Below are 142,434 nucleotides of genomic sequence, written 5' to 3'. Positions count from 1 at the left end.
AGAGGAGATGAGATCTTCTGTTCTCACCCGGACCGCTGAGCGCGCAACAGGGGGCGCGGTTCCCTCCAAACTTATACTTTCTCCAAGAAATCACCAACCAAGCACTGACTCCCACAAAGTCACAGTTTGTGCACATATATACATATATACACACACACACACACACACACATATATATATATATATATATATATATATATATATATATATATATATATATATATATATATAAATCCCTTAAGTATATTATCACTATTTAAGCTTGATGAAGCTTGATTACAGAGGAGATTATAAAATGCATACATACAGAAAGATCCTCTGCTAAAAGTAAATCCATCAGCTTACACCAGAATCTGTTTTAATTCACAATAGTAATAATAAAACAGCTCATCAGGGACTTTAACTGCACTAGTAATCAATTACTGGTATGCTTCAGCTAGAATTCTCAAAAGCTCCAGTGAGAACATACTTTATTTCCGACACCTTGCTTTGCAAGATTAATAAATATGAATAATGCCCAAAAGCTTAGTTGGCTCTTGACATAAATATTAATAAACCAAATGTTCTTTATCAGGATGAATATAGTCTTACAGAAACCATTTTTTCTGGATTTTGTTACTTTATGTAATATTTTCATCTTAAATGTCCTATTGTGAGTTTAAAGAGACTTTAGCAGTTCTTTGACAATGTTCTTTTCCCCCCCTGATGATTTGTTTCGTGTAAAAGTATTTTAAATCTACAGTGGTCAGACAGATGTTCAGCATAACACAAGCACAAACTAACTTCTAAAACGCCACAGACACAAGAGAAGTCTGAGTTCAGAAGGGCAGTAATAAATCTAAGTGACACCGAACAGCTGGTTAAACTTTCAGCTGTGTCATAAGTAAACAGACCTCTGTGGTCAGTAATGACTTTGAAAACACTGCCAGAGAGCAAAAAAACACTTTCACCACCATCGCCAAATGTGGCAACCGGGAACCATATCTGCAAAAAGGTGAAAGTTCAGAGGATAAAATATCATCGGGATTGTAGATTTGTCTGCGTCGCCCCTCCTGCACGCTTTGTCCCTGAGCTGCAGCTCATTAGGCAGCATGTGCCCGGGGGATCTGCTCAAACGAGCAAACACTTTGTCCAGGCATTTATGGCTGCTGGCGGAGCAGGCAGCACATTAGTGGAGAGTTGAAATGGAAACTGAGGAGGCAGGCGGGTGGTGGTCTGTGCTTCCCTCCCTGCCGTTGTGTGTTTGTTTGTGTGTGCTGAGAGGAGATAGACATTCCGCTTATTGAATCCCTTCATCATTATTCATTAACCTCCTGTGCAGGAGGGCTGGTTGGTGTATGCAACATGAGACTGATCACACATGCTGGGCTATTAGCTCTCAATCGTTTCTCTTTTTTTTTTTTTTTTGTCGGTCACAGAGGAGACTGTCACAGTCACAGCCAAATGGATTAGGTTACAGTAATACAACATGCCTATTTAATATGTCCCATCATTATTTTTTATGCTTTATCACTCGGTTCCAGACAGAAAATGGAAACACTCTCACGCCGCTGAGTGTTTTTTCAAATTGGATTTAGCACCACACCCTAAAACCCTCTCAAACAAACCAGGCAACATGTGTATGAATTTCCCCACCCAATCCTTGTCTATTCTTCTGTGCCTCATTGTTTTGTTATTAATTTCACTCACACACACTCTTCATACTCGCAGCTGCTCGCCCTGCATCTCTAGAATATCACAATGCATTGCACCAGAAGCCAGCACAGACGTGCACACAAGCACCACAAAGGAGAAATACAAGAAAAAAAAAAACCCCACAAAGACAGTTGCACTAATAGTGAGCCTCAGCATGGCAGATTAAGAGTTTAATCCCTCACAGGCAAGAGGGGCTGAGATGGGAATCACAGCAGCAGGGCGCTGGAGTCTGGTGGGCAGCAGTAGGAGAGAAGCAATGAGTCATTCAGCTATTTAAAAAGCATTTCAACACACATCAACACGCCGATGGACACCCGATGGTCCGAACTTTCACACCTGACTCCCTACGTCTGCTTTCTTATCTTGTGACTTACGCTTCAGAATTGGTTTGATCTGGCGGGTTTTGATCAGGTTAATTTCCCTCTCAGCAGATTGTGTGAATGGAAGGGAGCAAGGAGCAAAATAAACGAAATCAGGCAAAGCAACCGAGGATGAGGGAAAGCATTTGAAATGTGTGAAAGGGAAAAAAGAGAGACATCTTCGACGGGACAGAAATACAGGTGGTGAGATGATTGGGAACACAGGGTGGAATTAAGAGGAGAGGACAGGTTGATGAAACACAGGTCTGATACGAGAAGACAGAATTAACATCAGGTCAGGTCTCCTTCATCTCAGCCAGCGATAAACATTAAATTACACAGTACACACACATAACTATATTCGTTATAGTGTTTGTTCAATTAATGGCTGTCTCCATACGTCGCAGGGTTGTATAATATTTGCCAGCTCTTTCTTTAGCCATTTGACCATAAAAATGCACCGTGATGTATTCATGTATTTGTTCAGTAGTAATTTTTTTTTCTGGCTGCCAGCAGTACACCCATGTGGAGCTGGAAATGTTAATTCATTGCTGTTTGATGAAAGCCCTGGTTCACAGGCATTGCAAATGTTTACAGCGGAAGAAAGGAAACTGGACTGGATGCAAAGGCACCAATGGCAGCATTATCACAAATATGGCAATCACTTGAAATTGCAGTCCCTAATAGTGAGTGATGGCTGATTTACAGAGACCAAATGGGTGTTGTTAATGTAGAAATATTCCAACCTGCACAACTTCCAGTCGGCCAAATCACTCAGAACGAGCCGGTATTGTATACTCTGCTCAGGGTTGAAGTAATTTGCATTCAAAGCAGGCTTGCAGCGCATCAACAAGGCCCCTATGCTGACTTCAAAATCCCTTTCAGCATAAAAAGGAATCCTATACAGCGGGCTACCAGGTGGGTAAATCTCGCTGTCGTTTCAGCCTCCTCGCTGTCTTCGCCTCTGTCATTAATACAAATGTTTGTCTTTTCATTTTTCTTTGATCGTATTCATTTCAGGAGTTTAGTTTGTCTGCTTCTTTCTTGACGCACACCTCCATATCACTTAGGTACTTATAGTGGGTGAAGTCTCCTTTAGAAAGAATCAAATTTAAAATTTAAGTAGTTGATTTCTGTCAGCGTGGTGCCGATGAGCCCATTTCAGTCCACTTAATGAAATAAATGGAGACGAAATAAGTAGACCATTTAAATCCCGCACTCCTCCTCCCAAAGGTCGGGTATCCTTCAGAAGGCTGCTCTACAACTATCAAGCAGCCACTGGAAATACACTCAACACTCAATCTCTGCCTCGGCTGTTGGCTGAAAGCTTTGCTGCTCCGTGTTGTTAGAGCCAAAGGATGAGCCGCTCTTGACTGAGGCAGATGAAGGGAACAGCCATCAGTACAAAGACGGGAAATGAAAATGCTCAGACGTTCTCTGTGGTTGGCCAGAAGAAATAAATGTTGTCATTCTGTGGAGATTTTTCATCTCAAAAAGTTCAAGTGGAGACCTGTGTATCAAAGATATATAACATTACAGCAAAGCAGGGGAGGAATTTAATGCATTCAATAAATAATAGTTCTGCACAGCAGAAACTTCAGAGACTTTTGTGAGACAAGTGAAGTTTGCACTTCCAGATGAAGCGCGCTCTATGGTGATTTGTTAAAAGGTGACCAGCAGTGTTTTTCCACCCTGCTGCCCTGACTTGATCCCTGAAGCTTCACTTCGAAAGAAATGCAAGAGAAACAGTAGCCAGAAGACTGGAAACACAACCCCTGCTGCCTCTCATTACGCTCTCAGGTTCTCGCTCGGCTGTGCGTCGCTCCTCTATCTCATTACAGGTAACAGAACACACACACACTGTCGAGCCCTGGGATCAAAAGAGAGCCCTTGATAGAGTGATAATCTTGCCTGTGGGGAGACGACGGACCTAATCTCGGCACATGATCAGCTGTGGCCTCCAATTCATCAGCATTATGTTAATTAAATAGGCATTGATTTCCTTGAGAGAATAGTTTGTGTGTGGTTGGTTTCACAACTCTGCAGGGGTCCATGTCAGAGCTGTTGCTTAACATTCCCATGCATATGGGAGTGTTCAGGGTTGTGTATATCTTTTTTTTTTTAATGTACATTCACATAGTCAACAATGTGACACGTCAGCTGGGACGTCTTCACCTGTGCCAGCGCAAGTCACACACACACACACACACACACACACAATACAGACACTAACAATTTAACTTGTTCTGTTTATTGTGAGCAAACATATTTCATCGCCAATCTGTCAGAAATGACAATGAAAAGACATGCGGGGTCCAAATGTCAACGAGAAAAAGGAAACACTCGCAAAACGCATGATAGGATTCATCTGTGCAACACTGAAAGCGAAGGGCCTCCCATCGGGCTCAAGGACTGTGACATTAACTGTCAAACGGGAGACATCAGATACAAGACAACAACTGGGACCCATGGCGCAAACACCATTTGTAAACAGACTGGAAACTTTGGAAGCATTTTTCAAAGCAATATATTGCTATAAAAAATGGTTAAAATAAAATGCACAACATCAAAACAAAACCAGGGCATAATGATGCCTTGAACAACATTCCATAGTGTGACACTTACACAGTCTGGAAGATCACCAAAACAAAAATGACCGGCTCATTAGGATGAGTGTTGAATCCCTTTGGCTTTTGACCAATAAATGGATTGTAAGTTGATTAAGAATTCCTTGGCTTAATATAACTCCAATCTATCTCAATAGAAAGAAACTCAACAAAATCCTTACGCCTCATTAACATGACGATATTTCAAGTGAAAATGCATCGCTTTTGTTTCAGAAAAGTTTTGCGTTTACATGGCAACATTTTAAAAACGACGTCCATTTACACGGGATTGTCAGAAAAACTGAAAACCATGTAGTTTGCATGTACGCAGCTCCACAAATTCTTGTTGTTGGTTGTTTTGGTAATTAAACCTCACATGCATGCAGAGAACAATACTAAAACTAATCATGCTTTATATGTATGCTAATATCATGTGTAGTTATTTGAATGCAATAAACCAGTAAGATGTTTCAGGTCATTGACAGCGGACAGCTCAAACTGTCAAAGAAGAAAAATACATTAAGATTTCCTCACAGCATCCATCCTAATTGGAATGATGTATGCTGATGATGACACACTCAGCTGCAATGAGCAGGTGAAGTTTTAGATTTACAAGAACAATTTGTCCTTGACCTTCGAGACTTCACTACTACTCACAAAGTTACCTTATAAAATTGTACTTTAGTAACTATTCTTTTTAAATCAACATTTGCATTGATTTAAAAAAATTTTTTTATTAGAAAAACATTACCCTTATATGTCTTTCTTGGTAGACTCTTCTTCAAATGTGGATGACCTCTGCAACTGATGTTAACATGACAATCAGTCTACGCTGGTAAACTCAACACAGTTGGGTCTGTACGATGACTTCCCTGATTCCCATCTTAAATGTTCAAACGCGAGAAGTTATGTCATCACACAGCGAAGAAATCAGCATAAACTTGCAGTTTGATGTCAGAGTGTTTGCAGTTTTGAACTCTACCTGCCAGTATAGAAATGAACATAATGTAGAAAACCACCAAGCAGAACTTTAACGATGATCTTTCTGTGAGACATCCAATATGAAATGTCCATGCATAGCGTATCTCTATCCACATGTTGCTGTTTCGTGATTTGCCATCACTTGCATGGCAAATGATGGCAAATCTTGCCATGGTAGTGTTTGTGTTTTTCACAGTTTCGTCTTCACGAGCCTTGCATGTGTGAACGTTTGCTGCCCTTATTGTTAATCAGAGCATCCCCTCTAAACATGTCAGCATGTTATATTGCAATTCACACGGCCATTTTTTTTTTTTTCCAACCTAACAGCCCCTGGGGGCACGAGAGGTGAGGGAATGAAACCATGTTTTCATGGCCGGAGGCACGTAGGCAATCAGGCTCTATGACAGTGGGGGAGAGAGACAGAGGCGAAAAGAGCAAGTGGACTGAGAATGTGCTAACAGGAGGTGAAGACAGAGACAGTTCTTGGTTTATTGAATCCCTCCATCACTGCACAGTGGCCAACAGTGCAACATATGCTCCCGGCTGGGCGATGTGAGACTGATCACACACCGCAGCTTGTTAGTTCTCACTCATTTGACGTTTCGGACTGAAATGGATTAGCTGGCCTCAGCGTGACAACAGTGTGTCTGACATTATTTCTGACAGCGTTATCAGCAAGCCCCTGGGCTGATGATGCTTACATTGATACCATAAAAGGAGAAAATATCCAAAGAAACCAGCAGCTCCATCAAGGTGGTGATGTTCAGCTTCTCTCTATATTGTCACTTTAAGTTTTTGTGTGTGTGTTAAGAGACAAAAATTGAAAAGACACAACCCTCCATTCCTCCACTGAAACGACTTGGAGCCTGATCCTCTCATATTTTGGTGGCTTGGCAGCTTTGTAGCTCATTTGGACTCAGCCTTAATTCCTCACCGTGTCCTCGGCCGGAGTGTCTGGGTGATAACAGAAACAAGTCGAGAAAACTGGCATGGAGAGGAGGGCAGGCACGTTAAACAGACTAAACAACTAAAGTTTATTGTTTTTACTTGAAAACCTTTGTGTAAACGGCACTTAAATTCTCTCTTTATCTCTGTGTGTGTGTGTGTGTGTGTGTGTGTGTGTGTGTGTGTCAGGTGGGATCAGCTCCAGTCCTTTCAAAACTCTCAGTAAGTGTTATGAAAGATGGATAGTAAACTGCTAGAGAAGGAAGTAAAGAGCAACCATTTCCAAGTGTATGAACTTGGCTGTGATCATGTCAAGAAGTGTTTGACCTCGGGCCACATGGGCACACACATACACACAAACACACACACACACACACACACAGGCACGCACACACACGAATACATATCTATACATTCTCATGAAATCCCTCTCTGCATCCTCGCCTCCACCCTCGGCTCAAACTGCAGCACTAATTAATTCCCTCCACAGAACAGGGAGTGAGGAGTGGAGTGGAGCGAGCAGTGAGAGCCGTGTCAGCCGCAAGCAGAATAATAACAGAAGCGGGAAGAAGAGAAAGAAGATGAAAAGTATAAAAAGAAAACGCCGAGGACTTTTTTCACAGTCATCCTGAAGCTTTTGTTGCGGCCTTTCACGCGAACGCCATGAAAAAAAAAAATATCGCTGCACAATGGTTAAAATTTACCTTTAACCCTCAGCAACAATAGTGGCACGTGAGGTTTCTGTGTGAGAGTACGTTGATGAAGTCCCCCGCGAACTGGCTATCAATAATGTATCGTACCTTACATCTATATCCGTGGTTCTCAATTGATTCAGATTAATGGAGCAAACAGAAAGCCATGAGAGGAAACTGGAGAGCGGAAATATTTGATCCCTGCATACAGGAAACGGCACCAGACAGCAGGTTATTCCTCTGACAACATTCTCCGCATTGTCGTGAGGACGACTGCAAAAGTTAAACCGCAACACAACACACGTGGTAAAGGACACACCGATTTAGAGAAAGTAATAGATTTACATTTTGTGAAATCTATGTGCATTTATGGTTCATTTGCAGTGAGAAGCTGGATTATTGTGGACATTCATCTGTGCTCACTGGTGGCCGACTGGCAGCTTCATATTTTGTACGTGGCCATAGAAACTGTGTGAATTGTTGTTGAGTTATGGCAAGTCAGTGATATGGACACATCCATATCGTCATATAGTATGTCTTTAACAGCTCAGATATAAGGAATGCATTTCCTCCATAGCCCCTTCAGTGTGTGCATGTGCATGTTTATATGCATCCACAGCTGCTTGGAAGTGAGCAGACTGTAATTTCCTCCGTTTGAAGTGTGTTCTCTTGACCTTTGGTGCTCGAAACCATAGAGGAAACAATGTTCAAAGGTTGTCAGAGCTGTCTTGGAAAAGAAAAAGCCTCTGTGTGTGTATGCATATGTGTGTGTGTGTGTGTGAGTGTGTGTGTGTGTGTGTGTGTGTGTGTGTGTGTGTGTGTGTGTGTGTGTGTGTGTGTGTGTGTGTGTGGAGAGAAATAAAATGGGGAAACATGACTTGAATTCAGTTGAGTACTTTATACCAAGCCAAGCCCAGTGAAACAATATTGTAGTGAAGTCACACCCGAGTCGTTGACGTCTTCTTTTACGTCACCCAGGAACAACCAGCACAGCTGTATATTTATGATGAATCACATCAATGGGTGGTGGAGAGGGACAGAGACAGCAGCTCTGCAAAGGTTTTCACAAGCAACAAGACTCTTTTAAAACGGGTTAGTTTTGACTGTGCTACCAATGTTATAGTGCTAACTGTCTCGTGACTTGACACTGTAATGACAGTACAGTAACAGAATACATTTATGTCATTGGTTCAAGAATGAATACATGAGAACTTGTGGTGAGAGGACTCCATAAGAGCGGACACCCTGTACTGAGCGGGTGAATCTGCATGCGTGGACAGATTTTTAACTATTAGCACTCCTAAAAGAGTGGCCAACATGCTAAACAAGGACAACGGACAGGTTGTCCAGGCAAATTTCAAGCCAATCAAACACTAGAACACTACAAGTTTCAATGTCCATTTTCCTGCATCCAATAATGTAAAAATACATAAATAGAGTTTTGGGAAATTAAACTTTTCTTTTCAATTTTTGTGCTGTTTAATATATTAAAAAATAACCACAGTGGAGGGGATAGTCAGAATGATAGATAATCATTCTTCTGTGACAAAAAAATACATTTACAGGTCAAAAATAAAAAGGAAAAATACTGCCTGTGTTCTACCAGTGAGAGAGAACAAGTCGAAAGGCTGCTCATCGCTGCATTGCGTGAGTTAAATGTGGTGGGCAGAAGGAGCACTGATGCGTTTTGGTTGAATTAACATTTCGCATGCAGGTGTTGGCCTTTACAGCATGCGGAAGGAGAAATAAGGCTATGGGTCATATTTTGAAACTAATTATAGAAATAGAAATATGTACACAATCCTGCAGAAAGGGCATCTTTCAAGCAGAGGCCAGGTGTGGAGCATGACCTGAGGCGTACCTGTGCATCTGCCCGAGTCACCCTCGATGACCGCTCTTGTCTCTCCTGGGTTTCCCTGTCTCTCTCTTTAATCTCTTTTCACTCACTCCTCTCTTGTTCTCATTTATTCCAATTATACTGTGCACACATGACGACGGGGGCATATTAGATTACAATTAGCCCACAATCATTGTTCACTGTTGAATGGTACGGAGACATTAGCAGAGTGCAGCAACATATGGAGCGGCTGGAGCGGGCCAGGCGGCAGAAAAGCCCAACTGTTCTAATTGTCACGCAACAACGCCAAACAAGGGCCACGGTGCTGCAGGCGGACAAGCTGGTTCACCAGGGGAGGAGGGGCTTCCATGGCTTGATGACACCTGACCCCCTTGTAATCTGATTGGACAACCTGTAAGCCCAACAAGTGGTCATTAGTTTAAAATTAGAACTATTATCACTCTTTATAAATTCGAATATTCACACTTTTTGTATGGTATTTGTGTAATAGTTGCATTAAATTATTATTTTTTTTAATTTGATATGGACAGTTTAGAATGTTGTATCTTTCATAGTTATTTTTTGTATTTATTTTTCTGCTTTCTTCTTCCTCTACATGCTTGTGTGTCCTTGGTCATATGGACCTGCATCTGTAATAAAGATTATTATTCTTTTTATGAATAATATTTGAACAGGAGTCTTCAGACTAGATTTATGATGTCATACTGTGTGATCGAGTTGCTCTTTTACTGAGAAAAACCCAATAATTCTAATTGAGCAAAGCATAGATGATGATGATGATTATTATTATTATTGTTGTTGTTGTTTTGTGTGATTGTTTTTCTTTTTCTTTATTTTTGTTTATCTATTTTTATTTCATTGTAATTTTTAGTTTTTTGTTAATATTCATTTTTCCTCTAACTTGTCTTGTTCACCCGACATGTATCCATGTATGTATATAAGTGTGTGTATGAATATATGAACGTACTGCATATAGTATGTTTAAAGGGGGGAAAAAAAGAATTTATGAGACAAAGAGCGGCAAGCAAATAGACACAAGTCCTTTCGCTGCAGGAATGACCAAATGTATTACATTTTTTTTTAATAAACAGACTGAAGTCTTTTTGGTTCCCCCTCGTTTAACTTCTGGTTTCCTCTGTGCCCCAACTTTAAAATGATTTCTAACTGCCCATGTGGGAAACATTTTCATAATAGTCATAATTATGTTACAGCTTCCCATGATTGATATTTTTCTGAATCTGGTTTCTCTAATTTCCAATCACTTCACTCTCATTCACGAATCAAATTGGTTTGATTTTTTAAAATTTTCTCTGAACAAAAACCATTTCTGAAGGCTGAGTAATTGGCTCATTTGTAACGTTCTGCTACCTCATGATTCATTTCTGTCCTTCTGGAATACAATAGTTGCCAATCAAAGTATTCAAATTTTAAAAACCCCAAATTTGTGTTGCGCTTCTCTGATTTTTCATCTCTTTTGGTGCTCTCCAGCTGTTTTCAGAGGATATAATACAAACAAGAAATGAGATGGCTGAATGCCATGTTTTAAAGCTGGTGGTCTCCCCGTCAATGTGTGATTCACAACTTTTCACTTTGAAGAGGGAAGTGTATATATAGTCCTGCGCTCCTCCGCCTCGTACGGTCAAGTTTCTGCCCCAGTATTAGTCACTCATCATGATAAGCTGTCTACCTTCAATACATGTCTCGCCTGCGGCAGAAACACGAAAATATGGGGGGGGGGGCACACAAAAGCTATGTCCTTGTCTTTTTTTCCCCACATTTGGTCGATTAGATCTTAAATTACAGCGACAACACACTGCGCATCACTGAGAAGTGGGCATCAAAACTAATTAGCAATTTCAGTCGAGCAAGATTTAATCAGGTATACAAACATGCAAGTCTTTTGGGGGTTTTTTGGGGGGGGTTGTTTGAGGAAGGAAAATAGATAAATCAAAAGTAACATTGCCACATCACACTCTGAAATGGAAAATATCGAGCAGTCTCTGTTTTCTGTTAAATTGTTCCTGGTGAGAAAGCGTGAACATGTTTTGCCTTGTTCGGTGCCCGGCACTCTTTCATGTCTTGTCATTTCATTTTTTCTTATTATTTTATTTTTTGGGTGGATTTATGTATTGTCACGTCTCTTTGAGCTTCTCTTTATTCTCTACCAGTACTTTTCCCTTCAGTCCCTGTCTGCTTGATGAGCGCCACGCCTGTGTTGTGAACTCTTCTACCTCGGTCTGTGGTGTTCGATGACTGAATGGCGCTAAAGATGTTTTGTTTACTTCTCCTCATCATGTCAAATTGGGAATTTCACTCAGGATAAATGTGAAATTTCAAATTACACATCCCTGGACGGCCCTTGATAGCCTTTGGACATCTGTGTGAAAATCAGTTTTTTTTTAAGCACATTCTCTGTAATAAATGACTACACAATGCCCAAATTAAGTGAAAAAAAACCCAACTAATTTACTAAGATTCAGTATTAAGTATGCTAAAATGCGACATCATACAAATGAGGGCGCTGTATGCGTTTACCTGTGAACGATCTGCTGGAGGTTTCCATGTTCATTTGCTTGAGTATGCCATGGAGTGGTTGCTGGAGCTCCAGAGCCCCACAACCACAAAATGAAATGTGATACGCTGGAGTTGGACGTTATCTCATGCACAATCATATGTGGCTAAGGGAAAAAGAAAAAATGCATTATGGGGCATGATCTGTCACAAAGTCAAAGCTGGTGGGAAAAGAAGAGCAATGGAAGAGATTCAGAAATGATGGCAAGCCTGATAAAGGGTGCAAACACAGAAAATATCTTATTAAAGAAATCTGTAAATAAAAATCGTGAGGCGCGAGAAGCGTGAGACGTTGCAAAGCCGCAATATTTACATATCTCATCGGCTGCAAACCCTCTGTTGTTGTTTAGTTAACTTTTGTTGTTTATTGAAAGGTCGGTGCTACACCGATGTTCTGGTGCTTTGCAGACGCTCCTCTCCTTAACAGAATAGGAGATTCAGCGGAAGATGGATGCTGCTGTTCAGAATGAGAAACTTTCCTCTGTGTTACAGAGAATTGAGGCTCAAGGCTTTTCTCGGACTGCCGCAGCCTCCGTGTTGGTCCTGTGCGGGTCGCGACTAATGTTGCGTAATGATGTAGCATGCCTGTGTTGTTCACAACCCCCATCTGCATTTTAACCGTACACTCTGTGGTGGAACCGCGCCACAGCTGCAAAATCTAAATCAGAGTGAGCATGTATAATCATAGCATGTATGCATCTATGCCTTTCCATTCTGAATAATATTTTTAGTTTCATTTTCGCTGCTTCCAAGTCACCTTTCTCCTGTTGGATTGCAAATATAAATGAAATTCTGATTTTACACCTACCAGTATTGATTATTTCTCCCTGTATATGCGATCTTCAGTTAAATGTTAAGTCAATCCAGTAGTGCATTCAAACTTATGGCTATGACTCTGGCTGCAACTTTAATGGCAAAATAACTATCGGGGCTCCATTGACCATAGCCTTTTATTGAGTTGTGCACGCGCATAAGTCCAAGTTCACATACTGCGAGTTGATTGAACTAAATTTGATTAGCTGTTACAGAACCGGACACTCTGATTTTCCCATCTCCGAGTGAGTCGACTCAAAGTTCAGGGAGAGACTCAGAGTCTGTTGAACCTCCTTTCTGGAATCCCCCAATACTCAAAACTCTGAGTATTATAGTTTTTTACACGAATGAGATGATGCGTGTCCTTGTTCTCTAATGTATTACTGTAACAACAATCAAGAAAACAAACTAATTATTTTTAAAGAATTGTTAAACTACTCAACCACATGCAAAATATGAACTTTAATCCAATGCTATCCAATACCCAATGATTGTTCACAATTCCTTCTCGAAAAATGAAAAATAAAGCATCATGATCAAATTAAACTAAACAATGGCTGACTGGGTAAAAAAGTGAACATTACAGCTAATTAACTCCTGCTTAGAGGAAATACAACATACAAACTTTGATGGTAAACATCAAACGCAACTTCCAGGGGAGCTTTCTTTCTTTCTTATTTATTTATTTCCTGGTTTGCTCAGTAAAACCAAAGTGACCAATCACGAGCCTGTTTATCCACTCTTGTGTGGGACTCGTGTCTATATTGGGCCTGCTTTGATTATTATCACAACCTATCAGTGGACAGGCGAGGAGCCGCATATCACACGCTTGAAATGATCCGTTCAAAGGAACTGGGGATCCATAATAATCAGATGATCAAATGATTTCCGCTCTCTGACTCAGTGACTTGCTGTGACATGCAGTTTAACGCAACGCTTGCACTTTGCCGCGTGGACAGTGGCTCCAGACGCGTCTCGCCGACTGAAGCCGCATGCATTGTCTGCTCCCGCAGGGTGTGCATGATGTGGCTACGCCCCACTTAAACAGTTCAGGAATTCATTAAAGCTACTAAATGTACTACTCTGTGTTTTGTTGTCTGCTAATTACTGTGTGGACGCTTCTGCTCTCACTGCCATGCCTCACACTGAGCACGCCTGGAGTTGGGTCTCTGTTTTCAAGCACCGGGGAGTCTGAGAAAAAAACTGCATGACGGGAAGCCGCAAAGATCACAAACGCATTCAGCCTGTTCCTCTGCATACTGAGACTCAGCGGCTGGAGAGGCTTAATGAAATCACAGCCTGATGCTTTAAAGCGGTGTGTAACAGTAACAGGATAATCCAGACTACTGCACACACACACACACACACACACACACACACACACACACACACACACACACACACACACACACACACACACACACACACACACACACACACACACACACACACACACACACAGACACACAGACACGCGCATACGCACACACAACTGTAATAATTCCCATTGATTTCTGTCTCCTCCATCACCTTGCATTGGATTTCTTTCAGATCAACATTGGTAATTGAGTCCCAAACAGAGAAAACTGTACATACTTGCAGATGCTGCCATTTGTGAGCAAACAGCGATGGAGCAGGAGCTCTCACCTTGCACATTTTTTTAAGTGTATTTTCTTTCACGGGTGTGCACGCACAGCTTGTTGGAAAGTGAGAAGGAAGCACTTGCTTCAAAACAAACCAGGAGTTCTCTTCTTTTTCGCCAAACATTTGAGAAATGCTCCTCTTTCTACCAGCCTGTCTGGCACTGGAGAGCCGTGGTTAATAATTCACAGTGGGAACAAGAGGTACATCCAGGCTCCCGACGATAGCTCAGTCACAGAGCGGAGGGAAAGATGAGCCTGTTATAGAACGCTATAGCTGTGCGTCGAGCTCACTCGCCCTCTCTTTCTTTCTCTGAGACGAGTCTCTCAGATCAACAAGAGACAAGTGAGAGGAAATGCGTGTGCGTGTGCGTGTGCGTGTGTGTGTGTGTGTGTGTGTGTGTGTGCGCACATCTGTACATGTGATTCAGCCATGCAAGCACTCCATGTGGGCAGGTAAGTGACACAGAGGATACAAGACCGAAAAAAAGGTCAACCAGTTGTTTATCAGCAGAGAAGAGACTCAGTGGGCTTCCTCTGTGTCATTGTGTGCGTGTGTGTGTGTGTGTGTGTGTGTGTGTGCGTGTGCGTGTGCGTGTGCGTGTGTTGTATACTTGGTGACTAAGTGTGCTTTTGTCTGTGTTGGTCATACGTAGGAGGATTTTAGATACGGTATAACATGATATGTCTACAAATGAAGGTTTGATGCATCTTAGCTGGTAATTGAAACACAAAATTCACACTATTGTCAATATTTTCTTGTCCAAGATCCATGCAGTATAATAAAGAAATGTCATGTTTTTCTGGAGTTATTGAGAAGAAATGTTTTGTTTTCAAGGCCGTTCATTTGTAATTTCTTTCATCATTGGTTGGCTGAAAAATATGTCATGGATGGTAGAAAATAAATAACTATAATCATATGATCATTGATTATTTATTACTGTCACTTGTATTTATGGAGCAAAACGGAAGGTTGTCTTCACTTTAGAAGTACAGACCCAGTTACATGACAATGTTTTCACTTTTTTTTTTTTTGTATTTTTAATTCAGAAAAGTTTTCAAGAATGCACAAAAGTTTCACATTTTCATTTGAAAATGCTGTCGCGCAGGTTTTAAAACTCCCACAGAGTACAACCACAAATAGAGAAAAGTGCTTATTTGTCTTAAAATGTAGGGAGCAAAAGAAACAAGTTGTCAGAAATGGGAATACTACTGCACAGTACTGATACCTTAAAAAATAAAAAAAATAAAAATCCAGCTACTTTGTTCCCTTTAATTTTATTAATCTATACATAGTTGTTTTACTGGCATTTCCTTTGATGAAAATCAACTTAGATTTTCCCCGTTGTTGGACTCCCGGAGAACATCCTGGCCAGCAGCAGCAGTGGAAAGCCACTTAGTCTTTCTCACTACGTAAATCAAGGTAATGGTTTGGTCAATGCGCAATACAAGCGGCGCTAATAGCTTTTCACTTCAGTCATATTCCAGTATTTCCTCCTCCTCCTCCTCTGTGCAGCAGGTAAAATCCTGGGAACAGAGATCACCGCCTGACGATAAAATCCAAATGGATTCTCTCTCAAGTTAATAAATATTGTGAAATATAGAATTTATATATATATATATATATATTGAGGTAACTTATATTCATCTTGTGCCATGTGGTTGCCAACAAATTCAACAATTTCCGGAGATTCCCAGAAGAACCAAATTTGCCGTCTCTTCTTTTGTTTTTCTTTGTCTTCCTGTGTCTCGGTTCCTCCCATTTATATTTATATTTACCTTCATTCATGGGATTGTTTCTGCTGTTCTGTCTCCTCGTGTTTCCTTTACAAGCGGAAGCATTATCGGCTTAACGCTTCATTTATTGTCGCATCTCAGACTGGAAGCATCTTCGTTCTGTGAGGATTGGAATAATTTGGAGAGGGACTTTCAAATAAGAGTGAAGTGCGGGGCGTCCTTGTGGCTTAAAGCAGCAAACACAAACCACACTCGTCTTTTACGAGGTTAAGTTTCTTATTCTAAAATGAAAATGCCCCATGGGTGGATTTTTACGGATTTGTTCTCATGTATGCACGAGCATAAGCCACTTACCCGTCTGCAGGTGCTGTTAGAAAACCTGGGAAAACAAAAATGAGGAATAATTTAGGAAATTACCTCAGAGACGCTTCACATTTCACTGAAGACTCAAAGTAACAACCAATTGATCATATTTCTCCACGCTGCATTATTTTATGTTTTCCTCTGAACTAACAGTCGAAAACTGAGACAACTACAGGAATATGAAGAAATTGTTATAAAAGCCATTTGATTTGTCAAAGCTATTCTCATTCCCAGTTGGTGCATCTGTGCATTTTTTTTTTTTTAAACATACGAGTATTATAGAAGTAGTACTCAATAATTATATGCAATCTTTAAGGGGAGAATTTATAAGAACAACTGGTGTAATCACTTTACAAAGCTTTATAAAAGATTTGATTGTATAAGTAGGATATATTTATATATCTTTATAATCTTGAATGGGCCATAGAAATACATCTTGATATATTGATTGCTGCCTTGTTTACTTGCTGCTGAAAGCTCTTGGTGCAACCAGGAAAATGATGCAAGTGGAAATCAAATTTGTCTGCATCAGATGTAATTGTTGCCGCACCCATGATTAAGTTAACCTATTTCAGCTCTGTTTTTGTTTTCCACCCTTCACAAAAGGTTGAGTCTTTTCTTTAGCCACAAATCAGGGTTGCATTTTCAACAATATGCTATTTCAAGCATTGTTTCCTTGTGCACAACTGTTAAATATAAAAAAATATATAATATCCTCCATTTAAAATTTTCTATTTTGACCATTTTTCCTCTCAATTTCCACTGAGGTGTAGTGAGAGCATTTTCAAAAAGTTGCATTTTCCCGTTTCCAAGGACGTGGTATTGGAGTGTTTTGAAAAAGTTGCAGTTTCACCGTTTCCACGGCAATGGACTCAGAGCATTTTCCAAAAAATGCATTTACTACAGTTTCCATGGGCACACAGACATTTTCAAAAACTTGCAGAGACAAAGCTTTTTCAAAAAGTTGCGCGAACCCCGTTTCCATGGTGACATCAATTTCGAGAAGTTCCACCTTGGGAAATCCTTTCAAAAAGTAGTGTTTGCAATGTCTCTGAGCGCCGTTGTCGTGTGAACAGACCCCCAAAAATGCAACAAAAGTTTCCCCTTGAAAACACTGTTGTGTAAAACAGGTCATTATAGAGTGTATCATAAAAAACAAGAACACCTTCAGCTTTGCAGCAAAAGTTTCAATATTTCCCATTCTTATTTGATCCATTGTTATTAGAAAATTACATATTAAAAGAAGCTGCTCTGCTGCCCGTTTTCCCCCACAGCTTGTCTTAACAACTTTGCTCTGCCCTCGTTCTCACCCCGTCCTTTTCAACTCTCCAGCTCCTCGGCTGGACACCCAAGGTCAAGCAGCGAGCATCTGAACTGAAACTCACCACATTTCACTGAACGGTGCAGAAATAGTGCCGAAGTCATCACACAAGTCAGCATCACCGAGAGTGATATTTGAGCGGCGTAGACACACGTGAGTACACGAGCGTCACATTTCCATTATTGTATGTCGTGTGTGATTTATCGACCGCAGGACCCTGTGTGCATGAAATGTAGCGCTACTGTTTGTCGGGGAGCAGTGATTCGACGTGACACTGCCATGTGAAAGACATTCTTTATTGCATCCTCATATTGAGGGAATAAACCTTAACAGTGATGGAGGGGGATACTGATACTTTATTACCGTTTTTTACAGCTGACCTCACCCAGAGAGTATAATATGAAAGAGGCATTCATGTATGCGGAGGAGAAATGGAAGCACGCATGTTAAATATCCTTTACAACCTTTAAATTCTTATATTTTACACTTTTTTATGTTATGAGTCTCTCTTTTCAAGCCTTTTTGAGTCCCCTTCCTCCTCCTTTTCCTCTGTCCTCTCACCCTGCAGCCATCAGTTATCTCCCTCAGGGTGAGGCAGGGGAGGACACCTTTGCCCTTGGATCTCACAAACGCTGCCAACATCTGTGTGGAGATTTTAGCTTTCATAACTGAGGAAGGTGACGATGAACCCGCTGCACTGCGAAACTCTGCATTTCTACAGAATTCTGCATACCCCCCCCCCCCCCCCCCCAAAAAAACATATAAAAAAGATTAAGTTACACTGTGCAGCTTCTCTATTTATTACGATTTTGTATCTGAGATTAAGCAAATGAATTCTCGGAAAGGATTAATCTTAGAAAATCCAAACTGGAGTGGCTTTGTAAAGAGATAATAACAATCTATCATATAATATTATTTAGGCTGTTACGTACTGTTTGAACTGCAATCACATACTTTTGATCGGGAAAAAAATGACTTTTTTTAAAAGTATAATTTCAAACTCCACTAGCTCTGAGCCATCTGCAGCTCTGATTAAGAGACTTTCACCAATTAATTGTAAAATACTGAACCAACAGGTATTTGTCTTTAATCTTTGGGTCAAATACAAATCCCCATCACCAGGATGACGATCAGCAGTCATTCAATCATATTCAAGTTAATTTTCCACTAATTAATAAATACAATCATCCGTCATTCATTACATTTAGAAGCCACCACTTGAACTACGTATATCTACTTCTATTTTCCACATACTGCACAAACCTGTGTGAAGTCAAGCTGCCACCAAGCCGACATCTTTAAGATTTTATTGTAGGAAACGCTCTCATCCTTTACTAGTAGGTAATTACAGTAAGCATTTACAATGCAATGGCCCGGGAGCTGAGGCATGAAATGTGGCCATGGTTAATGTATTTAATTACATGTGTAATTTCCTTGCTGTGACATGTTAAAATGTGCCGTTCAGTCGTGACCCTGTGATCTTACACAGCAGTAGCACATGCATCTATTGTCTCCACAAGCAGCAGTAATAGTGTTTAATAGCAGTTAATTCCTAATGAGTACATTCAAATGCAACCCTTTATTTAAGCCTTTGCTCTAAATATTGTATAACTTGGTTTTTTCCACAAGATTTATTTTTATTTTTTTGAAAGTTTTTTTTGTGTGTAATTCAGTTCACGTTTACGGGGGAACATTTTAAAAACAGTGTCCGTTTACACAAAACAAACCACTGAAAACCATGTAGTTTTTATGTAGGGCCACTAGTGGGAGGTGTTGTTGACTCTCGCCTATAAAACTAACATCTCCCAGGTGAAAGTGGACTGGGAGGAAGCAAACGTTGTTAAATTTCCATCCATCATATCAATATGGCCCTTGAAGAAATCCTATTGCATGCTGAGTGGATATTTCAGTACATGCAGTTCATATGATGTTGGTTAATTGAGTTCTCCTTTTAAAATGAGGTCGGGCGTTTTGCAGTGACAAAGCATTTAAAAGCATCTCAGCCTGACATCACGGGATTAGCAGGCTTTTGTCCAAGGATTTATCATGAATTCAGCACATTATGAGCTTTGTGTTTTGCAGCAGAAACATTCAGCGGCTCTCCTCACTGTAATTAAAAGTTGAGCTTAATGGAGTTCTTGTGTATCTCTTTGGTCTTATGGCATGTAACTAATGAGGGGAGACTTAATGCCAAGAAGTTGATGTTATTTCGGCACTGATGACCTTTGGTTAAACCCCCCCCGCGAGCCACATGCTCCGCGATTTGCTGTAAAAGCCCGAGACCATCAAGCTAATGCAGCACGAGCCCAATGGCGAGAGCAGTAATGGTGAGTAAACCCCACGGACTGTGAAATACTGCGAGCTGCCCCTCTTGATTCCTCCCCGAGGAGACGGGTCCAGGCGCACATGTCATCATCTTCATCATTTCCATGTCGGTCATCGTCTCCATCATTATCAGCCCCCGCTCCCTCCCATCATCTGTCCATGTAGTCTGGTGGCGATGTGCAGTTTTAGAACGCGTACAGCCCCTCTGTGAGGTAAACTCCTTCCCACACCAAAAGACCCTCTAATTACCTCACCTGAGAGCGGAAAAAAGCTTCCACCAGAAGATTAATAGCCCGAGAAGCTACATAAAGGCTTCCAGCGTTGGGCTTAACTGCCAGATTAGATGTAGTTTAATTTGAATCTAAATTGACGCATAAAAACACGGGGAGGAAGGTAACAAGGAAACTTGTTTTCTTGCGAGCCGGCCGCTTGGAATTGATTAGAATGTTCCACAGAATGGGAATGCATTAGAGGTGAGGGTATTGACCTCAATCTAATCCTGAGCTAATTGCTCGGGGAATGGAGGAATTGAGTATGAATGTTGTAAAGGATTGTGCACATTTTTTTTTTTAAAGACCCCAAACAGTGAGCAGGTGCACGAGGTCGGAGGAATTTATATATTTATGTAAATATGCAGCCCAAGTTTACAGGGAAGCTTCTGTCTGCTGCTTCTGCTGCAGCACTTTGTCTTAGTGAGGGGGAAACAGCTGGCCCGTGTTTGACATTGTGTGTGTGTGTGTGTGTGTGTGTGTGTGTGTGTGTGTGTGTGTGTGTGTGTGTGTGTGTGTGTGTGTGTGTGTGTGTGTGTGTGTGTGTGTGTGTGTGTGTGTGTGTGTGTGTGTGTGTGTGTGTGTGGGGATGAGTAGATGTGGTTATAAGAGCATGCTGCATGTGTGACCTTACATCCCAACTAGTGAATAGAGGAGACGAAAGAGAAAGCAGTAGAGTGCTGCTGAAGCAATCATGAGGCGAAAAGGGGCTGTGGGCTAACACACACACACACACACACGCACGCACGCACACACACACACACACAGAACATATGGGCAAACAACACAAAATACTGGCTATTGGGTCTGAAATTGAAGGCCAGCTGTGGCATAGCGACAGGGTGGATATCTCACTCTGGTCTGCACTCGCTTCTATTAAACTAACTTATGGAGTCATTTAACGTGGCTCTGGAGGGAGAGTGGGGAGGCAGAGCGAGGATTAACAGACAGAAAAAAACAGGAGTGCAAGAGAAGGAGTGAAACAAGGAGCCGTTACAGTGTCTGCGAAATTGTTTCTTTTGGATTTTGAAATAGTTGATTTAATGTTTGGCAGTATGGATGCTTTCACCCCACTTAAAATAAAAAGCCATTAAGTCTAATTTATACTCCATATGCAAATGATACATGAAGGCTATACGTTACTGCGTCCATGCATCGCTCTATACGTTAAATACTTTGCAACATTAAGAAAATTGCTGTATGAATAAATAATGATTATAGTTTGAAGAAAAAGAAGTGTAAGCTGACATTGCTCTACACTGATTTAGGTTTGCATTACCACAATACTACTTCCAGCACACGAAACTAATTCAATTAAAGCAAAACAGCCACATTGCATTAATTTAATGAGAAGATAAGAATACTTCTCACACACCTCAAATATACTGCAATTCAGATTAGTTGTTCAATATTTTCGACCCACAAATATTTTATATTCTTCTTCTTTTTCCACAAAGTATATTATGTATTTTTCTATCCTATTAGAAAATATTTCTAGATTAGTATGATGACTATTCCGGCACAATGCATGATGGGATAAAGGTGTTGGGTAAATTATCATCAGATGGAGTTTTTATGATGCGTCGTTCAACATTTCATGACTCCGATAAAGAAAATGTTGAAGACACCATTACAAAAAAGGTAATAATCCGAATGCAGCCATTGCAGGACAAAAAAACCCTCCTAGTTTAGTTTGTTTTGGTCCCGTTCAGCTGCTGCTGCTCTGTCACGGTCTTGAATTCAAGTGTCAGAGACACCGAGTAAAACAATTTAATGTCAGTGTTGTGAATTTTCACTTGACAGTGTCTATTGTTTTATTCATTCTCAATACATTATCCAAGTTTTTGTCGCCGCTCATCTGTTTACTGGCTGACCGGAGTGTTGTCTGGCTCCACTGCAGCAGCAGCAGCAGCAGCAGCTCATGTCCCGATGTGACATGACTCTGGCATCGTGATAGACAGCATACGCACAGCCACTCGAGCACAGAAACTCCAGCTATTTAAAAAAAAAAAAAATATGAAGGAATGTGTCTTCTTCGCTTGGCTCGTGATTCAAAAACAAATCTGATAGAAAAGGACATGATGTAAGGAGAGCGGTCTGGCCATCTGTGGACTTGATCTTCAGATGGGGGAGTGTCGGTGGAAGCAGAGGAAAACATGCACTCCACAGGGGAGCGGTTGGAGAAGTGAGGGCAACTAAAAGCTTGTTTATCCTCAAGGCAACGGAGCAAAAAAAAAGAAAAAAAAAGAAAAAAGAACTAATGCTTGATATTAGAAAACACACCCCAGAAGCGTCCCATCTGTGGGGTAACTCATATTCGTATCTGTGCATGCAGCTCCTTTTAGAGTTCAGTGGTGATCTATGCGACGTATGACGTGTGACTCTGGAATCTGACCTCGTGCTCGACACAAAAGACAAAGATGACGCGACGAAATCCTCGTCCTGATTGGCCATCGCGTCGTGTTTGTGCCGTGTGGAGCAGCGCCACCACCTGGTTCATTTCTTCCACTCTGACCAATCTCACCACGACGCTGTGTCTGGATCTCGTCACGTGACAAACAGATGGATGATTACGAGCCTGTCCAGATGACGCAACAGTCTGAATGTATGGCGGCATCTCCAGCGTAGCTGTGAGCAGTCTCATCATTTATTCACAATTCAGCTTCGGCTGGTGCAACATATTGGGCAAAGACGTTTTCAATAAGTTGCATTCTCGTCGGTTTCCACCATAACAGCCGGAACGTAATCCAAAAGTTGCATTTTCAGTGCCTCTGAGCACCGTTAACATAACGATCTTCAGCAAACAAAAGCTGAAGATCTGAGCCAGTTTTATAAAAAGTGGTGCACCGATAAGTTTTTTTCCTGCAGAAGTCTGCAGAATAATTGAAACTCAGCTGGTCTCCCTGCATGCTTTTCAGTGTTTAACTCAATATAATATAAAATTCATTCCTAATGCATGATGAATGTTCAACGTTTCCACATCAAGACACTTCAGGCTGCGACATAAAACAATATGTTGAGATTTAAATGTTAGAAAAAGTTTAACTTTTCTTCATACATTTTTAAACGCCTAATTTAAAATTAGACATTCCCGGGTGTAATTCAAACTTCATCCCTTTCGGTTCTTTGTCCTTCACTCCCTTCCTTCTTCCTCCTCTGCATTCTGTGACCTCGGAAAAAAAACCTCCCTCATCCATCTTGGAGAGTTTGATCCTGTCCCATGGTACCAGGCCTGTCATGACATGCCTGGGGGGGACAACTGTCCTGGACTGTGGGACATCGAGGCTGCTCTAAACCCGGAACCATCCGGCTATGCTACATTCCCCAGAAGCATTCGGTGTGACTTGCATTTTGTCTTTCCCTCCAGTGTCTTTCATTCTGTACTAATATTACATTTATCAATGTGAAACCTTTTTCTAATGTCTTGTGTGATACCGCCTCATTTTGTTTCCTTGTTCTCACATCACTACTGTGTCTTTGTGTGTTACAGTTACATATTGCAAGCAACGCCACCTACAGCCAATCTAGCCCTTCTTTGCGCATCGTTTTGTTTTTTCCTTTCACGTTTTACATGACGTTTTGAAAATGTTTTCACTGAAAATGGCAGAAAACAATGCAGTTTCATGCTGGGCCACTGGGAGGTGCTGTTATTTGTTATTGTAATGAAACCACACACGTGTAGAGAACAATATTCTATAGACATTAACCTGCTTGATCAGAAGAAACTTTCACTAAAGCTGTGATGGGCATGCGCTGTAGGAGTGATTAAAAAAAAAACTGTTGTGCCAGGCCCCCTCCCCTCCCGTTTCCATGGAGACGCAGTTCGAGCATTTTCGAAAGGTTGTGTTTTCAGTGGCCGTCGTGCAAACGAACACTCAAAATGCAATGAAAGTTATTCGTTTTCACTTGGAAAAAGTTTCAAGCCCAAACCCGAAACTGAACCCTGATCTCCTTCCTGTGAGATGACAGCAACGTGAGAGAATCCACACAAGCACAGGGAGAACATGCAAACTCCACATAGAAACACCCAATGAAATCAAACAAACTGTGGCGTTCCAGCTGTGAGAGGAGAGCACTTAACCTCCACAATATTTTTTCCGTCGCACGCTCACCCATCTGAAGCCGTTTTCTCTCTGTGCTGCCATCCACTTTTTCAGCAAGAACAATGTCAGAGGTCAATTTCTGAAGTGGTTTGTTCAAGAAATGAGCGCTGAAATGCTTTTATTGGTATCGACGACATGATAAAAGGTCAATTTTCAATTTTCACATCTTCCAGCTGAAGAGCTTTCTGAGAGGCTGAGCCGCTCACCTGCGCTCATTAACAGACGACCATCTGCCTGCTTTTGGCCCGATTCCTTGGAAATAAAATGGGTTTGAACTCTCTCTTCTGCCGATTCTGTCTTTCATCGGCAATTATTTAGGCTTTAATGAAGAAGACGACCAGAGAAACTGCCACATGAGCAAAGCGGCCTGTAAAGATGCTCTGGATGTGGATGCTGATGGTTAGAAACAACATTGTTATACAGATGGGAGACGTAAACTTCAGGAATAAGCCATTTACTGAAGGAGGTGACAGCAGTTTGGAAGCAAATTGTAAAATTCATGAACTTGTTGGCCACAGTCGAGCAGGCAGCTAATGGTTTTCATCAACAGCTGAGTCAGTTTCACTATCAAAGGAAGTCACTAGGAAGTGTTTATAGCTGCACAATAAGACATTAACAGACTACTGGAGCCTTTTAATCACATTGTGAAATACTACTAAAGCTACTGTTATAAAACTTAATATTCACAGGCTTTTTTTTAATGTATACTTTTATCTGAAACACATAAAGTTGTTAAGTTCAGGCTTTATAGGATGACATGCAACACACTAATCCCTGCAACTGACTACAGAAATGGATAAAAAAAAAAAAAGAAAAGGATTTTTGTTGTTTTTAGGTTTGCTTCACAACACTGCGATGTCACATATGTCCATGACGTTTGACAATAGAAGCAATTTTATTGCGCACATTAAAGAGTGAAAACATAAATGATCTTTTAAAGAAACTAGCACAATGAAAGTCTTTCTGAAGACGTTTCTAAATAATAGCATGCTGCAAAAAAACTTAAAAGTAGAGTTTTCCAGATTTGATTGCGATTTTGAATTGCTGATTTTTATATATATATATATATATATATACATTTTTTTTTTAAATCATCGCATTAATAATTTTCAATTATTTTTGCTTTCAGACCAACAACAAATACACAAATACATGAGAATATATATATATATATATATATATATATATATATATATATGAACATATACCAGTAAATTATTGGCACACTATGGTTTAATACTACAAGATAGGTTAACTCAGTTAGATTAAATATTACTCGGGGAATCCGTGTAACAATCTTCCCCAACATGTTCATTAATTGGTCATCATTCCTGGGATTTATGTAGGCGAAAAATGTTTTCACGCTGTAATTGGAGCAGAGTTTTTTTTTTTTTAATGCGGCGTGAAAGAAAAGCCTGAGAGTTCAAGATCAGTCATTTGAAATTTGATACAGGATTTTAAAATGACAAAAATATCATATCTGTTGGACAATTATGAGACACAGGATAAAGAGATGACTGAAGAATAACAGTCACAGAAAATAATAGTGCCAATGTATTTTTCTTTTCATGGGTTTTATACAGCAGTGAGTCTGATTCTACAGTCTGGTACTTCCATTCCACCGAGAATTGGGAGGAAATGTCATAAATCCTATTTTTGTCTCCCTTGCTTTCAAAGATTTCAGTGAGCCAGCCGCTAATAGACCGCTACACCGTGCCCTTATATAGCGCAACCACTAAAATCCCAAAGGGAGCGGCTCTGATTTGGTCCAAACGTTAAATAGTCAGTCACCTTGAGTTATTTCGATGGGGATTTACAGCATTTAAGCTTTACAAGCGGTGGTGAGTGATTGCCTCTCAGGCAACAGACAAGCTGCGGGCTGCTGCGACTTTATCCTGCTTGTGCCGAAGCCACCAGACTCAACTGAGGGCCAAAAAAGTTGTCCTCCTGTTTCAAACCGTGAATCCCACCCCGACAGCCAGAAAGGACACAAAATGACACCGAGCAACATTATTATTGTAGGTAGACATGTAATTAAATGCACAACAAATTAGCTTTCCTTAGATTATCTTTCAGGGAAAAAAATGAAACAAATGCGGTTGTAAAGATATTATAACCTCTGGCTGGCAAATTCTAATCAGGCTGCAAAAGTGCGAGCCGAAGTTAAAGATATTCCTTCACAGCTTTCTGGTGAAGCTGTGCTAATGAGATTGAACAGATGGACCTGTGCAAAGTGTACCTTTCTCCGTTGGGATCTGAATTGGATAAAGCAGAACGAAGGATGGACGGATTACTAAACCCAGTCAGGTGCCACTTCTATATGGAAAACAGTGTGAAACAGGATTAACGCAACACATGTTCACATATGAACCAAGAGGAGTGTGATTTGCTGGAAGATGAGGGGATTTTCCTTCTATCCTATATGTCCCCTCTCTCTTGAAAAAAAAAAAAAATTATAGTTATGATTACTAACTTAGCAGATAGCTCAGAAAAGATGTGAAAGCTCAAATACAAAAATTAGTAGGTACATTATAAGAATAGAATAATAGAGCATATGCCGTCTTCAAAAGGCATAAAAGAACTTTACAAGCCGCCAGCAATAATTGCACCTGTTGTACTTTTGCTTTTTTTAATCTTTTTAAACTGCCTTCCATACATTCACTACTTCTGTTTCACTTAAACATCAGTAAACACAGTAAACAACAGTTGCTTACTTTTGATTTTCACATAAAAATAATTTTTAAAAATCATGATTTCTGTTCAAATAAATAAAATTACAAGGCAGGAAAATTAACCACATTTTGTAATCATCAACGTACGGCTATAAATAATGGAGACATTTTCAACATACACATATATACCTTCGCTGCACCAACACACTAAGACGTCTGATGAAAACACTCAAAAGGTGGCGACATTAGACGGAATGAAAAGTGCACACTCCCGTCTTTCACGGCGTAGCGGCGCCGCTATCGTTAATAAATGGAGGACAGGGCAGAGTGGCACATCACAGACGAGGTGCGCAGTGGACTTATTTTAGCTGGACTCATTTATCATTAAAACAAGCCACTGTATAGACAGGCATGTTGGACCACCTGCTGATGGATGAGCGGACACAAGTCAGGAGAGGCGGCGATGGCGGGCGGCCAGGCTCGGCCATTAGGCAGAAGATGTACTGGGAGATGTTTTAAATGCATCATAAGAGGAGTCATATTTTCTATTTGCTGGACATATAAGTGACACCAATCAAAGAGACAGTATATTACAGACTGCAAGTTTCGACTTGAGCTGGAATCCATTTTCTCCATATTACTGTCGCGGGGCGCTGGCGTCGATCCAATATGAGTAAATGCCCTGGACGGATCGCCAGTTCATCACAACGTGAACACACGTAAACAAACTAGACAGAAAGAACTTCCAAGCCCAGATTTGAGATACACTGGCTGAGTGCTGCACTCACACTACAAGAACATAATGTGTAACAAAGAATTCAGCTTAATGTGACGTTGTTAGATGAGTTCCTTCCATTACTTGGACACAAACTCTTACTGAGCTAAAAGACAAAAACCGTTCATTTGAAAAGGTGAAATGGAAAGTCTTAAACCTCCCAGTTAACCTGCACGACTGCAACCAAAACGTAGAATCCCACCGACTGGGAGAGAGAATTACTGAAGCACATGAAGTGGTGAGAACAGGGCGGAGAGGAGTCCAGCGAAGGCACCGACAGGTCTGTCCTTGTCCAACTCATTCATAAACCATAGAGAAGCTCCCATTATCTGCCGGCTCCTGGGTTAATATTTTACCATCCGTACCGCAGTGCTGACTGTCAGTGGTCTTACCTGGTGGCGCCGCGTGCCACCGAGTGTATGATGTTGCATGAGCAGGAGGAGATTAAGGCCCTCGAGGAATTTCAAGTCTTAATTAACCCCCACACTTTCCCCTCGTAGTGTCTGGCGACAAAACAAGCCTGAGCCCATTTTCAATCTCCTTCATGATTCATTTGTTGCCCAGTCCTTTTCAAATAAAGCAATTTCTCGTCCTTCCCCCCGTGTCACTGCGCTCTGCATCACAGCTCTGCATGATAGAAGCACTGGGATTTTCTCTATAGACGAGCTTTATATGGAGGAATATAAAAGCTTGATTTTCATCCAAGTGCTATTTGGGTCTGGCTCTCCTGGGTGGGCTGGCTGCGAGGTAAAAAGGGTTCACGTGACGTATTAGGGCAGATTTAGGCAGGCTCGAAGTGACAGTGTTTCTGACCACGGGACTTAGACTTTCTGTTTTGCTTTGTCGGCGTCAAAGGCAAACTCTTGGCGTGCTCGAGGACACTCATCCATTTTACAGCGTCAATAACAACACAGTGCAACACACCGCAATATAAATACTTTATATTTGAGAAAACAACATGATGAAATATTTCACAGTCGCCATCAGACAGTAAAAGGCATGTGGACAGTGAGATAATCCTGTTGCACACCTGATGTCAAATATCACCATTTTATACATCTCATCGGTATGAGAAGATATTTGTTCGCACTTCAAACAAAACACAAAAAAGGAAACATAAAACAGTGACTGAAATTATCGCTGCGACTCCTTTTTTTTTTTTTTTAAATGTATGTCAAAACAACTGAAATACAGAACAGATGTTGCATGGGGAGGGGGGGACTGAGGAACCACCTTATCAGTGTCGTAGCAGTGAGGCTGCAAATACATTCACACACGACGTGAATGTGAAAGATTATCGCACTCGGGCCGTATTTGTGTTAATCTGTTCCGCTGCCCTTGGGAAGCAAAAGGCTACGGGGTGCCCAGTTGTTCAACTAAAACCAATGGGGGGGGGGGGGGGGGGGGTGAGGCTCCCAGGCTCAGCTGAGGTGGGGGAAATAATACATACGAATACACATCTGGTGATAAGACTTGAGTAATACAAAAATAACGCAGCTGCAAAAACAGCACGCCAGAGATGGAACACATACAATATGGCTCACAGATGAACAGATTTGAAGGATACACACGCGAACGAGGGAGCAACACAGTGGCAGGAATATAACTCGCTTGCTGGCTTGTTGATAATTATAATTTTGACCTATCCCAATAACATGAGGCATGCATTCCGACACTCTCGGTATTGCAGATGACATCTTGTGGCGCAGGCACTCTGGCTCCTGCCTAAACCAAACCACTGCAGTGTACCATTTACATACCGTGTTCACTGAGAAGAAAGGACATGGTAGTGACTGACAGATGGACACAATCTGGCCGGTTAAAAAGGTGGCTGCAGGACTTAATAAGCACGTAGCTTTATGACTTAATTAGATCATGCGGGGGAGAATGAAAGGAAAGCTGCACCGACTGCTGATCAGCTGCTGATGGTTTGTTACACCCCGCAGTGGTTTTGGAAGACGTAGAAGAAACCGCAGTACACCTTCAGGCAATACAATTAAATTAGTGTTTCTATTATGAAGAAAGCTTTTAGATTAAAAAAAAACCCAACAACAACTGTATGATCTTTTTTTCTTTTCTTTTCATTTTTGGAAGGCGGGACAGACCGAATCAAGTTTCAAGTGTTTGGCTTTAATTCCCCCACAGCGTCCATCAGCAGTCAGGTTGAGTGAGTCGAAATACGGCAGGTGACTAAATGCAGCGGCAGGCTGGCTAATGAGATGTAAAGGACCTCATCACAGATAATAACACCGTCCACAACTGAACGGCTCCTGCCTCCAAGTCACAGCTCAACAGTGTGACAGGTGAGAAGAATGTGAAGAGAAAAACATTATTTGCTCTTTACGTGAACTAAATGGCTAATGGACCATTACCGGGCAATTCAAGACAACTTAAAGATCAATTACTATTCTAATTTTTTTTTTTTTTAACTACAGTTTGAACACAAATCCAAGAGTGTAAATGTTGACGTGTTGCTGGTGTTTTTAAGATGAAACACTTTTTTTTTTTTTGGCTTATATTTTTTCTCAATTTCATGTTGCATTATTTTCTATATTTCATCACTCTGTATATTAAATGCATGCATACATACATTTATTGGTAGATGTGTATGAATGTGCCTAAATGCACATTTCTTCTTGCTTTCTTTTGTTTTAGTGTTCAGGGCTTGGATTGGTCATTTAATTAAATTAAATTTCTTTTTTTTATTTTTGAAATATTCATTGATTGAATAACTGATAATAATTTGACATCCTTTTTTTAATATCTTGGCTGATTTTCATCATAATAATCAACATTCACAAATGTTCACCTGATATTGTGCAGTCCCATTTAAAAGTTCAGATGTGTTTATGTTCAGACAGTGGAATATTTGTTGGCGTGTGCAATGGACAAATCAATTCTTTGACAGTGAATCTTATGAGTTGCTGTGGGCACTTAGATGGTAAAAGTACTGCCAAAATAACCATAAGCAATAAGCATTTAAGCTCAGCACACTTAAAAGTTCTGAAATGTCTGCTGCATAGTATACAAAATGAGTCTTTTCTCCAGCCAGTCTTTCTTTTATCATTTATGTATTGAACTCCAAAGACTGAGCTATTTAAAAAAAAAAGTAATTTCAGTTTTGCTAGAGATGTTTTTCATGTTCATGAATTCAAACTCTTTGTAGTTTCACTTATTGAACTGAGTGTGTGACATTTGCATTTAAATTGTTCACAGTATTTAGTGGAATCCATCCATTTGTATACCTGGACAGCATTTCTGTTTGCCAGAGAAACTCACATTACAATATTTTCTAACCCAGTATTTCAAGTCACAACTGTAATCGGCTGTAAGTCTGGATGAGAGGTCGTAACAAGTGAGTAAGTTCCCTTCCAAACACTCCTGGCAGGTTCATTATAAACATTACTTTTCATGGTTATGAGTATTTGCATTTCTGTGGCTGTGTTTGAAGAAAATGAAAGGTTTTTAAACGAGAAACGACACCGTAAAGCCAGGAGGCAATAAATAAAGGAAATGCAAAGATAAAATACCATAAGTGTGACATTCTGCTTAAATACACATTTATAAAGTTATACTGTTGCATTAAAAATAGCAAAAGTCAAATTGACCTGAAGTTTGACACGTTTTCTATAAAACCCTTTTGGTTATAGTGCAATACGCTGCAGCATTCTCATGATTCTGGCGTTCCTTTGTGAAAGGCCTGCTTTGGTTGTCAATCAAACCCCAAAGCAAAATGACCTCATATTAAGCAGACGGATGGCCTGTGCGTTTAACTCTACGTGTATATGTAGTGTGGTCTTGGCTTGGCGCGGTGTGCCGATGGCAAAAATCAATATCAGCTACAGACACATTAGTGCGGGTGCCAACACACACAAACGAACACAAATGGAGGCATGCGCACACATACACACACACTCATACACTCTACGCATCATGAGAACAGTCCAGCGAAGTGAGGAGTGCCAGACAGGCGAACTCATCACTCAGGCCGTAGATTCCAGCGCAGGGCTGCCGGTGCAGGACGGACCGGTACAGTTACCATTACAGCAGCAAAGATATGCCGTTAGTGAGCTGCCAAAGTGAGCGATGTTTCCCTTTCACAGTTTCCATGTCCACCGCACATCAGGAATCCACATAATGAGGGGAAATAAATAATAAGAAAAATATATACTAAGAATGAAAAAAAAAAAAAAAGCTTTATAAAAAGCTGCCTGACTGGACTGAAAGCATGCTGCCATTAAAGCTCGATTGAAAATGTTAATTTGTTCAGTTTGTTTCCTATTGGCACTTAGATTTTTTTTTTTTTTGACGGCATGAAAACCTCAAAATACATCCCAAAAATGACATTCTAATGTAGACTTTGGTTTTCACTGTATCTTGGCACTAAATGTCCACCCTGGTTTTATCAAAGGGCCTCTGGATTTCTCCGTTTTACAGTCACACTCAGCCCAGTTTGACTCGTGGGTCTTGGCTGTAAAACAGCACCTGGAGCAGGATGGCCACGTCGATCAGGATCTGGACTGAACCGCACACCCAAAACTGAGACGGGCTTTCGTTTAGTACAAAGTAGGTGGTCTTGAAGACGTCGCCGGCCGTCCACAGCAGCACCATCTTCACACTGAAGAAGTAGAGACACAGAGAGACACCGAGTGAATGTCAAAGTCAAACATTGTGCGACACTGTGACACTGATCGACGCCAATGTTTTGTCAGCACATTAGCAGGGCTAAAGTCATGCAAATGCGGCTGGCTCAGTCCTGTCTGGATGCAAATCTATGCACCGTCTCGCTTGTCGGATTGTTGTTGTTTTTTGAAAGCACATGCAAAAACACCTTTGACAAGTTGATAGGGGTTCTGAACGAGATGTAACTTTGATAGGGATGGGACACCATGCAACCAGTGGGCTCTGCAAAAAGGCCTTTATCCTTGGGCAAAAAGCAGAAAAGCATCCATCCATCCATCCATCCATCCATCCATCCATCCATCCATCCATCCATCCATCCACAGAACAGTACAGAATGTACTTTGTAGCTGCATTTAAAACTTGATATAGTTGTTGAAGTTTTTTGATGAACGGCTCTTCATACACACTCTATAGTTCAGAGAATGTATAAAAAAAAGCATGTTATATTCTTCAATACGTTCAACAATTCAGTTCAATTTCTATGGCTCCAAATAACAAACACATGGTTAGGGGATTGAAACCCTTATTATCCCAGCAGAACACTTCGCTCTCAGAGTCAAGGCTTCTTAGTTTTTTAGGTTTTCCAAAAGTAGAGCAGGAGGCAAAACTTTCAGCTTTTAACAATGTTTTCCTTTCCATTACAGAGTGATGATGTCAGAATCCACAACTCACAGGAGGGAAGGGATGACGGTAACCCGAGGGAAGTTTCTTCCATTCAGTATTGATTTGGAGACATATTAAATGTGGGCTTTGTTTTTTTTTCTGGTCTTGATAAAATCTACGTTGCTTGAAATGCAGGAAAGGGAGTGGCATGGATCAGAGTGACGCTCGGGGAAAAATTGATTGATCAGATCCGTCGTGGGAGTGTGAATCAAAGACACAAGACACACATCGGAGAACATCAGTTCTGCAGGGCCTGAGAAGAAACTACAGCGAGCACAAGCCATCCACAGAGCTGACGGGCTGATTTCAACACAGCGCACTCCCCCACTCATCATTATCCGTCCTCATATGTCATTGGTTTCTCTCTCTCTTTCTTCCTGCACTGCATTATCATTCTCTCCCCATCCCATCTCGTCTCAGTCTTGACTCATTTACGATCCCGTTTCCGTAACTTGTACCCTTCACACTTTTGCCCCGACGCCTCCCTCGTACGCCACCCTCTCCCTCCTCTCTGCTTTATTCTTGCTCTGCGGACGGCAGAGTCCCACAGGCATGAATGTAATATGAGTTTATTCTTCATATTAGGGCCGACTGGGCTCGGGGACACAGCAGGACCATCAGTCATCGGTGAAACATGCTGTAAGGGTCGCGTAAAAGGGGAGAGGGGGGGGAAAGGAGAAGGAGAAAGACGGAGAGCCTGCAGAGGACAGCATTTATCTAGCATGCAGGGAGAGCGACAGGGCTGAGACATCACAACCACTGGGGAGGAAGCGAGGGACATCGGTGGATGAGGAGGAGAACTCAGTGAAAGAGCGGAGGATGATGAGTGTGTATTGGGGTAGAGGCAGCTTAATGACTGAAGGGACAGTCCTGCACCATCCTTCAGCTGCCCTTGCAGTCCCATCAAACCCTCCCCTGGGCGCCCTTCAGGCCCTGATGAGGAACCGAAACATTAGTCGTAAAATCACTGCTGTCCTTCCATGGAAATGGCAGAGAAATGAGGACTACATTATTCAAAAACGGCTATAAATGTACCAAATGCATGAAGCAGGGAAAAATAACTTTCCACAGAAAAATGGAGTTGATATGGTAACTGCAATGTCTGGCACACAGAAATGCACCATGCTAACTTTACACACAGTTCTCACTTTAATACTTAAACTTTCTCACTCCAGGTACAATATGCTGCCATCCTGACAAACGAGACCAAAGAAACAGGACGAGTTTGGGCTCCAATTTGTATAATGCTGGTAAAAAAACCCAAAAAACAACAAAAAATTTTTATTCTATGTCTTCTCCATCTAATTTGGGGTCGCTGGGAGCCGGAGACGACACTATGAGGCAACTCTTGATATGTTAACAGTCTGCCATGGTGGTAACGCAATGAGATAATCGCACGCGTCTACAGGCAATTTAGAAGCCCCAACTGACCAATCAAGCGTCTTTTTGGACTGTAGGAGGAAGATATACAGGAAGAAACTCCACAGAGGAAATCCAGGATACTATTTCGGTATCCTGGCTGTGAGGCATCAGCACTGAACCACTGCAACATTGGATGGATTTGTAAATGTGAGTGCGTTGAGGATCCCAATCAAATTATGAAACCTCTATAGATTATATTCAGGTGTGTTCAAACAGAGTGATGTCTAAAAACCCTGTTTACGCAATGTTTTCAATTCAAAATGGAAAACCTTTTTTTTTGAGTTTTGAGTGTCTGTTTACACGATAACGGTGCTTCGGAGCCACTGAAAACACGATGTTTTGAAAACGGTACAAAAACTTGATTTTTCTGAAATGCTGCAACTGTGCACGCGCACCACGACCGTTCCTCTGCAAATGTGCATTTTGGCAATTTCCCCGTAAACGAACATCGTTTTGAAAAATGTGAAACGCAGAACTGTTCTGGAAAAGAAACACAAAAGCAATGCCTTTTTATTTGAAAGTTGTGTAAGCAAGGTTTAAAACATGTCGGACAAAGGATTTCCCGGACCAGGACGAGACTTTTCTCCAGCATGACTAACTGAATTCACCTCTTGCTAAGAAATTTCTGAATGAAAACGGCAAACTTTCATTACATTTTAACTGTTAGTGTACAGCGGTGACAATTCTGTCTAGATGCATTTTGAAACATTTTCCTTCCACATGTGAACAGAAAATTGCCATGCATGGCCAATAGCTGCAACGCTGCCATCTCAAAGTGAGACTTTTCTGAAACGAAAACAGCAAAATTATGCCATTTGCCATCGTTTCTGCATAAGTGGTATAAGACTGCCTCTGAATTGTTTTGCAAAGTTTAGTTATTTATCCAATAAATTTCGCTAACCAGCTTAAAAACACACTGGATTTGCTCTCATGTCTTCATAAGAAGGACCTCCCACTGTTTTGCCAGCAGGACGGTTTTAAAGCAAAGCGGTGACAGAATGAAGGGTTTAACTCGCAGCAGCATTTTAACCACTGCTCCAATAAGCATGAAGGCAATCAGTCGGCATCAAACAAAAGAGCATCAGGGTGAAACTAAAACTGAAACCACAACGATATGCACTGGAAAGATCCCCATGTGACGAATTAAAAAACATATATAAGGTGCTTAAGTACATTTAATTAACCATTTTTTTTGTGTGTGTGTCTAAAGTCGATAAAAACTGAGATTTCAGGATGACTTAAAGCAGGGGTGTCAAACACATTTTTGTTCAGGGGTCACACAATTTCATATTTAGTGACCCGGATCAGTAAAATAGTGCCATAATAACTTTTAAAATTCAAACTTTTAAGATTTTACTTTCAGGTGGAAAATACAATGAACCAAACAACTGCTCCTAAAGCCGTTGCATTATGCATGATTTCACATATTCCACATGGCTTTGAGGGTAATGCAAGTTTGTTATTTGGCCACACGCTTTGCTTATAAACACCAGTTTGGTCAAGTCCTTTGGATTAAAGTTGCTTTAAAAAAAAAGAAAAAAAAATCAAAGACATCATGACAAATTTAAATATAGTCAGCACTTCTGATAAAGCAGTGTGAGAAGCACTACCGGCTTCCCAGGAATGCATCCGGCCCCTTTCTGTTCACTATGTATACAAATGATTAAGTCAGCCCTCAAACCAATCATCCGTGCCATTTACATTTGAATGTTTGCAAACTGCTGAAAATGTATGACTTTCCAGCTGGATCCTGTTCTCGCAAAGAGGCACGAGTCGGCACTGGCAGTCGGATTGGCTGCCACAGCGACAGTGGAAATGTCAACGTGGGAAACCATCACTGCCTTTGCGTCTGAGTGGTTTCAGTGCATTGCAAGAATATTATGTTCATTTTCCACAGACAGTTTGTGAAACAGTAAAATCAATCTGTTGATAAAATCTAAAAGCACAGTCTAAGATAACGGGAAACATCCTGAAAATGGTCCCTCAACATATATCTGACATTTATCGGTGGATAAAGTATTCGCCAATGATGCCCAGGGTTGCTCGAAATCGATGCAGGATTTCGATCTGAAGCAAACAAACATCCAACAGATATGAGAGATGACTCGAGCCAACAATTCAAAAGACAAAACACGACTCCCTTGCTACTACCCCGTGTGGTCCAACTGATCCTCCCACCTCCAATTTAACCCCTCAGGCTCTGTTTGGATTCACACTATTTCCATCGCTCCCACAGGCCGGTCAAGGACTGTTTGTTTAGAGCATTTTCACTGATGTGCTCGCTCCCACCACCGATTGAAATTTTCGGGGTAAACGCTCCAGGATTTGATTGAACTGCTCTAAAAATAAGCGTGGTTAAGAATTTTCAGTTGTCATTCCTCCCTCACTTCTTGTCTCTAAGCTGCCAGTACTCCACAGGGGAAAAAAATACTTTCTTTTTGTTGCACTGAATTTTTCCTTTTTCACGGAGGATGAGTTGAACTTCATATTCCTCGTTTCATCTCTGCTCGCTTTTTCCTTCCTCCATTGTTCCGCTCAACTGTCACCTTAACTTTTATTGCCTCTATTCGGTTCCTTTCTTCCACACATAAAAAGGGAGTTTTATATTGTAATTCATTAAGACTTTTATCATCCTGTAACTGCGAACACTGACGACGCGAACACTGATGAGCCACATACGAAAATTGCATTTTACAGAACAGCACAGTGACTGACAGAAATCTTCAAACGCATCACGTGTTCAGGGTGTGCAAATATTAAAAATACCAACTGCTTATAAATTAAAACTAATAATATCTGGCAGTGTTTCCGCCTTATACACGGATTCAGAGTGTTTTCAAAAAGTTGCGGTTTCAGTGGCTCTGACCTCCGTTGTCATGTAAACGGACACCTAAAATACAACCAAAGTTTTGCATTTTCACTGAAAACATTATGTAAATAGAGCCTCAGTTGGCTCTGACTGAGGCTGTAGCATCCTATTGTATTGCAGCATCAAACCATTGTCAATAGATGTCAGGTATCGTCACTATTTGTATATCAGTCATTGTTGCTTGGAAACTCTGGTGCTCCATTTTTATAACATGTAGAAAAACGGTGAACCGTGCTGTTAAAAAAAACAAAAACGTAACACAAAACAGTTGTTCATCAGCAGTAAAGCGGTGTGCACTGTGCACCACAGATAGAAAAGGTTATAGTGGACTTTGCTAAGTACATAGCCGCAGTAATGTCAATACCTTGTTTACATGGAAAATCCTCCTTTTTAAACTGAATGTCGAACCCCAATGCGTGTAAAGTTTGCGCCGGTTTAAACTTATAACACTGTTGTAGTTGGCCTTGTGTGTGTAATTTACACCCAGATATTGAAAACACAAAAAAGGTATTCGGGCTCTCAGATGATTGATTAACACTAATTCATGCTTGATGTTCGATACAGATACAGATACAGCGACAGCTACAATCTGCTGTCTCTACTCTCAAAGAGCATTTGATTGTGCCTTTTTGAATACAAACATTAGTGCTCTTTAGTCCTCTGCTATCAGAAAACAACTACTCTTCTTCTTTGTATTTGGCCAGAGTGTTAATTTGCAGTGGATTAGATGCTAAATGATAATTCCGTTATAAGCATGGAAGCAAAAAGGCTTAGTTTTCGTGCATATATAGAGCATAAATTAACCTTCAGCGCATGGTCTGTGTGAATAGTTTACAAGTAGCACAAAGTCGCTGATAAAAAGATCCATACAATCTTTAATAATTTTTTGATTCCCATGTTGTTGTTTTTTTACTGATCTAATAAATAAGATGTGTAATGCCAAAATCTGCTTGGCTGGTTACTCTTCGATAAAGTCCAGTATAGTTTAATTTCAGGTTAATTTGTAAATCGTGTAATTGAATCAGTTACTATAACTTATTATATCAGTTACACAAGAAGCTGATCTGTACCCTAGAAATATTACCGTTTTACTATCTGATCTCAAACTTATGTCATAGCACAATTAATGCTAATTAGAGTGGCACCAGAGATACCGGCAAGTCAATTATTCCTTTCTTTTTTATTCACCCGCAATAATGAGCAGATCTCGTTCAATAAATTAAGTGGATGTACTCCATCCTGACACAAAAAGTGATTCATTACAGCTGGAACTCTGTGTCAGTGCACCCTCATATTAAATTTAATCATCTCTGTTTTTACATCTGTGGTAGTTACTGTGTGTCACATCATAAAAAGAATGTGCAACAAAACTTCACAGTTAAATTGTGGAAACACTACAAACAGAGGAAAGACAGTAATAAAATTAAGATTTGGCAAGTAAGAAACCTGGCTCATGGAAATGTTTAACTATTAAAACGGCATGCTTCACTGCTTTATTTCTAAAACCGTGTGTTTGCCCTTGGAACTGTAAAGCTTTCATTATCCGTTTTGGTTTTTTAAAATTCTACGATATCACTGGCGCAACCTAATCTTCCCTCCCTTCATCATCATGCCCTCACCCCTCCAAGTTGAGTTCCGCCCCCCGGTTGGCTACATCCTCTACTCAGGAGACAACAAATACCATTAACAAGGCTGAGTCATTAACAGTGTAATTACGGAGGATGGGTCATCTGCAGCCGAATGGTGACCACACTCCCATTTTGAGGTTGGCACATTTGTTCATTTTACTGTGAGCAGCAGACCACAGGGAGAAGACGTGATTATGGTATTGACACACACGCGCTTGTACACAAATCTGCAGTAACTCCCCGTGTTGAAGTGCAACACAAAAAAAACCAAAAACAGAAAACAGATTTTTTTAATGATCCTACCAAAGTGCATAGACACCCACAAAAACACAAAGAAATTTAAGCTGGGTTCATCTCAGCCTGAGCACGTCTCGCATTGATTACCCCTGACCCGACACCTTCCTTTGAGCGGAGAGGCGAGAGATGAGAGGGATGGCGATACTTGAAGTGGGTGCTCCGGGGATGGAAAGAGAAAGACGCACGGAGATGTGAGGACGGCGGCGAAAGGTAGATGATGAGAGATGGATGAGGACGTTAACTGGGAGATTAATCTATAGTGGGCTGAGAAATGAAGTAAACCTGATAGTTGCAGAGTGACGGGACAGGGGAGAGAGATCGGGAAAGTGGCAGTGGGGGGGGGGGGGGGGGGGGGATTGCACTGTGTGTGAGCCTGGCAGTAATTGTGCTGCGTATTGAGCGAGGGCTGTCAGGCCAGCTATTAGCTCTTCTAAGCGGCAGGACCGGACAAGTGGAACACTACTAACGGAAACGGGTCTGAGTGACATTTAGAAACAGAGACGAGATAGAACGAGAGGTGGGGAGATTAAAAAAAAAAAAGGAAAAAAAAGGGGGCATGTGCTTTTGGTGCAGTTTACTGATTTCACATCTCAATTATTTACCAAGCACCCGGCTGCATCTTTAAATGTCACCTTCAAACACTGAATGCTGCAGTAATTCTTAAATCCTTCACAGCTGTCAACAGCACTGCTGGAGACAAAATAAAAAATAAAGCAGTTGGATTACATATATCATGTCGACCAGGGGTGTCAAACATATTTCAGTACAGGAGCCACACACATCACAGTTTCATCTCTCGTGGGCCGGACTGTAAAATAGTGCCATAAAAAACGACTTCTTTTTTTTACTTTGGAGTTTTTCTTTGTGGTGTGCAGAGTGTACGTGATGAAAATGTTGATTTTTCACAAAATCAAACAATTACTGCCGGAAATTGACAACAATCTCAACGTAAATTAAATTTTAATGAAACATGCTGTAACTAACTTTTTGTGTGTATTGAATACACAAATTCTAGACATGTCTCCAACTTTTTTTTTCTCTTTTTTCTTATTTGGGGTTGTCGCCAAACCCATGTGCTAATTTAACACACAAACAGCAGGATGCCTGCAGTCTTTGTAGGAGTTATGCTGAAAGTTCCTATTTACACTTTTTTTTTTTAAAGCATCATATGGAGTTCCTCCAAATTAACAAGGTTGTTTGGTAATTCATGAAGATGAATTATTCAATTAGCTGATAAATCGAGCGGCAAAAAAATTAACAACCGGTACTCTGCTGAATCACTCGTTTAATAAATGCAACATATCCATTAATGTTGAGAAGCTAAAGTGATAATGGATCTCTCCTACTCTTACAGCTGGCTGCGTTACTGAAGACCCAATGTGTCATTGGAGCAGATGCTCTTCCATGTGAGCTCTAATTTCAGTCCATTTTGTGTATTTCCGCTTTCCTCGAAAGCCCAATGGCTCCAATCGTGCCAGCCCCGGTCTGGTTTATTCCAGCCTGTTTGTTTCTGCGTCTCCCCTCACACCCTCCGTCGACACCCTCGCCTCAAAATCCTCATACCCCATAGCCTTTATTTCCTTATCCAACTTTACTTCTGTCAACAAATGACTTGTTATTTTCATTTCCCAGCATCCCCTGCGGCCGTTTGCCTTGTCCTCTCCCCAAGAGACCACCAGATGGACAGACCGATGGTTTGTAGCCACAGACTTTTCAGGAGTGCAGTCTGGACTGCAAATGAGATGGTGACAGCTATGTCAATAACAATGTGCTGGAGTTAACTTAAGAGTACCAGTGCACTGCTTTCTGGTATGAACTTTTGATTCTCAGAATGACATGGGGAAAATTCCTACGACAAAAACGTAAAAGCAGCGTGCCCAGCGACCCAGTGGAAATGTTCTACTGCTCCGCCAAAATAATAAATCTGCCGATGAGCTCCTAAAAATCTCAACAGAAGCTTTCATCTTCAAATGGGGGAAATCCCACTTTGTGGGTCTTAAACAGTCTCCAGGGTTTGGGGGGGGGGGGGGGTAGATAGTCCATTTAATTGGTTGAGAATACAAAGCATTATGTTAAGAGACACACTTGAGCAGCGGGGGTTGATGTTTAAAGCTCTAAGGAGCTTCAGCAACCTCTCCCTCTTCTTTGACAGCACAGCCATGCATGTTTGCATTGGGGCGATGTATTTTTTTTTTTACCCTTACCAACTCACGCTGGTTCATGTGTGCGCCCACACACAAGGATGTGCGTGAGTTGATTTAGTAGCAAGGCTGTGGCTCTGCCGAAGGGTGGGGGCACATCGAGAGATGGGAATCAAAGGGGTCCTGACGAGAGAAGCCGAGCTGCTCTTAACCCACTAACTATGAATTATGCATGTTGATCGATCGCGGGCAGGCAAACACCGAAAAGTTCCCAACATGCCAGAAAAAGACGGATTCTGCTTCACAAAATGAAGTGGACGGGAAGGAAGGAGAAAGAGTATTATACAGAGTTTGCCTCAGGATATTTCGGATGCTCCTTTGCAGTATGCAAACAATACAGAAAAAAAAAAAAAAAAACATTAAGAGGCATTGCTTATGCTGCTATCAGCTGGCTTATTTAATTCGTCTTATGTAAGGCCCTCTCAGAGCTTTTTCCCTTTAGAAAACCATGAGTTGGTGTTCAAAGAAACACTAGGATACATATATAATGCTATTAACTCATCAATTACCTCAATTTGTCACACTACAGGGAAAAGGTGCTCTTGTAAAGACACACAACAACAGATGGATCTGCCATGTTATAAAAAACAATTTTCAAAAACAAGAAGTGTGAAAGTATACAGTCCAAAGTTCTTTCTGATGACTAAATAACCATATAAACTGTGACAACAGCATCTATACAGTCAGTACCCAAAAAGCAAACGGATTAACATTTGTTCACATTTTTCATATGAAATTGTTTAAATTGTTCATGAGAGGCCCTGTTTGTCCTTGCTGTTGTCTTTCAGTTCGTCTCTGCTTTATATGAGAAGCATTAAATGATTTTTTTGCTTTTTTTTTTTAATCATAAATGATAGAATGAAACTCTTGGTCTTGAGAAGTCTTACTTTCTGGCATTGGTTTTCAGAATTTTGAGTTGTTTATAGTGCTGCAGAGAAAAGGCTGAGGCTGTTTCTGGGACCTCAAACAAGCACAAGAGCAGCTTTACTGGATAGATCCCGTTATTTCATTTGCAGTGTCTTCATAAACTGGAGCACAGCAAACCTTGTTTCCCAAGAAAGTGAAGTTATTCTGAGGTCGATAACTCAGAACCTCTTCAAGTCCTTAACCACCACCAGGTTGATCAGTTGTATCGGTCATATGGATCAAATGACCTGCTGTTGTAACCCTGGTGACACGGTTGGTGAAATGCAAACTCGCTTAACTTGAGGGTCAAGCTCATGTAGGGATAGACTCACTGTTTCAGTGCAAAATCCACCCTTCAAAAATAATACTGTGCACAAAATGATCATCTTCAATGAACAACTTGTCATGTGGTATCGGATTTGATTTCTGTCCTGGAGAGTAAGTTTACCCTGGTTCACCAGAATGTATGGATTTTCTATTCATCTCTACAAAGCCTGGGTTCTAATTGTTGATCTAACTCCATCGATGAGTTGATTTTCTATCACTGTGACAACTTACAAGCCTGAAGAGGAAAAGCTGCTGCGTCTGCTTTGCATACTTAACGTGTGCAGGGATGAATTGCAAGCATGTAGAGATGCCGTCCCCCGACAACGCTTCAGTTCTGAGCTCCTCATTGTGCAGTGACACTATATAAACCTACTGAAAATATTTCACTCCAATATTCATAAGCTGACCCAAACAACATCATGTTTTTTCTATACAATTCCTGTGGTGAGAATGATCGGTCGTTGAATGCAGCCACCGTCAGCCTCACACTTGCGGGCTCTTCTGGGACATGGCTCTAGCACACAGGTCATAAATTGCTTTGAGGTCATTCCGGTCTCTGACTCACGTCCCCCAGAGTCACACAGTACAGGTAAAGGTCCTGGCTGAAAGGGTCTCGCAGTAATAGGCACCTCAAGACAAACGTGAAACCACCATTAGGCTGTGATCATGGGGGACAGAGTAATAGGAGTGCCAGTAACGTTTGAAGGGTGTTACTCTGACCCAAAAGGAAGAAACAAGATGCTGGCTGTGAGGGCGTCAAAGTAAAGGACAGACATACTGTGCGATCTGTAAGCCTTTCCTCCAAGGTAGTTCCGTTACTGTTGTCAAAATAATGGACGGCAAACTGAATTCACAGAGAAGTGGAAAAAGGCATGAGGAAGAAGTGGGGGGTGAAACCCCCCCCCCCCCCGCTGTATTTCGCTGCGCTTTCCTGCCAGTGCAACAGATCCTCCGCGACTGTCAGCGTCTCCACCGCTGTCACCGAGTGACATTGGGAAGGTCGGCTCGGCTTTGCTGCCGAGCTGGGAGAGAAATACGAGCTGGGAAACATAACAGATAAAGTTTAATGAGAAGGAAGAGAAAAAAAACGGGAGGCAGGCTCTCTCCAGGCAGCCGAGTGAGGGGCACTGAGCAATCACTCATTCAATCTCACAGAAACACACGGTAAATATAAACAAATTGCAACATTACCATTCTATTGTCGCTTCCGCCTGAGTGATGACGGCTCCAAAATACGGCGCAGGTGACTCTTAACAACCAAATGGTGTCAGACGTAATCCCAGCAGTCCTATCACATTTAATGAATACGGAGAATAACTTATAATTTCTTAAAGGGGTCATATTATGCAAAATTCATTTTCTAATGGTTTTCTAACGTGTGTCCCCACACCTGGGAATGACGCCACAGAAGTGTAGAAAGTCTGTCATCTCTCTCATTGGCTTGTTTCAGTTTGTATAAAGTGTGTTGCTCTAATGACAATCAGAAATCAAACATCTTTATAGTGTCATCGGGCGTTTAGCCAATCCCAATCAAGGTAGGGCCTCCCTTTGACTCCTCCCAGAATTAGGCAGCTCTGCTGGCACATGGCACCACGGGAGGAAGTACTTCCTCCTCTTCCTAAGATGGGCATGTGTGGGCAGAGCCAGTCCAGCTCACACAGACACAGCAGATTCTGAATGCAGCTCCTATGATCCAATATTCAAATGGAGGGTAATCAAGGAAAAGCTGGATTTGGGGCAATAAACCACAAAGCTCTAAAATATGACCCCTTTGAACTCTGGAAAACTTGCAATAAAAGAACTGAACAATCTTTCTAACTACTTCCAGAGATATCAGTGGTCTGTTAAGCACTCACACCGAACTATTAAAAACTATTACGAACTCACTGGTAATTCACCAACTGGGCAACTGCATGATTGTTATTAATAGTGTAGATTGTATAATAGATGTAATTAAAGATATGATAAATTGAAAAAAAATGATTCACACATGAAGGCCAATTCCACAGGGCGTACCTCTTTTTCCTTTTCAAAGTGAATTTCCTCATCACATTAGTCATGCTTTTCTACACCTCATCTAGTCTTCTACTCATTCATTGTATCTCTCCATCACCACTCTGCCCCTTCCTCGATTTCCCTGGAGTAGTGGCGTTGAGTATGAATGAGGGGGGAAAAAAAAAATGTCAATACTGGTCGTGCAGCGTAATTACATAGAGTGTGATTGAATGTAGATGTCTGCCCCCCCCCATACCTCCATGCTTCCTATCCTCCTTCTGTACAGCTTTTCCACAACTTGTATCTTGGTGGAAATGATTATTTGAATGACCTGGAAAAGGTGAGCGGTCTGTGATGAAACGATCCATACAGTCAGTGTAACACCTCAGTAATGGGGCTCAGTGGGACCTGACTGTACACAAACAGGAAACTTTGCCGTGGACCACGAGAGAAAGTGCTGACGACGCACAAGGACGTCATATCTGGAAAACAGTTTGCTCAGGCTTAACTGAACAAAGTGGGGCCGTCCTTAAGTACACATGATGAGGGTCATAACATCTGAAACAAGTGCTGATTGTGCATTTTCCATCCAGCAGGGTCATTTGTGCAATTAGGTCTCGAAGATTAATGGGGAGGTTATAAACTATCCATCCATCTGTATTCTCTACATGATTTGTCCCAGAGGGGCTGTGCGAAGAAGCCTGAGAAAATCTATCCCTGCACAAGGGGAGAACATGAAAAGTGTTATTTTTTTGGTTGTCGTAACAACAAAAAAACAAATGTTTTCTTTGAAATGTGCACTATTGCTTGGTGGTTTGGCCGGACTGGGACGATTTTGGCCCATGGGCCTTATGTTTCACACTCCCATCAACTACAATTTATTGTAATATTGTCATTTCCTGAATAAATAGTTCTATATTATTTAGTTTATATTTGTCACTAAGCTAAAAACAACTATATGGGTCATTGTGTTTGTTTTTCAACGTCAGAAAAATCTCTGCAATTGAATAATCGATGAGCGGGAAGGACAATCGCTGAATGTTCAAGCCCAGAAGTAAACCCCAGGGGCATGTTGAAAGCGGTAAATTACCCAGATAGAGCACCGAGTACACACAAAAGAACAAATATATTGTCAGAGCTATTGTCTTGAGTTTACTGACGCTTGGCAGAAATTATGCGGGGGCCGTTAATTCACATTTCCATAGGGCCATATGTGTAGTATGGGGCAGTACGTGGGGAATATATGCAGCTGATGTTCGCCTCCGGCATGTCTTGGGAAAGCATCAGCAGTGCAAATATGAAACAAGAGCCTTCTTATCTCAAGGTTTTGTTCCAAAGGGCAGAGCAAAAAAATTGCATACTTGTAAAACATAAAGGAGGATTTGACAAGTTGGAACAGGTGAAAAGGATAAATGAGGAATTCATTTCCGAAGCTGTTGCCATTTCAAAGATTCGCATGCACCGCCACCTCAGCACCATACGGCATGAAGACTCTTAAAACCCACAAAACACATGATTTTTGGTTTCGAAACTGCAAATATTTAAACATTATTTAAACAAGCGCAGGCTTGCTCTCAAATTAATTACATGGACATAATCAAAGTAACGTAAACATACTCAAACACGAGTCGGGTCATTGTATAAGCTGTATCAGCGAGATCAGGCTGCCGTGTCCAAGCACTGTCAGAGAGGAATCTTAAGATGGCACGTTTAAAACAGTAAACCAAATAATCACACGATTGAGACAAAAAGCAGAGAAATAATTGTTCTCGTTGATTTACACACTCTCATGTCTTCTGGGGGCAATTTGCTGACTTTGATTCATTTTAGCCAGACTTAATGTAAACTCAGTCATAATTGCTGCCCGTCTTACTCTGAATGGCATCATGTTAATATGTCTACACTTATTTATTTTCCTGATTTGTGACACTTTCCCATGGTGACCAATCTATGCATGTCCACAAACACACAGCCATCATGCAATTGTGGTGCAAGTTAAATAAAAAAAAAAAACAAATTCCAGAGAGAGTTGTTACTCCAAACTTCACCCAGAGAAAATTCTTAAACGTAGCCCTCCCTCTTTTCATTACATTCCCCTGGTATGCATGTAAAGTTGTTTCTGACTTCTAGGTTTCCTGGAGCATCTACCAGAAACAAAACATGGCAGAGTATTCCTAGAGGGGAACAATGAATCATTTATGTCGTTCTTGAGGCTTTACTTGGGCAAATGTGATCAGCAGAGTATGCTATTACATCACACACACACACGCACGCACGCACGCACGCACGCATGCACGCACGCACGCACACACTGTGTCTCCTCGACTTACCAGGACAGTACATGTAGGGATAGTTATTTTGTACTGACTTGTTGACAGCTTAATAATAAACAATACATATCTAACCTTGAGCCAAAATGCAATGATCTCAGCTAAAACGACTTGCTTTTTATTCTTCATGGGGAAAACAAGTCTGCATCATGAGATGCCCTCTATTACTAATAACTGACCACACACAGAAACATACATGCACAGTACACGCTGGTTGAACTAATAACAGACAAAAAGAAAATAATGATCATTATTAGCATGAGGCTCTGTGCCATCGGGGGGAACAGATCTCTCTGTCACCTACCTGCAAAGCTAATAAGAAAACCCAATGACCTTTAAACTTTCACATTATCTTAACAAGAATTTAATAAAAGAAAATGTTCAAATGTACGGTTTTTGTGGGAATTAATCCTTTGCCCTCTACTTTTCTCATCATTCAAAGTGACTGTGAATTTAAAGCAGACACATCCCGAACCACAAGAGTCACATTTGCTTCTAAAGAGCGTTGAAGAATTAAATGTGGGGGATTTCTTGTTAAGGATCTTTTGATTCTTTTAACTGGCAAGCAACTAGGTTAAAGGATTTTCTCCTATGTTTGTTGCAATTTAAGTCAATTAGCTAAACTGAATTGTTGTAAAACCTGTTATTTTGTTTTAAGTGCTCATTGTTGGGAAATGCATTTAACCAGAATCATTGAAATGATTGTTTTGTTTTTTCTTTGGATTATCGGTAAATTCAATTTTACTTATGTAGGGCATTTGAGGGGTCAAACTCGTTTTATTTAACGTGCCTGCAAACAGCTCAATTTTATTCTCAGTGGGCCGGACTGATAAAATAGGGCCATGATAACCTTAAAATTTGAACTTTAAAGGTATTATTTATTGTGGCGCACAGTATACATGATGACTATGTCAATATATTCACAAAAAAACAATTACTAATGTGTCTGCTTCTCTTAAGAAATGTGTTCAAGAATCATTGTTTTCCTTGACACTTTCACAATTTTCTTTTGGATGACACTCCTGATTTAAGAAGTCTCAATAACAGTCACCTTTCATTTACTTGCACCCTGATGGTGCCTAAATGCTGCAACTTGGGTTTTCAGTGTCTTGCTCAAGGACAAATTGACAAATGATCGCAGCAAGATGAGGGATCAAACCCACAACATTGCACTTCTTTAGCGACTGAACTACCGCCACCCAGTTTACCGTGATTACAGGTTTTCCCGCTTTCATACACAGAAAATTATAGAGTTTACTTGATCTCGATGTTTTCAGCACAGGGAGCACCAACAGACATTTACATGTCTCCAGTCGACAAATCTGGCCACTGTGTGCATGCGGCAGAAAACCTGCTGACTAAAAAGGGAGGCTATATCGAGAGGCCCATTGCTCTCTACATCTTTGTAATTTATTATTAAAACAGCACAGGGACCACCTAATGTGCAATCATTCCCTGAGAATTTTAGCTTGGGGAAATAAGCCTGAGATTTGGAAACAGTAAGGACAGTTGAGGAAAGTTTTCTGTACATCTGACTGGACGTCACAAAGGTGTATGTTAACTTATGTTCAGCTGTGTGAGCAGGAGTCAACCAGATAATATAAACGTGCTGATGTGACCTTTACACTTTCCGCAACGCCCTTTCTGACCTCGGAGTGTGCCGTACCTCATGCCTTTGGTGGAGCGGTTCTGGAAGTTTTGCAGGAGCTGCGGGAGACCCAGCATTGCTTCAAACATCACAGCCAGAGAGCCCAACGTCTCCACGAACACGGCGGAGTCCAGCAGCAGCAGGGTGACCATTGCACACAGCACGGTGAAACCGAAGCAGAAGAGGAGGTAGTCCTCGAACGCGCTCCATTTCCAGAAGTAGTGCAAGTTCAAGTCTGCAGGCGGGCAGAATCAAGCAAACACAATTAAGTCAAATCTAACAATCACAATTTGTTATGAACTCAACAAACAGCAGGTGGAGAGGAAATGGAAAGCAAAGCTTTGAGGACAAAAAAGCCATCGGGAGAAGCTGAATAGTTCAACACACAAACATGTTGAAAATGTGTAGTGCTTAAGGGTGAGAGGTGCTAATAACATGCACAGATGGAGAAAGAGAGAGAAGCAAGGGTGACGGGCAGAGATTAGAATCAGTAATGGCATTATAAGAGGAGAAAAAAGAAGCCAGGAGCAAAGTGTAGGAATGAGAGAGTTTCATTAAAGAATGCATACAAAATACCGCAAAGACAGCACTCTTAAATCAATACTGCATGCATGCATAAGTGAAAGGAGCAAAGATAAATGAGTCATATAAAAGCTTTTACATTTCTATTACTTTGGAATAACCTGGCCTTTAGCAGGGCCGGCCTATACATTAAACTAAATTACCTTTAGTTTGGAGCAATACTTTCAGTGAGCAACCCCATTCATCATGGGCATCTTTTCAACTCAGAGAAAATAAAGATGGGAAGCTGTTCCATGTGATTATGAAAAGAATTTAAATTACCGGTAAAGAAAAAACACCAATAGCTAGAGTTGTCTAGCTGCACATTTAGGTTCTGCCACCTTAAATGACAGTGAGTCGCCGGCACGTTGAAGCATCTGACTCCCATCACCACCAGCCATCTCCTCAATAGACCATAATGTGAGATGATCAACATGCTCTCATTGCCTATGCATGAACATCGAGCTGTGGAGAACCAGCTGACATCAGCTAAAGGGGATTGATGACCAAATAAGAGCACATTAGTTAGTGCGGTGACTCACTCGTGACTTTGCATCATGCAGTGGCAAATTGGACTTCTTTGCCTTCGTGTGCTGGCGTTTCAATCAACACAGGCAGTAACTTTTTAATTTATTGAAGCGTGTACATGTGTGTGAACATCCACATATGTGCTTGAATTTGTGCAGCGTTAAGAGGTCTGAAATATCATTTTGCAAAGGAGAGGTGGTTTTGAGGGGAATGTTTCAGTTTGCAACCATTTCTGATTAAACAACCTGAATGCATCTTCAATTGGTGCTTTAGGTCAATGCCACAGAATAACAAGTTATATAACACACAAGGACCCATTTTTCTTACATAGACCTTGTTTCTACTGAGAAAAGTATTGAATAAACCAAAGGAGATTGATTAAAAGCTACAATGAAGAGAGAAATCTCTCACAATATAAGAAGTCAAGGAGAAGTCACACTGTTTTTCTATTCAATAAATAAGTCTCAAACGCAGAGATCCTCCATTTAAAATGCCGAGAGAGAAAAACAAAAAAAAATGCCAATAAAAGAGACAAAAGATGCAGGCAAGCTGTTGCATGACTGTGTTTACCTAGTAATTAAATATTGATTTTCTAGTACGGACAGCTGATTTGAACAATTGGGCTACATAAACTACATACATGTAAAGCAAAAATAATCCCATTGGGTTGCAGAGCCAAGTATCATGCTTGACAATCATCATTTTAACACCTCTGAAAAGAACGTGTGAAATCATCTCTCGTTGGGAATGTTTTCGTCTAATGTGAAGAAAGCATCTGATGTCTGCATGAAAGTGTGAATACAGGCGAGTATAATAGGTCAGGTACTGCGATGTCAGCAGCTTGAAGATTCTTTAATATTAATGAGAATGACAAATGTAAGACAGGCCGTAAATTATGTTCTGACAAAATATCAAGGGGAAGTGAAAGGTAGTTCATACAACACTGTCGCTTATTAGTTGAACTTCTCAATGGCCCTCGGAGGATTTTACTCTGAGCTGCGCTACATGCTACATGCTAAAGAGTTTAGGGCTCACATACAAGCTCCATGCCACACATGATTACAATATGACTGATAGGCATTAACAGCCAGCTGGAATGTGTGGCGACACACAGCGAGCCTTCAAGGCTGTTAGAGGTGACGTCCCGGCAACGCAGAGGCCGTGCCGAGGCGGTTCGCACAAACGCATAACCTTGGCACATCGAGGATAAATTACACTTTATAGCATTTAAAAATTACCCTCATCAGTATTCGGTATCGGGAAGTGACTAAAGGTTAGTACTGGTACTATAAAAAAGTAGTATCGGTTGTGTTTGTTTCCCATAATTTTATGTCCGAATTACATATGCACATTTCACACATTACATGATGAATATATACGTTACACCACCAACCACGCTTGCAAACACCCGCCCAACACGTTTTCACTCCAGCGAGCTGTATCTGCCGTTGCGTCTCGGAATAGACCGAATGACACGTCTCACTGCGAGCGCGGCGTGGCATGTTTGTGGCAAACAGTGAACGTGATTAATGGGTTTATTAACGAGAGCCACAAAAGACACATCGCCCACTGCCGTCGACCGGCGTGAGGTGGGGGAAAAAGAACACGACGCAACACACCAAGTGTGCATTCTTCACATAAATGTATTCATAAACTTGTACTGAGGCCAAAGTGCAGACAGACAGTCTGGCGTACCTACGTAGCTCTCTTCATGAATGTCCTGATGCTCTTTTACAACAAAACGTCAAATGTGAGTCACTACAGCAAAAGGTAGATGACACGAGAAGACTGAAAAGTCAGGAGAGACTCCTCATTATCACCATGAAAGCACTTTCAGTTCCTTTTGACTGAGGCCAAGGCGGTGAACTATAAACGTGCTGACAACAGCAACTGTGAGAGTATTGACATTTCAGAACCACTCAACTTTTCAGCATCGCAAACCTCCATCTGAGACGACTGCACCATGTTCAACCCTCCCTCACGCCTTCTGATGATCAGCTACACACACACACACATACACACACACACACACACACACACACACACAGCACTCTCTTCTCGAGTCCTCTCACAACGCAATTCAATTCAGTTTCATACATAGGAAAGTATCTCAACTTCCCTTCCTTTTTTCCATGCGCTCTCTCTCTCTCTCTCTCTTCCGCGATCCCATTTCATCTCTCACTTATACAACATGGTATGTTTACCTGCATAATCAAAGTGCCCGGAAGAGCATAATGGGGGGGGGAGAGAGAGAGAGAGAGAGAGATTCTATGCATCATTCATGGAGTCATCTCTTTTATTTGTCCTTCTCTCATATATCATGCATCAGCCCTGGCTTCCTTTCCCTGACCAGCCAAGTCCTTTCCCCTACATGTTTCCGTTCTTTTTTCAGACATTCCAAAAAAAAAGCAGACATTTTCTGCTTTACCGTGTCTTACAGAGTGAAACATGTGGGGCGGTTGTATAAACTGTGTTATATCTCATGGACATCTCGTGCAGTTTGTACAGGGGAGAGAATAGTTGAGGAGAAACCGAGGCCCCATTTACAAGACAAGCTTTCACGTGAAAATACACTGTTTATGTTTTTGTTTCAGAAAATTGTGTGTTTGCATAGCAAATATTTTGAAAATAATAATTGTCAGAAACACTGAAAATGACATGCTTTTCCTGTCGGGCCACTAGTTTGTGTTGATGTTTGTTTTGGTAATTGAACCACGCACATGTGTGCAAAGAACGAAATGTGATAAATATTAACAATGGGAGTACACAGACAACTTGTGCGGACAGACGACCAAGTTGGATTGTTATGAAGATGACAATCAACTACAAGACTGCCAAATCCGAAGAGAATATAGTCCGAGTCAGTCAAGGAGACCCACAGACTGGAGGCCAAACTGGTGGCATCTTCACATCAGCTACAAAGAGAGAGTGCAGCTGAAAGGAGTCAGAGACAGAAACAAGAATTGACAATGACAGCTCATGAACTTTGAGTTGATCGACTCAGCTTTGTCAGTCTGGTAGAACGAATCAGAGCTCTGTGAAGCCGACTCTGTGTTTGAAGATGCGTGGAAGTTAGTGTTTGACATCTACTATAGTCTGTCCACTGCTCAGTTCACTGGTTTCATCTGCAAGGAGGTATGGTATTGCCCCACTGGTAAGAGCATCAAAAATAGAACCATATAGAGTAGTTTGTTTGTTTTTTATAGTAGTAGGTTATTTATAAACATCACAATGTTCAAGTAATCATAATTCTTCTTGTGCAACCAAAAAAAATTAAGAATTAGACTTCGATTCATTGTCTGCAACTCAAAGTTAAAACTGAAATCATGATGAAAAAGGGGTTCAAGTCGGGGCTGTTTCATTTAAGGCCTCTTTATGCAATGATTCCAAAAGATGCAAAATGTTTGTTGCTTTCTAGTTAGCGTATTGTCCCATGTTGTCACGGTATGGGCATCGGCGCACGGAGTCATATGACAATACATCTGAGTATATACATATGTTAAAATGGATTCCTTCCTTCAGTCCAGGTGGCAGTAATGAGCCTGAAAGCTGCTATCAAACATAATTACAGAAGAAGAAGCAGCAGGAATTTACATACATTTCCGTGTGAAAATAATGTAGGTGTACTACTGAGAAATTAAATGATGCACTAATCTCCACTGAAAAACTAGCATGGTAACACCTACGACGTATCATACCTTTCAAAGCCTTTAACTATACCACATAACGATTCCACCAGCTGTTTACAACAACATGTTTTTATACGAGACTCTTTAGGGAATGAACCAAACATTATTACATGTGTAGTGTATGAATAATGCATGGCGTGTGTGCATGAGGTTCGAGGTAATTGCAGTTTCAATGTGATGTGTTGGGGTTGGCAGCCTAGTTAATGAAGTAGCTTTAATCGCAATGAGAGGAGATAGGTTTAACCCGCTGGGTTGAAAAAAACAAGAAGAAGAAAAAAAAAGGAAAACAAGCCAAAGGTTGGGAAATGTAGACATCCCCCTGGCATATTGTGCCGTGCATACGCCAACTCCTGATCTGACCCTGTAAGTGCGGTCAATGGCCCGTCACTGGATCTATAAACTGAGCCTACATAAGGACTTGGCTTTGCAGCTGGAGCTCCATAGAGTATTGACAGTACAGACATGGGAGGAAAAAAATTGACATCTCTAATTGGGACACGGCAGGCGCTCTGCAATCATTCAGACAGGCAGAAAGTCACTGAACCATTTTGAACCATAGTGCGTTCTCTCGCTTAAATGGATGAAAACCACAGAAAAGATGTGGGGGGGGGGGGGGTGCAGAGGCACAAGTTGATTCAGCAGTTTAACAGGTACAAGTGAAGGGAGAGGAACGGGTCCACCACACTCTGTCTATTTTTTTTTTTTTTTTGGCAGCTTGATGAATAATGCAGCAGCTTCTAAAATAACGCTCACTCATTAAGTTACACTGGGAATGTAACACACATGGGCAAACATGGGAGAAAATTGCCTTCCCAGTGGACTTCATTTTCTGAACTAGTTCAATTTTAACTTTGAAACTGATGAATGTGGATATCTGGTGCAATTGTGGCCTCGGAGTTAAGGAAGCAGACTTGCTCAGACGTTAGGTGGGTCCATTCCCACTGCTGCTGGGTGTGCATCAGGAAATCAATCATGCAGATCACATAATCCACTGTGGAAACCCCAAAAGAGACCGAATGAAGCACTTTCACTTGAGCAAATATTGATTAAATTTGAGCAATCACACAAGCTCACCCTAAAAACACACTGACAATAAAAAGTGAGTAACAACAAGCATTATTGTATTTTATTTTAATATTAAAAATGCCCAATGATCCCATTGCCATCTGTGAGGAATGTTTAGTGCAGATGTTGGACAATGTAAAAGTGGAGACACTCGGGCTGCCTGGATCGATCGAGCGTTGCGGGGATTAATTGTAGTAAAAAATGCTGCTATTTCTGCAACCTTTCAATTGCCAGTATTGAGAGGTGTACTACTGTATGACTCCAGCGGTTAAAAAAAGAAACATCTTACCCACACAGTGAGCCTGCTAATTGGCCTCCTCCGTGTTTATAAAAGCTCCAAGAACACTCACTCTAGTTTAGATACATAGATATGTCTCCTGGTTATAGAGACCTGTTGCCCCTAATATGATATGCTCTGATCTTATACCTTTAATACAGTCTTATATATAGAATAAGTGTTATATTGGTACCGTTACAGTGGATTTTGAGTACATGACATGAGGCAGCTGCTCTCCAACTGAACTCACGATGGGTGTCTTAACAGTTAAAGGTGGGAAAAAAATATAAAGGAACTATAAATGGCACACTGAGCTATTCTGCGTTTAAATCTTCAGCCATGGTGTCTTCTCAGTGAATCTCAACAACCGAAAACACACGGTCACGACAGTCCAGCCTCTCAGTAACAGGACAGCTGAGTGTGGATGTTGTTTTCATCCTTGAGCGTGTTTCCAAATGTTTTTCCTGCTTTAGCCCTCAGGAGCAATGCCAATACTAACACCATGGTTCACTTCTTTATCATATTCAGTAGTCAAAAAGCGAAGCACGTTTGTGGATCCGGGTCTGCCGCTTGAGATCTTCTTCCGGCACTCTTTCAATTTATTTGACCCCTTGGTTACTCTCTGTGCTTACAGCAGCCACTGGGTAACACCGTCATGCACACGGGGTGCATGCAAATGTCACTCCACACTCTCCTTCCTGCTGTTGATATCCCAATACCTTCACATTTTAAAATTGCAGCCAACGTAAAATGAAAACGATGCATTTTTACTGCAGATGTTGTCATGTAAACAGCGCCTTATTTTTTTGTATCCATTAATGTCTGGCCAGTAAATCTACAAAACAACAACTCAGCAGACTCGTTGCTACATTGTGCAACATTCTCCATGTTAATTGAATTACATCTTATAGGGGTAGGATAATTCAAGCGTACACGTCCATCTATCCAGGGTGACGATTAAACACAACATTTAGAGAATATTTATACTTAATAGAAAAAAAAAAAGACATTTCTCATCAAATATTCCTGACATACAATACAAAGGTCATTCTCAACATGCAGTACAATTAGCATAACCTTTTGAATTTCCTATTTAATCTGTGTGTCTTCCACCAAGGGAATGAGCATACAGCAACACACTGCCCAATGTATTTGAATTTCACTTTCGGTTTCATTATCTTTTCGGCTTACATGTCTAATCCACTTTTGGATTTGTTGCTTCAGTGCCCAATTTGTTGTCAGCTCTCCCCCTTCCTATTTTAATCTTTTGTACAGAGTGCGTTAACAAAATGAATTAAATTGTGACAGGAGGCCACATTTGTTCTGTAATTCCAGACAGCACTGCAGTGTTTCTCCGCCGCCTCTATTCGCTCACATCTGCCAAAACCAAGAATGCCAGCCTGGATCTTCTTCTGAATAGCTATTTCACAAGGACGACTCGCATTTTCATTTGCATAATATTTTGTGTATTTCAAAGCTCATTCATGCAGAAACATCCCAGTAATGCATTCAGAAGTCAATAGTTTGCAGTGGCCTGCCTCAGAGCCTGCTGGTGAAGCACTGTGTGACTTTCAATCAGCTCTCTGATGTGCAACGTCAAATAAAATGCTCAGCTATAAAGCGTGACATTGAAAAGTGAGAAGTGAATACGGAACAAGTTGCTAAGTAGCTCTGCACAATATCAGGTGAAAAGGCGATGATGTTGAGTATTGCAGTAACGATGTGATTTGCGACACTTGCGTGGATGACGTTAATGTCTTTAATGTTGTCTTGTTAAAAAAGTTTGAGGCTCAAATCAATCAAATCTTTTCATATCTGTCATATCACATCACAAACTGTTTCCTCTTGAGAAGGTAGAAATTAGCAAAATTCCCAAAACATCCATTAATCTTTCACTCCTGCTCTACATGTGAAAGTGTGTGATCTGGGATATAACTCCTACACACATTGCAAGTGTCAGGGCGAACAAACAATGTCGATCATCCACACACAAATTGAGATGGGTGATCAGTATTGATCAAGTACCTTAAAACACATTTGATTTTTGGAAGGTTTTGGAGAAGTATTTGGAGGTCATGCAACTTGCCGGCCCGTAATTGAATCCTCTTTTTCATCTCCACTAATAAAACAGCTCTGTACATCAACTCTTTTACTACTAATTAAAAAAAATGCAGAAACAAGTATGCCCACTTTAAAAAGAAAGGAGCTAAAGGAGAAAAAAAAATCTATTATTTAAAGTCTGAAGCAAATATTCTATTATCAAAAAGCACTTTTTCCTCTGACATTCTGGTGCTGTGGCTCCTCTCAAAGCTGCTTTGACCTTGCTGGTGAACCATGACCGTGTTTTTCCACCAATGATTGCTTCCTCCCTCAGGTTGCGTGTGCTTGTTCTAGCATTTTGACCGAGACGAGGCTTAACTAATGAGCTCTATTGGCACCGACAACCCACAACAAACATTCGGCGAACGCTTTGGCCTCTGCCATATACTAATGGATTCCACATTTGGAGTCATTTCATGAAATAATCATTCCAGGATACCTTAAGGGCTCCATATCAAAGTCGGAGCAAATACTTCCTCCTCCAAGCAGACCAGACAACTTTGAACACGATCCATACAAATGGAGCCCTTTCAGTGAGAAACTCCTGTTAATGGATGGAGGGAGGGAGGCAGGAAAGGTCCACCAGAACATTCCGGTAAACGTGCTGATGAAAGCAAGTCGGCTTTACAACAGGAAGACCGCCAGCCTCCCGCTATTCTTGCTTGAATACGCCCTGACAGAACACCATGTATCAGTGACATGAGTACATGACATCTCCTCAGCTGAAAACATTTGTTCAGCGTCAGGTCTGCGGACACTCCCTGTATACTGTCAAATTCCTCTCGTCCTCCACCACCATCTGAGCTCCCTTTTAAACATCCATTCTCGCTTCAGTGCCTCTGCCCATTTTAAGGCCTTAAAAAGTCGGCTGGCACACACAGACCTGATAAAAATGAGAGCGAACCGGGCAACTTTGGAATTTGAAGATCCCATCAATTCATGTAGGCAACGGTCTGTTTACACGGCAACAGCAGAAACGCTGAAAACAATGTGGTTTATTATGTAGGGCCACGAGTGGGTGCCGTCGGTTGATTTTGTAATTAAACCACACACACACACACACACACGGACAGGGACATTACACTATAAAGATTAACCATGGCAAGTACACAGATATTTGTTTGGACAGAAGACTAAGTTGGACTGGTATTATGCATGGCTCTCAACTATAAAACTACTACTTTCAAAAAGTTGCGTTTTCCTCGTTTACATGGTGAGTCGGAGCAAAAAAAATCCCCCTTGGGAGCATTTCTTGAAAAGTTGCATTTTTGGTGGCTCCAGGCACCGTTGTCATGTAAATGGACTCCCAAAGTGCAACAAAAGTTTTGTGTTTTCACTTGTTCTAAACGGAGCCCCAGTTTAAATTAAATTTAACTGAATTCTATTGGGATCCATACGTTTTTGAACTGTAGCCTAGATTATATATCTGTAGTATCTTGAAATTTTTTTTATTTTAAAGTCATTTTCATTCTTTCAAAATAGTACGACATGCCATTTCCTGTTTAAAAGGTGTTTGACCTGCGAGGTAGAAGCAGAGAACGACAGTTTGAGTATATTTTATGTATTATACAAAAAAAAGTGAGTTATCTCCCATTTCTTGTCCCAGCCAATGAGTTCAACATTCAGATGGTGTCCATTTATGTACGTGAAAGATCAAGTGATAGTTTGAAATTATTATATTTTATAATTTATATTATTATATTGCCTCATCTTCAAGATGATGACTTTTTAAGTTTGTTTGCTTTTCCTTGTCCCTTCGTGACTCGAACAGTTGTACAATGTTGTACTGTTGTACAATCAGTTGTACTTTAATTTTCCTTCTCAACTAGGACCGGCCCGCGGTTTTGAGAAAGTACAAAGTTCACTGGGGCGAAGAGCATTAAGAGACGATGACAAATGCACAGACATGAAACATATGGTATAAAACCTAACTCGACCTTAATATACATGTGTTGAGACAAGCAGGGGGCGAAAACATGCAAACATCAAAGAAAAAAGGCCCGGAGCCCAAATCAAATTGAGGTTATCATCAGTGAGGCAAAATTACAAACCGATGGGATCCCACAGTAATTAAACCAGATTCAAAACTGCTTCCAGTAATTCAAAGCACTGCATGTCATATCAGTAATGAACTTCATACTAAACAGATGTTATCCTATCCCAAACGCATTGTTTGTAGTATGATTATCTGACAGGTTGACAACACAATGAGACCACATCAAAAACCTTGAAATAATGGTGAGGATCAGGAGTCTACTCTTCGTATGAAGGACAAGGTCTCCAAGATTTTCTTTCTTTCTTTCTTTTTTTTACCTCTAGTGTACAGACTCCTTTCATTTCATTCTCTGCTTCTTTTTTTCCCTCTCTTCCTACCATGAGAATCCCAGCTGCTTCTCTCTTTCCACCCCACAGTCTTCCTCGGTATCTCTGCAACACTGCAAGTTTCATTACGAGAATATCCGAGATAAGAAAGCCCTTGTGGGGCATTGTCCTTCATTTGTCCTGATAGCTACTGTAAAAGCCCTTATATCTGGGCTTGCACGCCACTTAAATCCAGATATATCTCCAATCTTCGAAAGATCACACGAGTTTGGCTGCATCTGCAGGTGGTTTGGCCCGGAGGAACTTCCATGTGCTTTCTTTGAAGTTCATTGCTTGTTTAGGATTTGCTGTGTGCAGCAAAACGAAAGTTTGACATAGTCTCGTAGACAGTGTTGTTCTTCAGCACTTTTAAGACTTTTTTCAAAGGTGCTACCAAACGATGAGTGAGCGGTATTGTTTGATTAATGACAGCGTTAGCCGAAGAGCTGTCAGTCCCAGCAGATAATCACTCCCATCATTTTTTTCCAATATTCTTTTTTTCTCATGGCTTCATTGACTGATCCAAGTCTCTGTTTTCACTTGTAGTAGATTAATAGCACGGGCTACTTGTGGGTTGTCAGATGCAGCGAAATGTTCCTTCACAAAGTTCAACAAGCATTTGATGGATGACGATGGGCTTGGGTTTGCGAATGGCTGTTTGATAACGTAACATCAGAGCGGACGGCAGGAAGACAGTCCAGGAGAGTCGACTATGCCTGCTGACAAAGCGATCCATGACTATGTGGACAAAGATGTATGTTCTGGAGTTTGGGCTGTATTTCAGTCCACCTGATCAGAAATGAAACGGACTGCAACAACTTATGGACAAACTGATTTTCTGCCAGATGTTCCTGTCTCTACTGACTGAGCTGGAACTCTGAGGCTTTTGAGCACAGCGCAGCTTGAAGTGTGATGAAACGTCTTAAGTTCAGCTACACAGGCTCGCTCGCTTGCCGAACCTGCAATGTGTCGTCTCACTGGACAGGTTGAAAAGTGATACTGGTCACATTTATATCTTCTTCTTTCCAGCAGTGACTGATCATGAAATAATGCACTGTTCGTTTACTTTCAAACCAGGAACATGTTTTTATTATATCTTAAATTTGGCCCATTCTCATTCACAAGCTTTATTATAAATTAATTATCCAAGCGGAATGTCATTTGTTTTTCTCCAAAAGAGGTTAATGAGGTACAAATTTACATAATATGTGGGTAGGTTTTATTCACGAAGAGGATAAAAATGAGAAAACTCATACTGTGAAGATTGTCGTCACATGCGTGATAATCAGCAGTGATAAAACTTCATAAATTTAGACATTTTAAAGACAGCACTGGGGAGAAACATAGTTGGGAAATATTTGGACGGGACCAACGGCATGGAGATCATTTGTAATCCGAACAATTTGGCAAGTATTAATTTTTGTGAATAACTCTTCTTTTTGCTAATTCTTCTTTTTCAGTTGAATGCAAAACTCACATTTGTCTTATTAATGGTTTGTTTGCCTGCTCTTTCTGGGTCGTAACTAAAAATTATTTAATACATGTGTTTAATATGATTTACGGTGGATAATCTCAGTGGCACAGCCAAGAGCTGTTCAGGGTTGGAATGTTGCTCTCGAAGTCAAAGTAGAGTCAAATTGGCATTGGGCTTCGAACCATTACTTATAGTGCACCATTCAGTCACACTTGCTATACAAGGAAATACATTAAAAGAAAGTGCTTAATGAAAAAAAAAAAAAAAAAAAGGAGAAGATTAAGGTCATAAAACAAGTAAAATATACAGTTCCGTGTAAAGCTGGGGCAAATCATTGTGTTTTAAGGACCAATTTAAAAGAAGTGTGTGTGTTACGAAGTTTGTTCCAGAGGTGAGGAGCGTGGGAACTAAAAGCTGCTTCACCTCCTTTTTTGTGACCCTGGGAACATTTCCAAAGGACCTCAGGGTCTGGATGTTTCACATTCTACCAGTAGATCTGAGATGTATCTCACCCCAACACCATTCAAAGCTTTATAAACCAGAAGTAGGAGTTTGAAGATGATCCTTTGACGCACCGGCAGCCAGTGCAGAGATTGAAGCTCGAGTGTAATGACTTCCATGAGCTGCCGAATAGACTGTAAATGCACCGTTATAATAACCCAGCCTGCAGAAGATCAACGCAGGAACAAGTTTCTCTAAATCAGCAAACTTTATCTCACAAGCTGGCTCCTCCACTGACCAAAATATCTTTCAAATTAAGGCAAGAAATACCAAAAAGTACTTATTTTTTTCAGACCTTACCAGAAAAAAAAAAAAAAAACTTCAATTACCTGAGCGAGCCAATTGAAAGATTGAGAGCAAATCCGCACAAGTGGCTGTTCAATTGTTAAAAGGAGTCGGCTCTTCATTCATCACAGCAGGTTCGAGAGGGTTTTTAAAAAGGCCGGATTGTCGAAAAGTACCACTTCAGTGAAGCGTGGCGCTTCTGTGACTGATGGCTGATAACAGGGCAAAGTGCCGGAGCCAAAGTGCTGAGCGGCAGTGACCTTGGTGCTCGGGATGAAGGAGGACAGTAGATGAAAGTGAGGAAGTGAAGCATCACTGGAGCGCTCTGCCCATCCTGACACATGCTGCGAGAGTCTTACAAAGACGGAGGAGTGGGAGATCAAATTAACTACACTTTGGCTCACTGCTTCGCTTGTCCTTTCTTGACTCAGTCTGCCTTCCACACACACACACACGCACGCACGCACGCAAGCACACACACACACAGAGCATTGAGTGTATGCACCGAGTGGACCGTGTGACCAAACCTTACCCAAAATAACACATTAATCCAACTTCAGCTAGAAAAAATTGGAAAGACTTGAATTCAATTTAATTTAAATATAGTTATGTAGAGAAAATACATTTTTTTCAATTGAATTTTCTATCTGTACCCGGAGTATATTTATATGAATGACTGAGACACATAATTAATGAAATGTGAGTAGTGTTTTTCCTTCCTGGACGGTCATGTGATTGGTCACACCTGGTGTGAGGTGATCGGGCCTGAAGCGGCTGTTTCTCGACCACAGCAAAGTCACTGAGATTGTATGAAAGTTAAAAAGGGGCCTTACGGCATAAAAATCCGTTTTTTCTTCAGGATTCCACGAGTAAAATTAATAAAAAACATAGTTTGCTTTGAAACTTCTCCCACAAGTATAATTCATGCAAAAAGTTACTTAAGTGAATTTAATATGTTCCTATATACTTCTGTAATTAAAGGTCTGTGTGCACCTAGTTGAATTCTGTGGCCATTTCATTTTTACCAGGATGTACTATATGGCCGTGGCGTACATGCACAGTAGCAGTGCTTTAAAAAAGTTGTGTTTTCCACCTGTTTCCATGGAAATGGAGAATTAAAAAAAAAAAAAAAGTCTTTTCAGTGGTTCTGAAGGGGAAGTGAGTGACTTGGCCTCCATATTAACCAGATCTCAATTCAGTTGAGCATCTGTGAGATGCTTTGGAACAAAAAAAAGTGTCAAGTCCATGAAAGCCCCACCTCGTAACGTTATGGGTATTTAAAGGTATACGTTTTGTAAGCAAAAGGTGGTGATAATGTTGTGGCCAATGTTTGTATGCTGTGTTCATAACTGTGATTGCCTTCCTGGTTAACACGCACACATGCAGTGAAAGTTAAGCTCCCCTGTGTGTGAAGGTGATCTCGTTAGATAACGATCAGCTGCTCACCAGATTGAAAAGTCCGGAGGTCCAGATAAGAATACAGTAACACGGCGGACCAAATGTGGGCCAGACTATTTATTAGGGTCAACTCGGGCAGACACATTATCAGCGGCTGGCTTTCTTCCTTCAGCGATAAGCAGGTGTAAATTAAAGATAACGTGACCAGGAAACAAACTCAGCCGGAGCAATGGGACTATTATTCGCTGCAGAATTACACTGCGGTCGTGAAAGACTCCGCTGTTCCAGCTACGTGACATTCCGCACAGAGCTGACAGTATAATGCAGTACAATGCAGCATGTCTCGGTATGAGGCTGCATAAAGGCCTTTGTTCACATCACTGTTATTTTCGTGTTTATCGATGTGAATAAGTTGTAGCATTACAAAGCAATGGCTTTCCCAGAGCGACACAAAAGGCATTATGGACTAATGATGTTTATACTAGCATACTACACTATATTTTAGAATTTCCTTCTATAATTAAATATTGCTTAATTGGCCCAAGAGTGAAGTCCATCTTATGCTGTAAGGCTTGATACGTTTACTCATGGGTTCTGTTGGAAAAAAAGATCATGCTGCCAACAAGAGTAAACAAGATTAACCTTCAATGAATCCATAAAAATCCGATCTTTATTTATAAGTACCTCTGCAAAAACAAATGCAACTCAAATGATTAACAAAAACATCAAAAGCAAGACCTTTTGCATACGTCCACATCTTCACATGTACTGTATATGTGCCGTTTACATACAGGCGTGTATGCAAAAAACATAGACGCACAAATATTCAGAGTAATATCACGAATCAACAGGGAGATAAACACACATTAAAAAAACACGGCCAAAAGAGCTGGACAAAGACATAGTAAACCAATAAAATGTGTTTATATAATGGAAAACTACGTATCAGAAACAACATCTAAAATCAAATCAATAAAAAGGAAAGGTAAAAAAATGACTCCCCAATGGAGTAAAACATACTTGAAATGTTAAGATGAGAAATTAACATAAAGTTTAAAAAGTAAGAAAGAAAAGAGAATAAAAATCTAATGAAAAATGAAACCTTGTGTCCGTTCGAGGCCGAATACATAAAAAAAACCAACCAAAAAACCATACAAATGGTAAAAAGACCCATCTTTGTGTGTTCCACATGACCGCACAGGGTTAACCACAGACTAATTTGTCAAGTGAGCAAAAAAAAAAATCAGATAATGTGATGTTATAAATGATATAGGTAAGTGAACCAGAAAATCGTAGGAATTTAAAAGCAACTGCAGGACGCACACACACACACACACGCACACGATCACCACATCACTAACACAGTGGCGACTCATTAAAAGTCATTATTAGATAGAATGTCCATTGACCTTCCTCACTGCATAATCAGCTCCATTGTTTTGTTTCTCTGTGCGGCCACTACCCACACATGATGTCTAGCGCAATTCAATAGCAGTGTTTATACTTTAATGCAACGATTAAACTGTGTGGGTGTCAGTACAGAACAATTATTTCACTACATCTATAGGCAGCACGTAGAAAGAAAACTACACAACTCCTTTGCGGGGCTGGATTCTCTACTTTAAAATGTTATGGTTTCAAATCGTCTTCATGATATATAGAGATCGCCCAGTGGCTTTTTCTCTTCTTGTCTGGCAGTTCCATCCCCAAAGCGATGATCTCTCCGACACCCATAACCCAACACACTCAAGCTCATCGCTCACTTCCCCAGTAAACTGTCCAACGTGCACTTTACCTATGTAAGCTTTCTTAAGCTTTTCTATTCTTGCCACTTCCACTGAAAAACCTCCACATCTTCATTTCTGCAGCTTCCAATCGAGCCTCCATATCTGTTGGTTAGTGTCATTGTCTCACTACCATCTAGTAGGGTCCAGTCTCATTGGGTCCAGTTCATATTCTACCCGGATTTAGTAGTTTTATAGTTGAGTGTCATTGTTAATGTTTATAAATTGTTCTCTGCGCGCATGTGTGTGGTTTCATTACGAAACGAACCACAGTGCTCACTGGATTACATGCTACATCGTCTACGCGTTTCTGCCTCTCCCGTGGAAAAGGTCATTGTTTTCAACACATTTCTGTGTAAACACAAAACTTTTCTGATACGAAAAATGCAAAAAGGATGTATTTTCACTTGCACATTGTCGCGTAAATACAAAAACCTGTCTGAGACAGAGATGCAAAAATGATGTTCAATGTTGTGTAAGGCCTTTGAGGATGAACAGATGTCATTAGCAGCAGGAAGAACAGGCTTCACAGTTCCTACTGGCGCAGATCAAGCAGTTCTTTCATGTCCCAGATAATTACAAGATGAGTTGTTTTGCAAAGCTCAGTGTTCATTTGTTAAAACTGACCAGGATACAATGAACAAAGTGGCTTTTTTGATTGTGTCATCCAATTAAACCTGACAGGGCTTTATTCACAAACACCTTTACAAGACCAGTCGCAATTTGTATGCAGATAAGTCATGTTTCTCCACTGTTGTGGTTTTTGCTCTAGCTGCTTGTTTTGTCATAAAATACATGAAAAACCTGAGCGTCAGCAGTCCTGCTGTTGCATCAGTGTCCGCTTGCTGGCTTCAACAATTTAAAGACTGATGGCAAAAAAAGGGGTAATAATCTGAAAATAGCATTGTGGGTAGATTTGTGTTAAACCTGATGATTCTGCCCAGATAACAAGAGGGTGAAGAACGAAGATGAGTGACTCAAGATATAATTGAAATAACTACGTAAAAGTTCCCATTTAATGTGTCTGCAATGCGTCAAAGGGCGCGTTCACATTCCCCTGTTTGGTCCGGACCGCAGTTCTCGTCAGGGAAAAACGTTTTTTAGTTTGGGCGACGAGAACACGTTCATGAACTCTGAACCAGAGCAAACCAGAGATTTATGGTCCCTTTCAAAACCTTGGTCTCGGTTTCTTTAGAAACGACCTTTCTCGCAGGCCGTGTGAAGAAGAGGGGTGAGAGGAGGTAAATAGTTTTGTGGGCAAATAATTTGTGGGCACTATTTAAATGTAAGTCATGTTTGGGGCTATGCAGGAGTCCCAATAAATATGACTTTTCAAAAGGCTTTTTTGGTTTTGCAGTTTATGTACGCTTGAGAGTGTTACTCTTAACTTAAAATAAATCCTTTTCAAGGTAGTAACTATTGGAGGGAAACAAATATTGGCATAATACTTTTATCCCCATGAGGATGGGCGACACACGCAGATCTGTCTACTGTGAATGTATTTAGACTGTAGGAGGAAGGTGGAAACCCCAAGAAAACCTCCCGCACACACAGGGAGAACAAACAGTCCAGGACTGCAACAGGATCTTCTCGCTGCAAGGCGCCATGAGCCCACAATCACAACCCTTTGTTTCTTTGCGGCCACAACTCAATATGCAGTGATTATGTATCGCAACAGCTGCCATCGCCATTTGTGGCCATTTGCTTGACTAATTGCCGGAGCTGCTAGATGATCACTGTGAATCGGGGAACTATTTAATATGTAAACAGTGGAAGCTGAGGAGAAGTTACGAAATTACTCGCCCAAACACTGTCAACAAACAACGAACTCGTGTCACCTGGGCTGTGCCAGCGTCACAGAGAGGTTGCAATTTGTTGGATCCAGTTTTGTCATAGTCCGACTGCATGGTAGTCCTGCAGGTACTGATGTTCTCAGGAAGCACAGTTTGACACGTTGGGGACAAGTCGGAGGTCTGGCTATCAGGATGCCCAGGGCACAACATCACCCTTCCAATTAAGGGGGGAGAAGTAAAGTTGGCTACGTCATATCGACTGTACAAACTGCTCTCGAAGTCTATGAAACGCTGTAGAGTTGAGCACAAGACAACTTTAGAAGGGTTTCACATGATGAAAAGTGCAGGTTGAGCTTAAACCGTTCAGTGACGCATGCAGATCGAAAAGCAAGCTGAATTTACAGACAGATTGAAGCATGCTTCAAACTCCCCACCAGCCTACATACTGTGCTTTTGGCAAGTAGTGTTCTTGGTATGGATATTTCATATGAGGCGGCGGTATCTGTGCCTCTGGTTCCGCATATGAGACAGAATATGAGCTGTAAAGGTCCTTCTTAATGAGGAAGCCTGAGGGTTTTCAAAGTCTATCATCCTCCCTCTGATCAGGTCTGATCAGAGCACAACATGCTGAGAAAGGACGCAGTGAGATAGCGAAGGCTGCGCGGCTGAGGCCAAGCTCATTTCACTTCAAGTCAATGAGGGAATAATGAGCTTAAACCTCGCAGCAATCAGTGTTTATCGTGCCGCCTCCTTGACATTGTGAAGTCAAGGACGACTGTGCATTAACGCTGAGGCTGTGGCATGAGTCACTCGACCGTGTTGCTCATCCTGACCGCGTCGCTGCAGCGAGGAAGGTCCAAACTGCAAACTGTCCAAAAATCTAAATAATCTCCAGAAGAGTTTGCTCGATATCGCTCAGTCTTTTAATTATTGCGCGGATTCATTGCGGTTTTACTTCGAGGACTCACACACCAGCGATACTACAGGCTAAACATGATGTATGACTGACAACCTATTTTTCTTTGACCTTCTCAAGCAAAAAAAAAAAAAAAAAAAAAAATGCTGACAAAGTGAGCTAACTAATGATAATCACATAAAATTGGAGTGGATGGTTCGTTTGACAGCAGCCAGGCTGCTGGGCCAACTATGTCCAACTGCAAATGATTATGACCCAAAGAGAGGGCAAACTGGCACAGGGCCAATCTCCTCATCCATCACATTTAAAGGTGGCATTCCACTGAATGAACGGAGTGCATGAAATGAGAGGCTCACGCAGGAGCCGGTATGACCTAAAGAAATTGCACAAATAACTAACATACCACAGTTAAAGAGCAACTCTGCATCCGGAAAGCAATAAAGCAGATTCCAATTGGTTGTGGCAACCTCTGAGAAGAAAATACTTATTCTTTCAATAGATTTCAATAATTTCTTTTATAAAGCAGTTTAAAACAGTTTTTTACTTTATATAGAAAATAGGCTCCTTATAGATTAATTAAACAAGGTCTTAGGATGTAGTGACTTCATGTTCAGTTAGCCGGCATCTGGCTGGCCTAATATATGCCCGTCCACGTTGATTTAACACGCGCACACACAAAAACAGATGTGCAACATGCCTTGAGACTCGCTCTCTTCCTGGCACCTAGTCATATATAGTACACACATCACATAACAGATGGGTACACATGACGCCCACTCCTTAGGCAGGCACACACACACACACTCACACACACACACACACACACCTCTGTCAGGTTATATGACGGAGATGGATGGTGATAGATGGTGTCCGTTTGTCAGGGCTTCTCTCAAGTGCTCTCCTAATGAGGTGACACACTGTCCTGGCTGACACAACCAGTTCGACCGGGTCAGAGACGAGTTCATGAATTACTAACCCACATCCATAAATAACCACCAAGTATCAGGGCAGACCCTCAGAGGGGGGCTGAGAAAATTTGCTCAATATCAAATGTTTCATTAGAGTGCCAGGAGTGATTTTGTGTTCCGCTCGACTTTTCGGGACCAAGTGAGTCCATGAGGAGCGAATTTAAGAGTTGTACGAGCCAGTAAATGTTTCATGAGAGGTGTCCTCATGAAACTGTCTTTATCAAAGCTGAAAGAAGTCAATTCAGGTCAAGAAAAAGAAAAAGAAAATAAACAAACCAAGAAGGTCTTGCATGTTTTGAATGTAAATAACCAATATTGCCAATTCTTTAAAAACACAACTTCAGTTTTCTCAATCTGGTTTTGTTTACTTCTGTCGGCTTTAAGCTCCATCACACAAGTGTTTCCACTTACTGGGTAATTTTCCCCGAGGCTCAGGTCGAACTTGGCTCGATCTCTTGGGTTCAACTCAGGTAATGGTGGACAGACTCGGCTATGTACCCTGATCAGTGCTCAACTGAGGCGAAAATAAATGAAAAGACATGTGTGCAGGAGTGTGTGAAGGCTACAGATTTGAGAAGTTGCCCAAAGTCCTTTTGGTTGACTTTCTCAGATGAGAGAGTGAGGTAAATAGAAGGATTGAAATTACATTTTTGGAGTGAAAAATTAACTTTTGGACCTTTTTTTTTCTTCTTCTCCCCAATCATCTTTCTCATTGTCTATGAGAACAATAAATAACTGCTGAGGCCTGAAAGGCTCATCCATCAATCCAACTTCTATACCATTTTACCCAACTTATTTAAGGTCACAGATAATGGAGTTGAAACAAGCTGCCAATGTGCGAAGCAAGGATTCACCCTGGGCTAAAGATGGTAAATGAAAGTAGATTCTAATATGGAAAAGACTTTAATAGCAGTGATTCATCTATTATAGATTCCTCTAACGATTCTTCCAACCTATAGGCTGCTTGTTCCAGTATTGGGCAGCGTGATTCCACATGCTGCATCAAAAGCTGCCAGCTGTGTAGTTTGTAATCAAAGTAAAACAATCAGAAGTTGCAGGGGATCGAGGAACCACAGAAACCCGTTTCCACGACAACCTTTTCAAGTGACAATAGAAAACTTGGTGCGTTTCAGGGGTCCGTTTACGTGACGACGGTGCTTGGAGCCACTTTAAATGCAACTTCTTGAAATTGTCTGACTTTGTGTCAATGGGATAAAATTTAACTTTTCTGAAACGGTGCTACTTTGCATGTGCACCACTGCTGTTATTCTTCATGTGCGAGTAAATAGACAATAACAACAGTGGCAGCTTCCAGAGTGTCACGACTCCCCATCCATATTCTCCTGGGACTTGATGGTTTTTAGTTGATTCACCTGTAATAAAAATCCAAATTCTTCATCTGTCCACATCAATGTCCATATACTCCCATTTTTAATGTTGATAGCTATCGTTCTCTGTGTGCATGTGTGTGTGGGTTCATTACAAAAGGAACAGCAGCACCCACTAGTGGCCCAGCATGCCAACTACATTGTTTTCAGAACTTCTGCCATTTATAAAATACATAGACTAAATCTTTCCCTGGAGATCTTTATTTGACTCATGAAACAAAACATAATAAAACAAAATGCAAACGAAAAATAAAATGTATATTTAAAGCTTTTGATGTTTGAAGAAATTGTTAAGTGGATTGGTTGGTCATTTACATCGGAAGATAAATCCAAAATGACTCCCTTGGAAAACAGGAAGGCTTCAGTAACTGATATGGCAATCAATGAAGAATCATACTGATAAACAGGATCAATAATGGCATTGATAATTTTTCATCAATTCCTAACCCTTGGATAGGTCACCAGTCCATCACAGGGCAAACACAGAGATGGATGGATGGATGTTTCTTTGATTCTTTTGAACCCCCCCAAAAAATGTTTAAATCTATCAACAAAACATAGTCAACAGTAGATAAAACTACTGCTTCTTCTGGAAATGTATCATATGTAAAAGATGAATTAAGCAAAATAGTGATAGAAAAAAAAAGACAACCGAACCTAATCCAAAAGTTAGTTGCAAACTGTATCTTTGTTTCAGGAAGAAAAGGAAATACATTGCTACACTACTGTGAACCCTCTTGAGACAAATACCGATCTCCACAAACATCCTCTGGGCATTTAATTTGATTTCCATTTTTTTTTTAAACTGTCCAGTGAAAGAAAGCCAATATGCTCTGCGTCCAATAAAGCGCCACTCACCTTTCCTTATTTGACTTGCTAATTAAACTTTGCACTTATCAGGGATTTAATTAAAAATACTTGAATGTAAGTAAGTAAGCAGAGCACGTTTGTGGGTTGGAGAATATGGAAACAAAGCTCGAGGTTGCAGTGTGTGTGTGTGTGTAAGCATTATATGTGATTCGTCCCGCTACAGTTCCGTCCAAGTGCTGCCTGAGATAAGTGTGACTGGCAGAGCCATTGTACTGTACAGCGGTTTACGCCTTCCTCGTCCTCCTCAGCGGATCATCCTCTTTCAATACTCTGTCTTCTGTATGTTTTCTCCTTCTTCACGCCGTTCGCCTGCAAATCCTCTTTCACTTTATCCGTGAAGTCTGTCTTACCCGACAGATTCATCCTCATCATGACATTTTCTTTTTTTATACAAATCTCGCCTACATACACGTTCAGACTAACTCAATGTTGTTTTTCCTCTCTATTCCTACTACAACTGTCCAACAGCTGTCCCTCAAGTGTACTCATTCTTAATCCCGTTATTTTTGGTCACTCCCAGTGAAACCCTCGACATCAGTGTACTGTTTTACCCCTGCATCACCGTCTTTCCTCTCATCTCTAATGCAAACCTCCACTTCTCCAGGTTCTCCTCGGGCTGAGTCTGCGGACTTCCTCTGCTAGCCAGTCTACAGCCACTGTAAACATGAACGGGCTCAGAGCCGATCGCCGGTGTATTTCCACTTTGAAAGCCTTCGTCTCGCCAACAGCGCGCCTCACTGCTGTCAGGCTTCCCTCACACGAAACCATTTCAATTCACCACCGCACTTCGGTTTCCAAGAGTCCTTGCTGCTGTGCCAGTCGGCAGTCAGACAGAGACACTAAAGCCTACAGTAATTTGGACTCAATAAAATCTTTCCCTACAATTTAATAATGGCTGCGGCGTTGGACTGCAGCTGGAAGGGCATACATAAAACATAACGCACGAAAGTCAGGATTGTGAGATTGTGTCTCAGGGAGCTGAACGATGTAACAGATGCCACCGCTGGCGATGATAATTGCAATGATGCCGAAACACTAAAGTTGCTGGCAGACGCTGTTCAGACGTCCCGTGTGGGTCTTATGTGCAGACCACCTGTCAACCCCCCAAAATCAAAACAACACTCACTGCAAGATAACACGTCTGCAATAACATGGAGCGCAATGTATTTCACACGTAAAGCAGCAGAAACATTCTTTTGAAAACTGGATGGACATTTCTGTTATGCACACTGCTGTAAATCAGTTTCACCAAGTATAACCTTTGCATCTAAGCTACAGTAATGAGAAATGATTAGAAACGTCCTGTAGGTGTGAATGTCAGTGTGTCTCTTTGTGTTTGCACTGAGATAAACTGGTGACTTGTCAAGTTTGTATCCTGCCTTAACAGCTTCTCATGCAGCAAAGACACAAAAGAAGACGGCTCGCATTAAACTATAGAGATGTACGCTAAATATGTTTCTAAACTGATAATGTCAGAAATAAAAAGGATAATAGAAGACTTCATCCATGTCTTATAACTAACTGAGCGCATCCCAGTATATGACTGTCTGTCCATCACACAACCAACACACAGAAATATCTGTTCCCTCAATTCAAATTCACTACTTAAACAGGCGTCGCTTGTTTTGAAAATCCACTTCCTCAAGCTGAAATAAAACATAGATGGACTTCTACTGCTCACTGCAACATCATGCTTCACCTAATATGGTTTGTTTTGCTGAGGGAGAAAATTAAGTGGAGCATCCATTCATGTACAAATATCTAAGATTGTTTTAATTGCTGTGCAGTCAGTGTGCAGCTGTGTGAGCATTTTGGTAATCAGTGTCATATGTACAGAACATTCACCTCCAACCCCTCGAACATTGTGTGCGTGATGAGTTTGTCCCTGAAACTATAATCAATATCTAAATGGGGATTGCACAAGAAAACAAAAGGCAATAAATGGATTTCACTTATATAGTGCTTTTCCACATTCCACACAGTGCTTCTCTGTTAATCAAATTCACACATTTAGTGCTCAGTATCTTGCTGAAGGACACCGTGGGTGATCCAACCTGCAACCTTGCAAATGAAAGAAGGTAAGACGACACATTTACCTTGGAGTCAGGATATTGACTCAGGGCCGCACTAACTCCTAATTCAATAAGCTGAAAGTGTTTTCGACTCTCAGACGTGCAGAAAACTCCAGTTAAAAGATCTGTGTATTAGATGAATAAAACAAAAGCCAAGTTCATATTTCCAACGCTGCAGATAATGAACTAGAGACTGGCCGAACGCACACTACTTGAACAACCCCTCTCATGTTTCCTCAGTTTAGTTCAACATCTATTTTTTCCGACACATTTCTTAAGAGTAGCGGACAAAACATGGCAGAGAGACTCGAGCTGAGATATCAGTGATGCTGCCATGAAAGATGGCGACCAAGTTGCTCAAAACCATGCTGTCAAGGTGAGTTTATCAAAACATACATAATGCTACAGGAAAAGCTTTTGAGACATTTCAACACATCTTGCAGCAGGAGGTTTCATTAAGGTTTTCATCACTTTCAATAGCGATTGTCTGGTTCTGTGGAAATATAAACATTTTCATCAAATATACTCTGCATACATACATGCATACATACTCATACAATGCATGTAGAAGTTACAAATATCACACACCAATACAACAGTCAACTTATGTTTTACCAGTTTCGACCAGTAGAGGAGGATGTTGCTTCATCTAAGGATAAACTCAAGGTCAATGATAAACTCATCACCTGAACTTAACTGTCAACACATTAACACACAATACAATGGATCCCATTCTGGTTACAATGAGTATGTGTTGTGTGTTAAAATGCTGTTTCCCCCCCCCATGATCAACGTAATTCCCTCATTAATCACACCAAACCTGGCATGTACCTTGAGGTCATGTTTGCCTTTGAACATATTCTCGCCCATGAGACCAGCGACTCTTGCCTCACGCAGTTAATGTGGCACCCTGGGGCAGCGACTAGAAGTCACTGCAAAGTCATAACTCTGAGTCAGCTCACTGAACGCACCATCACAGTGACTAATTGTTGCAAGTATCATCTATGTGTGATAGGCGTTTAGTTTAGTTTAAAACATAGTCCGAGCACAAACCATGTCTAAACCTATGGAGTTTCACATCTATTACTGATTTTACGAAGGGAAATTATGTTGTGAGCACTGAAGTATTGCTACTCTCCAAAGTTTTGTGCTTTTGCTGATATTTCATTCTCTTGATGTATGATCAATAAATTTAAGTAAAAAGCAAGAGCTATGCCAACGCGTGCGCGCACACACACACACACACACACACACACACACACACACACACACACACACACACACACACACACACACACACACACACACACACACACACACACACACACACACACACACACACACACACACACACACACACACAAAAGCAATTGGGGGGAAAAAAACTGACTATTCAGCTTGTGAATGCGAACACAGAAGAAAATTACATTTTAGATTCATTATATTGATTCACAGCTAACTTTCATTTTAAAGATTATGCACTGGAGAACAAACCTTAAGAAAATGCTTTGTCAGGATGCTTTTTTGAAAAGAAACTTGCCTCATTGGATAGTTTGACTGCATGCTTCCGAGAGGCAACAAAAAGCACTATCCATCCATGTTCTATAAATGCTATATCTATGCTGTGGTAAAATATTTACAGACAATTGAGAGCAGGGTTTTCAAACATATGGCCTGTGGAACAAAACTGGCCTTCCAGAGGTTTCAATCTGGACACTGAAAGACTATACGCAGTCTAAAAATGGCCAAGGAAACAATAAGTGCAGAATTTTTCAATAAAAGTAACTGCTGCTCCAAAATGAGCATCCTCACGTCTCATCATCACAATGACGAGACAGAGACCAGAACAGTAGCATTAACATTAAACTGTGTGGGTGAGTTTGTGAGATGATGCATGCTGAAGAAATCATGTGAAGAAAGAGGAGACGAACGTCCGCTAATATCACGGTGGCAAAGAATTATGAGTAATGAATTTTGCAAAAGTTCACAGAATCTGAATAATGTATTAAAAAAAATGTAGTAATGCATATTTTGTCTCCAGAGTGTCATGACTCCCAGTCCATATTCTCCTGGGACTTGGTAGTTTCATGGTTGAGAGTCACCTGCAATAGCAATCCAGCTTCATTGTCTGTCCATACGATTGTCTGTGTCCTCCCATTGTGAATGTTTATGGCGTATTGTTGTCTGCACCCGTGTGTGTGGGTTCATTCTAAAAACAACACCATCAACTCGTGGCCCCACGTAGAAAACAACATCGTTTTCAGCATTCCTGCCCATTTAACTCACATAATTTTCAAAACGTTGCAGTGTAAACACTAAACCTTTGTGAAACAAAAAAAATCTAAAAATGATGCGTATTCACCTGAAACGTTGTGTAAACGAGGTCTTGGGAGACACCAGTTTGGATCGAAGCACACAGAACCCACACATCAGAAAAATATGCAAACTCAACATGGAAAGACAATGAAATTTCAATTAATGCAAACCACTTCTCCACCATACCCTGATCACTTTCTAAAAACAAGAAATTATTAATTATTTTGAGGATCTCAGGTGTAAATTAAAAATCTAAAGCTACTTTGAGACAAGTAGTGTGTGTGTGTGTGTGTGTGGGGGGGGGGGGGGGAGGGGGGGGGGGGGTTGTGTGTGTGTGTGTGTGTTAGGGTTAGGGGCTGCAAGGTTGAGTTGTCATTAACAGTTTCCCCTGAATCTCTGCTTCGAGTCTGGACTTGGTGTGTGTGTGTGTGTGTGTGTGTGTGTGTGTAGTTGGAACACAATACTAAATTGTGCACGTGGTAAAATGTGATTACAGTAATTACATCATTTCACAGACACAATGAGACTCACGATGCTGCGCTGAGGTGTGGGAATGCAAAAAGCTCCACAGGCCGAACGTGTTACCACACTGTGATTCTTTCTTTCAAGAATAAGAGAAAAGAAGGAGCTCATTGTTTACTTCTTTGACTACCACCTTCTTTTTTTTTATCGGCGCCAGCATGGCGCCACCTTTACACCATGTCTTGTTTTGTCGGGGAAACGGAAGCTGGCATTGTTTCCTGGCAACAACGGCGAACACCTACGCTTTGTTAAAAAAAAAAGAATAATAAATCCCTACACAAACATACAATAGGTGGAAACAATGGTATAAAGGACCAGCAGGTTTCTGAGATAGAGGAAAATCTAATTTAGACTTTGCATCGTCAACTCCACAGTGCAGGAAAAGCTCTTCATGTGTGGTTGAACCATAAATGAACCAGCGCAGCACGCCAGATTCCATCAGAAATGCACTGCGCACCCCTCAGGCAATACACAAAACGTAATTCAATTGAAAAATGGTTATGAAACTTAGAGCATGTCTGACGCAGATAGCAAGAAATTACTTCTCAAGTATGAAAAAAGAAAAGTGGAACAGGTGGAGGAGAGGGAGAAGCTCAGTACAAGGAATCTCATCGGCATATAACAGGCACAAATCAACAGAAGCTGCACGTTGCACAAGTAAGGTCTACAATTTGGCTGCATGTGGCTCCGGGACCACAAAAGTGAGGTTGGTGAGCAGGGGATGGAGTGGTGGAGAAGAACTCGGAGGTGGTGGACATTGTCAGTCTCACATGTCAAATTGGCAAAAACCAAAACGACAGGAAGCAAGTGAAGAAAAAAACAGGTGGGAGTCATTAAAATACAACAGAAGGACTAACAGACGGAAGGGGGGGGGGGGGGGGGGGGGGCAGAAGAAGAATAGTGGAGGAAGGTGGGAAAAAAAAAGAAAAGAAAAATAAAGAGCAGAGCGGCTGAGAATTGACAGGAAATATAAAATCCAAGAGAGGAAACAATGTCATGATGGACCTTTGGAAGAAGCAGCTAATTTACATACTGATGACCCTGATCTGTTGGAGAGGCTTAACGGCTGAGCGAGGGAGGAGCGGACCGTTTGGACGAAGAGCTGGGTCTGATCTATTCTTGTCCTGACCCCACCATCCCCCCCAACACGCCTGCTTTCGGCGAAACCGGACCTCCAGAAGGAGGATGGGGGCTCGACGTGCGTTAGCAACCGACGTCACCAAGCACAAACCTGTACGTGAACGATTTGATCACTTTCAATTAATCCTCCCTCTGCTTTGTTTCGAAAGGAGAACAATGGCGAGGCAGGCAGACTTCCGGCCAACTGACTTTCTCCACAAACACTTAACACAGACGGATATGCAGCTGATGGAATCCACCCTCGGAGAAAAACTGAAAAATCCATCACCACTTGTCATAAATGATTTTACTCACCAAGAATAATGTTCAGCGTGGGCTGTGGTTTATAAAAACAGAGGGATGGTGATGAGTAATACACCAGCTCTTTAGCTCAGAGGAACGCAGATGCTTAACGACAGATAAGAACTCATGTCCAAACTCAATCTCCGGTTTCTTAATTAAAACTCATATGAAATGATTTGCCACTAAAAATGCAACAGATGCACTGTGTTTCATATACGAGTGTCTTTCTATATACACACAATATCTAATCCATGTCCGCAGTAATGCGTTGTGCTCTGTATGATCGGGGTATTACACGAGTCCATCTTTCAACTGAACTCTGCAGGCTGTTATCTAATGGAATAAAAAACAACAACAACAACAACGCTGTACTTAGATTGAATTTCTGCCGGCCAATTTGCAAAAGCAATCAGGTCGAGCGTCTACATAAAAAACAAAACAGAATTACCCATAAAACACAGCACTCTATGAAAGTGACCCTGAACTTAATCTTGTGTTCATTTCCTTGGTACACCCACCCACCCACACACCCACACACCCACACACACACACACACACACCAAGTTACAGGATATTAGATCAACTTAAGTTAATTTCCAAGGGAATCAACCTCAAAAAATGATAGCACCAACCCTTAAAAACCAAGTCTTCACCTTTATTTCCAAGTCTACCATTGTAGAATCTGAGAACTAATTCATAATTAAACTGTGATTATGTAAGGCAGCAATAGGGAAACTGGAAGCCCACAGGCCTATATTTTGCTATTCATTTAAATAGTCGAATATAAGTTTCTAAATCAGTGGAAGGACAATCAAATTTGAACCATTGGAAATGACTCCAAATCAATGTATCACTTAATTTTATTTTCAAGGTACAAATGTATGCATGTTTGTACAAATTACAGATGTAGACTTAGTCGTTTTCTAGGAATTAGCTGCCATAGTTGAGGGAGTGAGATTGTAATTCTTGTTGTAAGATCTCAAAACCACTTCACTATGTATTACAGGTAAATACAGTAGACAACAATGTTGTGATACCAAGACACATGAAAGGACATAGTAAGCTTTGTTAGCCTGGTCAAAAGAATAAGAGGAATGGAAGGACAACAATTGGAAAGCGTCAGAGGGAAGGGACTCTTTTTGCTATTCCAATGGCTCCCTCTTTTGGCAAGAGCAAAGACTCCAGGGACTTTGAAAATAAACTGCTGACACAGAGAAGTCGTGCTGAACGTGTCACCTGCTGCCCAGAGTTGGTTCGTAATAAAAGTGATTATGCAGCTGAATATGTAAACAGGCGAGTAATGTTTTTTTTACCTGCGAGTCGATGCTGCTTGGTGCTCACGCGGTTGGTGTTTTGTACCATGCAGCAGAGGTGGAGCATGGCGAACATGGTGAGGATCATCACCACACTCTGAAGCAGCAACGTCAGCTCAAACTGCTTCCCTATCCTGTGAAGACGAGGCCAAAACAGATGGTTATAAGAAAAACTAACTGATACAGCTTTTCCAATAAAGGTTTTAATAACAACACACACACAAAAAAAAAATCAATGCAGCCAAACAGAGCAATTAAGAGGATGATTAAATTGAATTATCTCAGGTACACGACATTTTTAACACATTAAAAAGCGTTCTTTCCTGAATCACGATTCACTAACAATGATTTGTCGAGCGCAACAAACAATAGTTCAGAGGAAAGAGAAACTCGTGATTCAGATTCAAGACTATGTGTAATCTAAAAAGGCCGGGACAGTGTGTAGAACGTAAATAAGTTACAAATAATGTCGGCCATTTTAACTTTCCTAACGTCTGTTGATGCAATGAAATTCAAATAAGTGATAATACTTTTTTTTTTTTATGAAATCAGCAATAAAACAAAGCTGTATCTGTGAAGGTAGATCAAACCCTTGCAGGATCATCCTCACCAGAAGAATATCCGCAGGATGTTGGCTATGAGCAACACCAGGCACACTCGGGTGGAGAAGCCTTCGGTGCTGCCGCTTCTCTGGATCTCCTGGAACTGCGGCACGTAGGGCAGTGCTCCTCCAAACACCATGACCAGGGACGCCAGCCATGACAGCAGCGTCCACGAGCCCTCCGCGTCCTCCTCCTGCAGAACCACCTCTGCATCCATGGCGTTAGCTGTACCTCGGGGGGGGGGGCTTCCAGAAGATCTTCTGGGGGCACCCGGAAGGCTGGCAGGTAACAAGTACCAAAGTCACAATGCTCAGGTGCCGAAAGCCACTAAATCGGATAGGAAGTGAAATAAACGTTATTATTAGGGTCGTCTGGCACTTTCAGTGCTCAGACCCTAATAATAATAACAGTAACAATAATAACATTTCCTTGCATTTCAATGGGAATTTGTAAAGCTTTTGTGTATTTTTTTAACTTCTTTATCAAGCATGGTGTTTGAATGGTGCCCCATAAATACATTTGGACCCTAAATAAAGTTCTGGCAAAAGAAAGCAGGGAGAGGTGGGGAAGGTTAAATGTGAGGGTGGACGTGAGGGGAATGGCTGAGGAGACATTGGTGCTTGGTGTCAGTTTTAACTGCCGCAGATAAGAAGCTCAAATGAAAGGCTGCATTTCCTCCTGCCAACTGACTTTTGTCAGAAAGTAACAAAGCACAGGTTTCATTGCAAATGTGACCTGCCTGCAATGTACTGCTTAAACAATTGTCTTTTCTAACTGAAAAGACAGGTCTTTATTCAGAACACTCATTGTGATCTTCCCGCCCTTCCTTGCAAACGGCCTGTGGATGTTCAGATTTAGGAAAGAACCAGTTTGTTGCCGTATGCATGAAGCCACGACCTGCCCATTCTGAGACAACAGTGAAAAGCACAGGGAGATTCTCAAAGGCTCCTGTGCGACAGCTTCTTTTTGCCATGACACGGAGGTTAGCCGAGTGTGCCATTTGCTACCGAACCTGAGAAAGAGGGGGCCAGCATGTTTATACATTCCTCCCATAGCTATACTGGTAGCCGCTGTCAGCTGACTGATCACTGTGTATAAGCTTAGAGAGCCACTGGATAAGAGGTCCAACACAACGCATGAGAAATAAAACCAGAGGCAGCCAGATGAATAGTCCACATCATCCATAACTTGTAAAGAAATGTCCTCGAGATAATTTTAAAGACTAATATTACCACTTTATTACAATTATTAAATAATATTACCACTGTCGCCCTTAAACACTTATGTACACCAATGTTGTATACTGTTTTTCTACCCGAGTCTGGCAAATCATTTTATATCAGTTAATATTACCAATACCATCAAAATGTTTGTAAACTTTCAGATTCTGCACTTTGGCATGTGGTTCGTCTTACTAATATAGAGTGCATGTGTACCTACAGCAGTCTTAAAACACATGCGCATAATATATGTGCACAAAGCTTGATAAAAATCATTGTCAAAAGATAAATATATATACACTGTATGTACACGTAACTATGTTCTGTAGATCACGTTAAAGCGCAATACCAACAAAGAAAACAAAAGGTATTTGTATACCTTCAGCAGCCTTTAACCTTGTCCATGCAGTTTCTGCACCTATCAACCTTTTCAAATTGTAACGCTATTCCATATACATGGAAACTTGCATCCACTGGTAAAACATGCATCTACCGATTATGCTGTGCCGATTTAACATTGCTCTTCTGTCATTTTAAAGCTTAAAATTCCATCAAAAGGTATATGACCATATTCAGCAGCCCCTAAGCACATGCACTTGAATTATGGTGTTTCTGCACTTATGTCCTGTAGATTATTCATACCAATAAAGAATGCATGTAAACCTTTGGTGGGTATTATGTCCAATGCAATGTATGCAACTATGTAAACCATTTCAAAGTGTTAGATTACAAATAATATTGCATGTAAATCTACATCAGCCCCGAAGAACATGCAGATTTTGCAGTTTTAAATTCTTTTTTTTTTTTAAAGGTCAATAAAAACAACACCAATGAAGATTGCATGTAGGCCATCAAAAAAGTTTAAAATGTACCAATCCGAGATGCCTTCAGGTGTTTCTTTCCCCAGTCTGGTTCAAAGATTAAACCAGCAGCTTAAATGCACTGGTGCAGCGCTCATAACAGAACAGGCTGTGTTATGCAAGCAAAGCATAGCTTCATGGGGTTGGGCCAACATGCCTCAACTTCCACACATCTTTTTTTAGTTATTTTGGCTACTGGGCTAGTTTTACAGCAACTACAGTCAGATCACACAAAAGGGGCAGCTTATCAAAGGGAGAAAATGCTTTTTTTTTTTTTTTAATGAGATTCAGGGGAGGTAAAACTAAATCCAAGAGCGCGTGTACATTAGTTAAAAAAGCAATGACACTTGCTTCACAAATACAATGTATCTCGTCTCACATGCAGTCGATTAAAACGATGGAGTGTCAGAATGACACAATCTTAAAATGCTACTTACCAGCAGATTCCAGGAAGTTTATTTGAAAAAAGAAAAAAAACTTAATCTACGGACGATAGAAGCACGCCGGGTTCCAACTTTCAAATCCCATTCCCAAGAAACAGAGGAGACGCGGACGCGTGCACATCCACGCGCATGCACACGCACAACACCGTTTCTCAGCCTTACGATTATAAACTTTTTAAATGTTTACGTCGCTAAGAACGAGGCTCGTATCGGGACGCAGCAATCCCCGATGAAGACTTTCCTTATCACGGGGGTCGTCTTGTCTTGAGGGGGGGATAAACAAAACTTAATACTGCTCCGTTTGCGCCCGTTTCGAAAACTCAATTTCCCAGATTCTGAGTGGCTCTTCTCGCGTGTTCTCGCGAGACTTCCCGTGTTGTGGAACAGCTGACTGCGCGGTGGGTGGTGCCATTAAACTGCTTATTTGGAACAGCGTGTTACCAAAACTATTCGAGGGTTAACCTTTGATATTTCAGTTCTGTTTAGGCACCGATAATCATTTACGCCCCAGCATGGCCGAGACGGATCCCAAGTCGGTGCAGGACCTCACCAACGTTGTAAGTCGTGATGGCGATTCCAGCTAGCCTTTAGCTACATTAGCTCGGTGGCTAAAAATGCTAACGACGGCGGAGCTAATGTTAGCAGCGACTGGGCGAGCAAAGTTTTGTCGGAGTGAAGTGGACCTGCAGCTTCCCCGCGATGTTCATTTTATGCGCGGTGGAGCAGGATTTACAGGTTACCGAGGTGTTTGATTTCCAAACACTTTGTTGTGCCTCATCACGTTATGTAATGGTCAGTCGGTCATGTAAATACAATAGAATGACATCACCAAATCACAAGCGAACAAACCACATTTTGTCACATTGACCGCATGTTTATTCGTATGTAGATCCTATTCTAGTATCGGTTTTTTGTCTCAAATTTAGAATTTCACTCTCTGAACTTGCGTAACTCGCTGTGCAAGTGTTATTTGAAGAAACATTGTGTTACACTGCAGTGAAGTTTCTTGAGTGTTGTCATGGAGATGAAGGTGCAAAGAGGCGTCACGAGCACAAACCTTCAGTGTTTATTCTCTTGTGTGCCATTTAGTTTCCATAGTTTTGAATGCATCTCAATACTCAGGCTGGAAGGAGGAGTGTATACAATATGGCACATGAGGGTTGCATCCTCACAGACATCACTTTAAAAACCACAGCATCTCGTATTAGTCGGGATTACAGTCACAGTTGAACAATGTGCTTGGAAATGCGACTCAGAGGCAATATTTAAAACACTTTGAGGACTCTATGTGGTTTTCTGGCAGTGGTGCTATTTCACGGCAACAGATGAAGTTTAGTAAACAGCTTTTGTTAATGGAGGTATCACTTCTTTTGTTGTCGTCTCCACAGGTCCAGACACTGTTGCAGCAGATGCAGGACAAGTTCCAGACCATGTCGGACCAGATTATTGGAAGGAATATCCTTGCAACTGCCTAAAATACCAAAGGTTCTTTCCTGATTATAAAGTAAATCATTTGTGATTTTATGGATAGTTGAAAGAAGGAATTATTTTGTGCATTACCCTTTTCCATTGTCTCTATCAAAGTAATGACATTCAGACTGAATGGCGGGGAGTAACACTTGGCGAGATCTCTAATTATTTACCTTAATGAGTTCTTCACTCGATGAGATGAGCACACGGATTGATGATTTGGAGAAAAACATTGCAGACCTGATGACCCAAGCTGGTGTCGAAGAGATTGAAGCACCACCAGAGAAGGCTAAAGAGGGTCAAGGATCATAATGACGGTAAGAAATCCATCTAGAAATGACCATCTAGGGACTTTTACTCAGATTTGTTCAGACGGTGTTGAATGTTTTCTGAATGGGCTCACTATAACAGTTTTCTCCCTTCTTTGTACCACAGGTTTCTAACCCAGGTGTGAAGTCGATCCCTTATTCAGGAGCAGCAGACTTTTCCATTCTGAAAAAAAATTACTTTTGATTTGGTGTGTCATTGTGTGAAATGCTTTTTTACATATTGAATATTGTGAAACGGTTACAGTTATGTAAATGACTTGAAAAGTTGAGCGTTTTTTGTGAGCTAGACTAGTGTGATGTGCAGGAATGCAGCTTGTGGAGTCGATGCACCAACTGGGAAGTAAATTTTGCTGCCGCCGTACACGTTTCTCAGAAATTTCTTGTCATTCATAACCCGATGAGGGCACACTTGCTCTGGCCGGTGGAACCCCGCAGTGTTTGACAAACGGCACTGTCACTAACAAGGTGTGGGATGCATTCCAATTCTGATTTTCTTCTATTAAAGATATTTAATACACTGCTGTTTGGCCAGGTGCTGAGTAAATTTTTAAAATGTACGATTAACTCTGCAGTGCTCAGTGTTTATTTATTTTTTCAAGCCAGACTCATATTTTTCAATGCAGATTATTCAGAACATCTCAATGTTGCATGTTTTTGTTAGTTTTTTTGTCTAGGCTGTTTATGGTGTATTGAAACTGCGTTACTTAAAGATTTGCTCAGAGAAATGATGGCCCGAGAGTGTGAAATATTTGTACTAAAGTAAAACTTTAACCAGATGAAGCCAGATTTTCAACTTCATAGAACCTTTATTCAGATGAATGCAAACAAAGACAACATATAAATTGAGTGCCAAAAGTATCTAACTAAAATTAATTGCAACAAACTAAACATGACAATGATGGGTATCACACAGCCTTTAGAAATCGGTATTGTGTGAAAATGAATGAATCACTTTCAAAATGTGGCGTTAGAACACAAAGTCTGCCTCCGTCATGTCGATGGCCCAGGCAAACTTATCCCGTTGAGACTTATTGTAGATTTTTTCCACAGGTACCTCCATGTTCTTACACCTGAATAAAAAGGAGGGCATTTCATTTAGTTCACTATCATGTCTTCAACATCTGGTCACGTACAGAGATGTAGAGATTTATAGCAACACTAGACCATACCAGCTAGATGCATATTTTTAACCCCTTGTGTTCTGTATTATTGACACTGACTGTCCACTAGCTCATCTTAAAAGAATGTGTCAATAGAGTTATGCAAACATTTCTGATATCTGTGATAAAATTATCTTTAAAAAAAAAAATTGACCTGTATAAAGGGTGCTTTGTCTTTTGTTCTTATTTTATAAATTTCATTTCTTGTCATTCATACCCCGACAAGTTAGGTTGTTAGACTTTTTGATCAAATCTGAACAGATTATCATCTGATTAAAATGGATTCACATCAGAATACAGATTAAGTGATACATTTTTTTGGGGGGGGTAAAGAATCTCGAGATGATTCAGAGTTACTGTGAGCCTGTTTCCATGGAAGCTAAAAACCCTATCGTCATCTGCAGTTATCAGTGTATACAATATAAAAGCATAAAGAAATACATGTTGATCCGATTATGAGAATTTGATTCAACCCACCTGAATTTTATTAATATTCCAAAATATATGTGCACGTCTACCTTTTGACTGAATATAAATAATTTTAAATGTGCACATGTTTAAAAAAAAAGTGGGAAAATGAAAACATAACGAGAGGATGAAAGAACATGCAGCAGGGGAAAAGACAGCTGCATCTGGAGTAAAAGGAAGACAAATTTCTTATTGAAATGCAACGCATAAGACCAATCAAAATATTATGAACACTTTACACGTGTAGAAATCAGAAAATGGTCTGGAACATATATGCATGAAACTCAACCAGAACTTAACTGATCACTCCCAGTTATTCATTTTAATTTTTTAAATAAGTTTCACAACAGTTGTAAATGAAAAACATGATATTAATTCCAGACAAGTTATTTGTATTGTAGTCTCAGATCAGAAGCTACATTTTAAGATCAAATAAGTTTAATCATAATCGGTATTACAATGTTCTGTGTATGCATGTACATACCACACACCACTACCATCATAAAAAGCTTCAAGGTGCAACGTAAATCTATTTATTCTACTTTTGAGTACCTTTCAGAACCTGTACATTTGTACTTTTAATCAGGTGTGCTTCTACTTGAGGAAAGAAAGTGAGTATATTTGAAAATTGATGACTGGTGTGTTTCCCTGAAAAATCAAGTTGATCTGAAGTGGCTGTCAAAACAAGCAAATTGTAAAAAAAAAACAAAGAAAAATATCTTTAAAACCCACTTCTCAAGTATCGATGATGCTGCTGTGAAAACCAACTACCTGGTTCCTATCAAACTCACCTCAAAGCCACACTGTCAGGGTGAAGGCTTCATTAAAATTGGCTTCATGTTGAGATTTTAGTAATTTTCCATATTAATTTTTGAGAGGTTTTATGAAAATATTGACTATTTCTTCATGTGCAATCTGCACCACAACAAAGAAAAACCTTACAATTTGAAATGTTATTATGACACTATTTTACACCCCTGGTTTGAAGTCTCCCTTGTTAGTATTTACTCACCAGGCCACGCTGATGCGCGGGTCCAAGTAGTTGAGTTTGGAGGTACCCAGGGCGATCTGTTTGTTCTCCTCTCGGTCGGTGGCCTGCACCTCCATCTTCAGCAGCTGCTCTTTACAGCGAGCCACTGCTGCCTGCTTCCGCTCCACCAGCCTGACGGCCAAGACGGAAGATTCAGGAGGGAGAATAGTTACCGAGAGACGGTATGAAAGGAACAAGTGCTAATCACTACACCACAGGCCACTTTCTACAAGGTTTTGCTGAAATACAGGCTTTAGAAGTAGCTTTAATGTGCCACACGTGGGGTTTCAGTCGTCTTGTCAAAATATCTCATCAGAATAAACTTTAGTCATGGATTAAATGTCACGGCCGCACGGGCGCAGTGATCCATATGTCGATGCCTCGCTGCACTCGTACTGACAGTATTCCAGGCAAAATCTTAATTACTTATAGAGCGCACTTCCAAAGTACCAGCATGGCTTCCACACGACAAGAAAGAAGTTAAGAAGCTGCCATTTTATAAAGTTGGCAGATACGGTCATTCACAGGCAATTCATCCTGTAGGGGATCTTTCTTTAAGAGAGGTCTGCAGTTTGTGATAGAGTTGAAATATAATACGTATTTGAAATAGTATTTTCCAGTTGTCTGAATGTCAAATCTCATGTGCATTATTGTGACTTACGTCTGCAGCTTTGTCTCAGACGTTCCTTTGCTCTTGGCCTCCTTCTTGGCCTCTTTCAGCTCCTTCTTGGCAACGGAAAGCTGATCCTTCCGAGCATCGATCTGGGCGGGCCACACAAAGACACCCGGTCTTTAACACTGCACATGTCAAAACGGCACAAACCGAACTGTACTATACCAACTGTGACCCGATTCAGGCACTGTATGGTCATTCTGTCCACTGCACTGGAGCCAGTTCCCCCTTACCTTGGCTTGAAGGTTAGCCATAGACTGATCAAAGGTCTTTGGCGGCGCCCGCTGGTGGTTACAGAGAACAGCAACGGCTCTGTTTGCCCTGTTGTAAGACAGCAGCTTCTCCGCCTCATTGTCGGACTCTTCCAAGGGTGACAGAATAAAAATAAATATTCAAACAAGTAAATCCAACTCAGAACAAATAAACAGAAATTGTACAGACATTTTAATGATAAATATCCTTCGTGTCATCACGTGCCCTTGCCACACACAAATACATTTCCCCCCATTTCATTCAATTTGTTGTGATCCCAGTGATCCCAATATTTTCCGTCTGGGGGTTCACACAACACACTGCAGCCACATGTCTGGCTCTCAGTAGAAATCCAGAAATGAGGAGTGTGACACTTCTATCTCTGAATGAGAAACAGTGGCAGGGGCAGCCAATGGGACGCTGATAAGAGTGAGGCAGAGATGCTCGATGCCGGGCACAGTGATAATGTACTTCTGCCACAGCCGAAAAAAGCTGACTGACGTCAGGCTATCTTGGGTCATGCGAGCTAGAAATAAAAAATTGAAAAAAAAAAAAAGTCTCCGGAGTGGCAGTTCTCCCTCACAGGAGTCCGCGAGACGAGCAGCTGGAATGATAATGAGCTGCAGCGTCTAGGAGCCTCTGGTAGCTGTCCAGCCTTTAAGCTGCCCATGTATGGCATGTGGCGTTAGAAATGAAGTGAGGCTGTTTTATAGTGCCGTGGACGAGTCCAACTTACTGTTGGTCAGCTCTTTGAGCTGCTGCTGCAGGGTGATGGAGGCGTTATATGTCCTGAAGACCTTTGCAGTCAGACCGGGCATTAGAGAACTCAGGTGTTTGTTGAGATGGCCGGTCTGCAGTCAGAAAGAGCACACTTCTATTAAAAAAACTAAACAAAAAGAAAACACGTATTGCCTACCACTAGATGGCACTGTGGCACTGAGCCACTGCAGCACTGAAATCTTCTGTTCTTAATATAATGATCATCTATTAGAAACAAGATTAAAACAGATCACAATACCATTTGTCGTCTGACATTTCTGTAAGTATTTTACCAGGTTAGTCGGGTAGCCACTGGCTCATGTCAAAGAACTGCAGTTTTGACAGAAAGGCACACACGCCCTGTGAAAGTACAGCAAACATACTCGGTGCACACATACTGGTAGGTTTGCTCATCCTGTGAACTTGGGAACGACCGGCAACACGTGTATTTTTAAATATAGACAAAGGCCCACAAGCTGTTAAAAGCAGACACGTGCCCACTGAAGAGCTCTCCACTCTGACAGAAGAAGAAATGATTGTGATGCAGACTACAATAATGCTGTAGCTGGTTTAATCAGAGTGGGGTCAGGACCCGGCGGTCTGGAGCCATAGGCCTGTGTGTGTGTGTGTGTACACATCACTGCAGGGGCCTATAAGGAACAGAATAAGGGAGTGTTTTCATTTATTCTACACTGTATGTGTGTGTTTGCATGAGCTGGAAAGGACACAGGTATGCATATTTGCAAATAGGCACTGTTGTGCTGTGCATTACCTACTAATGAGCTACTGAGCTTTGCCCTTGCAATGCTAATGAAGGACTCGGCAAGTGTGAGGAGCAAGTGTAATAGCCTGACACCCCCCGCTCACTTAGCATGGTGTAATGTGTGTGTGTGTGGGTGTGTGTCATCCATCGTAACGCCTTACCACAATATGCCATTACCACAATTCTAATGTCCAACAAAGTGTGTGTTAGTGCACGTTGCATTCGTTACTACAGGGAGGTGATGGAAACTGATGCCGGAGACAAAGCATGACTGTGGCTATTCTAAATTTTATGATCTGTATTTTGGTTTTTCCAACTGACAATCAGTTCCCCAAGAATGTCCTGGATGCTGGAAGGGAAATGAGAGCGAGGAGGGAAAAAAAAAAAAAAAAAAAAAAACTGCATTCAATTCATAAGATGTGGTTAAACAAAATGCAATGAGGCTGCATAGTCTGTATGTGTAGCATTTTGTGATATTACTTGGATGAGCAACACGTTTCTCTCTCTGCAGGCGAATGCGATAAGATTGTTCCCAACTTTTGGCCTCCTGATATGGGTCCATTTAAAATAAGGGGGGGGTGGCCGATACTTTCCTGATCCGATACTTCAATATCTACCTGCAAGATAGTTTTATGGCATTAATAACATTGTTTATCTATTGAATGTCCTCTTTCACATGTTCTGCCGTACAAAACCAACAAAACTGTCACAATCTGGTGTGTTGTTTGATTTTAAATAATCTTAGGCGATGCATGAAATATGTCAAGCTTGCAATATAAACCAAAATCTTTACATAAAGCCATCTTGATGCTTTTAGAGTGATTAAAGCCCCTTTACATGAGGCTTTTGATGAACTGATCATACACATCCACAGTTGTATGTTGTGGATACCTGTGCAGTGATAAAATCATCTGCATTGCAAACTGGACTACAGGAGCCTCCTCGGCTCAAAGTCGTAGCATAACGTGGTGCGTTCGGTTGGTTAAACACGGCCATTGTGAAAACACAGTAACTAATCATCCAGTCAAATGTGCTTCGAGTGCCCACCTACTATGAACTAGGAACATCATTTATTTCCTCTAAAACAGGGAAGTGAAATGTCAGTAATCATTAGCTCAGTTTGTGTCTCGCGATGGATCAACGTCAAGGATTTGTTCTCGACTTCCACTCAGAATCTCACTTGTAGGAAACAAAAGATAAGAACATTAGCGCATGCTGAACCATCGAAAGCATGGAGCGCAATAGTCAAGTTAGTTTGGGTTCACAATGTAGATGTTAACGTGTTAAGACGCCATTACCGGGAGGCTTCAGTTTTTGTTTTTTCCCCTCATATTAGCCTCAAGTTTTTGTCTTCAAGCATCTCCCCCACATCGGGCCAGATAAGGGTAAGAACAAACACCACGTTTCCACTTATTTTCCATCTTCTTCCTCCCCCTCAGGTCAGCCGCCTTGCCGTCGCTTCTCCCCTTTGCCTTTCTGCCTCCCTCTTTCCCCGCCTCCTGTCTTTTCCACGTCCTCACCGGCCTCCTCCGTCTTAACCGCCGCTCACCTGGAGCGGCTGTCACTTTCCCACTGCTCCATCTTGGCGCCCCCCTCCTCCGCCTGCTTTGTCCGTGTCCTGGCCTTTCTGGGTGTCAATCAGGTCTGGCCTCAGCAGCCATTACCATTCCACCTCCAACACATACTGACATTTCCTGACACACGGGAGGGCAGAGAGCAGGGGCGCCGCGCTCGCTCCCTTCAATTGCTCCGTCTCCTCGCCACGCGCCCGCATCCCCGCCGTGGGTTGTGTTTTTCTTCTCTCCTAAGTGTCAGTCTTAATATACCGACACGTGGCTAGCCCTCTAATCGTCCATGTGCTTGGTTATCGGCACCCGTCTCTCCCTTCAGCCTAAAAAGAGACAACTAATGCAGTTTTATAAGGACCGAGCGTCGCCGCACAATCCCCTGTGGCGGACTAACCGTACGTACAGCTGCTGCATTCTGTGCCTACCTCCCGCCTGCAGGGAGAGGAAGAGTCGGAGAGGAGGCCAGATTTTCCCCGTGTGAGGAAATTCATACGCCCAGCATGTTCACACTCAATTTTTACTCAGTGCAGTTTTCTTCTTTTTTTTTTTTTTTATCTGCCAGAGTCCACCCCCTCTCTTTTGAAACTCCTTTTCTGCTTTCAGTCCTCCCGCTTCCAATATCCCCCCCCCCCCCCCCCCCTCTTCTCTTCCCCTCCCGTTTCCTCACTTTACCCCTTTCATCTCACCACACCAACGGCTCATCGTCATTCAATCTCATCTCTTGCACCTTACAATTTAGTCCCCGGCTTTTCCTTTACTGCAGCTTTCAGTCACCAGAAAATACAGAGAGGAAGAAAAAAAAAAAGTAATTCTATTTTGCTTTCACCATCTTGTTTAACATTTCAAGCATTACATACCCCAGGGGAGTGTCACCTTTTTTTTTTTTTACACCAAGTTAGCAATTATTCAAAACACTAGTGAGCAGTTTTCACCAAGACTTGGCCTTCTTTAACCAATCTGCTGCTTTTGGTTCACAATGTCAGGTTTGACAACTTAACATCCTGAGCAATTACAATCAAATCGCTGCATGAGTAAAAGGAGGAGATAAAAGAGATGCTTACATTAAGGCGGTCAAAGAGTTCGTCTCCTGCTTCCTTGTTCTCCATGAAAAGTTTGAGATCTTTAAAGACCTGAAAGAGAAGCAGACAGATTGAAGGACTTTCATACACCGCAGATGTGAAAACTTAACATTTAGCAATCTGATCTAATTCACCACAACCCAAGCTTACTTACTTAATCAAATAACCAGAAAAAAATCATCTGCAGATTAAGCTTGCTTGAGGACTTTGAGGATATTTTGGCTTCAAAATAAAGCTAAATTCAAGATATTCAACACAAGAAAGCAAGAATTGATGGCTCTTTCTTGAAAGTCAATCTAAAATAGAGTTCTGTGACACAAATTACACATTTAAATCACAAAGACTAAGTGATAGTGGCGATATATACTCAGGATGATATTAGATTTGGGAATAGTGTTTATATGTAATGACTGAGTGCATCTTTCCTCTGCCTTCTTGGGATGAAATGGTTGAGGATGCATTACACCCCAGTGATTGCCAACCGCGGGTGGCAAAGTCTTTCACTTTTCTGCACATTTAGATGTGCTTTTTGTGTACGTGCTACCAATTTCAACAAAATCCTTCCACTTTGACTGGAATTTTTCTTTTTTCTTTTGCGGAAACAATTTTTTTAATCGTTAAAAGTTAGAACACACTGTTCATGAATTTTACGCACATTTCAATGTGCTTTTTGTATACGTGCCGCCAAAGGTGCCGGACTCATTATGCGCTGGAAGTAAAAGATTAGCATTTAATTTGATGTTGGATGACTGGCAGGGATCAATGTTCTGATTTGCTGTGATCAGATGTTTAAAAATCCAATCATATATTATATGACTAGGGAATCGAACGATATATTTTGCACAAGTGTTTTCTATGCACAGCCCTGCTTAAACATGCTTCATCTTGAGGAATGTGTAGTTTAAGACTTTATTTGTCAAACTCAGATCATCGCAAGAGCAGTAAAACAGGAACATATTACATGTTGGGGTCTACAGAAACTTCTATCCTCCAAATTAAAAGCAAAAAAAATATTTGAGGCAACAATCAATAGCTGCAGATGTGTTGCCTTTTGACACACATGCTGATTTGTGAGTCATTCTTGCTCACCTTGGAAAAATACAGAAGAAATATTAAAAGTAATTTGCAAATTTTGGCTGGCTAAAAATGTAAATCCGAGTCTGTGGAAAAGTCTCCAAGCACCAGGCACACCAAAGGTGGCACACGTACTTAGTTTTCATAATGTGCTGGAGTAGTTTTGCGTCGAAAAAGCAAATAATAATTTAGAAATTAATACCCAGCGGGCAGACTGGAGTAAGCACAACCCGGCTTGTGCCTTGATGAAGCTGTTCAGTTCTCCAACTTGTGAATCAATTGAGTAACAAGTACAAACTAAACATACACTGCGGCACTTGACTGTGTACTTAGTTGGAAATCAGCCAGCTGTTCACACATTTACAGAGGTGGTGATTAGTGTATGTTGACCAATAATTTAAAATACAAGTAGGTTTTCATAGGCGTGTGTGAAGGCAAAGAAATCTAAAAAATAGTCCTATTCCTCCTCTCCCGTTGACAAACAACTTTTTCTTGAGCAAATGACGTGTGACATGCAAGACTGGTGGTCAAATGATGTACTGCAATGCTCCGCTTTATGCTTATTTTGTATTTCTTCACTGCAGCGCTCTCCGTCCTCTGGAGCAAAGCTGCAGCACATACAGTAGCAATCATATGTCGAGTGTGTAATGATTAGGCTGAACATATAGCTGAAGTAACAGAAACCAATATCTTGGCGAGCCAGAAATTGAAAATGTTGAACCTACCATTTTATTCCAAGTGACATTTAGCAGCGAACTCCCTCATTTGCCAGCGAATTGATGATGCTAAAATATGCGAGGACTAATTAATTCCCGCTAATGTGAGGCTTTTGAATGCACTCATTTGAATAATTATATGTTCTGCCAAGAAACAAAACACTTTGGCTGTCAGGTGCTAACATTTCATTTTCCATCTCTGGTGTAGTAGATAGCATGGGCTGACACGGGAGGAGGGGTTGGACATTTACATATGCATACATGCGCACACAGTTATGACAGCTGTTTGACAGATTGCAGACAACCAAACATGATTATAAAGAACAACAAGTTTTCCTTTGACTGTGGCACTGACTAACGTGCTGGCTGTAGTCTGGACTGTCATTTACAGCACTAGATAAACTACTGAGAAGTGTTTTTGGGTGTACTGATGTAAACATTAGTCCAGACTGTGCAGAACACTTGACATTCAGGAGCTTTTGGAGAGAAAAACAACAACATCACAGCAAAGCCAACTGAAAGTTGCCCACTGACCAAGATGAATCCTTGTGAATATTTGGCCAGTTGAGTGCACAAAGAATATGAAAAGTCATTACAACATGGAGTAGTCCTCGTGCCGGTGTTCTAATACGGTGCCCAAGAGGCAGAATGGCTTAATATAAACATGGAAAGTAGCCATGAACTTTGGCAACAAGCTATTAAGTTGTACCGCGAACTGTGAAAAATCTGAAGCACCGGGGAAATTCTGAGGAGGCTTCAACATGCTTCCTGTCATTACAGTCGCTACACTGTGAAAACAACCCTTAAATGGTTTTGAAAGTCTATTTAACTTGTCAGGAGAAGCACATGTGGCTCTGAGTGCTGCTCAAAAAGAAGAAAACAACCGTTACGAAAATCTGGCATATCGAAGTGACACTGCAGTGTTCTGAAAGATGCCACTGAGCGGCACTAAAGTCTGGTTTTGGAGCTTTTGTCACATTCAGGACAATAATTTAAAGCCGGGGTGTTTAGTGCAGGGACCACACGCTTCCCAGTTTAAGAAAAAAAAATAAAAAAATTATTTGTTGTGGTGGGCACATGTGATGAAAATGTCTATTTTCAAACATCCTTATGTTTGATGGCCCAGCTATAAATGCTACCTTTACTTCTAAAAGCTGGCTGCATCTGAAGCGCCGTACTGTGCCTCAGTCAATCGTCACAGCCATCCAGAGCATTCAAGACAAAGTGTTTTTTAACCTACAGCTGGTTTGAGCATACAGAATTCTTTCATGAGAAATGAATTGTGTCTCATTGCACAGTATAATAAACCACAGTGTGATACTTCCATGCATCTCTGAGTGAACTCTCTCTGTGTATAAAAAAAAAAAGAAGAAAAGAAAAAAAACACCCTCCAAGCAGAGGGACAGTTCAGCTATTGGAACAGAGACAAATTAAGCCACTGCACCCACAGGAATCCGATATGACGCAGAGTCCTGAGAGCAATTGTGAATTCCCTCAGTGAATATCGATATGCAAGCACGTGACCTGCTCTGCAGGGCCAAAGTCCACAGGGAAAAACGTTTATATTTATGGAAAAAAAAATTTATATCGGGTTTGCATCACTGCAAACTTCCACAACATACTACTGCCGTTTTCTCCTACCGAGAACAGACTCACTTGCGTTGTGTCAACAATCCTACAAAATGTGTATGAAACTATAGAATTTTTTTGATATTTCAACAAATTACACAATGTTCACATTAGGGCTGGGCGATATGGCCTCAAATCAATATCACGATATATTGAGCAGTTCACCTCAATAACAATAAATGGACAATAACTACTCCACTGAACAAAAATTATTTTTGGCCACTAGATGTTGCAGTTATATTGATAGTTTGACTCCCCTGGACCTATTTATTGCCACTTTAAAGGACTGTATAACTACATTGTCTGAAAATAAATGAAGAAAATACAAATTAAGTACTTTTAGTTAAGATTTATTGAAGCACTGATAAGCACAGATCACTTGAAATGAGAACGACAGAGTGGATTATACCCCTGACTTCGTCTGTATTGCACGAAGTATAGCGTCTTAAAGGGACATGCTACCTACACACAATCATAACCGTTTCCTTTCTCTCCCTCTCTCGCTCTTTTTTTTTTTTTTAAACACTGAATATATCGACATGGGCAAAATGACATGGCTAATTTTAGCAAATTTCAGTATCGGTAAATCTTCACTTTGTCGCCCAGGCTGAGTTCACATGATTGTGTGTCTTTTCTGTCCTTTACCTGCTTGATTACTGGGACTTTGTTGTAGTAGCGAATGGAGTCTTTGCCCAAGAAGTCAAATTCCACCACAAAGTCCTTGTCATCCAGTTGCTTATGCAGCGTGATGTGCTCCACGCGAAGCGAGCAGCAACCCACTGTGTCTGCCGTCTCTCCCTCCTCCTTCTCATTACCAGCTCTCAGTGCCAGCTGGGTTTTTTTTTTTTTTTGGGGGGGGGGGGGGGGGTTTAGAGGGGGGGGGTTCAGAAGATACAGAGATTAAAATACACCAAATCCACAAATAAACACTTTCACCACATTCTCATACGCTCCAGAGAGAAAACCCACAGTATGCCAATCAGGTGGCCATTAAATATATACACACACTCGCACAAAGCAGAGTTCAAATTGTACAAGGTATTCGGCGTGAGTCACAATCAATCGCATATGCCATCTGTCATTTCATTCCACACAGACTGAGAAAATTAGCCTGGGGTCATGAGGAGAGACTACATCTAATCCATTTCTCTATTTGGAGGAAAAATAAGTCTTTTATCCAGCTATGTGACAAACAGAAAAAATAAATCAATGTGTTCACATATCTTTTTGTACCACAGTAGTACACAGAGTCCAATAATAGCGACAGTTTATTCCAACTACCAGTGTTTTTCAGGTGGAATTACTTCAGAAAGGAAAAACAGAGCAGACCTTGTCTATAAAGTAAAGGGCCACCGCTCTCTGTCGCTTCACCATCTCTTTAGAGTGAAGATCCTTCATGTACTGATTTCGGATGTCGTCCACGCACGACTTCAGTTTCCGAGCAACCTCGTATTTCTCCCAATCTTTCTCTCCCTGCATTGATACAATGAAAGACAGGGGAATGAAGGAGGGAGAGATAAATAAGGAGAAAAGTAAATGCGAAACAAAGGACTCCAATTGCAGCAACATGATGGCAAGAAAGCAATTTTCTATCTGAGAAGCCTCATATCTATACCTTCAGTATGATAATCAGGGAATGAACACAAGGTTTTATAATGCAACACAAATATTAAAAACTTTTGATAAAATAAAGTGTTTATCTGCTGGTTCTATTTTGCACCCGAGACAATTAAAGCCGCCATCAGTCAACACGCAGGCATATTGTCATGGAGACTAACAGTGGAATAACTTAACCTTTCCACATGAAAGACGGAGAGACAGAAGAGGAGTCAGCCAAACAGTGGAGGGAAAAAAATAACGAGACGTTGCAGAAGTTCATTGCCATTTTAATAAGAAATGTTTCCCAAATCTAGTTTTCTGTAAAGACGAAGCACCTTCAAACTTTCTCACTTATGTTTTTGTGATAGAAATTGTTTAGTGCATCTGATCTGTATGCATCAAGCAGGAGACCGGCAGGAGAGGCGTCAATCTGATGTTCGAAAACACCCACAAGCAGCTTGACGACCTCAACTTAGTCAATGGAATGAGATGCAGTTCAACAGTCCTGCTTTACATTTTGCCATTACAAAAGTAATTATACTCAGTTTGAGTTGAGGCATCTAAAGAGGTTTTAATTATATGTTACTTTTTGATGTTCAGCTTCCTGCCATTGTAGTCTGAAGTTTAAGCTTTCTTTAAGGAAGTAATTTAAAGTTGCCTGTCCAGCAAAGACGTTGATATCCTTTTATTAAATGTATGTAATTTAATTTATGTGACAGCCTATCATGAGACTAGCCAGTTTAGAGCATGGGATGGAAGAGCATGAACTGATAAATCTCCTTGGATATATATAAATAAATAAAAGCTTAAGCGTCGTCCTACTGCTTTTTGTACATCGTTGGGCATTTGTCATTTCATTTACTTATTTTCTGGCTTTGATTTGGTCTGTTATGTTTATATGCTTTCTGTGTTTGTATTTAATTTTGTTGCTGTTGTTTTGTCTGAAATAAACTAATCAATCAATATGGCTTAAATCGCCTCTTACCTGGGCCAATAAGAGTATATACAGACACAATTTCTGTTCCTACAAGGTTCCTAATCAGCAGGCGCACATGCAAACAGGTGAGCATTCTCTCATTGCAAAATATGTTGCGCATTGACCTGAGCAGAAAAAAACAAAAAAGGTGTCTGCCCAAGGCCCTGTTTAAATGTTACCAAGCATATTGTTCTCTGCACGCATGTGTGTGAAACAGCAGAGGTGCAAACTATCCATATAGTACATTTAAAATGTCTCATAAGTGCAAGTACAAGTCAAACATTTTTTATAGCTTTAAGAGTTGAGTGCCAAATGCACTCCTGAACTTTGTCTAAAAAAAAAAAAAAGAAAAAAAAAAAGACTGAAATCAATAAGCAGCACAGGAGAATGGTCTTTTTTAATTCCCTGCATTCCTCTAAATCTTTAGAAACTGTCAGGTCACAGACTCAAACATGTTTTTTGCTCTGCTGGTGACTATAACCATGACCTCCAACCCACAAGAGTCACAAGCCGATGCCGATACCAACACCAACTCGGGTGGCTTCACTTTGCGAAACTGATCAGACTTTGTGCAACTCCTTCCCAAATCACACAAAGGCCCTAAATGCACTCTCACAAATACGCGCTCCATGAGGAAATAAATAAATAAGCATTCAAACTCCTTTTGTGCCCAAGAGAAAACTGGCGACATGTTCGATGCACCCTGAGCCGACGTTCAAAAGTTGCAATTAGCTCTATAATCGCCCTGCTTTTCACTTCTAGTTCCAGTTTGAGGAGTTTTGCTCAGGGCGAAACACAAAAGCCTTGAAGGGAAATATGTAAGTGAACTTGTGGGAACTACCTGAATATATGAATAAATTTAAAGTCTATTGAAATGAGAGCCTATTTTAAAGCGATTAATTAATCAAAGCAATCTATTTGAACTAAATACACAAACATTAATGTAATTGTCTCAAGTGAAAGCACATTTTAAAACTTTTAGTTTCGGGGTGGAAAGTCAAACAGTTTCATTAACTTAAGAAAATAATGATGAATTACTTTGCAAGAACATTTTAGAAACGGATGAAACGATAGAGTAGGGCAAGTGTCAGGACCTATGGCTGATTTGCTGCCCTTGGGCCACAATGGCTCACAAGCAATGAAAAGAAATCCAATTTCGCATCTTGAACGCATCTTCAAACCTGTAAGCAGAAGCCTGGTTACACCTCAGAAAGGAGCTCAAGATGATAAAATGGACTCCAAAGGACAGGTCAATCAGAGCCAAAGCATTTTACTGAATATATGCTGTAGAATGAGCTTAAAGTAAGTAGTAGACTAAGCAGGTCTACAGGGCACTGGGCTCCAGCACAGATCACAGGTTGAAAAATGAAATTGTCAATGAAACCGAAAAGAAGACACTTGCTAGAACTGAGGTGTCAAAGATAATAAAAAGAATAAACAGTCACTCCAAAATTAAGAATTTATACACTAAATACAAACTACACCGACTCCTCTTCAAGGCAGAAACATGTGGATTGTATCGACAAATGTTTTTTTTTTGTGCCTTTCAGGCGGTGGGTGTCCGATCTCCATAAAAGAAACAAACAAAAAAAAAAAAAGTTAAAATGGCATCTGCCATTTTTGTCAGTTATATTGTTGTGGAGTGGCAGGCGGCTGAGTGGAGAGGCTGCTATGGCAACTGCAACACTAACTTAATGGTGCATTCAAGTGTTTGTGGGAAGGTTGTATAAATTTAGCAACTGAAAGAGTGCACTAAAAACCTTAAATTATGTTTGTGTGAATATGCCGCACTAAACACAGGCAGCACCTGTCCATCTTATAACTGAAGGAACAGAAAAGCTTTTTTTTGTGGATGAAAAAAAAAAAAGTTGAAAGACTTAATCGTCCTGAAATCGACGGCAGTTTTAGACAATTTGTTCCAGCTGCAGCCCGCAGGACCGATTACCTTGAGTTTGGAGTTAGCGTTGAGCATGATGTACTTAATGGAGCCCTGAATGTTTTCTGTCCAGCTGGCCAGCCAAGTCACGGAGCTGTCGTGTCGAACTTCCTTCCACCGATGTCCAGCAGGCGGCGCCGGGACGCGGGATTCTCTGACAGAGAAGGAAAGTTATGCAAACCAGGTACACGTGATGATGACAAAACGGCATTAGAAGGTGCCTGCTTCTCCGTCATAATTTTATTTGAGTAGAGAAACTGTAGATTTAGGCCCTGTTTACGCAACAAATTTTCACGTGAAGCGTTTGTTTTTGCATTTGTGTTGCGGGAAAGTTTCGCGTGCACACCGCAACATTTTGAAACTCATGTCCATTTAAATGGAAATGGAATTAATGCTTATAACCATGTAATTTTCATGATGGTCCCGGGGACTTCTGCACAAGAAGTCCCCAAATCACGTTGTATTGTTAATCACAGTCACACACCAGTGGAGGCGGCTGCCATTACAATATGTTATCAATATTAAGACTGAGAGCACGCGGACATTTATTTGGACAGACGACGAAGTTGGATTATTATTACAGGTGACTCAACTATAAAACTACCAAGTCCCAGGAGAATACAGACTGGGAGTCATGACATAATGTTATTGTCCATCAATACGCACTTAAAAAATGCAATTTTCATGAGGTCAAAAATAATCTCATGACACAGAAATGTTACATTTCTTAAAAGATGGGTCTCTGTTAACGTACTTTCTGTTGGGAACAAAGCATAGCTTGGCAGGAATGAGGCACACCTTTGCATCGCTGAGCTTTTTTGACATTTGCCAACAATTCCTGTTCACATAAGTGGGTACTCCACTGCCCTCTTAAAAACTAAAAGGGCACGGCAAGAGATCTGCTTTGAGTTGCTACAATGATACACAACTCTTCGCCACAATGTCACAATCTCACTCTCACTTGCCACAGTTGATGATGACATCCTCGGGCTGGATCCTTTTCTTCAGCATGCCCTGTTTGGGATGCTCGCCTCTGCCTCGGAAGAGCCCTGGCGGCTCAATCTTAAAGTTGCCAATGCGTTCTTTGTGGTGGTCCAGCAGACAGTATCCATATTCATCCACTATCTTCTGGTTGGCCTCTTTCAAAGCCTGCCACAGACGTTGCAAAAAATAAATCAACCGCTATCTTGGATTGAAATAAAAGCACACACTCGTTCTCATTAGAAAACAAAAAAAAAAAAAAAGGTTGGTGCATCAGAGTATGAAAAAGCAACGTTACCAGTTTCTCCTCTTTGGTCATGTTTTTCCTCTCCTCCACCTTGGCTTTATGCATGGCATGCAATTCACCAAAGTCACACTTGTCAAGCTCTTTAATCAGTGACCGTTCTTCATGAGTCATTTCCTAAACAGACAGAGCACGTTACAGTGTAATCCAATCTTAAAGTCGGCTCCAGAATAAATGGGCAAATTTAGTTTTTTTTTATCAAAGAAAAACTAAATTGCCTTTGAAAACCTGCGGCAAACGTACAGTTCTCATTTTGGGACTTCTCATGGGACCACATTAAAAGTAACTACAATAAAATTTTAAGTTTCCTTTGGATGCAGCCTATGTTGATTTCAGTGTTTCTGCCATTTCTGTGTAAACGTACATCGTTTTCAAAACGTTGTCGTGCAGATGCAAACCTTTTCTGATACGAAAAAGCAAAAATTATGCCTTTTCACTAAAAATGTTGTATAAATGGGGGTCTAAGCAAAAAGTAGATGATCTTACTGCATAAAGGTCTGTAGTGCTGTGAAGTGGTCTTGAGCCAACCAACATGAGAATCTGCGAACTATCGTTTTGGTGTCACTTCATTTTCAGCTGCTTTTCTATTGGTTGTTAGCAGCTGTAGCTCAGAACAGAATCCACCATTTCTGCGAATGAAGCTGTGGTCACATGATCGTGATGTCAGAGATCCACAAACTAGTTTCACTGTACCACATAAGCACAAACTCGTGAGTCACGACCAAATATAAACTTAATGGCTTCAAACTGTCAAGTTTGATCGAATGAAGGATCTGCTTCTTCTGATTTGCGGGGTTAGCAGTTTGTTTAACTCCCAGAATGCATTGCACCCATCACGGCCTCCACAGTCCTCTCACCCGACCCGTGAGAAAGACCGCTAGTACAATAACCACTTCCTCGTTACTCCACGTCTGTGCACGAGCCATTTTGCAGGAGAAAACAAATGCTGCAGGGCTCCTGCTTTCTTTTCGGCATGTTTTTGAGATTTGCGCAGCTAAACTGCATTGCGCTCCACGTCACGTCCCCTCAACCCTCATCCCACCCGTTTGAAAGAGGACCGAGGCCGGTGTTTTGAAGGTGACCAGATTCCGCTTGAAAAATCCGGAACCCAGTTGGGGTGCGTTTACATTTCCCCAAACGAAACGGACTTACCCAGGAAGTGCCTAAAGAGAACTCTGGTCCGCATCAAACAGTGGAATATGAAGTTCTGACTTTTTTTCCCCCCCAACAAGCAGTTTACACATGCAAAAAAAGCAGCGAGGGCAAATGGCAGCAAATAATTGTTAATCTGTTAATGAGTCCTGGCTTTGAAGCTTGGCACCCCCTGAGGCATCAACCCAATTCTCTATGACTTGTCCAGAACTGTAAAGAAAACAAGAGTCGGTAGTGTGTGCAGTAGTGCTCACCATAAACAGAACACACTAGGCCAGTTTGTTTTTGAGGGTGCCGATGTACAGATGCAGTCTCAACACATCAATGAGTTAAAAGCATCAGCTTCATTTCAGCTTTTATACCAGTATGGGAGAGATCACTGACAAGGCAGCAACAAAAAGTGGCTCAGCGGTAAGTTTTTGGCGCCTTAATATTAAAGGTAGCTTTTAGTTTGGCCTTGTGCAGTTTGAAAGGAAAGAAAAAAAAACAAAAAAACTCTGAAGAAGCGAACATTTTAGAGATTCATCTGATCGTATGGATTTATTTTTTTTTTACTCTTGAGCAGCAGAATAGCAAGCTATGAATAATGCTTTTCAGCTTGGGATTTGAATCCTTTACCCATCACTCAGAACGTCAGTGCTCCTCGGAAACGAGGCTCAAAAAGACCAAAAATGGTTACACAGCTGACAAACAAAAGAGCATCCATCCTGAACAAACATATCGGGAATGAAGAAAATAATAACCCATCCTTCACAAGCTTTTAATGGCAGTACTGATTCAGCCTCGTTTTGTCATCCATGGTCATAAGATAACAGATACATCTCATCATTAACACACACAAACACACACTTTCCTTTCGAGAAACACTGACTGTATGGACACACATTCAGTCTACGTGTCTAAGCATGAATGACACCCGACAGTGGGCGGCCACTGAGGGCAGTGGAGCGAGGAGAGTTTTTTTCCGGCTATAATAAAACAGTTAATTGGATTTGTTCGTATGCAGGGGAGCTAGTTGTCTGGATTAGCATATCAATGCCTTCACATAAATCGTATTTTCAAGTGCATTGAGCACTAAGCAGCGCAAAATTAATTCTGCATGATATGCCTCCGGGCTTGGCACGGTGTTTTCCCCATACGGAGGACACCCTGACAGACACCAGCATCCACCTCTGACAGACACACACACACACACACACACACACACACACACACACACACACTATTTACTACATGCACACATTCCAACACAGAGATGGAACACAGATTACCGATTTGGAATTACTTGGAAGAAAAACAGCTTTCAGAGTTATTGATTCAAGGGGAGAGTGCGGGTGGCTACCTGCTCTGGCTTTGATACACCGGGGACAAGGCGTGTAGTGCCGCATTATGCAATAATGGTGCAATATGTAATAATGGTGCAATATGTAATAATGCAACACATTTTCAACTTGCTGTGCAATAGTAACAATGCTGCATTTTGTCATAATCTGCCGCACTTTGTAATAAAATTTGTGAACGCATTGTGTAATAAACTTTGCCGCATTTTGTAATAACTTATTAGATATTGCAACAGTTATTACAAAATGCGGGTATGTAGAGCAGCATTATGTAACTATGGTGCAGTATGTGATACATTTCCAACTCATTATGTAACAATGCCCCATCTTGTAATAACGGTTACATATTGCAACAGTTATTCCAAAATGTGGGTGCTTTTTCTTTTTCTTTTTTAGGAAAATTTATTAACTTGGTACATTATGTAATAAATCAAAATTGATGCCTTAATTAAAAAAGCATACCATCAGAATAACATTAAGCATTCCAGCTTAATTAGGATTTATTCTTAAAAAAACAAAAACTAGTAGGATGTTTTATTGCTCAAGTCTAAATCAATTCTAACTGTATTCATTATAATGGAGAATGTCTTCACACGCTAGGAACAAAAGCTACACTGATTAATGATTACCGACACAAAAATTATTGGGTGAACTGAAATTTTGCAAGACAAACACATGCAATCTGTATTACATTATGCAATTATATATGAGACAAAGCATAAAAACAAAAACATTTATTGCATTACATATTGAACTATTCTATAATGCGGCTCTACACACCTGCATTTTGTAAAAACTGTTGCAATATGTAAGAAGTTATTACAAAATGTGGTGTCATTACATAAGTTGAACATTGATGGCTTCATTAGATATTGCACAGTTATTACATAATGCGGTGTGACAGGGCGCCCTTCTGCTGGACGCTCTAAACCAGGGGTTTTAGAGTGTCCAGCGCGATGCGCAAGAAGCAGCCCGCAAGAATCTTGCATGTTGCGTTTGCGCTGTACCTTTCTCCAGTCTGTGAAGAAATTGTCCCGGAACACTGTCTTGGTGGTGTATTCATGGTCCAACATTTGTGCGAAGAACAGTGCCACTTCCTCCGTGGCTGGGCTCAGCTTCACCTTCTTACCTACACACACACACAAACATTTGCATCATAAGTTTTTCGAAGTGTATCTTGGTTAGATACAAAAAACATATCTAGACTGCTACTACAGCTGAATTTTGAGTAAAAATGTATAACTTCTTTTGCAAGTCGATATAATGTAAAAGATGACGAAACATCAACAATTGTCCATGCTTATAGACTGCACGTCAACCTGCTTTTATTTCCAGATTTTTTCAAAATTGTTCCTCAAAATATTCCCAAACAAAGAAAAAATTTATATATAATAAACATCAAGTGGCTTTAATACAATACTGATAGTGTGTGCTGGAACCGATGTAGCAGGTGTCCTAAATTAAAGGTTAAGAGTTTGTAAAGGACATTTCTGTCATGGCATTTATTCTTTCTCATTAATCTCTGCTTTTCATTCACTTACCCACAAAGGTCAGAGGAAGTTCCGAGTTTGCTCACAAACGTCGACTTCAGCGAGGTGTCACACGAATCCATCAATTTATTGAATTGGTTTCGGACACAAGGACAAAGATCCACATTACATCCCACTGCCCGGGAGGGGTTAGCAACAAAAACAAACGCGCACATGCACAGGAATTAAGGGATCAAACCAAGTCCCTATAGGAAAGCAAAGCAGCCGGGCTGCTAATCAAAGCAGAAACAATTACAAGCATCAATCAATGTTTGAGCCAAACACACGTCTGGCATCCGAAAGATGCCACCTGTGCATCTGGTGAGTAAAATCCCTCAAAAAGGGGCTTGTTCGTTTCAACATCTCTGTTCGTTCTTCTCTGAAACGTGGTTTCAGTTTCAAAGAAATGTACGAGCGCCAGGCATGTCGGAGGTGAAAGCTCTGTACACACTGAGGTATTTCCTGAAGAACAAACTGCCCTGCTGGTGCTTCAGTACTAAAGCTAAATACACTGTAAGAATATGACACCTTAACAAAAGGCCAGAGGAGAGTGCATGTCCCCGCAGCGAAAAGAGACACAGAGTCATAAACTAAACTGGGTCACAGCTCAGGAATGACAAGCGGGAACGCATTTGACATGGGATTGGATATATACCCTTTCTTGAGCAACTTTAGACACTTCAATTACAGGTTTGAAAAATATATAATATAATTGTGCAGATGTGCACAGACACCCTTAACCCCAAGCAAAGTTAGCCATCGAGCCATTGGTGGCATTATTAATTAGTGATGGCTGATAAGATCTGTCCCGGGCAACATTTGTCATTTTAGCTGCTTGCAATGACAGATTAGGGTGTGGCGCTTCAGGCACAATATTTTATATTTTACTCATCACGGCTCAGAAGACGGCTGCAGCTCTGTTAATTCTGGACTTGGAAGAATGAACACATTTCAGATTATACGTGAAACGCTGCATAAACAATCTCAACGGTAACGAGGAAGACTGCTAATGTGTAGCAAACACAGCAAGATTCAAAACACTGATCGTGAGGGCTTGATTGAAGCATCTAAACAAAGTGAGGGGGGTTGGTATTGTCAATGTTTTCTTTTAAATGTTTGCAAATTTGCTTGGTGGCCTCTCGGCCAGTTTTGGCCCACGGGCCTTTAGTGGTTTACGTCGTTGAATCGGCACATAAGTTATTAGACGCCTGGCTGCGAAATTTGTTTTTTAGCATGTGGCTCACATGGGAGCAGTCGTCATTTCTTTTAGTTTGTCTTTCGAAGAAGTAAAGAGCTATCTGTGCTAAATTCAAAATGATGTTATGATTTTAGGAAGTCAGGCTGCAATCACCTTCGAAATCAAAGACTGGACAATGCAAAGTCAAGTAATCAAACCAGAAAACGTAAAAGCCCCTTAAAGCACATGACATTTCTGTATTTTTTTTTAGTTTCTGCGAGAGGCCAACCTTATTTGAAATCACTGTTATAAAGAGAAAATATGTTGAAGCAGTACAGAGTAGCGTGTGCAAAGTCTATTCAAATATCTTTGACACTTTCAGCATTAACTGACCATTGTATGAGAAGTTAACATTGGCGGGGAGAGGCTGGTACTCAGGAGGAAAGTAGGGTCCATTATGTTCCAAGAACTTCCATTTCACCCCATCTTCATACTTCTCCTCCTCCCACCTGACGAAAAGCACAAGGTTGGAAAAAAAAGAAAATGTGTTCAAGGGACATTTGCCACAACCCTGATGCACCAATTAGTTTTGTGTGTGTGTGTGTGTGTGTGTGTTCTGGGATGAGTACGAGATAAAAAGATAGCAGCATTTCTCAACCATCTCCAGCGATTCTGCTCCTCTTCCTCCTTCTTTTTGATCTTCAACAGTTTTGCTTCTGCAACCTCTTCCTTCGTCTTCTTCGGTTTTTTGGACACCGGATGCTCCCTTTCCTCCTCCTTGACCATCTGAGTAACGGGGGAGAAAAACAAAAACAAAAAAAAACTCTTGCACACGGACTGTGAACACCAGCAAACTGCATCAATGGTATTTTGTTAGGATACAGACGACTGCAGGGAAACACATGTTCACCTTATCTGATTTCTTTGACTTCTTTTTCTGAGGCTGTTCGTCACTCTCTTCCTCGCAGCGACGTTTTTTGGGTGTTTTCTTTGAACTGGAAAATTGCCAAGAAATTACTTAGAAAAAAATTTGACAAAAATCAAGGTTGCATGTTCAATTAGAAAGAAACTGAAATACATGTATACCAATATTGTATGTTTTAAATGTCAAAACTGTGTGTCACACACTTGGCCTGACTTACGGAGGTGAACCGGGGGATTGTGCAGAGCCTCCCGAGGGCTCCTCTTTAACTCTTTTCCTCGTCGACCGTTTTGGCTTTTCGGCGAAGTCGTCATCCTGTGGTTCCTCCTTCACCGACCGACTGAAAAGAAAGACGACGGTGACAGGCCTGTGCTCTTTGCAATCTCACTTCATTCCAGCTTAAGTAGAAGCCGATTCATTAAAGAATTAAAGAAACACTCCGCCCGCCGTCCTAAACTACTCCTGAAAATAAAACCTTCCACCTTTCTTGGAATCCAATTTATCCGAGGTAAGCGATGTTTTCAATTTCACTTTCTTTGACCCAGTCAGAACTGATTTCATTATTGTAAGACTTGTAAGAATGTTAAAGTGTTCTGTATTTTTTGTCTTTTCTAATCAGATTTCATTTTGAATTAACCTCTACTAAAATCAAAAATGAAGCCGAATAACCCCTTTGTCACTGTCGGCTGCAGACTTGGCATATAATAATCCCTCATGGGGGGGAAAAAAAAAAAAATAGAAAAGAAAATATGCACACAATGAAGACTCACTGGCCACAAGAAATGAAACATAATTGTAGTAATTGAGCAACATTATCGAAACAGTAATAATGACATAATTAGAGCAGTGGGAAATAAAATAATTACACAACAGCAAGCTTGGATTCCCTATCAGAGTGAAAAATTGATGGGGAGCAAAATGGCCCGAATTAAGGTATCAGACTCCCCGCTGCTAATAAATTGCAGTGCTCTCATCTTCTTCCCATAACATTTAGTTAATGGTGGAAATGTAAAGCACAGTAGATCATAATTGTTAAATTGGACAAATGACTCCCGATTATAAAGCCACTATCGCTGCAACTACCTGGTATACATTTAGAATAATGCTGCTCCTCTGTACTTGTACAACCAGACTCCTCGTGGCTTTAGCTTGAAGGTCATGAGCCGTCCGCCAGCTTCCCGGCTCTGTGACTCCATCTGGTCTTTGTGGCTAATGCTGCATGAATTTTGGAAGAAAATAAACGTAGAACCTTTGTTTTACATATTGAGGGGAAAAAAAATATCTTCAAGGCTTTGATGAATTTTAAAGAAAATGCTTACAAAAATCTATTTTTACATTTATGCCTGAAAATAAGTCAACAAGGTTTTTTCAGCAACATTTACATGGAGCTTCCTGCAGTGAAACTGAAGGTTGATGATTCTCTAACCGCCGGCCATCATCAACCTGCACTTGTTTAGAGCTCTTCATCTGTGTCCTTTTAGATTTAACTTTCTCTGAACCCAGGGGTGTAACAATATACAATTCTATCACCTATCATGATCAAAACACAAGAGATTCATTGATCGTGGCAAATGTGTCTGTATTTCGACAAAAACTATTTCTAATGCAAATGACTACAACCTCAACATGAATCTGATTTTTATGAAGCATTCTGATGCAAAACAAAATCTTCCTATAGCTGTTGGATTATTCGTGTTTTTACAAACTTTCCCCTGACAACATTGCTCGGAGGTGAATTTTCATACCAATATCTCAGCTCAGGTCTCAGTGTTCCATTCTCTATTCTTAAAGAAATTAAGATTTAAAATAAATCTATGTTTTCTTTGACATTTGTACAATTTGCTTGGAGGCTTGGTGGGCCAAATTGGAGCCTCAAGCGAACTAGTTTTGGCCCATGGGCTTTCTGTCTGAAGTGCCATGTTATAGCAGGTATATCTGGTTATAATAAAGTTAACTTCAAATGGATAAAAAGAAAGCCCATGTAAAGCAGAAACTGCTGAAGCGTCCCTCAACTACTGACAGAATCACTCTTTGCCATCCAATCATACATAACATTAGTTAATAGAAAACAAGACAAGGATGCCATCGTTGACCTTTGCAACATCATTTCCATAACCAAACATCACATTGTCATTTTAATTAGTTTTTGACCTTTTATCAATTCATCACACCTAAATCTTTCACAATGCACACAATAATAAAAATGGTCTTCACCTATTTTACTGACAACATGTATGAGAAATAAAGGCAAAGTACCAAAAAACTAAAAGTTACAGCATGATCCTTTTGTTTGCTTCCATTATCAACTCCTACTTGCATTGTGACCAGCAAATACAGAAACCCTCCCAAAACAACCTGCAGGCGTCACAGTATGTCATCCTCCCATTCGTGTCTCAAGGAATTACTGGCACTTTATCTTTGCAGGAGGCAAACAATTTGAACGACGGGGCTCGTTTTTATCCATCAAAAAGAACTGAACACCTTGGAGACGTCTTTGTCTGACGGTTCCTTTCTGTCGTTTTTTTTGTAAACCCTGCAAAACTAAAGGTGCAGAAGCCAAGCTGTTCAGTTCAAGCGCCTCGTGTGAAGAGAAGAAAAAAAAGTTCCACTTGTGGAAATATTAGATTTTTGTAAGTATATGACACTGCTGAGCAAAATCCATAAAAAGCCATAGAGAAGGGGGCGGGTCACTGCATCCACTGACATTTACAGTCAGTGGTTCTAATAGCTTTTTTTCCCCTCAATAACTCTGCTATGTTTGTTGCATGGCTCAAACTTCCTCTCCCCCACATGAAACCGGCTGCACAAGCAGAGTTACCGGTTGAACCTTTCTGGAAGGGGAAAAGATATTAATAAATCCTAAAGGGAAGTTATCGAAAGCCAAATTCGGCAAAAATGTCTTTTTCCAAATGACATGTCTTTTGAAACGTCACTGATTACATCTGGTAGGGTCAAATCAACATCTGGGAAACAATCCATTAACGGCTCTATACTAACACTGCTGTGAGAACGATTCCACGCAGCGGGCCTTCAACCACAGTCTGCCATCGTGGCAATAACCCTCCGAGCGCCCGGCCACTCAAAACCACACGTCTTCATTTATTACTTCCCCGACAAGCCACAGATATTTGTCTTCAGCGCAGAGTAAAATTAATTTTCTGCGAGACAGCTTAGCGCATTGTGTAAAATGGAAATGCTTCTGTCCGGGGCTCTTGAACATCACAACACAAGAATTCATTTCCATTACCTAAGGACAGAGGAAGAAAGAAGCTGATAAAAAAAAAAAGAGAGAGAGATTTCTGGCACCACTACACTGGAGCAGCTTATTATCTCAGTGTTTTATAGCATATAGTGTTCTGGCAAAAGGACTTCATACCTACCTCTTACTGACAGCTGACTTCACACTCGCTTTCTTAGGCGTCTTGACCTAAAAGAGAGACATTAATTCAGCAAAACATACCCGTACTGCAAAGACACTCACATTAACTTGAACGGTATAAACTAGTGAAATACAGGACTCCAAAAGTTGGACAAAAAAGAGATTTTGACTTACTCTGAATGAATATACAAACACAATAAGCTTATAAAAAAAATAAAGACACTTCCTTAATCAACAGGAAAAATGTGAAATTAAAACAAACAAAGGATCTCTGAAAGAGTGGATGTCAATGACGTACAAATTGCAGGGTCATGATAAGAAGCAACACAACTGGCAGCTCTGCACTGAGGATTAGCAGTTTTCCCCACAGTTTGACATCATTGTGAATTTGACTGCTGAAAAATCTGTTCAAACTCTTGAAAAATGACATTCTTTTAATAGGACCACAGCAAATAAAACAAACAAAAAAAACAAGGTTGCTATTTTCTGCCCTTTAACAATCGACACAGATTTAAAAGCATAATCAAACCTCTACCTGGGAATAATCGCTCAGGTAATCGAATGCATGTAAACATAACGGGACAATGTTGTGGGAATAAATAGATTTGACATTAGCGACCGGGACAAGCACATACTGCAGCTGTGGCAGCCTGAGCCACGGGGTCAGTGTGTTACGGAAACTGAAGTGTCCATCGCGGTATCGGGTGTGTCGAGGCATGGAAGAGTCACAGATCGACTCACATGACCACAGCAATCTCTTTGCTGGCCACGGGGCGACTGAACTGCCACCCGGATAAGAATATCTGATCAAATTCCGGCTGTGCCGTTTTAAAGAGAAAAGAAATTGCCCACTTTACCTTCTTGTGCGATTTCCCATTATGAGTCGTCTCTGTAGATAGAGATGGCTTTGTGCTGCACGTCAGGATGTCAAGATAAGGACCAGGACGACCGTGAAAGAAAATGTAATGTTTTTAGTTTTTTTTTTTAATTATGTATTTTTGTAAAACACACAGTTTGGGAAAATACAGCAAAAAACAGGAAAAAAAATGCATTTCCCCTTCTTTTTAAAGATCTGTTACTAGACAGGCTGTGCTGCACTGTTAATAAAGGATGGCTTAAAGGCATGATGTTAGACTCATGTCCCTGTCTGGTTAATAGCTTCAAATGAGACAACATGGTAAAATGCCAACAGTCAGAAAAGCAACATCCCTACAACTCTGGAACATTTTTTTTTTCCCCTCAACATGACCTTTCCTACCTTTGGGGCTGGTTGTGACATAAAAGCGAGCAGCAATTACTTCCTGGCGATGTTACTTTTTTAACATCAGAGTTTTGAACATGTGACTGAGGCGGTGTGGCACCAAAAGGACGATTCGGTTTCTCTGGTAAATTAGTTCCATGAGTTTTCCTATAGCTTAGGAGGACAAGCTGATCCTTAATCAGTAATTCAGGGAGTGTGCCGTGAAATAACACGAGGCGGGCTGTCACAGAAACTGCCTGCTCCGCCGCCAGTGGTGCTTACAGGTGTCTATTCATCTCGCTGCTCTCATCAATTACACCAGTCAGTGACAGATCACTCTGCATTCATTTGTCTGCTCACATATGCATGGTAATATACGCATCAGATATCGAAGTAAATTAATTTATTCATATGAAGATGGAGTACCCACTGTACTCACTGAAATGAATGCCAGCAGACAGCCAAGCCCCAGAGTGGCTTTCAGTATGCCACTTAACCACCTCACACCCACGACCACATTGTCCTTATTTATAGATATATATACTGTGTGTGTGTTGGTAAATGTCTTGATTAAATTGTCTCAACATAAATATACAGACTTTACATGTGATCTACTGGATATGTTGAGCAGATGTCGCTTGCAGTAAGGTCACACGCATATATTAATCATCACTAGAGATCTGAAACCATGCTTCGCATGATGGAAGTATGATGAAGTGATCGCCATCTTGCCCCATCGCTCACCTGCTCTTGATGACGTCACCAGCAGCCGCACGCTCATCCTCACTGGAATTTTTCACTTTCGTGGTTTTCCTGGACTTATTATCTCCTTTAGCGTCCTTCACTGTGCCCATGTCTCACCAGAACAGCTTTAGTTAAAACCACAAACAAACAGCAAAGCGCGAATTAGGCGTTTCAGATGTACCTGTTGGTTTAATAACCACATTCTCAGCACGTGGAGTCAGTTAGCCAATTAGCAAACCAGACACTAAACTGCTCACCGAGTGTAAATCACATTGCAGTCATGATGTATGCAGAACACTAAAATAATAAATACCTGACTACCATAAAGGTTGACAGATTTTCTTACCGTGTATGCTCGACGGATTATCAGGTGAAACGTAAACGTTTCAACGCGTCTCCCCGACTTCGATTCTGATTGGAGGTGAAAGTTCTTCTTCTTCTTCTTTGAATTAGGCAGACTCGAGGCATCACTTGCGTATTGCTGCCATCTGCTGGATGTCAGATGCGTCCCATTGCGAGTCCTTACCGTAAGTGAATTAATGAATTAGTTTACAGGTTCATTAATTACGAAGATAATTACTGGAGAAGAAAAAATTCGGAGATTAAAAATTTTTTTAACTCATGTGCTTCAGAGGAAGTCGAAATTCAAAGTTGAGGTTTTTTTCCCAGAGGTACTAAAAAAACATGCACGGAGGAAAAAAAGAGTTTTGTTTTATTTTTTACACAAAATGGAGACTTCTGTCCATCCGTCATCATTTGCCCGTAGATGTGAAATCCCATTAACTCGCTTTATTCTGACTATATAAGGTTGCTTACTGCTTCTGGGCATGTGATTTTACACAGGATTTCCTTGTTTAATAGTAACACATTTTATAAGCACCCCAGGATCTGCGCGTTTGTCCTTCGTACTTGACAAACGTCGACAACAGAGAGCTGCAGGCTGCACCATCTCGGCAAATTCTGAATACTGATGATAACTGCATTGTGTTTATGAGCTAAAACCTGTTCTGAAGCATCATTTCACCACTTCATTAAACCACCGATGATGCATTTTGTAGAAGCAGTCACACGCACTGACACGTGGATGGACATACATAGAATAAACGTTTTTTATTTTCTGTATGAAAAAAAAATCTCGACTTCAATTTTCAACTTTTTCTGACGTGCATGAGTTCGGGTTTTTGTTGTTGTTTTGTTTTGGTTTTTTTTTTTACCTCCAACAAAGAAATCTTGGTGAAAACCTTTCTAAGTGTTCATTGATCAGTCAAGACACGTGATAGAGCACAAGTGGATGTAATCAGAAAGTGTAGTTGTGAAGAGAAGGAGGAATTATGGACTGAAGTAAAAAGGCTGCTCCAGACAATATCCGCCTCCATCCTTCTGTGTACTCCTTATAAGACCACCACATATCAATCCCTCACGTTACATTACTTTATAGCTCCGTGGATCTGAGAAAGTCCATGAGTATTTTCACATTTGTCCACTCCTCCTTGTTCAGTAATGAGAAAAGACAGAAAACAGTAACTTGAGCCACTCCAAGGTCTTTGTACACTTTGCACTTCACATGCTTCACAGTCTCTGGTACACCACAGTCACATATCCCATCCTCGTGTTTCCCCATCGGAGCCAGTTTTGGAAATGATTTTATTAATTTAGCACATTTATCAATTACAGAAAAATTCTCAGGGCATTCACCTCTGTTTCAGTTAATAGTTCACAATGTGAAGACCCCCCCCCCCTTTCCATTCCCATATACTGTAGTATAGTGTCAATTAAAGCAAAATACTTTCTACAAATGTGCCTATCAAAACATCATCAGAGTCACTCAGCAAACACTAAAACGAGGTGGTTTTGCATCAAGAAGGTTTTTCTAAGGATGCAAACTAAAGTCCTTGAAAGTGCGTCACATCAGCCTGCACATATTCGTCTGCTTTGCCCTGTGGATTGAACGCCGGATCATCAGGGAGCACGTAGATCTGATGCCTTGGGGGGGAAAGAGAGTCCAGCAGAAAACAAACACAACAGTACCTCATGACTCAAGAGAGCCAATGTCTGTGGAAAATAAAGCCAATATGTTGGAACCAGCTTTTAGCTTTTCACTCCAGCCTGAATTCCTCCAAGCGTGCTGCACCTTTACCCTCTCTCACACTCTTTACAGTGCTGCTGTTTTCAGTGAAAAATACACTTCAGACCTTGTCAACAGCACAGCCTTAGTCAATACACCTTCTACCGTGGGATGCCCAGTTTAATGCGCCACATTAAAAAGGGGTCATAGTCATTTGAAAATTAATTTTACACATGGACTGCAAAAGGGCAAGGAAGCACTCAACTCTATTAGCGGCTTTCAAAAAATCTATTGAAATAGGTTTAATTTCCTCTTAGTATTTAGTTTGTTTTACAGCAATGGCATCCTCTTCCCTTTTAATATGTGCAAAATATACTCTCACATCCTCTGCCTTTTGTTCAGGGAATTCCTAAACAAGAGATAGCATGCTCAAATTGTTGCAAATCAAACTAAATGAATAAGCAGCAAGTGTTTTGCAGGGCCCAAAAAAGGTGTTTAAAAGCAGCAGTATGATATGTTCATTCTCGATGAAGGACGAGCCTCTGACTTCTTGAAAAAATGTTGCAGACAAAGCAATAGTATTCAGTTTGTACCATAGGTGGGAAGTAAAGTATTTGTGCTTCATTGATGCGTACTGGAACAGCCTACCACCCCAAATAAGAGTGGAAAGTAGTAGAGCAGTTCACAAAAGAAAAGAAAAAAAAAACAGGGGAAAAAAGCACATTACAAGGTATTTTTTAATTTAATTTAATTTAAATTTAATTTTCTGGACTCCATGAAGAAGACTTGTCACGACTGTGGCAAGTTGCAACTGATCCTGAAGGAATAAACAATAAACTTAAGTAGATTTTTTTCGGAATTTGCATTTGAACATTTTTCTGACCATTTTTACTTTTATTCCCGACATTTTAACATAAAATATCTAAACATTTTAACTACCTACATTCTGAAATTCTGGTTCGTTACATCTAAAGACGAAGATTCAGAGTTACAGTGACTGTTAGAAGCAGCTGTTGGTCACAGTCGTTAATATTGAAGAACAAAAGGTAATGAATTCCAGTATGGTGAAGATACATTAGTAATCATAGGAAGCAGTGCGTTAAATTTTCAATTTAAAAATACAAGGCTTCATCAAAAGTCCAACCTGCTGTTAATCAGAATATTTTAGCGTTTAAACATAAAAATAAAGATAAATCCACACCAGCAAACACAATTTCACAAACAATAACGAGATGAACATATTGCATTGCTGTATTTATGTCTTGAAGAAGCACAATGCATCAGGAAAGTTGAACATTTTGTGCACTGATACATCTGTACTTTCTTACTTTGCTATAAATATCTAAATCGAATGGATGTTGTTTTTCTCACCACAGCTATACTGCTGAAGTCTAAAATAACATTCCATTTGTCAACTCTGGGTGTAAATTATGGAAATGTCAAGGTTGTCACCATTCTTCTCTGACAGAGTAAAGTACAAGTCACATGTCAGAAGTCACAGTAAACTAATGCATTTTCCTCAAAAAGACACACATCCAATTTTGAAGTGTTCTCACTTTGATTTTATCAATTAATCTGATGAAGGCTATTCTGCATATGCATGATAATGACTTCCATGAAATACTAAATCCCTGTGACTCAGATGCCAGACAACACAATGAATAACATTAATATGTGAAATGGGATTGACCACAATTTGAATAATATAAATGTTAATGAAAGAGGCTTCTGAATGTTGAATATTGCCTGATATGTTGGTATCCATAACCTTGGTGTTATGATAATGTTATCATAGAAGTATTTTGCTGGACAGATGTGTAAGCTATCAAATCTAGAGTCTCATCCTCTCAATTGGGGTAAGTAATTAACCACAATAGCATCCACGCTTCCATTGCATCTGCTATTATTTTTGCATCATGCTCCCACCTTCATCCCTCTCAACCACAATTCCACCATTTTTCTTTTTTCAAATGACCCCTTTCTTTTCCTTGTGCCATCAACAATGCCAACGCTCAACCTGATATAATGAATGTGAATGATTTCCACAATCGAACTTTATCACTTTTTGACATTCAAATAGGCTGTGGGCCTTTAGTTGTTAGTTACTTTAAGCCTGCAGAAATATTTGATTGAACTGATAATCATGACTGAAAATATTGCGAGGCTTCTTTGGAAGCTTGGACTTGGAAGACTTGGACTATTGTTACATGCAAGCAACCCATGACTTTTTCAGTGTAACACCCACTGAATGCCATTTGTTGACATATTTTCCCATGGTCCAAAATCATGCAGGTGAGGTTAATTGGCAACCTGTTCAGGGTGGGTTTATTTGATTTCTGGGTTTTTCTGGCTTCAGGTTGTTTCACACACAGTAAATACATGTTTATAACTAATGAACAAGCAAGCGGATTGCATCTTCCCATCAAACCAAGATGCTTATTTCAAGTTCAAAATGTAAGCACATGCAGCGTGATCTTGACGCGTGTCACACGCACTGTACTGTCTCTTTAAGAGACCCGGAACTGATCCTCCCTGTGTGTTCACTGGTCGCAGGGTCCAAACAGACAACCGAGCTCCCCCCCGGCCATGATATCCCTCCCCGTGATCTGGGCTTTCCGGAGCAGTGTGCATTGCTGCTGGAGACGCCGAGCTGCCCTCCAAGTGGCCATGAAGGCCTCGGACGTCCGCAGGCGCTGCTACTCGGCCCCGGTCCGTGGCGTCGCGTCGGGCATGGAGGAGGTCCTGTCCAGGGTCGTTGCACCTGTGGCCTCGTACGAAACGAGAGACAAGAGCCCCCCACCTCCAGAGTCCAACAGCGTGGAGTTCATGCAGTTCTACCGAACCCTGGACAGGGAAGACAAACAGGATTTCCTGACGAAGCTCTCGCATGGCTTCGGGGTGGACCACAAAAACGTGTCGGAGCTCGCCGTCAAGCTGATGGACACGCAGCTGAGAGACCTAGCTACCATTTTACAGGTCGAAGACCGGCTGCGGTACAGTTTGACTCCCCGGTACAGACAGCTATTTAGTCATATAAGCAGGGTGGAAGGGGGAGTGAAGTTTTTGGTGGACCTGCGAGCGGATGTGCTGGAAATAATGTCCTTCAAAGCTAGCGAGAGCCCGCACATCAGGGTAATAATGCTTTGTTTACATTGTCTACGGGTGCCCTCTTGACTCAAAGCACTGCCATTCGCGCTTTTGCAAATCTGCTCTCTGGATACATTATATGTAAATTGCGATTATAACCATCTGCACAATTTACTAACCAATACAGTGAGGGGGTGAAATAGAACTCCTTGCTCTGGCCTCCCCCCCACCCCAAACACCACCTGGTTTACATTACACTGCTCAAATGCCAAAAGACCTTTGCCCCAGTTTAGTTCACCCCCTTTACTGGGTGACATAAATAATCTCCCTATTTTTATTTCCTCTTATGACACAACCTGGGAGGAGCTTGTTTGCCACAGACCTCTCAAACTCGGTTCTCTTAACAAGTTCTGCATTTCTTAGCTGGAGAGATCACCTTAAAAAAAAAAGGGCTCATCACAGCTACCCTCATCTGTTAATGAAAAGCCGTTAATAATGCTTCATCCTATATACATAAAGATGCAAGAGCTACTCTGCTGCAGCTACAAAGAGAACAGACTGAATATAAATCAGGCACGTAATGAATATTTCCGAATGAATTTGTTGAAAAACTTCAAGAAAGAGCAGTAAAAGAGTGGGGAGAGAAAAAAAAGAGGATTTTTTTCATCACACATGCATGGCTCACATGGTCTTTACTCTCTCAATATCACATTGTGGGCAGCTTATCTTTCAGACACCAGTCTTCTGTACCCCACTGTTCAGTCAAATATAATTACAGTTTTCTCTTCAGTTCACCTCTGTTGGGTGGCAGTGTTCATGTGAGCCATCGAGTAAGTTTGCAATATCTTTTTTAGTTTTTGTCCTGTTGATTATTTCTTCCACTTTCTTTGAGAACACAAATGAACTGAGTGAGGTATTTTAATCGAGGACACTTGCTGCAACTTTCTCCATGTGTGATGTACAAAGTACAAACAAGGTTTTTTTTTTCCATGTCTGAATCCAACATTATTATGTTTCTTACTTATTTCACAAAGTCCAAATTCAAAGCATCAATATCTATTTAAGCATTTGCTATATGAATTTCCACTTTATCCAATTATGGGTTGCGGAGCAGTATAACTGATTCCAGTTTACTATGAGCGAAGGCAAGTCACACCCTGGACAGGTTGGCAGTCCACCACAGAACAAACATAAAGAGACCGATAACCCCACACAATTTCACAGTCACTAAATGACCTTAAATGTGTGTTTTGGGACTGTGGCAGAAAAGCCTCGTACCCTGAGAGAACCCAGAGTGAAATGCAAACTGCACAGAAAGGCCTCTGAGCCCAGACTGGAACAGTGTATTGTCTTGTTTTGAGGTGAGAGGGCAAACCACTATGTACCCAAATCAAGGGGAACAAGAAGGCTTAATAATGTGACCTGTAAGGCTATATTTAAATGACCATAAAAAATATCGTTAAAATGTTTCAAGCATTTAAATATTAGTTAATAAGATTATGGGCAAATGGGAAAACAGAAAGCATAAAAGTATTTGCAAAAAATAAAAAATCCTTAAAAGACATTCATGACAATGTGGCATTCACTTCTGCCTTATCAAATAGTGTATCAAGTGGGTCAGTGTTTTTGTTCATTCCTGTAATATAATTCAGCCGGCAACAGTGAAAAAGTGAAATAAACATTCTCAATTAAGCCAGGATATATCCAAGCTGCAGCATTAATGGGTTAGTCTCCTTTGAAAAGTGAAGCTGTGGACTCACCAGCTTCTAATATTCACCATATGAATGTTTTCTCAATATAAATATATTTCCTAAATGACAATAACCTGTTGCATTTGTGGACTAAAACTGTTTGCATGTGTGCTGAAGCGATCACAATGTGCATTGAGGTTCAGTTTTCTCTGGTCTTCATGTCTCGCTGTCAGCTGGACCTGCATTCTTTTATGTTTGTTATTGAACTCTTGCTGATTTGATGTTAAACTGGATTTATGAATCGATGGCGGGCTTTAGAAAAAGCTTGTGTTGTGGAGAATATCCGTTTGTGCGTCACAGGCCACCAGCTGCTCTTTTATTGAAACTGTGAGGAGGAAAAACTACTTAGTGTAATAATGTTGATACAAAGAAACACACAAACACTCACCATTGAGAAAACGACTGTGATTACTCAAATGTATATCGGTCCAATTCAGAGAAACTTTGTAATCACTTGTAAATTGGTGATCTGTACATTTTGTTCTGTGTAAGTCATCAATCTGTACAACGGAGGTGATGGTTCTACCACCCAGACCTGTGATGCTCCAAGTAAAACACCACTTCATGAATTCACAAGTGGCTAGTTAATGCAGGCCAGATAAAGGGTTTTTGAAATCATCTCTGCAATCACTTTTTGCATTTTTTGTTTCACTCCAGGAAAGAACAAAGTATATAGTTATTTAACCTCACTGTCCCGTGTTATCAAATTCTACCTGCTCCTGCTTAATATTGGCTTTTGTGACCCTGACTGCACTATCAGCGCAGGGCTTCTTGTTTCTCTTTTGCTGCTCGATACCTTTTTTTCTTTTTCTTTCATTACCTGCTGCGAGGTAGTTCAGATGCATTTTGTCTCAGTAACTCAGCTTTTGTAGCTTCAAAAAGGTCTCAGCTACCTACAGAGTTCTAACTTCTGCTCAGCACTAACAAACTTGGTCTTGGTGGTGTCTGGCAATGTTTGCCTGTTGTTATTGCCGGAATTGATTGAGCTAAAAGCGAGAAAAGGTCTTGGTAAATACGAAGCTTTTAGTGCTTTTATTGACGCTATGCGTCTCTTCCTGTGGGCGGAACAAGCGAGCAATCATGAGACGATGATTATAATTAAGTGAAGCCTCTTCAGACGAGGATAACCGAGCAATTTCTGTATTTGCTGAAGTTTGTATTTCACAAGGTCACTGTCACTGTGCTGCTATAGTAGATTAGCTGCTCTTGATTGGATGATTCAGTTTTGATTTTAATTTGCTCTTTTTCTACCTCCAGGCTTTACATTCATATCTTCCACAAAGTGAGTGGATGACAGATGTTAAGCCAAGTTTGGCATGTCGTTTTAGTTGGCAATGTGTCTGGGTGGCTATTTTTTCCCACACGGACATCTAGGCTTACGAGTGGCATGCAACCCACTGGAGTAAAGGTGCTGGCACGCTCGGCGTGACCCGCGCACACACTTGAGCAGCTTTGTCCCTGCATTGACAGACTGAGACTGTCCAGGCACCACAGCCTCAATCAGTCTGTTTAATCACAAAATAACTCTGGCTCAACGTGGATAGAGTCCTTGTGGCCGAGGCCGTATCGGCTCACAGCATCAGTGCGTCACCGCGACTCGACTGGAATGTCAAAAAGTGTTGTTCTATTTCCTTTCGAATGGAGTGCAGGATTTTCTTCTTTAGCCCTTCCATCCTCTCCTCCATCTCTCTCTTCACCCAGGTCCTTCCATTTCTAAAGACTTCATCTTCTGCTCGGTCAATGGAAAACACCTCTCAGTTTGACCTCCCTTTTGTGTGGCTGAGAATTGGCTGCCCAAGGCAGCAGCTGCAGCATTCTCGAGCTGTTGCTGATGTACTTTGTTATTTATTTCTTCATGGGGTTGTTTTTTTTGTCAGAAATGGGAAGCTGGGATTATTAGACATGGTAGATTATTTCACCTCAGGGCATTTGCGAATATAAGATTAAACCCCGCCTTCAGCGACATGTGTTTGGAAAAGCATTGGCTGATCAAATTTTGTTTGACCATATTTCAAAGTGAAAATGGGAACAATTCACTCCGTATTGGATGTCTGTGACAGCGTTGCTCTGAGTTAATGAAAATGCTACTCCTTGAATACATTTCAACTTCATTGCTGTGTAGACGGATGAAAACGATGTTTTTTTCCCCCCCAGTTGGATCGCCATCTGATCCTACTGGGAGTTTATTGTGTATGCCAGACTGTCGTAAATGTGACGCAGAAGAGAAAATGCAGCTTTATTTACAGTTTTATATTTGGACAAATATGGTATGTAACTTTAACAGGCGAGTTAGATTTTGCTGAACTTTCTCTCAGTGTTATTTATGATTTGCTTTTCTTTTATTCATTTTTTTTTTTTTTCACACAACAGCATTTCTCAGTATTGACACCTAAGCCACAGAGCTCAATAATGCAGGATCTGATTCACACACAAGGAGAAGACTTTCCAATTTGGCGAGTTGTGAATTTGATGACTTCCCACTGAGGATTTCAGTCAGTGGCTTTTATGCCATGACTGTAGCTGTGTTTGTTTGTAATACGTTATTATTATGATTGACAAGCTGGCATTAAAGTAAAGCCTGAAGAGAAGTCCTCCTATGGAACAGCCAATATAAGCTGTATTTATGTGCTTCAGTGTGTGAACCACTTGCTCCTGTTGGTGTGTTTGCAAGAGATTTGCTTTAAATGAAGTCTGACCTTTGCTGGAGGACAGGCCTGCTTTGAAATGGCAAGTTGTTTATTGAAGTGCCCCTTCTACACCCATTGCAAGCTCCAACAAATCACTATTCATAATGTGAAAACATTCAAACAGACACCCAGGAGACCACACAGCCGGCACGGTGTGTAAGATAGGGCTGGAGAGTTGTTCTTTGCCTACAGACAAACTTCACCAACTTTACTGCGACTCAATAAGATAGTTTATGAGTTCTCTCAATAAAATAGGGCAGGAGGTTGTGCAGTCTCAGTTTATTCATTTCTTTAAAGGAATATAAAAGCTGTGCTTTCAATGGAAAATTGTAATTGCGTTTTCTTTTCTTATAACCCCCCCCACCTAACAAGTTACAGTAAAATGACATTCCTTACAGCACTTGCATACCAGAATAAAGTGAATTCAATGACCTTCTGGTTTTAAAAAAGAAAAAAATGGAACCTTTTATTGGTATTTTCCATTATGCAAACAAACCTCTTTGTGAGATGGCATGATGTTACAATAACACGTCCTCCCGTCGGGGTCACAAATCAGGAGGATAAAAAATGCTTCAACATGGCTACTCCACAAACAAATGGAAGTATGAGCTTGAGTTTTGATATCAGCTTGAGGTAGATTGTCATCTAAGGGCTCAACTGTTTCCTCCCACAGGACCTGAACGCCACGCTGAAGAGTTTGCTTTCCGAGTGGTTCTCCGTTGGTCTGCTTCGACTCGAGAGAATCACCTGGCAGTCCCCCTGTGAGATCCTGCAAAAGATCAGCCAGTAAGGCTCCTCCCTCCTACAAGACTTCTCATTTGGCCTGAATTCTCATTGCTGAGAGGTCCATTATTAGAAAGAACAAGAAGTACAAATTACATTTACAAAGACTTTGCTCATCACATCGTGGTCTTAACTTCAAAACTCCTGCAGCTTATCCTTCAAATGCATGTTCTTTACAAATGTAGCATCATTTAATAGGATATTTAAGGGGTCATATTATGCAAAATTCCCTTTCTAATGGTTTTCCAACGGTAATATACATCCCCAATCCCTGGGAATGATGCTCCAGAAGTGAAGGAAGTCTGGCCTCTCTCTTCCTGGCTTGTTTCAGTTTATAAAAAGTGTGTTGCTCCAATGAGCCAATCAGAAATCAAACTCTTTATAGTGTCATTGAGGTGTTTAGCCAATCCCTTTGACTCCTCCCACAATTTGACAGCTCTGCTCTGGCACATGGCACCATGAGAGGAAGTGCTTCCTCCTCTTCCAAAGATGGGCATGTGTGGGCGGAGCCAGTCCAGCTCACACAGACACAGCAGATTCTGAATGTAGCTCCTATGATACAATATTCAAATGATGAAAATCAAGAAAAAGCTAGTTTTGAATACAATGTTTTTATACCAACATGACCCATGTGAAAGTGTTGAAAAGCTGGATAATATGACCCCTTTATAGGTTATCGTATGGAAGAACAGGCATTACCAAACATCATTGTTACAATTGTTTTTGCTTTTTGCCTAGTTTATGTATGTCAGACTTTTTGGTTGCTTATACTTTATATCGGCACGTGTTTTACATCTGCCCGAATGTTTTGAAGTGCAAGGGCAGTTGTTCATCTTCTCTTTCAGAGTCTGTAGAAACATGTAATTATAATAAAGGAATTGAATTCAAAGAAAACTATTGGTCAAAGTCCATCCTGCTCTTGTTGCACTTGCTCACAAATTTCAGAGAAAACATTGTTTTGTTTTTTTTTTATTAAAATTATTTCTTGAGAGTAACGGACACAACGCATCACTGAGAGCCGAGCTGACATATCGGTGATGCTGCCATGAAAGATAGCAAAATCACTTTTGCCTTAAAGCCGTACTGTCAGAGCGAGTTTGTAAAAACACCAATAATGCAACAGCTCTAGGAGAAGTTTTTCGGACATTTCACTGTATTTCGCATCAGAAGATTTCATTAGAATTGGCTCCCTGTTGAGATTGTAGTCATTATTGGAAGTTAAAAAAAATTATCATTTAGTTTGTAGCTTATCTGCAGCTTCCTGTCAGGTGCACAGTGAACATATTCCTTTGCTTATATTCTACCAAAAACTGGCGTATTAACCGTGAGCCCCCCTTGCCAGGTACGAAGCGGTGCACCCTGTGAGAAACTGGACCGACCTGAAGTGCAGAGTAGGTCCATACCGACGCTGCTATGCTTTCACCCACGCCGCAATGCCAGGGGAGCCCCTGGTTGTTCTACATGTGGCCCTGACCGAAGACATCTCCGACAACATACAGGTGAGGACCTGCAGCTGCAGGCAGGCCTGGCCCCTTTGTTTCACTTAAACCACACCTTCCAAGCTAAGTTGCACATCTGGGATTTCCAATTCTGCTCTTCTACCCCCGGCTGACAAATGGATTATTTTGAAGTGAAAAACAACACCCAGACCTTTTAAACCCCAACGTCCCTGTGGGAGAGAGCTGTGAGGGTTTCACTTCTCCTTCCGCTTGTGTTTTGTGCAAGGAAAAAGGTGGTTTTCACAACACCTCGATTTGGGAATATTTCATGGTGTAAAACTGTGAAATGACTTCCACAGTTTTGCTTCAACAGCTTTCAAATAGTACAGGAATCCTGCCGCGGCTTCAGCTGTGCAACTAAGAAGGTGGAGTTTAAGTTTCTACATGGATGACTGATACACAAATTGTCTTTGGTGTGTGTGTGTGTTTTTCTCTCCCAGAGCATTGTGCGTGAATTTGCCACCCTCGACTCCGAAGAAGACGTAAATAAGATAAATTCAGCCATTTTCTACTCCATCTCTTCAACCCAGACTGGTCTGCAAGGGGTGGAACTGGGTAACTACCTCATCAAGAGGGTAGTGCGAGAACTGCAGGTGGGTGAAACTGGAATCACACTTTTTGAGAAACAGATGTAACAGCCAGCTATTTCTTTTAAAGAAAACCATTTTATTTAACTTTTCTTTTTAGTATGACCCAGAACAATAATCATCACTACACATTGAAAAAATAATCTTTGTAGAAAATACACAATGCTCCAGCTCACAGATAGTGTGCAACACTCTAAATAGATGCTATTCTGACTTTTGAATACACATACAAGATGTAGCACATAAAGTCTTATACACCTTTATCAGATCATAGACGGACTTTTGTTTGCATTTGCAGAACTTCCATGATCATTTCTATTCTGAGATGTTAGTAAAAGATAGAAACAAGGGTTATTTGAACACGTGTTCTATGACTATTGTTAGTTTTGATGAAATATAGAAGTTAAGTTTACATAAATAAAATACACACACATTTGCTTTTCCACCGCTTGAGCAGTTCAGTTCCCAAAGCACTTTACATTGTTAATCACATTCACACACACACACACACACAGACAGACACACACACACACCAGTGGGGGCGGCTATTATGCAATGTGCTCAATTCACATTGGCAGGCAGCAGTTTTGGGGTTCAGTGTGTTGCTCAGAGACACTTCGAGAGGTGGAAAAAGAGGGAATCGAACCTATATACTGATACCTAGAGGTATAACTTATTAAATCCTTTCCTTTCATCCCAAAGGCTTTATATGTGCATCATATAAAAGGGTCTTTTGTTAATTTTGTAATTTAATTTGTGAAAGTCATGCAAAATATATAATATCCATTAGAGGTCCTTCCATTAATCTTCAAGTGAGAGGAGCAATGAGATAAAGCCAACAAGGATTATCTGATGACACGAAACTATGAAGCACCCAGTTTGCAGAGTGACGCCTAAAAGCCATCTTATCTCCATATAATGATATAATCATTCCTTATCATGACAGCGCACGAGACACTTGCACAGATACAGAGCTGCTGCAGAGATCTTTGTTGTGGATGACGTAGCAGTTTTGGTCCTCAGGTGTTTCCTAACGAGAGTTTTTTTTTTTTTTTTTGTCCACTGAGAGACGCGGCTGTGGTTTGGTAAATTTCGGCTTTTTTACGAGACGTTTTCACTCCTGTTTTGTTCTCGGGGTCGAATCATAAATCTCCTCCTTGTTTTGAGACCCATGAATGCATATCCACATAAACAGAGCGGTTGCTCACTGGATAGGCGGTAATGAAATCCCATCCATCCCTCTCAATAAGCACAGAAGAGCCCTTCATGTAAGGCCTCTCCAGCTCGCACTTGGTAAATGACTGGAACAGTGAATGGAACATCAAAAGCCTCTCTACCCAGCAGATGGGAAATAGCTCTTTATAGCGTGTCTCATAAAAATCAGGTTTAAGCGGCTTCCACTTTATTTGGTCATATAACAGGGGCTGTTTCGATTGCTGCAAATGGTTTTCTCATTGGCATGTTCATTAATGGAAACATGGCGTCTAGTAAACCCTGCAAATATACTCTGTGTTTGTTGTTGGAAGGCAGGTCATATCGCACCGTGTCGTTTCATCCTTGAAGACGGCCTTTTTGTTTTCATCAACAAGTGATGAGGTCACTTTTCTCATCCAACAATAAGAGGGGAGATAAGATTCAGCCTCTCTGCACACACCCCACAAAATCAGTGGAGCTGAAAAATGAGTTTAGGTGTGGGTCAAATACATAATAAAAGCTTATGTTGACGTGCTCAGATTAAGACTCGGGGCCGCATTTACGTGGCAATCTTTTCAAGTAAAAATGCTCTGACTCCGTCTCTGTGGAACTTAATTTTTTAAAAACGTTTGGGCTCCGCCTCCAGAGGCAGAAACACTGCGACTGCTACTTTTTCCTTGAAACTCCTTATATTGCCATTCAAATCATATGACCTTATAAAAAGGAAACAGTTCCCAGGTCACTGTTGCTAAATAGATTAAATAAATCCAGTTAGGAGAAACAGGATGGAATACAGTAATTAAGCTAAACTATAAATAGAATAAACTAAGACAGAAAAACTTTAATATCTACAGCATTGCACAGCAGCAACAGCTTATAGTGATGATCAGTGCAACAGTGACTCAGGCTGTTTGTACTAACCTTAACACAGCTGAGCTGTACTTAATCACTAACGGTAGTCGTGCCAACTCTACTGCAAACATCAAGAGCGAGAGAAGCTGCTGCATGCTGCCAACCTCGTCCACACAAAACATGAACGATAACGTCGCCACACTTCACAGTAATCATTCTTCATGTGATCAAACTGTATAAATATGTAACTGTATCTTTTGAAATGGTACAAATTAATTCTTCATATATACAGTCACGACCAGCGTATGAAAAAATAAACCTGTCACCAGTTTGCATTGTTTCTAATACTCCAGTGGAGCCACTTTTGCAGCTGTCGACTGATTGTTTTGACATTTCACCCCCGAATAATCAATCCTATCTGTACTTGTTACGAGGAACCGGCACACATCGCAGGTTGCAACGAGGATAGGTTGCCACTGCCAGACAATGATCCACACACAAACCACCTGAGCAATTTGGAGTTAACAATTAATCCAGCCAGTGCCGGCTGTGTGGTCTCCTGGGTGTCTTATCAACTGTATTTTAACCTTAATCCTATTTCTCATGCATGCTTTGGGTCACATGAACCTGTTATTTATGGCTGAATGCTTTATTTTTCATTTGTCTTTAAAATATATAATGGTTAATGGCTATTGAAATCCACAAGCAATAAAATGCATCTTGTGGTAATTACAGGCATATAATTTGACAAATGGGAGGTTTTTATGCAGGAACGAGAAATCTTTCTACTCATACTGATTTATAGTAATAAAAAAAAGTCAGGTTTAACCCTCTACCAAGTTCTTATCATCATGAGATTATAAGAAAAGTTATATTTATATATTAAAAAAAAAACCTGCCAGGAAAAGATCACCTTTATTTAGTGTAAATAAATGTAATAAAAAAAAAATATTCAAGAGGATTAGCATGAGACCACTGTAATTAAAATTTTTTTTTAGTATGTGGCAAGTTTGATCTAATTTGTGTGTTTAAAAAAACAACTAATCTTTAATCATTATTAGTGATAGTCAGTCAATCTTTTAGGGTTGAGTAAGATACTTACATTTCATTGTGGTTGGCTCAAACTGGAGGTCTATCGTTGGCGTTTTATATTGGACTTTTATACCATCAGAATCTTAATCTTAATGAATGTAAAACTTGATAACTTATTAACGGCCATTTAAAACAAGTGGCCTGCACTGGCTACATTTGGGCATTTCTTCGCTGTAAAAAGTACTATTTGGAAAAGTTTATTTCTGTGTAACTTTCCAACCTTTTTGTTTTAAAAATGTATTTTTATCCAAAGCAGCTTGTGTGTGCATACATTTTTTATGGGCCGAGCATGTATCGTAACCCTGTGGGTGTAAATGCGCTGCTCTACCTCGGAGGCTACACAAAAGCACACTTGTATTCTGCAGAGACGCAAGGCCTCTGACAGGACTTTACCTTTATGTAAAAGGTGAACGGAGGAATAGCACGACCACGCAGGGACTGCTGTGATGATGGATAGATGATGGAGTGGAAACGAAAAGGTCACGGCCGTGAGTGAAGGTGAAGAGAGGACTCCTGGCTTGTCTTTGTAGATTAGGCCCTGGAGCACAGTTCTGGTTGATTCTTTTCCTTCCCTGTTCTTTCTTGTCACCTTTCCTACTGCTTTTATCCTCCATCCTACCGCTCCCTACTAAAGCCGGTAGGTATAGGCAGAGGTGAGAGAGATAGGATGGTAAGATGGCGATGTAGTCGAGTGAGAAGAAGTGTGCGAGGCGGCGAGACACAGGAGAGTGTGAGACTGGATTTCGAAGTGAAGAAAGCTTAAAATGAAGGAGAAATGAAGGAGAAGGGAAGGAAAACAGTGTTTCAGGACAGACAGCGACATGTCCCTCCAGGGGTTGTCTGACACTTCCACTTTCATTGGCAGCAGCCTTCCTCTTGTTTGACTGCCGTACTGCTCTATCGCTTATCAACTAAGATACTGAAATTGGAAGATGGGCTGGGGAAAGGAGGAAGAGAACTCCTGAGTTGGACGGCTGGGTGGGCGGGTCGGTCAGAGACAAGACAGAGACACAGGCAGGACGAAAGAGGACAGGTATTAAAGGCGAGAGTGCCAGAGACTGAGGAGGAGGGAGAGAGGAGCTCATCCATCTCCATCAGAGAGGCAGATCGCGAAGCGGCGGAGTTGATTTGTAATGCCGCGTCTGTCTGAGGAACTTAAAGGCCCGAGCAGCTGCCTGAGCACAAAGAAGAAAACTTTGTTTGGGCTTTGATGTCCAGGCTGAGCGTTCATTTTATGCGTTTTCGCTCTTGCTTTTTTTTTTCACTCCCCTTTTCCGTTCTTGGAGTTATCAAATGTTTTCCTTATATTGTAGTCTCGCCCACAGTTTTCTGGAAAGTGTGTGTAGGTCTCTAAATGAATGCAGATGACATAATCCGTGTTGTAAAAAAAAGATCTTTGTCCATTTTATTAAATCACCATATTCACTTTTTCTTCCCAACTTGCTTATTGAGGGTCAGTAAGCCACGATGTGCCCATTGTTTTGTTTGCGTCATTCTTGTTAAAGATGAGGTTTTCCAGATACTATACATGATTAATAGTATAAAAGTATAACTTATTCACTCTAACTTTAAGATGAACTGATCGCAGCTTATTGATCAAAGGTCAAGGCCACCATCATTTTATAACTCCTTACTGACGAAATATCACAGAAGCTTAATAGATACATTTTACTCCCACACAAAATGATCCTATTAAGTTTTAATAGCCACATGTTAAGCTATATGTGACCTTTAAAGGACTTACTAAATGTCTCAATCTGTAAGCGTTTTCTCTCAAATATTTCCTTTTTCCTTTATAGAAAGTGTTAGTCTTCATGCCAGTAAAAATGCATTCGTATTAAGTGAATCAAATAAGATCTTGCTTTTTTTCTGTGTATCTACACCTTTTGAAAAAACAAATTTACTCTGAAGCTCCTCAATTCTTCACAGTTTTAACATCATCACCACATCGAACTGCACCCAAGCCCGGAATCAAACCAGCGATAATCTTACTGTAGTTCAAAGAGTGTTAACCGCTACAACACTGCACAGTTTGAGGACCAATTTTCCGAATGAATTAAGGTGCAAACGTTCAACTTTAAAGGGGTCATATTATGCAAAATTCAATTTCTAATGGTTTTCCAACAGTAATATACCTGGAATGACATCCCAGAAGTGAGGAAAATCTGTCATCTCTCTCCCTGGCTTGTTCCAGTTTTTAAAAAGTGTGTTGCTCCAACGAGCCAATCAGAAATCAAACCCTATATAGTGTCATTGGGGGTTTAGCCAATCGCAATCAAGGTGACTGGCCCTCCCACAATTAGGCAGCCCTGCTCTGGCACCTGGCACCACTAGAGGAAGTACTTCCTCCTCTTCCCAAGATGTGTGGTAGGAGCCAGTCCAGCTCACACAGACACAGCAGATTCTAAATGCAGCTGATACAATATTCAAATGGAGGGAAATCAAGAAAATATACAGTGTTTTTTTGCACAAACAAGACCTATGTGTATGTGTTGAAAAGCTGTACAATATGACACCTTTAAGATTGATGCAACATTTGTCCCTTCTCTCCTCCAGAGCGAGTTCCCTCACATGGCCCAGTTCTCCAGCCTGTCACCCATCCCGGGCTTCTCCTCCTGGCTCCAAGGCCTGCTCAGCCAGTACAGGAAGGAGGGCCGGGGCTCCGATCTCCTATCCGAGCAGGAGTGGAAGGAGGTGGAGCAGGCCACCGACTCGGCCCCGGGGACGTTGGCCGTCGACGCCCTGCGGAAACTGATTGGCACCAGCGAGTGGACGCGGTCGGAAAGACTGTCCAGCGTCCTGGAGCCCATCCTGATGCGTCTCTGTGCCTGGTACCTCTACGGGGAGAAGCGGCGAGGCTACGCTCTCAACCCGGTGGCTAACTTCCACCTGCAGAACGGCGCCGCCTTGTGGCGGCTGAACTGGCACGCCGACACCAGCCCCAGGGGAGTGGCAAACGCCTGCGGCATCATGGTGAACTATCGCTATTTTCTGAACGAGACATCCAAAAACAGCGCTCTGTACCTCCAGAACAAGGTCATCACTGCGTCAGAGCAGGTGATGGGACTTGTGTCCCAGTTTCAGAAGAACAGCAAATTGTGAGGAGGTGATGCACTTGCCTCTTTTTTTTTTTTTCTTTCCTCTTTTTTGCTGTTGTTTCTGCAGGTTGCATTGCACTTGTGTATCAGTTTTTACAATTCGCTTTAAACGTTCTACATTAAATCCAAAAGGAAGCTTCAGTGGCCCCACCAAAAAAGAAGTCAGCTGATATTCTTTTGGAATTCAAATGAGACCGGTTCTCGTGTGACGTAACTCACCCCATCTGCTATTTGCCTCATTAGATTTCTTGCCGAAGCTGTTTGATATTGTTTAAGTGATTCCCAGGACAGACTGTGGCTAATGAAGCACAAGGCATCTATCAATGCCATGGCATGTTCTTGGATAACAGTGTGTATAATAGTAAAGCAGGAGCAATGAGGGAGCACTACCACTACAATAAATGATGCTTAGATTGTTTTTTCATTTTGCTCAACTGCTGCAATTGTGAAGAGTGGAGGAGAATTATATCTTTTTTTCTTGTTCCTTTTTTTTTGCTTTGTTTGGGTTTATCTACACCTGCTGTTACTCTGCTTATTCCCTCTGAATCTCAATACACAAAGGCATGAAATCACAGACTGTAAATATTATTTCATATTAAATAACTAAACAAAATTGGATTTCTATTCGCATGTGTGACTGCCCGTATTTTACCGTAGACGGTGCTCACTAGACCCTCTTGGCGCCTCTATTCAGGTTGTTTTCTTGATTATTTGGTCTCACGTGCAAACACATCCAGAAGTGACGAACCTCCCCCGGGGATCCATCGCTGATGTTCTAACTGCTCTGCACGGGGGCCCAAGCAGGGCTCATATCAGCCTACACCCCATTGTTGTGAAATAATGTATCACAGCAAGTTGACTGTGAAATTACATTTTATCTCTCCAAGGAGCCAAACTTTCCTTTCATTTTTTTTTTACACCCTCTATCTCCAACCCCCCTTTTCTCTTTTTGTGCCGCTCTGTGTCCTAGAAACTAATGGAGTGAGAAATAATGTTAAAGTAAATGGCTAGATTGATGGTGTTCAGTTGTGAAGAAGGGGGAGGAGAATAAAGAAGCATAAAAAGGACAGTTGTTTAAAGGGTGTCCTTGAGAGACACTTTGAGAGTCTCTGGAGATATTGGTGAGACTCATACATCTCCAGGCTTCGTGTGTGTGTGTGTGTGTGTGTGTGTGTGTGTGTGTGTGTGTGTGTGTGTGTGTGTGTGTGTGTGTGTGTGTGTGTGTGTGTGTGTGTGTGTGTGTGTGTGTGTGTGTGTGTGTGTGTGTGTGTGTGTGTGGGGTGGGGGCACAGCACAGCCAAGAGGCCATCTCACATTGAGAGCGGATGGACACTGTGGATGGGGTTGCCAGAGAAACCTCTTGACCTGCAGGTTGCCAGCAGGGGGCTTGTACTGTGTCAACTTTGTTCGGGAGTGACCGGCGGCAGCGACCATGAAGCAGGTTGGGTTAAAAGTCCACTGGCATTTAATTATAAACTCTTTCCTAAATAATGTCCTATAGTGGAAGTAATGACTTTTTTAAAGTAGTAAGTCAGGTATTTCCCCTTGGACTAAGAAGACAAATTGCTCACAGGGCGAGCAGTTACAGCACTGAAATGTGATTTACGGATACATGGAGTGGTGCTAAACGAATTGACACAAAGCTCCCAAGTGGAGGATATTCAGAGGACGAGACCGTCCGTGACCACGTTGCGAGTCGTCAGCCTTTTAATTGTTTTAAGAGGTAAATAAATAAAAAAATTGCTAATCAAGTCCGCTATTTAGGTCTTAAATGAGACTAATTTGAAAATGTCTTTGCAACCAAGTCTAATCTGTCCAAATAATTACTGAACAAGCATCCCAATTTGGTTTTTCACATCTCGATCTTATTCTATGGGATCCAATCGAGCATCAGGTTAAAGAAAAAAGTTTTCTAAACTGAATGTCGCACATATGGTAGGTGGGTAGGTTCTGAATTTATTGGGTACAAAGCATTCCTTCTATCCAAAATTACGTCTTTGAGGTTAATTGGTTATTCTAAATTGTCCAGGGTGTTCCCAGCCATTGCAGCGGTACCAGATCTGATGTGTTTTTGCACAATTTGGCTTTTTTATTTTTAAGAGCACATTGATACAAATGTGGGCAGATTTTCTCAACATGAGGCAGGTTTTTTGGAAATACTCCAGAGAAAAACAGCACAAAAATATTGCCATTATAAGGAAAATCAACATCTCACTCATTGAGACTGTACCTTCTCAACTTCAAAGACAGCCATTACTTCAATCGAAAGTAACGTATTCAAAGTTTAAAAGAAAAAAACCAATAACCTAGAACCCTACAACATTCAATAAATGCATTTCACCGGAGGTCAAAACTATATTTAAGGCTACAGTGTGACAATAGATACAAGACTATACATGTAGAATTCAAAAAATATAAAAAAGAAAAATAGATTGGATAATAGAAGACAAATACAGTAAATATATTTAAAAAAAAAAATGTTTTAGAATAAATGATCACTGTGACAACTAAAGATTTTTGGGACGTATTGTTTACATGTTGTAGAGAAAAGACAAAAACTCAATTCTGAACATCATTGTTCATAAAGAAATTGCCTGGTAGAGGTATGACGTTCATTATTGGTTGCAGTGTGCTCATGGTTGTACTTGTCATAGTTTAAACTTTGTTCTCTTGGGTCGGGACACTGTCTGTCCATCCATCCATCCATCCATACTCTACTGCATCTCTCAGTATATTGGATTCTTTTTCTCCTTGTCTCTTTAATCCTGTATTCAGCAGATTAAACTGGATGAAACTAAATACAGGCTGTTTGTCACCTCTGAGCTTCAACAGGATGAAATACATCCCTTCTATTGCAAAAGGTATCTGTGCAGCATACTAAGGAATATGTCCGAGGGCTGATTAGATGCACTAAGATGAGGCCTCAATCTCATTGCACCAAAGACAGTGCTTGATATTGTCAAAGATTCACGATCAAAAGGCCATACACTTCTATGTCAGACCGTTTTGTGCAGAAATGCAGCAGGTGGTATTCTGATCACTGATGACTTCCACTTTTTCCTGAACAGATTAGCATTTTGTCACATTTCCAGTCCCGGCACACGTTGATAAAGGATTCATAGCCAAGTTCAATATTGTACTCCTCCGTTGTTTGACACGTCTTGAGCCAATATTTCCCCCCCAAAAAAGTATTGGAAGACCTAATTACAATTGATTACAAAGTGGCTGCTGTGGAAATTCATGCCTCATCTAAAAATAATTCAACGATTCAGATAACCCCCCCACCCCCAGGATATTAAGTGCGTGTGTGTGTGTGTGGCACTGGAGCATTCATTTCATGTCATCGTTGGGAGGAAATTGCCTTACAAAATGAAACTAATCCATTTTTTACAGATCACAGTGACCAGAAAAGTCAGGAGACTGGTGGCTCTGTCATTTTCACGTATTAATTCATCTTGATAAGGTCTGAAACTTTAAAAGCCTTTTGTCTTCACCTGCAATACAAGTCTAAGGTGATATCAAATTATAGAAGTGCTGGCCTGTTGATGCTACTCTGACAGGCCGGTACATAGGAATTCTAGCTCTTGTATAACACCTCCGAAAGTCTAAAAACATTGTGTAGCATCGTCCTCCCAAACAAAATACTTTCATTCCATTTCACTGAAGTGCTTGATTATTTTAAATTTTATGGAGTATAAACATTGGCACGGAGCACAAACAAACCCATTCCAGCTCAGTGCAGTCCAATATTTCTTGTGATCACTGAGCCACCGTGGAAAACGCGAGCAAAAAATGCCAAGTCAGATCCAATCCACCAGTGACAACCTCAAAGGCAATTACAGGAGAGAAAGTGGCTCGAATAAGACCCAAATACACAAATCTAATTATCTGCTGAAAATCCAGACAAGAGGAGAATACTCTCAACTCAACTTCCCCTCCAAGCTGCACCCTCCTGAATCCTTTTAATTTCTGCTGAACGCGGTGACCCACAATCTTTGCCTGATGCTGACAAATAGTTGAATTGTTGTCTTTGTTTTACTGCAACAGCCTACTTATGTCTAAAATTCAGAAAACAGAAACTTACATGTTAAATGTTATTTGAAGGTGTGTTTTTGGCCTGGGGACTCCAGTTTGAATTCCCTGCAAAACAAGGATTTGATTCGAATTGATTCGAATTGGTGGATTCTGCAGATGTGAACATGCGAGTGTCTGTTTTTCTGTGTGACCTGTTCGTTGTGTGCTCTGCCTTGGTCCAGATAACAGCTTCTTTCTTTGGTCTATGACTGACAATATGTGCTCAGTGATGAGGCCGGAAGACCTGCATGCTTGACTAATTTCATATCAGTTATCAACTTGTTACTGTCAGAAATAGTGACACTACAGTAACTGTACACTGAGCATACCAAAGCTTTCTCTGGCATGGAAGGGTGTGAAGAGCTTTAACTAAAAGTGCCCAACATAATGTGCTGATTTGTAAAACAAAACTAAACAAAAAAAAACTAAACAAAACAACAAATACATTAATACAACTGACAACAAATGTGCTTGTTTCATAAAAAATTCTCACGATAAAAGCTTGATATTTACACTCCACATATTGATTTTAGGTATATTTGTGTTGTTTCTCAATGCATGGGGAACAGCTAGTCCCAGATTTACGGGATTGATGCTGGATTATCTGCAGCCTGGGGCTCCGAATTCAAGTTGTTTCTGTTATTGCTGAGTGGTGGTACTTAAAGACTGCCCTCTTTAGGATGATATCCAGAGGGCGAACAAGGAGAGGCTTAGATGACTCCAATTATTGCTTTAGAGATGGATAAGCGTCGTGTGACACAAGCTTCTTTTTTTTAATATTGTTTTTACAGCACAGAGAAGATTTTTTTTCTTTTCCAAAAGTGCAAATAATATTAAGTGGATAAAATGTGGCATAATATCTTTATTTCCACAACAATGGACAGGTTCAATCAAATCGAAGCAAATGTTTTTTGGAGGACTTCTTCAAATGATAGAAACCAACGAGGAACAATATGGTGTCTGGAGAGTATTTACAGTGAGAAATAAGGGAGTGTGTGTTAAGCGGTTTCAGCACTTCTTTTTTTAGCACATTCGTGTTTAAATAGGATATATTCTCATAACTGTTGAACTTTGACAAATCAGTCAAAAGAAAACAGGAAAGTGTACAGAAAAACAATCAGACTGAATGGTCATTCAGTTTGGGTTGTGTGCTTGATATGCCTTACTGTTTGGAAATCGAATTCATCATTTTTTGTGTGAACAGTGACACTGATTTGTGTGTACTGATATCTGAACGTAGTTATTCACATTTTCCATGATAAATGCAGCAACTAGGAGTAGGAAATGCATCGCTAAAGCAAAAGTTCAAACACTATGTTGTTTCTGTTATTAAAAGGAAACACCATTAACAGATGATAACAGGTGGAGGAGTTCAAGTATCTTGGGGTCTTGTTCACGAGTGGGGGAAAGACGGAGCGTGAGATCGACAGGCGGATCGGTGCAGCGTCTGCAGTCATGCAGACGTTGTATCGGTCCGTCGTGGTGAAGAAGGAGCTGAGCCAAAAAGCGAAGCTCTCGATTTACCGGTCGATCTTGATTCCTACCCTCACCTATGGTCATGAACTATGGGTCATGACCGAAAGAACGAGATCCCGGATACAAGCGGCTGAAATGAGCTTCCTCCGTAGGGTGGCTGGGCGTACCCTTAGAGATAGGGTGAGGAGCTCAGCCACCAGGGAGGAGCTCGGAGTAGAGCCGCTGCTCCTCCACATCGAGAGGAGCCAGCTGAGGTGGCTCGGGCATCTATTTCGGATGCCCCCCAGACGCCTCCCTGGGGAGGTGTTCCGGGCATGTCCCTCCGGTAGGAGGCCTCGGGGCAGACCCAGGACACGCTGGAGGGACTATGTCTCTCGGCTGGCCTGGGAACGCCTTGGGGTGCCACCGGAGGAGCTGGAGGAAGTGTCTGGGGTGAGGGAAGTCTGGGCAACTCTGCTCAGACTGCTGCCTCCGCGACCCGGCCCCGGATAAGCGGCAGAAAATGGATGGATGGATGGATGGATGGATGGATGGATAACAGAAATAAATAATTAGCTCGACTTTCAGTATTCTGATGTTTCCTTCAATTAACCATTGTTAACTAAAAATACATAATAAGATGCAAAAGCTACCAAATATTATCACACTCGCCCGATAAAGGTTTCAGAATATTAATTTGCAAAAAAAAAGCCACTGATTTATGGAAATAATAGGAATTGTGGAGTGTTTCATCTCAGTGTGTCCTCTGAAATTTTATAGGGTGTGACTTTTCACTGAAACACTCAATCCTGACATTTCAGGGAAATCAATGTACCCCGCATTTTGGCGCTGGGTGGCTTTTTGCCATTGAAGGCTTTTGCACACATGTTCTGAATGTCATTGTGTGGTCTTTTCACTGCAGCCTTTGCAGGTAAGTGATGATGTGAGGAAAGGGGGATTTTCAGCTGATACTGGGCTGGCTTTACCTGCAGGCCACTGACTTCTGCGTGCGTGTGTGTGTGTGTGTGTGTGTGTGTGTGTGTGTGTGTGTGTGTGTGTGTGTGTGTGTGTGTGTGTGTGTGTGTGTGTGTGTGTGTGTGTGTGTGTGTGTGTGTGTGTGAGAAGGCGAGTGGAGGGTTCATCCAAGTGTGTTAATCCATTCTTCCTGGTTGCTGTCCTCGGCCCTCCTTCATGCTTCTCACCTCACATCATCACTATTCTCTTCCTTCTCCTCCCCTCCGGTAACCCGACCCTGCACCTGAAGCCCATCCAATCCCTTCGCCCGTCTTCAAAGGGCTTCATGGTTTTGCGAGCAATCAGGACACACACTTACACGTTTCCTACATGTGCAGACTTGCACACATGCACACACACACACTCAAATGCACTGCTACTTTTTTTGTGTGTGAAGTCATCGCCTTTAGAGGGCAGCAGAGTTTCATTCAAAGTGACTGCTGCTCCGAGGTTGAACAACGCTTCCCAGATGTTTTGGCAATCCAGATGCCTCTATTCCTGCACTTTTTTTCCCCGTCTCATTTTCCACACTCGCCATCTTTTACCGTCTTATTGCGCCCTCTCCCCACCACCCTTTGGTCTTTTCAGCACATCCCGACCCAACCCTCTCGCTCCCTGTCGCGGAGTCAGGTGGAGATTGACAGATCGGCTATATCTGGTTATAGGCTGTAATTAAAACTCATTTGGTTTGCTGATGGCATTTTCCGCCCCCCTTCATTCATAGCAATTAGTCAGTATTAGCTGACCCGCCGCCTTGTATCAGATTGGGTTATTGAATGAAAAAGAGGTAAACAGGCAGAGCTCGCAGTGGCATTACCCTGGGGTGACAGCCACTTTAGGTCTGATACAGTTGCCAGAAGGATTGAAATGACAGTGTGAGAACTTTTTCACCTTGTCTCCATGTGTCTTCCCTGCATGGCCTCCGTAGATAACAGATACAGTTAAAACACCTTTTGCTAAAATGTACATATGAGTAGAGAGCTTTATTCCTCCCCAGGGGGAAACACAAATATGCATGTGTTTGAGTGATCACAGTCCGAGGTGAGGATTGTTCGCACAACCGAAGTCCTTGAAAAGCCAATTCTCGTGCCCTCCCTCACCTCGCCTTTTACCCTCGATAACTGAGCCACCTGGAAAAAAAAAAAGTGGAAACACCTTTCCGTCTCTCGCGTTGCTAATTTAAATTACCTCCTGCTGCGCGTGACTCAAAATCCCCAAACTTTTGACGGTTGGGAGGCAAGCCAGATGTTAGGATACCCATCAAAGCAGATGCTTCACTTTGGATTCCTGCAATGTTTAAGTACTGACACAGCAAGGGAAAAAAAGTATAGGAAATGAGTATGTACAAGAAAACTAACAAGGTAATTCAGTAGTGCTGATGGAAACACTGTATTTTTTTTTTATCTTAATTTTTTACAAGGCTATACCACGTGATCCTGATTAAAGGGTTCCTCCTGACATTTACCGTTACTTTGCCATTTAGCCGAGGATCTCACAGGAGACAGATTGAGCCTGATTAGAACTGTACAGCCACAATGGCAAATCTGTGATTTGACCTAAATGCTAATGTCAGCTTATTAAATACCAGGAGCTACATGTTTAGTAAGCCCAATAATATAGTGCATATAATATGGAAATGCAAGTTTGATCGTACAAAAAATTTCACATTTTAAAGAAAATCAGGAATTCACTAGAAAAGTGACACTCCAGCCACATTATTTCATCAGCTGATTAATTTGATCAGTAAATGTTACCCAAACTAAATGTCAACCCCATGGTGGCCCAGGCTGACAGTATGGGCAATACCAAAGTCAATTTGATCACTTTTAAATTTGAAAGCAAGTAACTGCTGAACTATATTGACAAAGTGGCCAATAAACTAGCAGACTGTGCTGCAGAGGCAGAGATATCCTTACTCTCACTCTCTCGATGGGTCAAACTCTAAAAAAGTCCATTTTCAATCCTACATTTTGACTCATCCAAAAGACGTTTGTGGATTTATTTATTTATTTTTTATATTTGCACATTTGAAGCTGCATGGCCCAGTTCACAGACAGCTCTTAAAGATACAATCTCCAAGCCTTACTCTTAGATGACCTTGACGCTACCATTTCTCACACTTAAAGTTTTTGCTTTGAAAAACATTTTGAAGCTGTTGCTGTTGATCTTTATATGTAAATTCAGTGGAATTTCAGTGGAATCTGTGGTGGGAAGAATGTGCCTTATATAAAATTACCTTGTGAATTAATTTCCTACGATAGCCTCAAAGGTATGTCACAGGTACCATCTGAAAGAAACCCCAGCAACAATATAACTTCCAAGTTGCAATCTTGGTTGCAATGAATTGGATAACATATGCAGCGACTGAGAGACTTTTCCTCTTACTTTCTGTCACAGAAAGAAAAAAGAATAAAAAGTCTGGGTTTTCCTGTCAACATGGTTTGTCTTTTATAGTCACTGTGTGCATCCCAGCCACCCATCAAGGCTATAGACCTCCCCCACATGCTCAATCTCACTCATGCATCTGCAGAGTTATCTTCAAAAAATTGGTTTATTCTGTTTCCCCTCCCTCAGATCAGTTCACACTGCACCCTCTCCGTCTCCCCCTGTCTCCACTCTGCCTCCACCTCCCTTCATCCAGACATGCACAGCGGTTGCAGGGCTGCATATTGAAAGGATACACCGTCTCACTTCATGAAGCTGTGAGTCTCATTTAAATAGATCCAGCAGCTGGGCGATGCGCAAGCCTCATCTCGCGAAGCCTTGCTCCCCCTGCATTGGCAGAGAAGGGGAGAGAGGAAGCCGACAATGGTGTGACAAATTGCGTTTTCTTATTTATTTATTTAGGGTTTTTTTTTCCCCCATTTCGCTGATTTATTCCTTCCCCGTACTGTATTGCCACCCATCAACACTTCCTCCAACTTCTTCCCACACACCTCTGCCACTCCCCCATCCGGTTTCTCATCTTGCTCTTTCCTTTGGAGCGGAAGCCCTATATGGCTGTGGTAATGAGGGAGGTTAATTGGCCTTGCTGTGTCTTTAGGAGGCTTGATAGAGATGATGGCTGTGGGGGAGGGGGGGGGGGGGGGGGGGGTTCGGTCTTCCACTGAGAGCCCCCTTTATCCTGACAGCGAGCCAAAAAAAGGGAGGTACTTTCAAAAGGGGAAGCGCTCACACAGAAACAGGCACCTTTTCTTTCTAGTGGGTTACTCGGAGGTCAAACTCTGATACGGCGCTGTCAAAAAGTTGAGTTGATTTGCATTTCCACAGAGCGATACCATAAGCTGAGCTAATAAAGTAAAAGAGAATGTTCAGTATGATGGATCGTCTGTCTCAATCACTTTTTTTTTCAGATTCTGCAAGTTGATGCTCACAGTGAAATTAATTAAAACATGTGTAAGAAGTTCACACAAAACTCCAACATCACCTCACACCCTCCAGTACTTGATCCAGTGGTTTAAATCACCTGCAGTATGTTGATAACATTGCATCTCCCAGGAATGTCATCTTTAAGTGCAACAATCTCCTTGCTACATGTACTTGTTCTAGATTTGGCCTATGCCTTAATGACTATTGCCAGTGAGTGACTCTTATTTTAACTCTTATGAAGCAACAGTGATGTCATTTGAGGTTAACTTAAGGACAGCTCATCTGTAAGACTCGTACAATTTCTGGAGTAGTCACTGACCCACAGGAAAAAGTCAATGAACGGCAGGCTTCTTACATGAAATACTGTACCGTGATTGGCCAGTCTCAAACTGCATGTTTCTCTGATCTATTTGTGGATTATTCATCAAATCCTCTTCTGTGTATGGGAAGAATACAGCACCCTGCTTTTGATAGTTGTACTCTCAATAAAGTACTCCACTTACAAAATGGACTCAGTTTTTCTTTTTCCAGATTCCTTTCACCACAATGTGATGTTACAATGAACAAGATTTTAACGAATACATTACTGACATACTCCAATGAGGGGGATCATAATAGAAATACAAATGTTAAGGCAATTGCTCCAGGGAGACATTTATGGTGCTGCACTAAGCATTTTCTATTAAAGTCCCACACATGCAGTAGTTGTGCTATGAATTAAATGCAGTTGAAGAGACACTCTTTAATCTGTGCAAACCAAACATCATGGGGACTGGTTAACTGAGGAAGGTCAAACTACTGTTGGAAATGTAGGTGGGATGTTGTCAATTTAACAGTTGGGATGCCTAATTTATTTCTATGTTGAAGAAGAATAAACGATTGTTCTGTTTGATTCATTAATGTACACAGGATTACATTGATATTTGTCCGTTTTGGGATTGTAGGGCCCTTGGCTGAAGACTAAGTGATTTGCAGTGTAGGCGTAAACTTGTTTTGTTTACACACATGGATATGTGCTTCACTACTGGTTGCTACTGCACTGCATATACTGCATTAAGAGACTAAGTATTGTATTTGCTCTAATATCAGGTGGCAGCAAAGCTTCTATTGCTGACAAGACCTTTTCCTTTATAATTGGGGACATTCGTTGTATTTATCAGTTCCTTTGTTCTGATAATCCAACAACTAAATGGTGGCTCATCAGAAGTTAAACAAATATTATTCAAATAATAATGTAGCAATATTTATGTAAACTGGATATGAAGATCTTCTGATTTGGGCCATTTATTTTGTTCGTTAAAATATATTTCACTTGATGGGTAGTTTGTGGGTGGATAAAGTAATTATGGAGGGCAGGATGCATATGTAGAATGATTTATTTATTTATTTATTTTTTAAATCGGAGTCAGGGTGAACATCACACCAAATGTTTTTTTGATCATGTTGGAAAGAAATTAGTTTGTTCAGATTGGTGACGTTAGTTAATAGGACTGGTGGAATCTGTGGACTCCAGTAAACAAGATCATTGGAATGTGTGAGTAATTGGATTCAGTGTTGATTCATTGATTCATACAGACTCCCACTGACTAAGTTCCATTTGAGCACATCTTCGAAAATGACACTCCACCAGCAGCAGGCATTCAAACCAACTAACCTTAAGTTACGAGCTCACTTCACCTCCAGTAATGTGAGCAACGATATATCTTAATGCTCAACTGCTATATCTTTATCTCCCCTCTTTAGTATAATTTTAAATTAGAAAAAATATACAAAAAAACTAAATTATACTTGTATGAAGAGCCACTTATTGGTTGATTTGAAGCTGAAAGGAGCAGGTAAGAAGTGATATACGCTGGAACATGGCCAGAAGAAATCTCAGAGACACACATAGTAATGTTGCCATTGTGATGGATTCAAAGCAGCAGAGCCATAAGTGTGGTCCTTAAAGTGAAACGGTGGCACTTTTGTTGGGTTGTGCACATAATGGCTTTTTCAAACCTGAGCATAAATGCAAAATGAACTTGTTCAGAAAATAGTGTGACTTTAATCTACATAACTAATAGCAACTGGCAGGGGGTGGGGGGGGGGGGGGGGGTGCTGTTAAATGGCAAGTCGAGAACATTTTTCAGCAGCCCTGCATGACAATAAGTGTACTT

General features: G+C 41.0%; 4 protein-coding genes across 6 annotated transcripts; 2 read left to right on the top strand and 2 right to left on the bottom strand.

Moving 5' to 3' along the window:
• Positions 1-28,798: 28,798 nt before the first annotated feature.
• Positions 28,799-81,676, bottom strand: LOC308136707 (solute carrier family 66 member 2). Of its 2 annotated transcripts, none has more exons than XM_080505169.1 (5): positions 81,417-81,676; positions 78,908-79,226; positions 78,298-78,431; positions 48,713-48,929; positions 28,799-32,343 (listed from the first exon to the last, which is right to left on the bottom strand). In XM_080505169.1, the coding sequence occupies exons 2-5, from the start codon at positions 79,114-79,116 to the stop codon at positions 32,169-32,171; spliced, it is 735 nt and encodes a 244-aa protein (XP_080361295.1). In that variant the 5' UTR covers positions 79,117-79,226; positions 81,417-81,676; the 3' UTR covers positions 28,799-32,168. The 2 variants fall into 2 exon arrangements, with proteins under 2 accessions (XP_080361295.1, XP_080361296.1); XM_080505170.1 differs by having other exon boundaries at positions 78,908-79,177.
• A 111-nt stretch (positions 81,677-81,787) lies between these two features.
• On the top strand, positions 81,788-83,582 carry hsbp1b (heat shock factor binding protein 1b). 2 transcript variants are annotated; one of them, XM_080505168.1, is made up of 5 exons: positions 81,788-81,820; positions 81,899-81,979; positions 82,811-82,877; positions 83,083-83,209; positions 83,328-83,582. In XM_080505168.1, the coding sequence occupies exons 2-4, from the start codon at positions 81,935-81,937 to the stop codon at positions 83,202-83,204; spliced, it is 234 nt and encodes a 77-aa protein (XP_080361294.1). In that variant the 5' UTR covers positions 81,788-81,820; positions 81,899-81,934; the 3' UTR covers positions 83,205-83,209; positions 83,328-83,582. The 2 variants fall into 2 exon arrangements, with proteins under 2 accessions (XP_080361294.1, XP_080361293.1); XM_080505167.1 differs by lacking the exon at positions 81,788-81,820 and having other exon boundaries at positions 81,829-81,979.
• A 292-nt stretch (positions 83,583-83,874) lies between these two features.
• LOC308136705 (DNA topoisomerase 1) lies at positions 83,875-106,172 on the bottom strand (the record flags this gene model as incomplete). Its single annotated transcript, XM_080505166.1, has 14 exons — positions 83,875-84,291; positions 85,862-86,011; positions 86,541-86,641; positions 86,786-86,913; positions 87,541-87,655; positions 90,956-91,024; positions 95,038-95,223; positions 95,722-95,865; positions 98,913-99,057; positions 99,865-100,052; positions 100,183-100,305; positions 103,688-103,809; positions 105,780-105,895; positions 106,045-106,172. The coding sequence occupies 14 exons, from the start codon at positions 106,170-106,172 to the stop codon at positions 84,189-84,191; spliced, it is 1,818 nt and encodes a 605-aa protein (XP_080361292.1). The 3' UTR covers positions 83,875-84,188.
• Positions 106,173-116,307: 10,135 nt separating this feature from the next.
• Positions 116,308-131,046, top strand: mlycd (malonyl-CoA decarboxylase). Its single transcript, XM_080505406.1, has 5 exons — positions 116,308-116,868; positions 121,935-122,047; positions 123,387-123,543; positions 123,984-124,136; positions 129,825-131,046. The coding sequence occupies exons 1-5, from the start codon at positions 116,323-116,325 to the stop codon at positions 130,368-130,370; spliced, it is 1,515 nt and encodes a 504-aa protein (XP_080361532.1). The 5' UTR covers positions 116,308-116,322; the 3' UTR covers positions 130,371-131,046.
• The last annotated feature ends 11,388 nt before the right edge of the window (positions 131,047-142,434 follow it).

This window comes from Blennius ocellaris, assembly GCF_963422515.1.
Source record: "Blennius ocellaris genome assembly, chromosome: 11".
In the NCBI taxonomy this organism is placed as follows: Eukaryota; Metazoa; Chordata; class Actinopteri; order Blenniiformes; family Blenniidae; genus Blennius; species Blennius ocellaris.
This window is presented reverse-complemented; position numbering and strand designations above follow the sequence as displayed.

What these genes read in the sequence shown, in the direction of transcription:
- mlycd (XM_080505406.1), top strand. Translation starts at nt 116,323, where the DNA reads ATGATATCCCTCCCCGTGATCTGGGCTTTCCGGAGCAGTGTGCATTGC. An exon ending in ATCCTGCAAAAGATCAGCCA is followed by an intron (nt 122,048 to 123,386) that starts GTAAGGCTCCTC and finishes CCCCCTTGCCAG; the next exon opens with GTACGAAGCGGTGCACCCTG. An exon ending in ACATCTCCGACAACATACAG is followed by an intron (nt 123,544 to 123,983) that starts GTGAGGACCTGC and finishes TTTCTCTCCCAG; the next exon opens with AGCATTGTGCGTGAATTTGC.
- LOC308136707 (XM_080505169.1), bottom strand. Translation starts at nt 79,116, where the DNA reads ATGGATGCAGAGGTGGTTCTGCAGGAGGAGGACGCGGAGGGCTCGTGG. An exon ending in ATCCTGCGGATATTCTTCTG is followed by an intron (nt 78,432 to 78,907) that starts GTGAGGATGATC and finishes TCGTCTTCACAG; the next exon opens with GATAGGGAAGCAGTTTGAGC. An exon ending in CGCTCCACCAAAGGCATGAG is followed by an intron (nt 32,344 to 48,712) that starts GTACGGCACACT and finishes CTACTTCTTCAG; the next exon opens with TGTGAAGATGGTGCTGCTGT.
- hsbp1b (XM_080505168.1), top strand. Translation starts at nt 81,935, where the DNA reads ATGGCCGAGACGGATCCCAAGTCGGTGCAGGACCTCACCAACGTT. An exon ending in TGCAGGACCTCACCAACGTT is followed by an intron (nt 81,980 to 82,810) that starts GTAAGTCGTGAT and finishes TCGTCTCCACAG; the next exon opens with GTCCAGACACTGTTGCAGCA. An exon ending in GGACCAGATTATTGGAAGGA is followed by an intron (nt 82,878 to 83,082) that starts ATATCCTTGCAA and finishes TGAGTTCTTCAC; the next exon opens with TCGATGAGATGAGCACACGG.